The sequence below is a fragment of the Acinonyx jubatus genome, chromosome X (genome assembly GCF_027475565.1).
Source record: "Acinonyx jubatus isolate Ajub_Pintada_27869175 chromosome X, VMU_Ajub_asm_v1.0, whole genome shotgun sequence".
In the NCBI taxonomy this organism is placed as follows: domain Eukaryota; kingdom Metazoa; phylum Chordata; class Mammalia; order Carnivora; family Felidae; genus Acinonyx; species Acinonyx jubatus.
The window spans coordinates 62,592,155-62,736,333 of record NC_069389.1 but is presented as its reverse complement, the minus strand read 5'-3'; the positions used below and the strand labels follow the sequence as shown (position 1 = coordinate 62,736,333).

At 35.5% G+C, this 144,179-nt stretch overlaps 1 protein-coding gene and 1 pseudogene across 3 annotated transcripts; both read right to left on the bottom strand.

Annotated features, from left to right (window-relative positions):
• Positions 1-27,637: 27,637 nt before the first annotated feature.
• On the bottom strand, positions 27,638-32,893 carry LOC128311616 (calmodulin-like; annotated as a pseudogene).
• A 965-nt stretch (positions 32,894-33,858) lies between these two features.
• On the bottom strand, positions 33,859-133,731 carry GPR174 (G protein-coupled receptor 174). Of its 3 annotated transcripts, none has more exons than XM_053202523.1 (3): positions 133,535-133,731; positions 127,137-127,168; positions 33,859-42,586 (listed from the first exon to the last, which is right to left on the bottom strand). In XM_053202523.1, the coding sequence occupies exon 3, from the start codon at positions 42,029-42,031 to the stop codon at positions 41,072-41,074; it is 960 nt and encodes a 319-aa protein (XP_053058498.1). In that variant the 5' UTR covers positions 42,032-42,586; positions 127,137-127,168; positions 133,535-133,731; the 3' UTR covers positions 33,859-41,071. The 3 variants fall into 3 exon arrangements, with proteins under 3 accessions (XP_053058498.1, XP_026909566.1, XP_053058499.1); XM_027053765.2 differs by lacking the exons at positions 127,137-127,168; positions 133,535-133,731 and adding exons at positions 69,649-69,771; positions 70,031-71,606; XM_053202524.1 differs by lacking the exon at positions 127,137-127,168.
• Positions 133,732-144,179: the final 10,448 nt, after the last annotated feature.

Here is a 144,179-nt window from a genome sequence, read left to right as displayed (position 1 = left end):
TGATATGATGTATCATATTGATTGATTTGTGAATATTAGACCACCCATGCAACCCAGGAATAAATCCAACTCGATTGTGGTGAATGATTATTTTTACTGTATTGTTGGATTCAATTTCCTAATATTTTGTCCAGAATTTTTGTTTCCTTGTTTATCAGGGATATTGGCTTATAGTTCTCTTTACTAGTGCAGTCTTTGTCTGGTTTTGATATCAGGGTAATGCTGGCCTCATAGAATGAATTTAAAAATTTCCTTCCTTTTCTATTATTGGAGTATTTTGAGAAAAATAGGCATTAACTCTTTTTTAATATTTGGTAAAATTTAACTATTATGCCATCTGGCCCTGAGCTTTGTTGGGAGTTTTTTTTTGTTGTTAATTTAGATTCAAGTTATTTCACATGTAGTGTGGCATTGGTTTCAGGAGTAGGATTTAGTAATTCATCACTTACATATAACACCCAGTGCTCACCACAATAAGTGCCCTCCTTAATGCCCATCACCCTTTAGCCCATCCCACCACCCGCCTTTCTTCCAGCAATCTTCAGTTTGTTATCTATATTTAAGAATATTTACTGTTTGCCTTCCTCTCTGTTTTTATTTTATTTTTTCTTCCTCTCCATTATGTTCATCTGTTTTCTTTATTAAATTCCATATATAAGTGAAATCATATATTTGTATTTCTCTGACTGACTTATTTCAGTTAGCCTAATAAATTCTAGTTCAGCCATGTTATGGCAAATGGCAAAATTTCATTCTTTTTGATTGCTGACTAATATTCCACTTTATATTAACCACATCTTCTTTGTCCATCCATCAGTTGTTGGATATTTGGGCTTGTTACATAATTTGGCTGTTGATAGTGCTTCTATAAACTTTGGGGTTCATGTGCCCCTTGGATCAACATTTTTGTATCTTTTATATATATATCTAGTAGTGCAATTGCTGGGTTTTCCTGTAGTTTCATTTTTAGTTTTTTGAGGAACCTCCATACTTTTTTCCAGAGTGGCACCCACCAACAGCACGAAAAGTTTCCTGTTCCTTTTCACCCTCGTCAACATCTCCTATTTACATGCTGTTAGAACAGAACTTGCTTGGGATCCTCTCTGTACCTCTCTCTCTGTCCCTCCTCTGTTCATTCTCTTTCAAAATAAATAAATAAACTTAAAACTATAAGAAGATAAAAAAGCCCACTCTCCCCACTTTTATTTAACATGGTATTGGAAGTCCCAGTCACAGCATTTAGACAAGAAAATAAAAAAATAAAGCTCATCCCAATTGGAAAAAAATAATTAAAACTGTCACTATTTGCAGACAAAATGATAATATATATTGAAAATGCTAAAGGCCCCATCAAAAAACTGTTAAAACTAAGAAATTAATTCAGTAAAATTGAAAGATGCTAAATTAATATGCAAAAATGTATTGTGTTTCTATACACTAACAACAAACCATCAAAAAGAGATATAAAGTAATTCAATTTATAATTGCATCCAAAAGAATAAAATACCTGAGAATAATTTAGCTATGGAGGTGAAAGACCTGTACACTGAAAAATATAAGACATTGATGAAATAAATTGAAGAAGGCACGAATAAATGGAAACACATTCCATGCTTATAAATAACAAAAATTAATACTGTTAAAATGTTCATACTACCCAAAGCAATCTACATATTCAAATGTAATCTGTATCAAAATTTCTATGGCATTTTTTTTCACAGAACTAGAGAAAATAATTCTAAAACTTGTATTGGCCTGAAAATGACCTCAAGTAGCCAAAATAATATTGAGAAAGAAGAACACATTCAGAAATATTGTGCTCCCTGATTTCAAATTTACAACCAAGCTATAGTAATCAAAATAGTACTCAAAACATATAAAGAAACACACAGATCTATGGAACAGAATAAAGAGTCCAGAAATAAACCCATACCTATATGGTCAATTAATTTACAATAATGAAAGTAAGGATATATAAGGGGGAAAGTACAGTATTTTAAATAAATGGTGTTGGGAATAATGTACAGCTACATGCAAAAGATCCAGTAATCTGACTTCTGGGTATCTACCAAAAAAATACAAAAACACTAATTCAAATGGATATATGCACCTGGACATTTATGGCAGCATTATCTACAATAGCCAAATTATGGAAAGAGCCCAATTGTCCATCAACTGATGAATGGGTAAAGAAGATGTGAGATACACACACACACTCACACCCACACACACACGTGCACACACACACACACACATATGCACACGAGGGAATATTATTCAGCCATTAAAAAGAGTAGAATCTTGCCATTTGCAATGACAAGTATTGAGGTAAAGAATATTATGCTAAGCGAAAGTCAGAGAAAGACAAATGCCATATGATTTCACTCATGTACACCTTAAGAAACAAAACAAACAAGCATAGGGAAGAGAAGAGAGAGAGAGGCAAACAAAGAAACAGACTCTGAACTATAGAGAACACACTGATGGCTACCAGAGGGGAGGTGTTTGGGCAGATGGGTTAAATAGGTAATGGGGATTAATGAGTGAACTTATGATGATCACCAGGTATTGTACATAAATATTGAATTACTAAATTGCACATCTGAAACTAATATTACACTGTATGTTAACTAACTGGAATTTATTTTATTTTATTTATTTTATTTTTTTAATGTTTATTTATTTTTGAGACAGAGAGAGACAGAGCATGAACAGGGGAGGGGCAGAGAGAGAGGGAGACACAGAATCTGAAACAGGCTCCAGGCTCTGAGCGGTCAGCACAGAGCCCAACGTGGGGCTCAAACTCACGGACCGTAAGATCATGACCTGAGCCAAAGTCGGACGCTTAACCAACCGAGCCACCCAGGCGCCCCTAACTAACTGGAATTTAAACAAAAACTTTAAAAATATGATGTAAAAATAAAAAATTCAATTTGAAAAAAACAAGAAAAAACAAAGGTATACATCCACCCCTATGTTTATAGCCATATTATTTACAATAGCCAAGATGTAGAAGCAGCCCATGTGTTCACCAATTGTTGAATGAATAAAGATTATATATATACACACACAATAGAATATTATTCAGCCACAAAAACAATGAAATCTTGCCATTTGCAACAACATGCATGGAGGTAGCGAGTATAATGTTGAGCATAAATCAGTTAGAGAAAGACAAATACCATGTGATTTCACTCAAATGTGGAATCTGAGAAACAAAACAAATGAGCAAAGAGGAAAAGAAAGAGAGAGAGAGAGAGAAATTAAGAAAGAAGCTCTTGATTATAGAGAACTGATGGTTAGCAGAGGGGGAGGTGTCTGGGGTGGTGGATTAATTACGTGATGAGGACTGAGAATGATATAGCTGTGGGTCTTTCTCATATATAGTTTTTTTTTAATTTTTATTAATTTTTTCTTTTAATTTTTTAATTATGAAATTTATTGTTAAATTGGTTTCCATACAACACCCAGTGCTCATCCCAACAGGTGCCCTCCTCAATGCCCACCACCCAAGTTTCCCCTCCCTCCCACCCCCATCAACCCTCAGTTTAGTGTCTTGGAGATGATTGTTTTGGTTTGAAACTTTAAGGTACTTGAATATTGAAAGCTCATCCTAGTTTTGGAAAAATAAAGAAAGAGGCCTTAACTGTAAAAAAATGCTAAAGGGAGAGGGGAAAAACCTCATATATTTGTGTTTATATGAACATAGAAAAATGTGTCCAAACAAAAGGATATTATTGATTACCTGATAGGGTCTGGTGAGAAACTGGTACACAAGGTAAGAAATGTGCTTCTTTTTAATACATTGTCAATTGGCTGACTTAGTCTATGAAATAAGTATTGCTTTTTCATTTAAAAACTCCTTACAAAAAGTGTAGCTATATGTGGTTTCCCTTGTAAGGTAAAAGCATTACCATAAATTAATATTTCTATAATTATTCTGAAAGCACTATGGAAAACTACTGACCAATAAATGTTATGAAAGTATATGTAAAATTTTCTTACAAAATACAAGCAAAATGAATTTAGCCATGTAGTAGAACAATTATATACCATGACCAAGTGGAATTTATTCTGGAAAGGTAAGGATAGTTCAACATACAGAGTTAAGTCATTGTAACCCAAAGCAATCTACAGATTTAGCACAATCTATCAAAATTACATTTTTTTGCACAAATAGTGTGAAAGATTGATATCCACATGCAAAATAATGAAGTTGGAAATTTGTCTTACACCATACGTAGAGATCAATTCAAAATGGATTAAAGAACTAAATGTATGACTCAAAATTCAAAAGATTCAAAGAAGCATGGGGGAAAGCTTCAGGAGGTTGTATTTCACAATAATTTTTTGGATATGACATGAAAAGCACAAGCAACACAAGCAAAAAATGGACAACTGGGATGACATCAAAATTAAAATTTCTATGACTTGAAGGATACAATCAACAGACTAAAAAGGTAAAGTATAGAATGGGGAAAATGTTTGTAAATTATTATTTATCTTATTAATGGCTAATATCCAGAAGATAGATATGTATATAACTCAAGTTCTTGCAAAGCAGCCACAAAGAAACAAATGCCTCAAGTAACATCAACAAAATGGTGGTGTAGAAGAACTTAGTTTTTGTTTCCCCACAAAGATCAACAATTAGGTATTAACAATCACAAACAGATCTGGAATCCATTTAAGAAAATTCAGCAACATAGTGGGACAAAAAACTGGAGGCTCCCCCTGGGTGGCTCAGTTGGTTAAGCAGCCAGCTTCAGCTCAGGTCATGATCTCGCAGTTTGTGAGTTCGAGCCCCAGATTCTGCTTCAGATTCTGTGTCTTCCTCTCTCTCTCTGCCCCTCCTCCACTTGCACTATCAAAATAAATAAATAGACATTTTTTTAAAAACTGGAGAATAACCACACAAAATGTGAAAGATAACAGCTTTATTTGCCTGCATCATGCGATTATCCAGACTGTTATTGTTCAGCACCAATTGGTAAGTCACCAGTTCTAGAAAAAGTTCCCTTCACTGAGTAAAAGAGAGCAGAGTGAGCACCAGATTCCCCAGCTTTTTCAGAGCACAACATGAAGAGCTCACATTGATTTCATCCCATCCAGAAACCAGCAAAGCCAACACATATAGAGACAGCTAGAAACAAAGAAGAAAAACAGGGTCTATAAGTATCAGCCATACAGCAGGAACAACCATTTCCCAAATGACCTGCTCTGCAGATGACCTCAGCAGATTTTACTACTGAAGAAACGAACAACCAGTAGCCACCACAGTCACCCTGCAGACTTCAATCGTGTCACCTCATAGGTATTCACATTCACAAAAGCCAGTTGCCTGAGTCCCTCCTGTCTTCTCTTCTCCCACTGCAGCTATGACTTGCAATAGCTACCAGCACAGGACTTTGCATCTGCTGCTTAGTCCCCTCCATATGTCCGCCTCCAAAGAACACTCAGGTCTAGCATCTCCAAATTTACACCCATACACCATCCTGACCTCAGTCACTGGCCTCTGCTGCCATGTGCCTGTGAGAAGACCATACAAACACAGAAGTGTACACCCACAGTCAGAGTTCCTTCAGCTGCTGTGGGCCTTGATCTGTCCTGTCTTGTCTCTTCTCACTGGCTTGTGCCTTAAGAATCACCTAAAGATAGCTCCTCCCACAGTTGTGCACCTGTATGTCCCTGGTTAGCTTCTGACACTTGCCTCCACTGCCAGCAAGACCCAGTAGCCACAAAAGAAAACATAGTGCACTCAAATGCTCTCAACCTTATCCTTAGCCCTTGCTACTTGCTTTGGACTCAACCAGTACACATGCGTCTGTAACTGACCCTTGTCACTGTACAAACACCTGAAAATGACCACCATAGCTGAGTGTGTGTACACCACTGGCTCCAGCCACCACTGCTTCCCACCATGGTCCTTAGCCACTGGACCTAGAGGTGCTGCTGAGGACAGTAACAGCTCTTATAGCAATTGCAGATCCCTGAGAGTGCTAGCCAAGTACCACACAGCTGCCAATGATGTAGAACCCAGAATCTTAAGAGAACATTACTCCCCACCTTGGACCCAGAGCTCTCACACACCTACACATTAGGTGCTCTGTACACTAGTCCTTGGGTCACAGCATGCTCACAGCATGAAGGCACAATATGCCTTCACCTGTAGATAAAGGCCTTTCTTACCAAAGCCAGTCCATAAAGGCTGGGGATAAGTGACTGCTTCTTCAAATGCATAAACACCTAGGTAGGGCTACAGAGATTATGAAAAATAAGGGAAACGTGACACTACTAAAGGAAGACAGTAAATTTCCAATAACTTCACCTAAAGATCGGGAGATCCATGAATTGTTAAATAATTCAAAATAATTGTTCTAAAGACGTTCAGGGAGGATGTTAGGGTGATCTAGCTGTGACATCTTTCACCCCACTGATTGCCAGGATTAATTGGCTAATCTGCCTGGCTAGGCAGGTGTTGCCTTCCTCTCTCACTATTCAATGTGTATCCCCCGTGAAGCTGTGTACCTGGTCAAATAGAACGACTTTCCCCAATGAAGGAGGACTGTTCTTTCATCAAAAGTATACAAGTAGCTACTACCCCCTGCTAAGACCTCTCAAACAGCTCTCAAGGTCCATTTTCAGGAGAATGTAGCATAGTAAAGCTTCCAAGACTCCAGACACATCCAAATGGGGCACTGCATGTGGCAGTCTGCCTTTCTTTCATTTTTTTTTTCCAAAAAATAAAGATGCTCAGAGAGCTACAACACAGCACAGGTAAACAATTTAACAAAAAAACCAAGAAAACAATATGAGAACAAAGTGAAAATTATAACAAAGAGATAGAAAATATGAATAAGAAATAAACAGAATTTTGGATGTAAAGAATAAAATGACTTAACTAAAGAATTCAATAGAAAGCTTCAACAGAGCACTTAACCAAAAAGAAACAGAAAAATCTTTAAGCTCAAAGATAGATGAATTGAAACCATTGAATCAAAAAAGCCAAAAGAAAAAAAAATATGAAAAGAAATAAATCCATTGGGACTTAGGGAATACTTTAAACAGAAACAATGTACAAATCATTTCAGCCCCAGAAGAAGAAGGGAGGGAGAAAAGGGTTGAAAATTTATTTAAAGAAATAATATCTGAAAATTTCCCAAACCTAGGATGAGATTTCAATATTCAAGTACCTTAAAGTTTCAAACCAAAACAATCATCTCCAACACACTTTATAATAAAACTATATATGAGAAAGACCCACAGCTGTATCATTCTCAATGGGTAAAAACTGAGAACCTTTCTCTATGATCAAGAAAAAGACAAAGATGTCCACTCCCAACATTATTATTTAGCATAGTACTGGAAGCATTAGCCTCAGCACTCAGACAACAAAAAGAAATAAAGGGCATACAAATCAGCATAGAAGAGGATTAACTTGCACTATTTTCAGATGACATGATATTCTATTTAGAAAACCCAAAACACTCCACCAAAAACTTGCTAGACTAATGCATAAATTCTTCAAAGTCACAGGAAATAAAATCAACATGCAGAAGTATGTTGCATTTCTATGTACCATTAACAAAGCAGCAGAAAAAGAAATTAAGGAATCAATCCCATTTGCAATTGCACCGAAAACAATAACGAGGAATATAAACCTAACTAAAGAGCTAAAAGATCTGTGCTCTGAAAACTAAGACATTTATGAAAAAAACTGAAAAGGACACAAAGAAATAGAAAAGCATTCCATGCTCATGGGTTGGAAGAATGATCATTGTTAAAACGTCTATATTACCCCAAACAATCTACACATTTAATGAAAACCCTATCAAAATACCACCAGCATTTTCACAGAACAAAAACAAACAATCCTAAAATTTGTATGGAACCACAACAGACCCTGAATAACCAAAGCAATCATTAAAAAGAAAAACAAAATTGGAGGTATCATGATTCTGGATTTCAAGCTGTATTACAAAGCTGTAGTGATCAAGACAGTATGGTACTGGCACAAAAACAGACAGATAAATGGATCAGAATAGGAAACCCAGAAATGGACCCACAACTATATGGTGAACTAATCTTCAACATGGCAGGAAAAGGTATCCCATGGAAAAAAAGACCGTCTCTTCAACAAATGGTGTTGGGAAAACTAGATGGTGACATGCAGAAGAAAGTGAAACTGGATAATTTTCTTACAGCATGCACAAAAAATAAATTCAAACGGATGAGACTCCTAAATATGAGACAGGAAACCACCTAAATTCTACAGAGGAACATCGGAAGCAACCTCTCTGACCTGGGTCATAGCAACTTCTTTTTTTTTTAATGTTTATTTGTTGTTGAGAGACAGAGCATGAGCAGGGGAAGGGCAGAGAGAGAGGGGGCACAGAATCTGAAGCAGGCTCCAGGCTCTGGGTTGTCAGTGTAGGGCAAGATGCAGAGCTCAAACTCACAAACCACGAGATCATGACCTGAGCCTAAGTCAGAAGCTTAACCGCCTGAGCCACCCAGATACCCCATAGAAACATCTTACTAGTCACATCACTAAAGGCAAGGGAAACAAAAGCAAACATAAACTATTGGGACTTTATCAAGATAAAATGTTTCTGCATAGTAAAGGAAACAATCAACAAAACTAAAAGGCAACCAATGGAATGGGAGAAGATATTTGGAAAAGACATATCTGATAAATGATTAGTAACCAAAATCTATAAAGACCCTATCAAACTCAACACCCCCAAAAATAAATAATCCAGTTAAGAAATGGGCAGAAGACATGAATAGACACTTTTCCAAAGAAGACATCCAGATGACCAACAGACACATGAAAAGATGCTCACCATCCCTCATCATTAGGGAAACACAAATCAAAACTACAATGAGATACTACCTCACACCTGTCAGAATAATTAAAATTAACACAGGAAACAACATTTGTTGGTGATAATGTGGAGAAAGGGGAGCCTTCTTACATTGTTGGTGGGAATGCAGACTGGCGCAACCACTCTGGAGAACAGTATCGAAGTTTCTCAAAAAACTAAAAATAGAACTACCCAATGATCTAGCAATTGCGCTATTAAATATTTATGTATAGGCTACAAAAATACTGATTCAAAGGGGCACTTGCACCCCACTGTTTATAGCAGAGCTATCAACAATAGCCAAACTAGGGAAAGAGTTCAAATATCCATCAACTGATGAATGGACAAAGAAGATGTGGTATATACATACAATGAAATATTACTCAGCCATCAAAAATAATGAAATCTCGGGGTGCCCGGGTGGCGCAGTCGGTTAAGCGTCCAACTTCAGCCAGGTCACGATCTTGCGGTCTGTGAGTTTGAGCCCCGCGTCGGGCTCTGGGCTGATGGCTTGGAGCCTGGAGCCTGTTTCCGATTCTGTGTCTCCCTCTCTCTCTGCCCCTCGCCCGTTCATGCTCTGTCTCTCTCTGTCCCAAAAATAAAATAAAAACGTTGAAAAAAAATTAAAAAAAAAATAATGAAATCTCGCCATCTGCAGCAACTTGGATGGAGCTAGAATGTATTATGCTACAGATTATGGAAAGACCCTAAATGTCCATCAACTGATGAATGGATAAAGAAATTGTGGTTTATACACACAATGGAATACTACGTGGCAATGAGAAAGAATGAAATCTGGCCTTTTGTAGCAACGTGGATGGAACTGGAGAGTGTGATGCTAAGTGAAATAAGTCGTACAGAGAAAGACAGATACCATATATTTTCACTCTTATGTGGATCCTGAGAAACTTAACAGAAGTCCATGCGGAAGGGGAAGAAAATAAAAAAAGAGGTTAGAGAGGGAGAGAGCCAAAGCATAAGAGACTCTTAAGAACTGAGAACAAACTGAGGGTTGATGGGGGATGGGAGGGAGCGGAGGGCGGATGATGGGTATTCAGGAGGGCACCTTTTGGAATGAGAACTGGGTGTTGTATGGAAACCAATTTGACAATAAATTTCATATTTTAAAAAGTTTAAAATAAATAAATAAATAGAAAAGAATGTATTATGCTAAGCGAAATAGTTCAATCAAATAAAGACAAATATCATATGATTTCACTCACAAGTGGAATTTAAGAAACAAAACAGATGAATATATGAAAAGGGGAAAAAAGAGAAGAGACAGAAAGAAACCACAAGAGAATCTTAATGATAGAGAACAAACTAACGTTTTATGGAGGGAGATGGTGGAAGATGGGCTAGATGGATGATGAGTATTAAAAAGGAAACTTGTGATGACCACTGGGTGTTATATGTAAGTAATGAATCACTGAATCCTGGTCCTGAAACCAATATTGCACTGTATGTTAACTAAAATTTAAATTATATGTGAACAAATAAAGAATTTTAAAAGCAGCAAAAAAATTATCTTATACAAGGGAACCCTCATAAAGCTGTTATTGAATTTTTCAGCAGAAACCTTGCAGGCCAGGACAGAGTAGAATGACATATTCAAAGTGCAGTTAGAAACGAATAAAAACCCTAAGAAATCTTGTCCTTCAAAAAGGAAAGCTATAAAATAAAGATTTTCCCAAACAAACAAAAGCTGAACCACCACTGGTCTGGCTCACCACTAGGTCTGCCTCATAAGAATGATGTAAGGAGTTTTTCAAGTTGAAATAAAATAATGCTAATTAGTAACATGAAATCATGTGAAAACATGCAAAACATTGTTACAAGTAAGAATACAGTCAGTTTCAGCATATTCTAATACTGCAATCCAGTGGGGTGTCACCCAGGCAACTCAAATATACAAGTTAAAGGAAAAAGCAGTAAAAATAACCATTCCTAACATAATTTGTTAATGGATGCACAATATAAAAACTTTGACAGTAAAATGTGAGGGGGAGAAAATATTTGTGTACCATGTATCTGATAATCCATTAATATCCAGAATATATAAAGAACTCCTACAACTCAACAACTAAACAATCTAATTAAAAATGGGCAAAGAACTTTCATAAACACATCTCCAAAGAAGATATACAAATTTCCTGTTAGCATATAAAAGATGCTTAACATCTCTAATCACTAGGGAAATGCAAATCCAAACCGCAATAAGACACCACATTAGATACATTAAAATTACTTCTATCAAAAAAAAAAAAAAAAAGACAATGACGTGTTGGCAAGGATGTGGACAAATTGGAACTATTGTGAATTGCTGATGGGAATATAAAATGGTGTAACTACTGTGGAAAACAGTATTGTTATTCCTTAAAAAATTAAAAATAGAATTACCATATGATCCAGCAATTCCTCTTCTAGGTATGTATCCAAAAGAACTTAAATAAGGAGTTTGAACAGATATTCATGCAGCAATGTTCACAGTAGAATTATTTACAATAGCCAAAGGAAGAAGCAACCCTTTTGTCAAAGTATGCATGAGGAAATATTATGCTTATATGTATATGGAAATATTAAGCAGACATTAAAGGGAAAATATTGTATGATTCCATTTAAAAGAAAACTTAGACAAATTTATAAAGAGTAGAATAGTGTCAGGGACCGGCAGAAAGAAGAATGGGGATTTACTATTTAATGGGATGAGATGGATAGTGGTAATGGTTGCACAACAATATGAATGTACTTAACCCTATTGGACCATATACTTTACAATGATTAAAATGTTAACTTTTATGTTATGTGTTATCTTGTGTGTTATTTTATCAAAATCAAAATAGGTATAAATATTTTCAAACATCTGTTTGACAGATATTTACAAATAACCTATATTATTCTAGACACTATACTAGGTAGGTCATTGATCATAATGATAAGTGGTATGAGTGTACAACTTGGGTTCCAAATAAGTTTCTACCAGTAATCAATTCTGAAATTTGGGAAATAATTTCTCCTCTATGGGCTTCAGTTTCTTATCTATAAAATAAAGGAGTTTAATAAACTGAAACCTTAATTTACATTAGAATCACTTAACATACTTGGTAATATGATCATTACTTGGCCTCACTCAAGAGATTATGTTCATTGATTTGAGAAAAAGATCTTTAATATGAATTTTAAACAAGTACTACCCAATGATTATAGTGAAGGTAGTCTGTAGGCCACATTTCAAAAAATACCAGAATACCTCAGAAGTTTTTAGCACTAAAATTATATGAATCTCATATGAATCAATTTCATCCACTCCTCACAGTTCCTGAAATTTTCCCGTTAACCATTTTTATTCCTTAGAGTACTATCTCTAGTTTGCACCCTGTTAACACCATTAACATATTCATATTCATTAGCATGGATTACTCCATTAGATTAAATGAACTTTCAAACTTGGCACTGAAATACTGAGGCAGCTCAAGGGGCATATGGCAAGTCTATGGATAAAAAAAGGCAATGTTTATCTGGGGAAACATAAAATAACAGGAAAGATGGGAAGGCCTAGTTTATAAGAAAAAAAATGATTTACTAGGTCTTTTCCCCCTCCATCTGGTCTGGGTTAATTAGCTATAAAAGGTTATTGAAAACTTAACATATTTGATGTTTTCCACCTAAATAACTGAAAAAAAAAACTATGACTAACAACTAAAGACAGAATATGTTGTAAGGGCAGAGCTGAGATTTAGGGATCTGGAAGTTGGAATATCTGGAAGACAATGCTTCCAATCTACTTCTCAGAACAATGAGATCTGTCATAGACTCTGGGTCTAAAGTTCTCTCTTGTTCAGCAAGAAAGCTGATTAAAATGCGAGAGATGGGTAATGTCCGGGAAAAGACAAGAGCCCCCAAATAAGGGTCCTTGCTCCATATTTATTAAGATCAGAATGCTTTCAAATGTGATGGATGTGCACAAAGAGACAATGAATATGTCAACATTAACTCATGGGCATGAGGAAAAGCGGTTTTGAAGATATACAGTGTTTGAGGTTTGGGTTAATATAAAACAAAATCCTGGCACCAGGTAGATGGGCACATGGTTGTTACTGGCAGACAGGAGGTGCTGTGTCTATCTTAGCTGGCCTATGGGATAAGACAGATAAAGCATGTAACCTCAGGGTTAACAAGACACCTTTCTTTTGCTAATCAACTCCGCTCTTGGCAGCTTCACCCACAGCTGTTTATACCCTATTTACCTGTTTAATTAATTTTGTCCTTCCTTCCTGTGAAAGCAGCTTTATGCTATAGTACTAAATTGGGGGGGGGGCGTTTTTGCCCTGAATAACTAATCTTGCTTATCTCATATACCTTTGTATTGGGGCCTTTGCCCCGCTCCCTCTCTGTTCTGGGACCTTCCCCCCTACTCTATTCTGGGGGCCTTTGCCCCTCTACTTTATTCTGGGGGACGTCCCCCCCTACTCTTTCCTTGTTTATATATTCTTGTTTACCCAAATTGGATGCAATCATCCTAAGGCTTTGTAATTCTTTATAACTTGTGAACCCATCAGTGCAGGCTCAGGGAATTCCTAAGCTTATTCCCCAGAGACATCCACTGAAAGATTACTGTGAAATTTTCAGAGAGGGAAATTGCCTTTGATGAGCAAGATAAGCCAAGAAAACAAAACAGCTCTTATTTAGATATGCAATTATTAATCTTATTTAGCTGGAAAAAGAGTTAACACTCTTCATAGTTTTGACACGCCTTTTTTTTAAATGTTTATTAACTTTTGAGAGAGACAGACTGAGTGTGAGCAGTGGTGGGGCAGAGAGAAAGGGAGATGCAGAATCCGAAGCAGGCTTCAGCCTCCAAGCTGCCAGAATAGAGCCCGATTTGAGGCTCAAACTCACAAACTGTGAGATCATGACCTGAACTGAAGTCGGACGCTTAACCGACTGAGCCACCAAGGCAACCAAGGTTTTGTTTTTGTTTTTGTTTTTGTTTTTAATTTATTGTAAAATTAGCTAACATACAGTGTGTACAGTATGCTTTTGGTTTTGGGGGTAGATTCCTGTGATTTATCGCTTGCATACAACACCCGGTGCTCATCCCAACATGTGTTCTCCTCAATGCCCATCACCCTTTTCTCCCCTTCCCCACCCCCCCCATCAACACTCAGTTTGTTCTCCCCATTCAAGGGTCTCTTATGCTTTGCCTCCCTCTCTGAAACTGTTCCTCTTCCTTACCTCATGGTCCTGCATTAAGTTTCTCAAGTTTCACATATAAGTGAAAATATAGGATATCTTCTTTCTTTGACTAATTTCACTTAGCATAATACCTTTCAGTTATATCCATGTTGTTGCAAATGGCAGGACTTTATTCTCTCTCATTGCCAAGTAGTATCCCATTGTATATAAAAACCACATCTTCTTTATCCATTCATCAGTTGATGGACATTTGAGCTGTTTCCATAATTTGGCTATTGTTGAAACTCTGCTATAAACATTGGGGTACATGTGCCCCCATGAATCAGCACTACTGTATCTTTTGGATAAATTCCTAGTAGTGCAATTGCAATTCTACTTTTAATTTTTTGAGGGCCCTCCACACTATTTTCCAGAGTGTCTACACCAGTTTGCATTCCCACCAAAAGTGCAAGAGAGTTCCCCTTTCTCCACATCCTCACCAGCATCTGTCGTTTCCTGAGTTGTTAATTTCAGCCACTCTGACTGGTGTGATGTGGTATCTCAGTGTGGCTTGGACTCGTATTTCCCTGATTATGATTGACGTTGAGCTTATTTTCATGTGTTTGTTGGCCATATGGAAAAGTGGAATGTCTTCTTTAGAAAAGTGTCTATCCATGTCTTCTACTCGTATCTTCACTGGATTATTTGTTTTTGGGTGGTGAGTTTGGTAAGTTCTTTATATATTTTGTATATTAACCCTTTATCTGATATGTTACTTGCAAATATCTTCTCCCATTCCGTCAGTTGCCTTTTAGTTTTGTTGATTGTTTCCTTTTCAGTGCAGAAGCTTTTTATCTTGATGAGGTCCCAATAGTTCATTTTTGCTTTTATTTCCCTTGCCTTCTGAGACCTGTCAAGTAAGAAGTTGCTGCGACCAGTGTCAAAGAGGTTTCTGCCTGTTTTCTCCTGTAGGATTTTGATGGTTTCATTTTTCACAGTTAGGTCTTTCATCATTTTTGAGTTTATTTTTGTGTATGGTGTAAGAAAGTCTTCAAGTTTAATTCTTCTACATGCTGCTGTCCAGTTCTTCCAAAACCATTTGCTAAAGAGACTCTCTTTCTTTTCCGTTGAATACTCATTCCTGTGTTGTCAAAGAGTAGTTAGCCATACATTTGTGGGTCCAATTCTGGGTTCTCTATTCTATTCCATTTGTCTATGTGTCTGATCTTGTACCAGTACCATACTGTCTTGATGATTACAGCTTTGTAGTAGAGGCTAACATTCGGGATTGTGATGCCTCCTGCTTTGGTTTTCTTTTTCAACATAACATTGGCTATTTGGGGTCTTTTTTGGTTCCATACACATTTTAGGCTTGTTTGTTCTAGCTTTGAGAAGAATGCTGATGCAATTTTGAGTGGAATCGCATTGAATGAGTAGATTATTTGGGTAATATTGACATTTTAACAATATTTATTCTTCCAAAACATGAGCATGGAATGTTTTTCCCTTTTTTTGTGTCTTCTTCAATTTCCTTCACAAGTTTTCTATAGTTCTCAGCACACAGATCTTTCAAATATTTGGTTAGGTTTATTCCTAGGTATTTTATGGTTCTTGGTGCAATTGCAAATGGGATCAATTTCCTGATATCTCTTTCTGTTGCTTCATTATTGGTGTATAGAAATGCAACTGATTTTTGTACATTGATTTTGTATCCTGAAGCATTGCTGAATTCATGTATCAGTTCTAGCAGCTTTTTGGTGGGGACTTTCAGGTTTTCCATGTAGAGTATCATGTCGTCTGTGAAAAGTGAAAGTTTCACTTATTCTTTGTCAATTTGGATGCCTTTTATTTAATTTGGTTGTCTTATTACTCAGGCTAGGACTTCCAACACTATGTTAAACAACAGTGGTAAGAATGGACATCCCTGCCATGTTCCTGATCTCAGGGGGAAAGCTCTCAGATTTTCGTCATTGGAGATAGTATTAGCTGTGGGCTATTCATATATGGCTCTTATGATGTTGAGGTATGTTCCTCCTATCCCAACTTACTTGAGGGTTTTTATTAAGAAAAGATGCTATATTTTGTCAAATAAAATACTTTTTTTGTACATATTGACAGGACCATATGGTTGTTTTCCTTTCTTCTATTAATGTGATATATCACATTAATTGATTTGTGAATATTGAACCAACCCTGCAGCACAGAAATGATTCCCACTTGATCGTGGTGAACAATTCTTTTGATATAAAGTTGAATTCAATTTGCTAGTACCATGTTGAGAATCTTTGCATCCATGTTCATCAGGGATAGTGGCCTATAATTCTCCTTTTTAGTGGAGTCTCTGTCAGGTTTAGGAATAAAGGTAATGCTGGATTCATAGAATGAGTCTGGGAGCTTTACTTCCATTTCTATTTTTTGGAACAGCTTGAGAAGGATAAGTATTAACTCTGCTTTCAACATCTGGGAGAATTCCCCTAGGAAGCCATCTGGCCCAGGACTTTTATTAGTGGGGAGATTTTTGATTACTGATTCAATTTCTTCACTGGTTATGTGTCCTTTCATTTTTTTTATTTCTTCCTGTTTGAGTTTTGGTAGTGTGTGGGTGTCTAGGAATTATTCCTTTTCCTCCAGGTTGTCCAGTTTCTTGGCATATAGTTTTTCATAGTATTCTCTAATAATTGTTTTTATTTCTGTGGTGTTGGTTGTGATATGTCCTTTTTCATTTGTGATTTTATTCATTTGGGTCGTCTCTTTTCTAGAATTCTGGCTAGGGGGTATGAATTTTGTTTATATTTTCAAAACAACAGCTGTTAGTTTAATTGATCTGTTCTACTTTTTTTTGTTTGTTTGATTGATTGATTGAATTTTGGATTCTATTTTTTTTATTTCTGCCCTAATCTTTAGTATTTCTCTTCTTCTGCTGGCTTTGTGGTTTCTTTCTGTCTGCTTCTAGTTTCTTTAAGTGTGCTGTTAGATTTTGTATTTGGGATTTTTTTTGTTTCTTGAGATAGGCCTGGATTTCAATGTATTTTCCTCTCAGGACTGCCTTTGCTGCATCCAAAATGGTTTGGACTGTGGTGTTTTCATTTACATTCACTTTTGTATATTTTTAAAAAGTTCTTCTTTAATTGCCTGGTTGAACAATTTATTCTTTAGTAGGATGTTTTAACCTCGATGCATTTGGAGGCATTCCAAATATTTTCTTGTGGTTGATTTCAAGTTTCATAACGTTGTGATCAGAAAATATGCATAGTATGATCTTAATTCTTTTATATTTATTGACAGCTATTTCGTAACGCAGTATGTGATTTATCTTGGAGAATATTTCATGTGTACTCTAAAAGAATTTGTATTCTGATACTTTCGGATTAAAAGTTCTGAATATATCTGTCAAGTTCATCTGGCCCAGTGTATCATTCAAGGTCATTGTTTCTTGATATTTTGCCTAGATGATCTATCCATTGTTGTCAGTGGAGTATTAAAGTCCCCTGCAGTAACAGTATTCCTATCAATAAGATTGCTTATGTTTGGGATTATTTGATTTATATATTTGGGTGCTTTCAAGTTTAGAGCATAAACATTTACAATTGTTAGCTCTTCTTGATGGATAGACCCTGTAATTATGATATAATGCCCTTCTTCACCTCTTGTTACAGCCTTTAGTTTAAAATCTAGTTTGTCTGATATAAGCATAGCTACTCCAGCTTTCTTTTGACTTCCAGTAGCATAATAAATGTTTTTCCATCCCTTAACTTTCAATCTGAAGGTTTCCTCAGGTCTAAAATGGGTTTCCTGTAGACAGCATATAGACACATCTTGTTTTGTTTTGTTTTGTCTTGTTTTTTTATACATTCTGATACCCTATGTCTTTTGATTGGAGCATTTCATCCATTCACATTCAGAATTATTATTGAAAGACATGGATTTAGTGTCATTGTATTATCTGCAGGTTTTATTCTTATGGTGATGTCTCTGGTACTTTGTAGTCTTTGCAACGTTCCCCTCACAGAGTCACCTTAGGGTCTCTTGCAGGGCTGGTTTAGTGGTCATGTGCTTCTTAATTTTTTGTTTGAGAGAGCCTTTATCTTTCCTTCTATTCTGAATGACAAACTTGCTGGGTAAAGGATTCTTGTCTGCATATTTTTCCTATTCAGCATGTTGAATATTTCCTGGCACTACCTTCTGGACTACCATGTTTCAGTACCTAGGTCTGCTACTACCCTTATGTGTCTACCCTTGTAAGTTAAGGCCCATTTGTCCTTAGCTGCTTTCAGAATTCTCTTTTTATCTTTGTATTTTGCCAGTTTGACTATGATATGCTGTGGAGAAGACCTATTCTTGTTAAATCTGAAGGCAGTTCTCTGTGCCTCCTGGATTTGGATGTCTGTTTCTTTCCCCATATTAGGGAAGTTCTCAGCTTTAATTTGTTCAAGTAAACCTTCTGCTCCTTTCTGTCTCTTCTTCTTATGAAACTCCTATGGTACGGATATTATTACATTTCACTGAATCACTTAGTTGTCTAATTCTCCCCTCGTGGTCTAGTAGTTCCTCATCTTTTTCTCGGTTTCATCATTTTCCATAATTTTTCCTGTATTTCACTGAATCTCCCCTCTGCCTCCTCCATCCTTGCTGTCACCACATCTAGTTTATTTTTCACCTCATTTATAGCACTTCTTAATTCATCTTGTCTATTAGTTCCTTGATCTCTGCAGCAATAGATTCTCTGCTGTCTTCTATGCTTTTTTCAAGTCAGCTATTAATCTTATGGCTATTATTTAAAATTCTTGCTCAGATATATAGTTTATATCTGTTTTGAGCAATTCTTTAGCTTTCATTTCTTCCCAGAATTTCTTTCGAGGAGAATTCTTCTGTTTCATCATATTGGCTAGTTTTCTGTTCCTTATGTGTTTTAATAGCTTGCTATGAGTATTGAACATTTGAGCACTACTATGTTAAAAGCACAGGTCCTGTGCTGTCCAGGGCCTGGCCCTTCAGGAGGTGTTTTTGGATTGTGTTTCATGATTTCTGTTGTTGAGACTCTGGTTGCTTTATCTCTCTACTTGTATTAGTGGTTTGGACCTTCCATCAGGTGTGCCTTAATATGTTCATTCAAGTATGTCTGGAAAGAAATTTAGGGGAAAAAGGGGGGTGGTGGTGGAAGAAGACTTATCCCATACAAAGAAAGGAATATCAGAGGTGGGGAAAAGGAAAAGAATAAAATTTGACATGCCAGAGAATCAGAGAAACTACACGGATTAATCGAGAGAGAGAGAGAGAGAGAGAGAGAGAGGAAAATAAAGAAGGAGATGCAGAAGAGGTGTAAAAATAATAGATTATTAATTTCTGTTTAAACAAACCAAAAACCAGAATAACCAGACTAGAGAAGGGAAGAAAAAAGAGGAAGAAAAGGAAGAAAATATACACATACTTTTTATATATATACAAATATATATGTATGCATCTACATACATAAAATAACAACTGACCAAGAATCAAATCAGAGAATGCAAAACCACTGGACTGACATCTGACAGTGCCTTGAAACTGGTGACTGCACTCCTCTTGAGGAGGGCCTTTCTGGTTCCATCAGTGTCAATCTTGCTGTGTTAGATATTCAGTTACCAGACATGGAGGGGTGTGGTTTTGTGTAGCTGGGCTTGCCTCCACTGTGTGCCCATTCTCCATTCCCTGAAACCCCACCTTGTTGGTGATGGAGAGAAAAATGGCAATGCTCCAGTCTCTCTTCCCCAGACCGGGTGTCCCAAACCACTCTGTTCAGTCTGTCCTCATAATGCCACTATGTGCGAGATGGCCAGTTCTACTCCACTCCACAGTCTCCCATGCCTCCCAGCTGCTTGGATGGGGTTAAAACCCCAGTGTCTTAAAGGATTCTGCTCCATGTGCCCTGGTTCTGGGGAAGCGCAACTCCACCCCACAGACTAAGGGCCCCTGGGTCCTCACAGTGCGGAGTGAGCAGGCCACTATGTCCTGCTTCACCATTTCCCGCACCTCCCTGGCACTTGGCTGGGATTCAAACCCCGATGTCTTAAAGGATCCTACTCCATGTGCCCCAGTTCCAGGATGCTTTTACTCTGGGGTACTGTCACAAAGGGCCTCTGGGTGGTGGGGGCCTGCAGGGTCTTTTGTAGTTGGAGTGGCTACTTTCCTTCTTCCTACGGCACTAAAGGGAGGGGAATGCTCTCTCTGACTGCACCTGGAAGCTAGCTACTGAGCCTGGGGCTGGCTCCCCTCCCCGCCAGACACATGAACAGGCCAGAGAAAGCCCCACCATTAGAGATTGGTTCTTTCTGTTTTTTGGTTCCCTGTTCCAAGGTTTTTCTCTTATCCAAATACAGTATTACACTTCCACAGACTCTCTTTCTCTTCCTTTTGTCTCTCCATAGAATGGGATCCCTCCTCTCCATTCCTTTGTCTCTGATTTTATCTCTCCTAGTTCATAATCATGCAACTATGGCCTGCCATGTTGTCCCTGTGGGCTCTTGGAGATGTTTCCATCATTTTGTAGCCCAAATTTCTGTAATTCCAAGTCTTCTGTCCTCAACACTGCTGTGTTTGAGGGAGGAGGGAACTTCAGGTCCCCCTGCTTTTCTGCCATGTTGACTTCTCCTGCAGTTTTGACAGGTCTTAAATGATTCTGTCTATATGACAGAGCCTTTCTGATCTTATTTAGATGAAGTCATCTAACTGAAAATAGTTCTTTCTCAGATCACTGTCTGGATTGGGGTGTGTGGGGGCAAGAGACAGAAAGGAAGAAAAAGATAGTAGGGAATGAAAGAAGGGAGGAAGGAAGGAAGGATAAGGAAAGAAAGAGAAAGAAAGAGAAAGAAAGAAAGAAAGAAAGAAAGAAAGAAAGAAAGAAAGAAAGAAAGAGGGAGGAAGGAAGGAAGGAAGGAAGGAAGGAAGGAAGGAAGGAAAAAGAAAGAAAGGGGGCACCTGTGTGGCTCAGTTGGTTGGGCATCCGACTTGATTTAAGCTCGAGGCATGGTCTCCAGTTAGCGAGTTTGAGCCCTGTGTCAGGCTCTACTCTATCAGTGCAGAACCTGCTTGGGATTTTGTTTCTCCCTGTCTCTCTGTCTCTCCCCAGATTTTTCTCTCTAAAAATAAACAAACTTTTGAAAAAACAGAAAGAAAGAAAAGATTTTTAATTGGTAAAAGGATTGAACAAGTTGCTTTTATTTATTATTTACTTTTTCTATTTCTCAACTGGAAAGAAACATACATTTCCGTGTCAGGCATCTTACAGAAATTGCCTCGTCTACTGCACAATGGCCCTAAGAGAAAGTGAAGCACTGTAAAGGGAAGGGTGAAGGGCTTGTTTGAGTTTGAATTTGAGAATTGTGGAAAGAAGTGATGCAGAATGCACCCAGAAGTGTAATATGAAGGGGAAAGAATTAAACTCAATACTTCTATACATTTGTGAATAGAGGCAGTGATTTTACCTTAACCTAAAGAGTTGTTACTATTTTCATTTGGTGAATGAAGGCTATTAAGACAGTGCTAATAAATGTCAATGATAAGATTCAAACCTACTCAGCTTTATTCCAAAGTCACTGGTGTTTTGTCTTTTCTTTATTTTTAATGTGTATTTGTTGGTATTTATATTTTAATTCAACAAACGGGTTTTTATTTATTATTTAGACTCCAGTTAGTTAACCTATAGTGTAGTATTGGTTTCAGGAGTAGAATTTAGTGATTCATCACTTACATATATAACACTCAGTGCTTAGGCCTCTTTAATGCCCATCACCCATTTAGCCCATTCCCCACCCACTTCGCCTCCAGCAACACTCAGTTCATTCTCTATATTTAAGAATGTCTTATGTTTTGCCCACCTCCATGTTTTTATATATTTTTTTGCTTCCCTTCCCTTATTTTCATCTGTTTTGTATCTTAAATTCCACATATGTGTGAAGTCATATGATATTTGTCTTTCTCTGATTGACTTATTTTGGTTAGAATAATACACTCTAGTTCCATCCACATTGTTGCAAATGGCAGGATTTCATTCTTTTTGAAAACTCAGTACATTCCATTATATATATATATATATATATATATATATATATATATATTCCTTTATATATATATATTCCTTTATATATATATATTCCTTTATATATATGTATATATATATATTCCATTTTGTGTATATATATATGTATATATATATATTCCATTTTGTGTATATATATATATATATATGTATGCATATATATATATATATATATATATATATACCACATCTTCTGTATTCATTCATTAGTTGAACATTTGGGCTCTTTCCATAAACTGGCTATTATTGATAACACTGCTATAAATATGGGAGATGCATGGGCCCCTTTGATTCAGCATTTTTGTATCTTTTGGATAAATACTTGGTGGTGCAATTTCTAGGTCATAGGGTAGCTCTATTTTTAGTTTTTTGAGGAAACTCCACACTGTTTTCAGAGTGGATGCACCAGTTTTCATTCCTATCAGTAGTGGAGAAGTGCTCCCTTTTCTCTGCATCATCACCAACTTCTGTTGTTTCCTGAGTTGTTAATTTTAGCCATTCTGACAAGTATGAGGTGTTATCTCATTGTGGTTTTGATATCTATTTCCTTGATGGTGAGTGATGTTGACCATCTTTTCATGTGTCTGTTAGCCACCTGGATATGTTCTTTGGAAAAGTGTCTGTTCATTTATTCACTGGATAATTTTTTTTTTGCGGGGGAGGGGTGTTGAGTTTGGATCCCAACCCTTTATCTTATATGTCATTTGAAAATATCTTCTTCCACTCAGTTGCATTTTAGTTTTGTTGACTGTTTCCTTTGCTGTATATAAGGTTTTTTTTTTTTTAATATTGATGAGGCCTCAGTAGTTCATTTTTGCTTTTGTTTTCCTTGCTTCCAGAGATAAGTCTAGTAGGTAGCTGCTGCTGCTGAGGTCAAAGACATTGCTGCCTGTTTCTCCTCTAGGATTTTGATGGTTTCCTTTCTTGCATTTAGGTGTTTCATCCATTTTGAATTTACTATTTTTCTGTATGGTGTAAGAAAGTTCTCCAGTTTCATTCTTCTGCATGTTGCTGTTTACTTTTCCCAACACCATTTGCTGAAGAGGCTGCCTTTTTTCCATTGTATATTCTTTCCTATTTTGTCAATGATTAGTGGGCCACACATTTGTGAGTCCATTTATGGGTTTTGTGTTCTGTTCCATTGATCTATGTGTCTATTTTTTGTGCCAATACCATACAGTCTTGATGATTACAGCTTTGTAATACAGCTTGAAGTCCACAATTGTGATGTTTCCAGCTTTGGTTTTCTTTTTCAACATTATTTTAGCTATTCAAGGTATTTTCTGGTTCCATACAAATTTTAGTATTGTTTGTTCTGTTTCTGTGAAGAATGCTGGTGTTATTTTGATAGGGATTGCTTTGAATGTGTAGCAACAAAGACTAGAAAGGACCAGAGAACATCACTAGAAACACCAACTCTACAGGCAACACATTGACACTAAATTCATATCTTTCAATAATCACTCTGAATGTAACGACTAAATTCTCCAATCAAAAGACATAGAGTATCATAATGGATTAAAAAAAACAAAACAAAACAAGTTCCATCTATATACTGCCTATAAGAGACTCTTTTAAGACCTAAAGTCAACTTCAGTGTGAAAGTGAGAGGATGGAGATCCATCTATCATGCTAATGGACATCCAACGAAAGCCAGAGTAGCCATACTTATATCAGATTAACTGGATTTTAAAAGAAATACTGTAACCAGAGATAAAAAAGGGCATGGCCTTTTGTCTTTTCAATGTTATTTTAATTTTTGCTTAATTTGTGTGTGTTATATTTAACTTGTGCTTAGGAAATTTCTTCTGAGCACTGAGCCTAGGCTCTTGGGCACATATGATTTGCAAGAGCTAATAGTAAGCCGTAAGTCCCATCACTACTTTACTTGAAGCCTGAAAATGAAATCACTTCATTTAAACTTATGCAACTCAAATACCAATGGTGGTTCTCAAATACCAATTAATAATACCATTTTCACAGACATGGGAAAAATATAAATAATACATTTTCACAAGGCTAAATGCATTCCAGTTAAACATGTTTTTATTCCAAGCTTGGGTTCTTTCTTTAAATAAGGGTGGTAGATTAAAATGTCCTTTAAAAATATATTAATGGTAATAGTAGATATAATTGGTGATTTTCTTTAATATATTTGGCAAAATACAATCTCTGCCAGTCCCTCCTATTTTTTTCTATAGAATTATTTTCTGGACTGTGAAATCCACATCCATTGTGATAACTCTTGTGATAAGCTATTTAAGTTTACTTGAATGTATTATAGGGATTTGGGGACCCTTAATTAAGAAGTAAGTCAGAGGTAAACCATGCAGCACTTTGCATTTCTTCTCCATAAACTGTTCAGAGGTGGTTACTTTTTGCAGTATAAGGCACTAATTATGACATAGAACACTAAATTCTGAAATGCATGTCTTGTAAGCTTCACACTGCCTAATTTTGCAATGTTTTACAATCTAGAACAACTTTGTGGTTTCCTTCACCAGGGAGGACTTAGAAGAGAGGGATATCTTTACCCTCATATATCATGGGATAGAGAAGACCTTTAGTGGAAATTTCTGATTATACTGGTGATACAAATAATTTCATCAAACCGTAAAATGTTAATTATATAATTATTACAAATTATAGTCGAATAATTTAGACTATATTATAGACTATAATTCTTACAAATTATAGCTGAATAACTTGAGTTTACACAAGAAGACACTGAGGCCCTAAAGATAGACAGCTGGAGAAATAGTAAGCTGTTTTATAAGGATAAATAGTAAAGCTGTTGGTTGTTATAATAGAAGTTCAGAAAGATTAATTTATCTGCACAGGGCAAAAGTATTTTATCAAAGGTAATTCCAGTGTAGATGATGGTTTAAAGGCTTTTCTAAATTTTGGTAATCTTTGTTGTGAAGGAAGGAGCTGTTTAAAAAAAAAAGACCTTGTCCTTACTTGTCCAGATAAGCCTGTTTCTTACTACAGCAATTTAGATAACTAAGTCAAATCTCCATTTTTACTAGACATGATCCTAGAAGATATATAGAAGGAGGTTATCCCTCAATAAACTACTTAAATGACATCTTTCCTAACCTTATTTAAACCCATGCTTCTCTTTAATAAAAAGACAAAGCAGTCTCATGTCCTTGTTTAATGATACCTAAAGTTTAAAAATATATTAAATATTATGACCATAAATATAAGCAATGGTGATTTTAGAACAAAATGTATTTTATCTCTAAAACTGAACATATAATTGTATCTGTAAACAGTTAATTTCAACCATACGTTTTTTTATTATAAAAATCCAGGACCCAGCTACTACATGGCAGTTAGGTACTCAAAAAATATTTGTTCACAGATGGATGGATAATAAAATAATGACAGAAGAAACCAGATTAAGATGGACTGAGGAGTAAGTGGGAAGTCAAGAGGTAGAGACAACATCATTAAGCTAACTCTGTCATTATTTTCTTCATATCCCCAGTGCCTAACACAAAGCATGCTTCATAGTAATCAGTCGGTGTTTAACTATTTAATTACCATGAGTTTTAAGACAAGAAAATTTCCACAACTTTCCTATTCTAGCTAAAGTTGAAGATACATCACATTATAGGTCACCTTAAATAAGTCTATTGCTTTGTTTCATTTTCATAGCCAGAGACAAAACAAAAGAGTTTTGAAAGTGATTTATATTAAGCATATTATATTATTAGAAATGCCTTTTCTAGGGGAAGCCTGGGTTGTTCAGTCAGTTAAGCGTCCCACTCTTGATTTTGGCTCAGATCATGATCTCACGGTTGGTGAGATCCATCCCGCGTCGCTCTGTGCTGACAATGCGGAGGCTACTTGGGAGTCTTTCTCTGCCTCTCTTTCTCTGCCCCTCCCCTACTCATGCATTCTTTCTCTCTCTCTCTCCCTCTCTCTCTCTCTTCACTCTCAACAAATAAATAAATAAACTTAACAAAAAAGAAGAAATGCCTTTCTAAATACTTAAGCTTCTCTGGTTGTTGTAATGATCCTTCTCCTCTAGTTTCCCAAACATGCCTTTCTTCCTCTACCTCTTTATAGAACGCAAAGTTGTAAGTTGATATAGAATAGTTGAATGCTGTATGAGTTCAACTTATTTACCTTCATTTTTTATTTATCCATTTTTTATTTATTTATCAGTATATAGATAATTGAGATTTATTTGACATACAACATTATGTAAGTTTAAGGTGTACAACATGATTTGGTTTTTTTTTTTACATGTTTATTTTTTTTTATACTTGAGAGACAGAGCATGAGAGGGTCAGAGAGAGGGAGGGATAGAGGATCTGAACTAGGCTCTGTGCTGACAGAAGAGATTCTGACACAGAGCTTGAACACACGAACCACTAGAGCATGGCCTGAGCTCAAGTTGGACCCTTAACCGACTGAGCCACCCAGGCACCCTGATTCGATACTTTTATATTGCAATATAATCACCATTATAGCATTAGGTAATACTTTTATTGCATCACACAATTATCATTTCCTCTTGTGGTTAAGAGCAATTAAGATTTGGTCTCTTAGCAAGTTTAATGTTTGTAAGTACATTTTTTGTTGTCTACAAGCCCTATACTGTGTATTAGGTCTCCAGGACTAATTTATCAACTAGGTGCAAGTACATACCCTTAAACATCATCTCTTCCATTCCCCCAACCACCGGTCTCTGGTTCCACCATTTTACTCTTTGACTTTGTGATTTCAGGTTTTTTTAATCTATGTATAAAAGACACAATACAGTGTTTGTATTTCTCTGCCTGACTTATGTCACTTATTATCATGTTCTCAAGGTCCATACTTGTTGCAAATGGCAGAATTTCCATTTCTTCATGGCTGAATAGTATTACATTGGATATATATACTGCCTCTTCTTTGTATGTTCAACAATTGATAGACACATGTTGTTTCCATATCTCAGCTATTGGTGCAATAAACATGGGAGTGCATATAACTCCTCAATAACCTCTTTTCATTTTCTTTGGGTATAAATTCAGTAGTGGAATTACAATATCATATGATAGTTTTGTATTTAATTTTTTTGATGAAGCTCCATACTGTTCTCCACAGTGGCTGAACCAGTTTACAACCAGTGCACAAATGTTCCTTTTTCATTACTTCCTCGCCAACATTGTTTTCATTTCTTGTCTTCTTGATGATTTCCATTTACAGGTGTGAGGTGATATCTCATCCTATTTATAATTTGCATTTCCTTGATGGTTAGCAGTGTTGAGCACCTTTTCATGTACCTGTTAGAAATTTGGATATCTTCCTTTGAAAAACGTCTATTTGGGTCCTCTGCCCAGTTTTAAAAATCAGTTTGGTTTTGTTATTGTTGTTGTTGTTCAGTTGTATTTTTTTTAATTTTTAATATGAAATTTATTGTCAAATTAGTTTCCGTACAACACCCAGTGCTCATCCCAACAGGTGGCCTCCTCAATACCCATCACCCACCCTCTCCTCCCTCCCACCCCCCATCAACCCTCATATTGTTCTCAGTTTTTAAGAGTCTTTTATGGTTTGACTTTGAATATTAGCCCATTATCTGATATATGACATGGTTTGACAAAAGTTTGACCTATTCTATAGGTAGTCTTTTTATTTTGTTTATTTTTTCTTTTGCTTTGCAGGAGTTTTGTGTTTAATTTAGTCCCACTTGTTGATATTTTCTTTTTTTGTTTGTGCTTTTGGTGTCATATCCAAAAAAGGCACTGTTAAGACCAATGTCAAGGAGTATTTTTCACTATGCTTTCTTTCAGGAGTTTTATAGCTTAAGGCCTTTATGTGTAGACTTTGATCCTTTTAGAATTAATTTTTGTGAATGGTATGAGATATGTGACCAACTTCATTTTTCTGCAGGTTATACAGTTTTTCCAATACCATTTTTGGAAGACTATCCTTTCCCTACTGGAGGTTCCTGACCCCCTAATCAAATATTATTTGACCGTATATGCAGAGGTTTAATTCTGGGCTCTTCTGTTCCATTGGTCTATGTGCCTATTTATTATTATTATTATTATTATTATTATTATTAATTATTATTATTTGCAGTACTGCATGATTATAATTCTTATAGTTTTTAAATATAGTTTGAAATCAGGAAATGTGATGCCTCCAGTTTTTTTCATTCTTTCTCATGATTGCTTTATCTATTCAAGATCTTTTATGATTCCATACACATTTTAGGATTGCTTTTTCTAGTTCCACGAAAAATGTTATTGGTATTTTGATAGGGATTGCATTCAATCTACAGGTGGCTTTGGGTAGTATGAACATTTTGACAATATTAAGTCTTCCAATCCATGAAAACAGGATGTCCTTCCATTTGTGTCTTAGATTTCTTTCAGTGAAGTCTTATTCTTTTTATTATAACAAATCCATTACTTCTTTGGATAAATTTATTCCTAGGTATTTTATTGTTTTTGATACTATTGTGAATGGGATATTTTCTTTATTTCTTTTTTCAGATGCCTCATTATTAGTATATAGAAAAACACCTGATTTCTGTGTATTGATTTTATATCCTACAACTTTATGGAATCCATTATTTAAATCCAATAGTTTTTTAGTTTGGTATATGGGATTATTATTACATAAGATCGTATCATCAACAAATAGTGATAATTGTACTTCTTCATTTCAGATATGAATGCCTTTTATTTCTTTGCCTTGCTGATTGCTCTAGTTAGTACTTCCAATACTATGTTGAGTAAGAATGGAGTAGGCACCTTTGTCATGTTCTTAATCCTCAAAGAAAAGATTAGTATTTTCCATTAATAGAATGTTAGCTATGGGTTTGTCATGTATGGCCTTTATTATACTGAGGTATGTTCTTTCTCTACCTATCTATTGACAGATTTTACCATTAGAAATGTATTTTGTCAAATGCTTTTTCTGCATTTTTTGAGATGATTGTACAAATTTTATCTTTCATCCTATGAAGTGTATCACATTTATTTATTTGAGTATTTTATTTTTTGGGGTAAACTATTTTTTATTGGAAAACAAATACAAAACTTGGAATGGATTTGTGGCAAATCATGCCATAAGCAGATTTTCTTTAAGTGGCTAAGCAAAGTTTAAAAAGCGAGTAATAGGGGTGCCTGAGTGGCTCGGTTGGTTAAGCATCAACTCTTGATTTTGGCTCAGGTCATAATCTTATGGTTCATGGGATCAAACCCCATATCAGGCTCTGCACTTACAGAGTAGAGCTTGCTTGCCATTCTCTTTCTGTCTGCATCTCCCCTGCTCTCTCTCTCTCTCAAAATAAATAAATAAACTTTTTTTTTTAATTAAGTAGTAATAAAAAAATGTTTCAGGTGCAGGACCATCAGTACCAAAAAATAGTGTACAAGCACCTGGATAATACACCTGTTTTGCGATAGTGTAGCTTTTAAGTAAATATTGTCCACACAGAGTCCATAGTCCACAGAGTTACATCTCCACATTTCAACAACATGCTGACAGTTCCTAAAGAAAACTATCTTTTTAAAAAGGCAAAACACAGATGTTCCCTCATTTGACCAATTACATCTGTTTAGATGTGCAGAAGAGCTTAGATATATCCAGAGTAAGCCACATGTAACATGTTACTTGATCAATTTTCTAAAATAAGGTTTCAGGACAATGACAGAAAGCTGAGAAAAGAAAAAAAATGGAGGAATGGAATCCTAATTACTATACAGGCATCTTTTTAAATGTTTGTATATTTATTTTGAGAGAGAGTGTGTGAGTGGTGGAGGGACAGAGAGAAGAGAAAAGAGAGAATCCCAAGCAGGCTCCATGCACAGCATGGAGCCCAACACTGGACTCCACATGGGGCTCGATCTCATGACCTTAATATCATGACCTGAGCCAATATCAAGAGTCTTATGCTTAACCAACTGAGCCACCAGGCGCTCCTGTACGTGCATATATATATTTTTTTACATCAGGGGGAAACCTTTTACAGATAAGTTAAAAAGAAAAGGCGCATAAACAATTTTGTACAAGAAATTTAACACATTCTGTACAATGTCTTCACTTTGATGTCATCATTTGTACAAACTCTTCATAGTTTACCCGACCAGCTCCATCAATATCTGCTTCCCTGAGAATTCATCAACCTCATCATGTGTTAACTTCTCTCCCAGGTTTATCATCACATGGCTAAGCTCTGCTACACTAATATAGCCTTTGCCATCCTTATCAAACACGTGGTATGCTTCTCTAATTTCTTTTTCATTGTCTGTGTCTATGATTTTTATTGCCATCATTATGAGAAGTTCTGGGAAGTTAATTGTGCCATTACCATTAGCATCTACTTCATTAGTCATGTCCTGTAACTCTGTTTCTGTGGGATTCTGCCCAAGAGACCTCATTAGAGTTCCCAATTCTTTTTGTTGTTATAGTTCCATCACCATCCTTGTCAAATAGTGAAACAGCTTCTTTGAATTCTGAAATCTGATGTTCAGTTAGTTGGTCAGTTATGCTGTAAGTAGCACTGTTCTCTGAGAAGTGACCGCAAAACCACTCAGCTCACTGGCCCCACTTGGACTCATATTTCATATTTGAGTATTTTAAAACATCCTTCCCTGGGGTAAATTTCACATAGTCATGGTGTATAATCCTTTTTATTAGTTCTTAAATTGAGTTTGTTAATATTATTTTCAGTATTTTTGCAACTTAGTTTATCATGGATATTGGTCTGTAGATTTTTTTTTCTTGTAGTGTCTTCATCTGGCTTCCATATCAGGGTAATTCTGCCTCTATAGAATGAGTTTGGCATCCTGCTCTTAAATTTTTCTCCTCCTCTTAAATTTTTGGGAGAGTTTCAGAAGGATTAGTATTAATTCTTCCCTAAGTGATTGGTAAAATTCATCTGTAAGCCATCTTGTCCCGGGGCTGTCTATGTTTGGGATTTTATTATTATTATTATTATTAATTATTATTATTGAAGTATGGTTGACATTCAATTAGTTTTATGTGTATAATAGAGTGATATGACAATTCTATAAATTACACAATTTCACCATGATTAAATGTTGTTACTATCTGCCACCATATAATGTTATTACAATATTACTGGTTATACTCCCTATGCTATCCTTCTCATACCCATGACTTATTTATTTTATAATTGGAAGTTTGTACCTCTTAATCCCCTTTACCTATTTCACCCATCCTCCACCTCCCTCCCTTCTGGCAACCACCAGTTTGTTTTTTGTACTTATGGGTCTGTTTCTGTTTTGATGTTTTTGTTTGTTCATTTGATTTGTTTTAATATTCCACATATAAGTGAAATCATATCATATTTTTCTTTCTTTGAATTATTTTTCTCAGCATAATATTCTCTGGGTTAATCCATGTTGTCACAAAAGGCAATATCTCATTATTTTATGTCTGAGTAATGTTCGATTCTTTATCTACATATCTATCATCTATCTATCTATCTATCTATCTATCATCTATCTATCCCACATCTGTGTGTATGTGTGTATATATCTTTTTCAAGATTGCTGAAAACACTGACTCCATCATCTTTGGACCTTCATTTTGTTTATGCCCATGCAATGACCTCCTTCAAGGTTGTGTGTTTAGGGCCTTTGGAGGTTAATGTACATTCCGAATGCAATGTGAGAAGGCTTGTTCTGATATTCTCTAAAGTGACACACAGAAGGCATCACTTTAGATAACTAGTAGAAATGACTGGTGCATAGAAGGTACCACTTTATGGGTGCCTGGGTGGCTAAGTCAGTTAAGCATCTGACTCTTGGTTTCAGCTCAGGTCATGATCTCACAGCTTTGTGGATTCAAGCCCCACATCAGGCCCTGCACTGGCAGTGTGGAGCCTTCATGGGACTCTCTCTCTCTCTCTCTCTGCCTCTCCTCCACTTGCATTGTCTCAGTCTCTCAAAAAAAATAAACTTAAAAAAATAAAACCCATTTTAAAAAAGAAGGTGCTATTTTAGATTACCCTTTGACCTTACCACAATGCCCCTTGCCCTATGAAAGCTGTGGATTAAGATCCAGACTCTGGCAGAGAGTAGCTGTGTAGTGTGGCTGGATCATCTGTCTGCCCCATCTACCCTTTAGTAAGTCACCTTGAATAAAATTCTGTAAACAGTATGGACTGACTTGCATTGTTTTTTTGTTTTTTTTATTTGTTTGTTTTGATTGCTTTTTGGGTTTTCTTTTGGTCTCAAAATGACTTCTCAGTCTAGAGGTTATTTTACTGTCTCTACTCCACCTTCTAACATCCATTCCGCTATTAGTAGACACTTAGGTTGCTCCCAGATTTTGTTTATTGTAAGTAATATTGCCATAAACACTAAAGTTCAAATTAGCCTTTTTGTTATCTTTGCATAACTTTACTGCGTAAATAGCCAGTAGTGTAATTACTGGGTCATTTGGTATTTCTCTTCTTAATTTTTTGAGGAATGTCTGTACCATTTTCCACAGTGTTTGCACCAATTTCCATTCCCCTAACAGTGCACAGAATACTGATTCAACTCCTTACTCATTGTTGGTCTGTTTATACTTGCTATTTTTTTTTCCTGGTTGAATGATTCTAGGAAATTATCCATTTCATCTAGGTTATCTAATGTGTTAGCTATAGTCATTCATAGTAGTCTCTTATAATATGTATTTCTGTAGTGTCACTTATGATTACTCCTCTCATCTCTAATTTTATTTATTTGAGTCATCTTTCTTTTTTCTTAGCATTGTAAAGTTCTCTCAATTTTGTTTATCCTTTTAAAAAATTGTTCTTGGGGCGCCTGGGTGGCGCAGTCGGTTAAGCGTCCGACTTCAGCCAGGTCACGATCTCGCGGTCCGTGGGTTCGAGCCCCGCGTCAGGCTCTGGGCTGATGGCTCAGAGCCTGGAGCCTGTTTCCGATTCTGTGTCTCCCTCTCTCTCTGCCCCTCCCCCGTTCATGCTCTGTCTCTCTCTGTCCCAAAAATAAATAAAAGTTGAAAAAAAAATTGCTCTTATTTTAATTGATCTTTTTTTTTCTACTCTCTATTTCATTTACTTCCATTCTGATCTTTATTTTTTCTTTCCCTTAACTTTGGGCTTAATTTGATTTTTTTTCCTAATTCCTCTAGATGTAAAGTCAGGTTGTTTATTTTTAATCTTTCTAATTTCCTAATATATACATTTTACCACTATTAACTTCCCTTTTGGAACCACTTTTATGCCATCCCATCGGTTTTGGTAAGTTGTGTTTTTCTTTTCATTTGTTTCTAAATATATTTGATTTCCATTTTGATTTCTTTTTTGATCTGCTGGTTGTTCAGGAGGGTGCTGATTAGTGTTCACATATTTGTAGATTTTCCAGCTTTCCGCATGTTGATTTCTAGTTTTGAATCATTGTGGTCAAAAAAGATAGTTGGTATGATTTCAGTCTTTTATATATTTGCTAAGACTTATTATATGATCTATCCTTGACAGTGTTCTGTGTGCCGTTGAGAATGTGTATTCTGCTTTGTTTAGGTGTAATGTTCTATACGTGTCTGTTAGGTCCATTTGATGCAATGTATGATTCAAGTCCATTATTTCCTTGTTGATTTCCTCTCTGTATTATTTTGTCCATTTTTGAAAGCGAAGTATTGAAGTTCTCTACTGTTATTGTTTTGTCTATTTCTTCTTTTGGATCTGTTATTATTTGTTTAATATTTTTAGGTACTCCAATGTTGGGTATATATATATATAATGGCCGTATCTTATTCATGCATTGATCTTTCTATTATTATATAATGACCTTCTTTGTTTTTTGTTACTGCTTTTGGCTTAAAGTCTGTTTTGTCTGATATAGCTACCCCTACTTTCTTTGGTTTAAACTTTTATGGCATATCTATTTCCATACATTCACTTTGAGTTTGTATGTGCTCTTAAATCTGAAATTGGCCTATTTTAGGCAGCATATACTTGGATTTCTAAAAATTCTATCCAGCAATTTTGTTCCTTTTTATTGGTAAGTTCAATCCCTTTATATTTAGAATAATTATTGATATATAAGGACTTATTAATACCATCTTACTAATTTTTCATTGTTTTGTATTTTTATTGTTTCTTTTTCCTATTGTCTTTGCATATTTTTGTAATTTCCTTAAGTTCAATAGTGATATCCTCTGTTTCCCCTTTCTTTGTCTTTGTGGATCTACTCTAGGTTTCTACTTTGTGGTTAACTTTTACATTATTTAAAATGTTTAATAGATAAAACAGCCCACTTTAGGCTGACATGAACTTATCTTTGAATGGCTATAAAGTCTCAGTTTTATTATATTATTGATTTTATAATTTACTTCTTTTATTCCATGTATTTGTAAATATATTGTGGCTATAGGTATTTTTATTACTTTATTTCCCCTCAACTTCATTACTATAGTTGAGGGGTTAACACCTCATCCTAATAGAGAGTTGCAGTTTTCTAAGTCTGACTATTTTTCACCTTTACCAGTGTCTCATGTACTTTCACATGTTTTCCTGTCACTGATTAACATCTTCATTACAGCATGAAGAACTTTTAACATTTCTGTCAAGGCAGTTCTAGTAGTGGTGATCTCCCTCAGCATTTGTCTGGGGAAACTTTTATTTCTCCTTCATATAAGAAGGATACCATTGCAAGATAAAGTCTCCATAACACTTCTGCAGTAGAAGACTCATCTAAGGAAAAGAGAACCAGGTTAATAAACATTTTTATTTTAGTTGGCAACTGCTCATATTGATCAAAAGGAAATTCTTATATTTGTTTGAATTTAGTGTTTGATGTCATTACTGAAAACATCTTAAATCAGTCTTATTATTTAACCTTTTTTGATCATATACTGAATAGTTCAGTACTATAACTTATTGGGGGCACCTAGGTGGCTTAGTTGGTTAAGCAGCTGACTTTGGCTCAGGTCATGATCTCATGGTTTGTGGGTTCAAGCCCCACATCAGTCTCCACACTGATAGTATGGAGGCTGCATGGGATTCTCTTTCTCCTCCTCTTTCTATGCCCATCCTCAACTCAAACTGTCTCTCTCTCAAAAGTAAATAAATAAATCCTTTAAAAAATAAATAGTACTGTAACATTAAAATATTTAACGATGGAATTACATAATGTGTGAAGTGTACTTTAATGTAATATGGGGTAGGGAAAATAGGTATAGTCAGAGAAAAAGAAGATTGGCCATGTGTTGATGTTGTTAGAAACTGAATAACAGGTACATGGGGGATCATTATACTAATTGCTCTTCTTTTGAAAATACTTGAACTTTTCCATAGTTAAACAGACATATGCGCACACACATGCACACACACACACACACACACACACATGCATCTAAGTGAAAAGGTTAAACTTAGTGACATAAGACACCACTGTGATTTCACACCATTTTTAACCTAGTATTACATATTTGAATTTATGCAAGCATGGTGAGGAGGTTATAAGGCTACTTCTTTCATGTGTTCCTTCAATGAAATACTTGAATGAGCCCAATACTTGGACCATTAGTGTTTCAAGCTGCTTTTTTAAAATTTATTTTTTCTTATTATTAGATTAGCATTTTAAAAAGTATGAATGATACTTGTCAGTGAATAGTTGTGAATATTCAATATTGCTTGGAAAGGGCTGAAAAAAGTCTTTCCATTATGCCCAAAATCTAACTTTGAAGAGCAAAAATCCTGTCTGTCTCTCGACTCTGCTTATGAAGCTCTTGCAAAAAGAAGACAATTGGGTCAGGGTGAGAGGCTTAATAACAGCCCCCACTGCCAAGGGGAGTTCTATTATTCTTTGAAGAGATCCAAGAAGACAAATGTAAGCCATCAAATAAAAGCTATGTCTATAGATGACATAGCAGATGTGTAGTAAAGAGTTAGGTAAATAAAAGTCAACAAACAATAGAATAAAAATATGGTCTTTGCAAAACCAAATAAGTGTTTAAGGTTCACGAAATGGTTCTGCTGAGAAAATAGTCAATAAAGTTCAAGAAAGTTACAATACATTGCCTTGTTCCCCAAACATAGATCACATCTTCTATAACTGAGGAATAAGTTAAAAGAACCACATTTACTTGGGAGTTTTATCTCTCACTCCTTCCCCCTAAAATATGGCAGTGAAGGCAGTGAAGTTACTTCTGGCCTGGCTGTAGGAAGGCACAGAGAAGATGTATATGTGATTTTAGGACATTGGAAACATGGACCAGATCTCATATTTTTATCCCATTATTTTCTTCATGTCTACCAAAACATCAGAAATTTCTCCTTAGAAAAGCCTTTAACACTTCCTAGGAAATTATTTCTTATCAACAGCCAAAATGTAATTCTTAACAACTTGGTTATTACAGAAGATACCTGGGTCTCCCCAAAGCACTAGGGATATAGGTAAAATAAAAAGGGAGCTGCTAAAGAGGAAGAAAAAGAACTAAGATGAGACGAGGGCCAACAGCAACTATACTGTCATCACTGTTTGTTTTTATATCTGTTTTTGGAAAAGTAAACGAAGACAGTGGAATATGGTGTTTTTTTCCTCCTGCCAATCCACAAAAAATCAGACTGTCATCTTAACAACACGTAAGACTTAAGGAAAAAACACTTCCTCTGTCACCTCATCTCACCTTATGCCCATAAACTGCATTCTAGAAAATATAGGGTAAGTTATTCAAATAGACTTGGTCAACAAGTGAGGGATAGGAATAATCTCAATAAGGTGTGGATAAAGAATCAATCTATGGGAGAAGTGGAAAATAGGGGTAGAATAAGATGGGGGAAGTTCCTCATCTTTCTGAGAATATAATGCACCTCTCCAGTGAGAGAAAGGAAGAGTGAAGTCTCATGGGACTTATCTATGTGTATGAGAATACAGAAAAATATCCTTAAGTTTCACATTTTCTGAAAAAGTCACTAAATATACATTGACCTCTGGAGGCATAAAATTTCTATGTAACTACAGAGACTATCTTTATTATTAAAATTCAACTTATAACTTACAAATGTAAATAAATTATAAGTGCAAGAATTTCACATTGTCTTCAGAGTAAAAACAAAAAGATGATATAATAATGAAGTTGCACAAAGTTCCACTTATGTACTTTTTCAGATCAAGGTAGCTTGATCTGTTGTTCCTAGGGTAGGAGCTCTTTTTGTATGGAATTACAGGTTAATAGAATTAGCTGAGTAATTAACTGATAATGAAAACACATAAACCATTTGAATATAATAAAAAAATAATGACAGCAATAATAGTACGGAAGTCACTCCATATTCCAAATATCTGTTTTTGGAATAATTCTGTGTATATTTTGGAATCAGAACTCAAAACATTTATATGGGAAATGTGAGCTTATTTATCTTGAATTGTATATTACTGAGGTTGAGGGTGCTTACTTTTTGCACCCAGATTTCATTGAACCAAGAAATTAGTAAATAGGAGATTCAAAAAGAGGATTCTTCAAAGAAAAAAAGCACAAAGAAGCTGCCATTTGAATGTCAGGTGCAGTAGCACATCTTTCCTACTCCTTTTTTTTTTTTTTAACAGAATTTATTGTCAAATTGGTTTCCGTACAATACCCAGTGTTCATCCCAACAAGTGCCTTCCCCCATGCCCATAACCCACTTTCCCCTTTCCCCCACCACCCATCAATCCCTGGGTTTGTTCTCAGTCCTTAAGAGTCTCTTATGGTTTGCCTCCCTCCCTCTCTGTAACTTTTTTCCCCTTCCCCTCCCCCATGGTCTTCTGTTAAGTTTCTCAAGATCCATATTTGAGTGAAAACATATGGTATCTGTCTTTCTCTGGATTATTTCACTTAGCATAATACCCTCCAGTTCCATCCACATTGCTGCAAATGGCCAGATTGCATTCTTTCTCATTGTCAAGCAGTATTCCATTGTGTATAGAAACCACAATTTCTCTTTCCATTCATCAGTTGATGGACATTTATGCTCTTTCCATAGTTTAGCTATTGTTGAAAGTGCTGCTATAAACATTGGGGGAACAAGTGCCCCTATGCATCAGCACTCCTGTAACCCCTGGGTAAATTCCTAGCAGTGCTACTGCTGGGTCATAGGGCAGATCTATTTTTAATTTTTTGAGGAACCGCCACACTGTTTTCCAGAGTGACTGCACCAGTTTGCATTCCCACCAACAGTGCAAGAGGGTTCCCATTTCTCCACATCCTCGCCAGTATCTATAGTCTCCTGATGTGTTCATTTTAGCCACTCTGACCAGGGTGAGGTGGTATCTCAGTGTGGTATTTGACTTGTATTTCCCTGATGATGAGTGACATTGAGCATCGTTCCATGTGCCTGTTGGCCATTTGGATGTCTTCTTTAGAGGAGTGTCTATTCATGTCTTCTGCCCATTTCTTCATTGGATTATTTGTTTTGGGGGTGTGGAGTTTGGTGAGTTCTTTATAGATTTTGGATACTAGCCCTTTGTCTGATGTGTCATTTGCAAACATCTTTTCCCATTCCGTTGGTTGCCTTTTAATTTTGTTGATTGTTTCCTTTGTAGTGCAGAAGTTTTTATCTCCATGAGGTCCCAATAGTTCATCTTTGCTTTTAATTCCCTTGCCTTTGGAGATGTGTCAAGCAAGAAATTGCTGTGACTGAGGTCAGAGAGGTTTTTTTCCTGCTTTCTCCTCTAGGGTTTTCATGGTTTCCTCACATTCAGGTCCTTTACCCATTTTGGGTTTATTTTTTTTGTACAGTGTAAGCAAGTGATCTAGTTTTATTCTTCTGCATGTTGCTGTCCAGTTCTCCCAGCACCATTTGTTAAAAAGACTATACTTTTTTCCATTGGACACTCTTTCCTGCTTTGTCAAAGTTTAGTTGGCCACACATTTGTGGGTCCAATTCTGGGGTCTCTATTCTATTCCATTTCTCCTACTCATAAAAGCAATGTTTTTCTCCTGGAAATCAGGTACTGAGTTGGAAGGCATAAATTCCAAAGGAAAAGGAAATAAGCAGAGATCTGAAACTGATAACCATTCTTGTGGATATATTTCTTAGAATTTAGCATCCCCATTATGGTAAGCAAAGTAGGTGATCATTTACTGTGTATAATTTGAAAGACACTGATGTAAAATTCATTTTCTTAAAAATATCTTCCCCTCCAGTTTTCTTCAGTGTCTTTCATCCTTCCATTAAAAATAAATGATTAACACTTTGAATTAAAGTTTATCCCTAAACCTTGGATTCAGATATCCCTGGGCAAGTTCATACTATGCCAACATTATTCACTAGCATCTCAGTATGAGTAAATTGATCAGATTTATTGGGTGGTCCTAGCTAAGCAGCATAAGAATACAGGACATTTGTCCTCTCTTTGCATGATGTAAATTACCTGCAACGGCTTCTGGACCACCTAATAAATGGCTCTAACCCCTTCAACCATTCCTCTAAGAAATGTAGTAATGTTCTAGAAAGATTTTCCCTCCCTTTTAGAAAAAAATAAATATGTTTAAAGTGAAATTAATATGTTGGGATGAGCACCGGGTATTGTATGTAAGCCAATTTGACAATAAATTAAATTAAAAAAAATTGAAGTCTCTGGTATCCCAAAATGATCCTAAGAAGTGTAATCCATTCTAATATAAAAAGTAGTAATGAAATATAGTATAGGTAAGACTCTTCCATTATAAGTACTCATAAAATTATTACTTTTGATACCATTACAACACTAAATTATATTCAAAAATAAATCACTTTAAAGAAAACATACCAGACAGAGATAGTTACAGTCTCTGAAACACAACTTAACACTCATTCATAACTCATTTAACACATCAAAATATGTACCTTGCAATGAATAATTAGAATATAAATACACTATTTAGCAGCACAAAGTGTGTTTTCTACTAGGTTATTATTTTAATAATAAAGTACATGCAAAATCAATACTTGTCCAGAGAAAACATTAGAAAATCTTCCATTCCTCTCAGATATTAGAAATAATTTTGATTTTACCAGTTTCTCCTCCAATCATATTAGTATCATAATTATGTGCATAAAACAACTCCTTTTTATAAAAATATGATGGAGCCCTTGGTTGATTCCCACATTCCTTCCAGATGAGTAGTAGCATGTGTCTTTATTATATAGTGCACAGATTTTAAGTAAATCACTTTTTAAAGTTAGAGATTTTTGTTAAAACATGTTTCAAAGTACTATAATATTTAAAACCTCAGATTTAATTACTACTCTTAGTCTTCTGCACTTTTTCCCAAAAGATGAATCTCCTTCCCCAGCTGCTGGGAGGTAGGCTGTGCAGGCCTCACAATGGTATGACTGGGGTAAAACTGGACCAGAAAACTGTCAGAGATATTCAATGTTAGTCTAGAAGCATGGTGGAAACTCTCTCTTCTAGGCAGGTCAATACATTTCCATAGGTGTTCTTTAGAAATAGTTTAAGAGAACCAGAACTGTGATTGTCACTTATAGGATCTGTTCTGGCCCTATAGAGGCAATTTGGGTCACATCGTATGTATTTTGGCAAGGTATCTGACCTGGTAGATTCAATATGGCACCTTATACAGTCATAGAAATTATTGTATGTGTATTTGTTTCCTGTTCTTTAAACATATCAGAAGCTTGAGTTTGAATATTCATTTTATGAATAGGTGTGTCAGATGATGTTTAATAATGACACTTAAATGTAGGAAATAGTTATTTAAGTCTTCAAACCTTACTGTATAATCACACATGAGAGATAAAAATGATTCCATGTTTATACCACTTTGTTTTCACAGAATAACATGTTGTTCATCCTACTTAAAATACAATAAAAATATTATATTTGAATATAAATTGTGATTACTATAATAAATAGACAACTACATTGCCTCTAAGTACCAAGACTCAGTGTCCATTGCAGCAAAACTAAATGCTTATGATGAGCCCAAGCAAATACTCTCCGTGTCTTAGGTTCACAGATAAAATTGCTGGTGCTAATTCACTTCATATATTCACAAAGGATTTTCCATGGAGTTGGATGCTCTCTTGTCTTGAAAGTCGTCTTCTGAACTCATTAGTGGTGAAGTAGTATATGACTGGGTCAAGACAGGAATTCAGACTAGCAAGACAGAGGGCAGCAGAATGAAATATTAGAATCACCCTTCTGGCTAGGCAGCTTTGAATTTTGTTGGACTTGACCAGGAAATCTAAAGGAAAACTGAAGTGATAAGGTGCAAAGCAAATTAAGAATACTCCTGCACAGGTTAGAATCATCTTCAAGGCTTTCTTTTTCTCCCCAAGGTCTTGGACCACAGGATATTTATCATGCAGTGATAAAACTGTCTTCCAGGTACAGTAAAGGATAATCAGAAGAGGAGTGACAAACCCAATCAGCTCACCAATGGTCATCATGGCAATAGATTGGACCAGATTGACATTCCTGGTAGGAAGACCCACAAAGCATTTGGTTCTGTTGCCTGAAGTGTCATCACTGGTTCTGAAGAGAGGAAAGAGCAGACAGGCAAGGCAGATGATCAACCATCCAGCGATGCTGACGTATAGGTCATATTTCTGTTTGCAGTCATGGAAGCGAAAGGGGTACATGAGAAACCAAAATCGTCGCACACTTATGCAGACCAAGAAGTAGATGCTTGCATACATGTTGACATACTTCAGGTAGAAACAGAACATGCAAAGACCAGTCCCAAATGGCCAGTCATGATTCAAGTAGTAAAAGATCCTCAGTGGCAGGGAGAGAACTTGTAGTAAGTCAGCAATGGCTAAGTTTATCATGAATATCACAGCCCTTTTGGTTTCTTTCATATAGCCATAAAATACCCACAAGGCTAATATGTTCCCTATGAGACCTGGCACAAGAATTACAGTGTATGTCACTGCATAGATAAAATATCGAAAATCTCCATTGTCTCCATTTGGCACAGCACAAGTGTCATTTGCAGGCATGTTCCTTTCCAGAGCAACTACCTTTGCCAAATGGTGGTTCAAAACATAAATTCACAATCAACTGCTACTCTTTCTAAAAGACTTATCAATGGGTTGTACAGAGTGAGTGTAAAATAGCTTCCTTTCTCCTGCTTTGGTCTGAGCCCCTGCACATAATTTTGGGGTTTTCAAAGAACTATCTGCATATTTTCCTTGGATTTTCTTTTATAGTAACTACACTGAAGTCTAGTGTGCAAACACAGGTGACAAGCTGTTATAATTTTCCCTCTTGTTTACTCTGTTATAAGGCCTTCTGGGATATCATGACAGTTGATTCCCATTTGGATCATGAATGTGCCACATAGAAGCTCTTCAAATTTCCATATGATGATAGCCATCTCTTTACAGGTGTTTGACAGGCTGTTTTTCCTTATTTTTGGCTCACATAGAAGAAAGATTTGCTTTAGTACTGAATGAGTCTGCAATTCTTCAGAGATGATTAGCTTGGATAGATCAGCTTTCTGAGAGTTTTTTAGTTATGTGTTGAAAGCTAAAAATTGGGAAACAAAGGCAGCACTGCAAATGAAAAAAACAAATAAGCCAATTATTGTCTGCATTTTTTGCAAAAAAAGAAAAAGGCTATGTATACAAAAATCTATTCATTTGAATGGAAAATTCTGAAGTTAGGGTGATAAGCCAGTTTCTATAAGGTACTTTAGAATCACTGGAAAGCACAGCTAGAAGTAACTTGAGAGGTAATGTAGTCCGTGACTGAACCAACATTATCTGAGAGCTTGTTAGAAATGGGGAAGACTCTCAGACCCCACCTGGGACCTTTGGAATCAGTTTGCAGTTTAATGAGAACCACAGGTGATTATTATGCATATTAAAATTTGAGGGGCTCTGATTTAGACCATTGAGTCACAAATCACATTGTCAGACTCATCTGATGGTGTTAAAAAAATACAGTTTTCCACAGCTTTCCTGGTGTCTCCTCCAGAGATTCTGATTCATTATAGAAGGCCCCAAATTTGTATTTTTTAAAAGTTTCCCATATGATTAAGATATAGTTGACCGAGCATTTCTCGTTGAACCACCATTTTAGGGGCCACTGATTTGGCAGGAATCCTTCTCATATGTCTGAAAATAAGTGGGAAACCAGCCTCTCTTTATTTTATTTATCTTCAAATTGTAATTTAAATTCTAGTTAACATATAGTGTAATATTAATCTCAGTGATTTAGTGATTCATCACTTACATATAACAACCAGTGCTCAACACAACTGCCCTCAATACTCCATCACTCATTTAGCCCATCCTCCACCCACCTCCCTCCATTAACCCTCTGTTCTCTATCTTTAAGGGTCTCTTACAGTTTGTTTCCCTCTCTCTTTTTCCCTCTTCCCATATGTTCATCTGTTTTGTTTCTTAAATTCCTCATATGAGTGGAATCATATGGTATTTGTCTTTCTCTGACTGACTTATTTCGCTTAGCATAAAACACTCTGGCTCCGTTCACATCTTTGCAAATCAGCCTCTCTATAAATAGTTCATTGACATGGATCATTTAGTCACCTAACTATCCAAGATAACAAAACATAGCACCAGTAGAGAGAGTCCAAGTTCCAAGGTGGTTGAATCGACTGGACTCATGACCTTTGTCTGAGGTAAATAAATTTTAGCTTAGGAACTTGGATAGTTGCCCCAAGGCTGCTGAAATCCAGGAGGATTTAACTGGCTTAAAGATATGTGGGAAGAACAAAAGTGAAATAAGAATTATGAAACATTCTGCTTTATATTATCAAATCCATGTGGCTTAAAGTGTGCTTTATTCAGCCCCTGAAGGAATTGTTATTGTTCTTATTTTGCCTCAATTGCTTCATAAGAAAAATAGTACATTTTGTTCAAAAACATAGTGTTCACTTTAACTAAAAGACCTGATGTAAAATATGAACTATGCATCATACTGAAGAGGTTAAATACTTGAGATTTCTCAGTTAAGGGCAAAGTAGAAACATGGTGTTATAAAATACAAGGAAACACAATTGTAAAGCATTATTGTTGAAAGAGTAATTAAAATTAGAGGTTGTTTAGCTCTGAAATTGAAATACGTCTTTGTAATATTTTCGCAGGTAGTGATTTTGGATAGGTGACAGGCCAAATCAGGTGGCAGACCGATCAAAAGCCTGGGGTTCCAACCTCCTTTTAACTATATAGAAGTCATTATCTTCTAATGTCACTGAATAAACATTAGAAATCTATACAAATATACATCCAGTGAACCTTTATTGAACATACGTCTTCCCTATCATGACCAATGACTCTTCGGGATTTCATTTGAGCTGTAGCTCTTTCCAACTATACATAAGAACTCTTCTCTTGAATATTTCATTATCACTTCAAAATTCAACACATGCAAGTGATCTTTACTATTTATTCAGAATATGTCTTGTCAGATTATGTCACCTCTTTGGAAAAAAATCTCCTAATGACATTTTCTCTCAGAGGAAAAAACAAAGTTCTTTTCAATGGCTTACATCTTCTTACATGATCTGGTCCCCATTACATATCAAGCTCACCTCCTAATATTCTCTTGCCCTCTGCTCCAGCCACTTTGCCATTCTTGCTGTTAGGTGAACAGACCAGTAAACTCCTACTCTAAAGCCTTTGAATTGGCAGTTCCCTGTGCCTGAAATGCTTTAGACCAGTTATTTACTTGTTGCATTCATTCATCTCCTGCAGATATTTACCTAAATGTTACCTTTTGGTGAGGCTTCCCCTGATGTTTCTACTTAAAACAGCAGTTCTCTTCCAACATTCCGCATCTCCTTTCAGTATTTATTTTATTCATTTTCATTCATAATTAACATACTTTATGTTTTTTTTTACCTTTTTTGTTTTTATATATTTTCCCTACTAGAATGTAAAGTCCATGAAGACAGGGATTCTTATGTTTTGTCTACTTTGCTGTATGCTAGAACCAAAGACTGTGCAAAACACAAAGTAAGTTCTCAGTATTAGTTGAATGAAATCGTCACAGTAATAAAAATTAGTTGAATATAAAAATCAACATTCCCAAACAAAAATTATCGTCTCTCAAAACTTCAAACCTGATTCTTCTCTAGGTTTCCTTATTGCTATTAAGTTCATCAATATTTTCCCAGGTTGTCTCAAAGTCTTGTAGGCATTGACTCTTTGTCACTTATTCTCCACTTCCAAACAAGTTTCTAAGGGGGAAATAGCATACTATGGGGGGAATTAATGTATGTTTAGAAGTTAGACTGACCTAGGTTTAAATTTCTGATCTTTCAATTAATAGCTATGTGACCTTGGGTATATGACTAAACCTCTCTGATCCTTAATTTTCTCATTGGTAAAATCAGAATAATCATAGTACCTAACCTATAGAGTCAGTGTAAGAACTAATTGTTCTATTGTATGGAATCTATTTTGCATAGTGTTTGGTACATAATAAGTGCCCAATAAACACATGAGTTATAACTGATATTATTACTATATTCTGCAATTGCATTATTTAACACAACCATCTCATTTTTAAAATTCACATTGTTTTTACTCTAGTTCAGGCCTTCATTAACTGAATTTGTCTCCCTATCCCATATCTTTTCCTAATCTATTATGTATAATGCCATCAGATGTTTTTCTGAAATGAACTTTTTAAAGAGCATTAATGACTCCCTGTTGCTCATCAAATCACAACGTGCATAGCCTTGTAGTCAATGGCCTCCTTAAAATACAGTGCCTCCTACCTTTAGAGTTTTGTCTCCCATTACTCTCCTGGCATGATCCACACTCCAGCCGAAAGGAACTCCTTACTGTTCAAACTGACCTTTTTTTTTTCCCACAAGCATTTGCACATTATGCTACTCATCCTGGAATATCTTCTTTTTGAATATTAGTCCTACCTATTTGTAAAAGCCTTTTTCAAATTTTCTGTTCTTCGTGGACACTTTTGTGGTGAACTCAACACTGTTATGCTAACCCCCTTTTTAAATACTCATTTATATCTCTCTCAAAGTACCTAACATTATCTACTTTTTAGTTAGTAATTTGTGTCTGTGTCTTATTTATGCCTCTGTTCCCCTGCCAATCCCACCTTACCACAATGAGGCCAGAAATCCCTTGGAGTGAAGGGCTGGGTCTTAAACACCTTTATATCCCCTGGAACACCTAGAGCCATGTTTAGAATGTGGTGGATTCAGCAAATATTTATTCAGCAAATATTTACTCAGCATCTACCATTTGCCAGGCACTATTCTTGGTACTGGGGATATTGACAGTGGAACAAGGTACATGATCTCTGTCTTCTTGGACCTTACTTTTCTAGTGAGGAAGAATTATAATTGCCACACAATATTAAAAAAATATGTGTTCATAGGCAATGTACAATGTAGTCTATAAGCACAAAAGAGGGGAAACAACTAAAATATTCAGAACATTTTCCTTAAGTAAAGCGAACTTAAAGTCATGACTACCCTTCTGAAGTCTATACTTTTCCTTTTGGTCATTCCCTCACCTGCCCACATTTTAGTGCATTTTCATATGTATATCCTAGCCTGTAACCTTGAAATGCTCCTGAATAGAATGCCTCCCTTAAAATTCCTCTGGCTTCCTCTGGGAGAGCTGATGATGCTTACCCTTTGTTTAAATACCATTGTTTTATAATAGGGAAAGTTACCTAGGATGACTGAAAAGGTTTTCCATCATGGAAAAAGCCCTAGTTAGCTGTTCCATAATGAATATAAATTGTCCATTATCTAAGAGTGTTGAATACAAAAAAAAAAATGAAGGAGGCATATTTTTTTCAGAGAATGCCACTATTTTTTTGAGATTTTCCTTTCTCAGGAAAAAATTCATATTTAACAGGCACTGAAACAGACTCCAGTTTTGAATGAGGTATTTATTTGAAGAAACTTGCCAGACTCCTAGATCAAATTATTATTTTTTTTTTGCTTTCACGAGCTTATTCTTCCTTAATTTTACTTACTTCCTGATATAAGTAAAAAAGAAAAAAATGAAAAAAATGAAAAAAGAAATAAAAAATGAACTAATGGACTAAATCTGTCCTCTTTTGCAGCAATCTGCAGGTCAGAAACTATTTCATATGGAGTTCTCATGGGAAGATATTATTTTCATTTATGAATATTTATGTTTATCCAAACCTGAAGATTCATTAAATTTCACTTACGATATGGTTCAAGTGTATTTTCCAGTAATACTATGTCTTTGCTTATCCAGAAAAAACATAACTCAAATGAATATCAGGGATAGCTTTTTGTGTTATTTTACTGAGACGTCCCTGAATAAGTTACTATTATCTATGAAGATGCTAGACTTTTATCCATCAAAATGTATTTCTGTATTTTAATAAAAGAAAGTGAATTATTAAAAATATTAAACCATCAAATGACCTAATTTTTAATGGTGGTCTTTGAGACCTATTAGTGACAAGGGAAGACTATATTTTGGAATGTGGAGTTCTGCCCAGCAACCGTCCAATCATAGGTCATAGGCAACTACTTACTCAAAAGCCAACTTTATTTTAGAATTCTGGTTAGATATATACTGTACTAAGCCAAGAAAAGGCAGACATAGTGCTTTAAGTGACTGCAAATAATGTGGGGCTGAATAAGATGTGTACATGTGTGTGGGAGGCAACTGTGCCACTATGATACATAAGTAATCACAAATATTAGGTGGAAGAGAGTGAAACAACTTCTTCCTGATTCTTATTAGCACACAGAGCAAATATCAGGGATTCTTTCTAACTTTTGAAAATCTTTGAAGTCAAAAAGCTTACAATCTTTCCATAAAATGTGTCTGACAACTGCATCTAGGTAAAGAGCTGACTACAGCACAGTAAGCAAATACTTTAGAAAGTCTTTGCCTGGATAATTCTCCTAGGGAATTCACCAGTTCTGCCCCACTGAAAATTAACATAGAATTTTTATTTTAAAGAGGGGTTTTCTGCTTGGATACCACATCCAATTAGATTTCCAACTTCTCATATTTGGTACCTCCTATGATTCTTTCATAAGCCAACTTCATAAAGGGGGGAAATAACTGTGTGTGGACAGACAGTGCAGTTATTATGAGCGTTGCCATTTTCCAGGAAATTCTTTCATTTAGCCGGGTATAAATGTATTTGCTGAGATCTAAAGCCCCTTTCCTCTTCAACAGATAGTGTATCTTGTTACTCTGCTCTGAGTAGTACTCTTAATTACCCAGAGACAGCAAGGAGTACATTACCTAATCTGACATTACCAGTAAGTCATGCCCAGTCACATGGCCTTTCCTCAGATATCCTAATTTGTAATAATTTCATATCCTGGAGACAAAGTCACACCAAATGGTATTGGCGACCCCAGAGGCTATGAAATCTGCACTGATAATTAACAAGTAATATAGCCACTATCCACTTCCTTGCGTCTACTATCCATTAAACCATGTAAGTTTGTTCTTATACAGTTCTTCTCAGGGACTTGGTCTTATACATGTGATTTAAAGGTATTTATTTTAGGGGCCCCTGGGTCGTTCAGTCAGTTAAGCATCTGACTTCAGCTCAGGTCATAATCTCGTGGTTTGTGGGTTTGACCCCGCATCAGGCTCTGTTCTGACAGCTCAGAGCCTGGAGCCTGTTTTGGATGCTGCATCTCCCTCTCTCTCTGCTCCTTGCCTGCTCACACACTCTTTCTCAAAAAATAAATAAACATGAAAAAATTAAAAAGAAAATAAAGGTATTTATTTTTATTCTTTCCCTTTTTCTTAAGCAGTGTTTCTCAAAATGTGGTCTCTGGGAAAACTGGAGTGCATGTTAAAAATGAATATTTCCAGATGGAACATTATTTTTTTAATTCTGTTTTTAATGTTTATTTATTTTTGAGAGCAAGTGGATGAGGGACAGAGAGGGGGACACAGAATCTGAAGCAGACTCCAGACTCTGTGCTGACAGCTGAGCACAGACGAGGGCCTGACATGGGGCTAAAACTCAAGAACCCTGAGATTATGATCTGAGCTGAAGTTGGACACTTAACCGACTGAGCCACCCAGGCGGCCCCCAGATGGAAAAATTCTTAACTTCCAAAGGACAGAGACAAGGTAGCTATATTTTAACAAGATCTCAGGAGAAACAAATCCAAGAGCTTTCAAATATGAGAGTCTTCCTTGAGTTATAAAGGGCAATTTCAATATCAATACAGTCTTTTTCTTAAGTTCCATACCAAAACTAGGTCCTTGTAGGGATTCTCTGTGCTTTCCTATCTCCATTGCCTGGGTTCTTGAGTTCTCCATCTGCTTAAAGTGATATATTCCCATCTTTACCTATTGAAATCCTGCCTATCTTCCAAGGCCACTCTTCAAAAAAAATGTCAACTTCCTCATGAAAGCTTTCATTATCTTCTGCCTGATTATGATTATATTCACCTGTGAACTCCTATAGCACTTTGTATTAGAAATATGCTTTCTTATTCATTCCACAAAATTGTTAGCTCATTACCAACAAACACTATTTTTTTATTGATGTCTATGACCCTTTACCCCTAAAGTGCCTGGCTACTTTTCATGTAGTAGGAACTCAATTTGATTCAACCATGTTTATTGAACATCTAGACCAGAGCTTAATACAATGGGAGAGAATCCCTTTATGTCTCATATATGGTATGCTATTTTACAAACAATTTGCATATAGCCTCATATTGTTGACTACTGTTTAACTTGTGGTTCATAGTGGGTCTCAAGTCTTTATTTATACATTATTAAAATATAAGAGAAAGCAGTACATTACTTTTGATAGATATTATAAAACACTGAGCAGTTTAGAATTTACATGTAGCCAACTATCTAGCTATCAGTGTCTCCTATTTTTACCACTAGGGTGTATGTGTCCTAAATTTTAGTTTGAATTACTCACCATTTCACTGAGTTTTATTTTAAATATTATATTTGAAATTATTCACTTTGTAAATGTGATGAGAAAATAGCAAGTTATGTTACAGTGGGAAAACTGTATGTATTTCCTGTTCTCAGTGCTGACATTGCTTTGGGGATTTTCCTCCACTCTTCTAAATGCTCATTTGGAGTTTCAGACCAGACATCAGAATTTGGACAAAAAGAGAATTTTTATTAAGGAAAGTTAAAAGCTTCCAAGTTTATATAAAATAAACTAAGATCCAAGATAACCAAGTCCTTTTGGCTGTTTTCATTTGCAGTCCTTTTCTTGCAATTTTCTCTTTGAGAGTGTTTTGTATCCACTACTTTACAGGATTAATAGGCTGCAAAAGTGGAGGAATAAAGCAACTTTATGAGGTCTGGTAAAAAGAGCAAGAGTGGAGTGGAAAATTAAACCAGTCTCCAGGGCCTCACCCCAGAGTTGGCTTTCATTTTGGGTGTAGGTGGCTACCTAATATGGTGTGATTTCCAGAGCTGCCAAAAAGTGCTTCTTTAAGAAAAAAGAAACTACAAATTCTTTCCTATTTGTTGGCTGGGGCCAAACCTCCTTCTTAACAATAAGACATATTCCTTATTGAGGACAGATAGACTTGGAATACCAGACTTCCACCTTTAAAGATGGAGTCCAGGAACTTAAAACTGGCAGCTTTTCTTGGGGAATATCAGTACCCTAAACAAACTCAGTCTTTCCATATCATGTGTAATGGACAATAGAGTTCTTGTTGTTGTTGTTGTTGTTGTTTGTTTTTTGTTGTTGTTGTTTTGCATTGTGCTTTTCAGCTCAGTTAGTGTATCAGCTTTTTTGTTCTTGATGCTTAGTACTTTTTCCTCCATAGTTAGTTGTATCTTACTTATATCTTAAGGCCATTTTCTCTGCACTACATTATTCAAAATCTATACATTTTGTGTTAAAGAAGAAACGGATATTATGGAAGCTTCTCAGCAGATATTTGAGGTCTTTAGAAACTGCATAAAAATCCTGTTAAAAATAATTTAAATTTTAAGATTTTAAATATTATAATGCAAGTGACAAACAGAAGAGATTGTCTAGCTTTCAGTGATTACCCTAAAATATACCCATGTAGCTCTCAATAATTACTCTAAAAAACTGTCTATGAGACATTTGATATCCCAGTGAGAGGGCAATTAATCTAAAATATGGGATCTCATTTTTGGATTTTAATGACAAATGCTAGATCCTGTCCTTAGATAATACTTTTATATGGAACCATAAAAGACCAAGAATAGGCAAAGCAATCTTGAAAAAGAATAATAAAGCTGGAGACATCACAATTCTGGACTTCAAGTTATATTACAAAGCTGTAATAATCAAAATAGTATGGTACTAGCACAAAAATAGATGCATACATCAATAGAACAGAATAGAAAATCCAGATTATATCATAAGTGTTGGCAGAGAATTCTACAAAAGAGAGGAGTGGGCAGGAAACATAGAAGGCAGGCAATCAACATAATAGCTTCCACCTAAACAAATTTATATTGATCTAATCTTTTTAAGAACCTTTTCTCATCTAGACTCCAAGCTTCTTGGGGAGCGGTCTCCTTTAAAAGTGACTAGAGTTAAAATGCCAGCTTCAGTTGGGAAATCTTGAACCACTTGTTTTCTGTTCTTCTCCCTACCCTAACCTCAGTTTCTTCCTCTTGTACAATGAGTACAATAATGTATACTCCTGGGGTGTATTGTTAAAATTACCTGAAATATCCCAAGTAAAATCCAGTAAGACAGTGCTTAGCACATAATAGATGCCAATACATATCATTTGTCCTTTTCTTCTGGCCTCCAACATATGATAAATAAGATGTTTGGTATACAGGGACTTCTCAATAAATGCTTTAAAAAGACTTGATGAAGAAAAAATAGCAGTGAGGATAAAATAGACTAGTGTAAGCCAAAGGCATTCCCAGGAGCCCGGTATCCATAGTAGTCTGTCATGGGGGCTAGGAAAGAAATCTACTGGTCCTTTGTTGTATGTGAAGGCATAGCCAGGACTATCCAAATACTACTGGAGTGGGACAGATATGTGAAGACAAACTAGAACAATATTTCATAGGGACAGAATTCAGTGACTGAGAAGAGTTACAGGCTAATCATAAACATCACCAGACAAATCCAGCTGGACACAAACAGATTTAATTAAAGTGGTGAATATTCTCAGGCACTTTTAAAAAATCTTTTTACTTATTATATTTCATGGACGGGAATCATGTAAGATATCAAAAAGATGGTGGAGGTCACTTCATCAATTTCTTCTAGAAAAATCATATGCCCTAAAAGTATTCTGTGTTACTTTCTGGTTTTTTTCAACTCCCAAGACAGGACACATAAGCTGAGAGAAAGCAGGGTATAGGGGGGAAAATACAAGTCATAGACATAGGACACCTGCTTCTAGTCTTCACTTTACCACTAATTGGTGAAATGATTTTGGAAAAATTACTTTTATCTCTGGGCCTCAATATTTCATCTGTAAAATTTAATAGTTAGACTGTATTATCCCTGAAGTTCCTTTGAGTTCTCACAGTTTAAAACTAGTACAAAGCTTGATTTTATTAGCCTGGGAAGAAGGTGAATAAGCGGATCCTAAGTTTACCTCCACCCAGGAATACGCCAAATAGCCACACCAGTGCATCTAACCCAGGCAACAACCCAAAGCTTGGCAAAACAGACTTTCCATAGTTAATCCTAGAGAAGAGATCACATAAAAATGGTAGTAGGGAAAGAAATGTGGTTATGAACCAAATTCCTGGTCAGAGTAACCACACATGGGAGGGACACCACAAGCATGGAAAAGAAGAGGAATAGGCACCACAGCAGGCACCCTAGATACAAGGGACCTGCACTGGGCAGATGAATCCTCATAACATTTGGCTTTGAAAAACAGTGGGGCTTAAATTTGCACTATTACACTAACAACAGCTTAACTCTGGGTGCTTTAAAAATCAGCATTTTTAACTGTGGAAGAGCCAGAGGGAAAATTGAATCCCAGCTATTAAAGAGCCAGTATAATAAACAACCCACCCTGAAAGATACAACATAGAAGCAGCAGTTTAAAAAGTGCCTGAAGTATATGGGAAGGAGATTTATTTACTAATTTCAGAACATGTGCTGGAGTAACAAGATATTTAAAATACTTCAAAGACAAAATAACTGGTGGGCATGACTTCTCTCCCCATTGCCAACCTAAATAGCCAGATACCTGCTGAAACCAACTTGAACACTCTTCACCTAGTTTGCAAACACTGCAGGCCCCATCCCCATGTTCTGCATCGTTGCCTATCCAGTCCAACCCACTCAACAGTAGTCCTTCCAAAGTGAATCCTGCCCTGGAGAGAAGGAAAGATAACTACACACACAACCCAACCATGGTCCCAGCAGTGGGATAGGGACAGATATCTTGCCTGACTGCCAGCTCCACCTGCCAACAAAACTTCACAAAGAGAAAGCCCTTTTAATTTGGGGTCACTGCAACCCCAAGAGACAGACTGAAGGCAAACATCTAGGTCTGACTGCAGGTTCCACCCATCAAGTAAATCTTCTCAGGGGACAATGTAAGGAGAACACTCTAAAGTTCAGTGCAAAAGCAGCCCCAGAAAAAAGCAGGCATCTGGTCTGACCCAAGTATAATAATAAGGCAACCCTAGACTGGCCCCTTCAAGGTACAAGGACAAAAACCTGCCTACAACAGGCAAAGTAGGCCCTTACAGCCTATTGGACTTAAGGCAAACACAGTTCAACCACCATAGTAAGGTGCATGCAACACACATAGAAGACACCCCTGAAGTACCTGGTTCCAGTGACTAAGAGACATTGCCCTACAGTGCACTGCAGGACCTCATCCTCATAAGGCCATTACTATCAAGATCAGACCATAACTGAACTTCCTAATACACAGAAACAAACACAGAAATTTAAACAACATGAGGAGACAGGGGAATATGTTCCAAGCAGAAGAGCAGGGAAAAATCACAGCAAAGGAGTTAAATGGAATGGAGATTGGCAATATGCCTGAGACCTTAGGCAAAGAGACAGAAAATGTAAGAGAGAGAGAGAGAGAGAGAGATTGAGAGAGAACCAGTCAGAGATGAGGAACTCAATAACTGAACTTAAAAATACACTAGAGAGAATATATAGTAGAGGAAATAGGAAAACAGATCAGAGACCTGGGAGACAAGTTAATAGAAACTAACCAAGCTAAATGGCAAAGAAAAATTAATAAAAAATGGGAATAGGTTAAGGGAACTCAATGACTTCATAAGTTGTAATAATATTGGAATTCTATGGATTCCAGAAGGAAAAGAAAGAGAATAAAAGGACAGAAAATTAATTTGACAAAAAAAAAGCTGAAAAATTCCCTAATGTGGGGAAGGAAACAGATATCCAGATTCAGGAATCACAGAGAGCTACCAACAAAATGAAGCCAAGGAGGTTTGCACCAAGACACATAATAATTAAAATGGTAAAAAGTAGTGATAGAGAGCTTTAAAAGGAGCAAGAAAAAAAAACAGTTACATAAAAGGGAAACCCCATAAGGCTGTCAGCTGATATTTCAGCGGAAATGTTTTCAGGGAGTGGGATGATATTTTAAAAGTATAAAAAAACTGTAAAAAAAAAAGAAACTGTAAAAAAAGAAAAAAAACTGCAGAAAAAAAATTCTATCAAGCAAGGCTACTATTCAAGATAGAAGGAGAATTTAATAAAGGTTTCCAAGACAAACACAATTTAAAGGAGTTCATCACCACTAAACTTACCTTACAAGAAACATTAAAGGAAATTCTTTGAGTGGAGAGAAAATGCCATAATCAGGAGAAAATTAGAAGAGGAAAAATTTTTACAAGTACATAGAAACATAATAAAAGTAATAGATTGATCACTTATAAAACCAGTGTGGAGGTTAAAGCACAAAAGCAGTAAATCAATTATATCAACAAAAATCAGTCAATTCACATAATAAAAAGATACACAGTATGACATCTATATATATAACATGGAGGGTGCAGTAAAAATTTAGTGCTTACTTAAAATGGTTTTAAACCTAAGCAACCATCAACATAATATAGATTCCTATATACATAGGGTGTTGTATATAAACCTAATGGTAACCACAAATAAAAAAAAACCTATAATGGAATTGCAAAAAGTATACTGAGAGGAACCCAAGCATATCGCTAAAGAAAGCCATCAAACTACAAGGGAAGAGAGCAAGAAAAAAAAAAGGAACAGAGGAAAAAATACAACTGTAAAACAAGTAACAAAATGGCAGTAAGTGCATACTTATCAATAATTACTTTGATTATAAATGCACTAAATGGAGCAAAGACACAGGGAGAAATAAATGTACAAAAAAGCAACATCCATCTATATTCTGCATACAAGAGACTCATGACAGACCTGAAGAAATCTGCAGATTGAAAGTGAAAAGATGTAAAAACATTTATCATGCAAATGGAAGGGGAAAAAAACTGGTAGCAGTACTTATATCAAACAAAATAGACTTTAAAACAAAGATTGTAACAAAAAACAAAGGACACTTTAAAACAAAGATTGTAACAAAAAAACAAAGTATTCTTTCATGTAATCATGAAATAATCAACAAGAATATATAACAATTGTAAATATTTATGGACTCAGAATGGGAACACCCAAAGAAATAAAGCAAGTATTAACAGATATAAAAGCAAAAATCTATAATACAATAAGGGACTTTAACACTCCACTTAAAAAAATGGATAGATCATCCAGACAGAAAATCAACAAGGAAACAGTAGCTTTGAATGATACATTGGAAAAGATGGAATTAATATATATTCATAACATTTTATTCAAAAGCAGTCAAATGCACACTCTTTTCAAGTGCATATGCTACATCTTCCAGAATATATCACATATTAGGCCACAAAAAAAGCCTCATTTTTTTTAAAGTCAAAATCATATCTTGATTCTTTGTCAACATCAATGGTATGAAACTAGAAATCAACCACAAGAAAAATCTTGAAATAACACAAATACGTGGAGGCTAAATAAAATGCTAGTCAACCATTAATGGGTCAACCAAGAAATCAAGGAGAGGGACACTTGGGTGGCTGTCGGTTAAGCATCCAACTTCAGCTCAGGTCACAATCTCATGGTCCATTAGTTCAAGCCCTGCACTTCAGATTCTGTGTCTCCCTCTCTCTCTACCCCTCCTCTGCTGATGTTCTATCTCTCTCTCTCAAAATTAAAAAATCATTATTTTTTTAAAGAAATCAAGGATAAAATAAAATAACAAATGGAGAGAAATGAAAATAGAAGCACAATAGTCAAATATCTTTGGGATGCAGCAAAGGCTGTTGTGAGAAAGAAGATTATAATAACACAGGCTTACCTAAGGAATAAAAACAACTTCAAATAAATAACCTAAACTTACACTTAAATGTGCTAGAAAAATAAAAAAAATCAAAGCCCAAATCCAGTAGAAGGAAGGTAAAAATAATGATTAGAATAGAAATAAATGACATGGAGACTACAAAAACAAAAAACAAAAAACAAAACAAGAAAAAACCAGATCAATAAAACTAGGAACTGTTTCTTTGAAAAGACTGAAAAAAAATTGTTAAACCTTTAGCCAGGCACAAAAAAGGCAAATAAAATCAGATGAAGAGAAATAGCAACTGACACCAGAGAAATAGAAAGAATTTGTATTGACATGACAAAAAAATGTATGCCAAAAAATTGTACAACCTAGAAGAAATGTATAAATCCATGCAAATAATAACGCTTCTAAATAGAATCAGGAAGTAATAAAAAAATGAAAAGACAGATTACTAGCAATGAAATGGACTCAGTAATCATAAACTCCCAGCAGACAAAGTCCAGGAACAGATGCCTTCATGGGTGAATTCTACCAAACATTAAAAGAAGAGTTACTACCTATACTTCTCAGAGCATTTCAAAAAATAGAAGAGGAAAGAAAGCTTCCAAATTCATTCTATAAGGCCAACATTGCCCTAATACTAAAAACAGTTAAATACACTACATACAACTACAGACCAATATCTCTAATGAGCCTAGATGAAAAAATCTCCAACATAATATTAGCAAACCAAGTCCAATAATACCTTTTAAAAAGTCACTAGGGCACCTGGGTGGCCCAGTTGGTTAAGTATCTGACTTCAGCTAAGGTCATGATCTTGTGGTTCATGAGTTCAAGCACCACATCGAGCTCACTGCTGTCAGTCTGTCAGCACAGAGCTTGCTTCAGATCCTCTGTGCCCCTTTCTGTGCCCCGCCCCCACTTGTGTTCTCCAAAATAAATAAATAAATATTTTGCTAAAAATCAGTCACCATGATCAAGTGGGATTTACTTTTTTTTTCAACGTTTATTTATTTTTGGGACAGAGAGAGACAGAGCATGAACGGGGGAGGGGCAGAGAGAGAGGGAGACACAGAATCGGAAACAGGCTCCAGGCTCTGAGCCATCAGCCCAGAGCCCGACGCGGGGCTCGAACTCAGGGACTGCAAGATCGTGACCTGGCTGAAGTCGGACGCTTAACCGACTGCGCCACCCAGGCGCCCCTTTACTTTTTTTTAATATGAAATTTATTGTCAAATTGGTTTCCATACAACACCCAGTGCTCGGTCCAACAGGTGCCCTCCTCAATGCCCATCACCCACCCCCCTCCTTCCCACCCTCCCATCAACCCTCAGTTTATTCTGTTTTTAAGAGTCTCTTATGGTTTGGCTCTCTCCCTCTCTAACTTTTTTTTTTCCTTCCCAGGCACATAAAAAGATGCTCAACGTCACTCCTCATCAGGGGATTTACTTTTGAGATACAAGTGTGTTTTGATATTCTCAGATCAATCCATTAGATATACCACATTAACAGGAGAAAGGATAAAAGCCATATGTTCAACTCAATACATGCAGACAAAGCATTTGACAAAGCACAGCATCCATTCATGATAAAAACCCTCAACAAAGTAAGCTTAGAGGGAACATACCTCAACATAATGAAAGCCATATAATGAAAACTACAGCTAACATCATACCTAATGGGGAAAAACTGAGAGGTTTTTTTTCTAATATTTGGAACAAAACAAGGATATCCATTCTCGCCACTTTTATTCAACATAGTACTTGAAATCTTATCCACAGTAATCAGAAAAGGGGAAAAAAAGGCATCAAATTGGTAAGGAAGAAGTAAAACTGTCACTATTGGGGCGCCTGGGTGGCTCACTCGGTTAAGCATCTGACTTCGGCTCAGGTCATGATCTCACAGTCTGTGAGTTCGAGCCCCGCATCAGGCTCAGTGCTGACAGTTCAGAGCCTGGATCCTGTTTCAGATTCTGTGTCTTCCTCTCTCTCTGACCCTCCCCCCGTTCATGCTCTGTCTCTATATGTCCCCAAAATAAACAAATGTTAAAAATAAAATAAAATAAAATAAAATAAATAAAAAAACCTGGCACTATTTGCAGATGATATGATACTCTATATAGAAAACCCTAAAGATACTACCAAAAAACTGCTAAAACTGATAAATGAATTCAGCAAATTTGCAGGAAACAAAATTAATATAAAGAAATCTTTTGCATTTCTGTACACTAATAATGAAGTAGAAGAAAGATAAATTAAGAAAACAATCCCAATTACAATTGCATCAAAAATAATAAAACACCGAGGAACAAATTTAACCAAGAAGGTGAAATATGTACTCTAAAACTATAAAATACTGATGAAAGAAACTTAAAATGACACAATGAAATGGAAAGATATTTCTTGCTCACCGATTGGGAGAATAAATATTGTTAAAAATGTCCATACTACCCAAAGAAATCTATACATATAATGCACTTCCTATAAAAAATACCAGCAGTATTTTTCACAGAACTAGACCAAATAATGCTAAAATTGGACATGGAACCAATAAAGACCCCAAATATCCAAAACAATCTTGAAAGAGAAGAATAAAACTGCAGATATCACAATCCCAGATTTTCAGATATACTAGGAAGCTGCAATAATCAAAACAACATGGTACTGGGACAAAAATAGATAGAGATCAGTGGAGTAGAATACACAGCCCAGAAACAAATCCACACATTATTATCAATTAAGCTATGACAAAGGAGAGAAGAATATATATTTGGAAAGATATGGTGTTAAGAAACCTGGACAGCTACATGAAAAAGAATGAATTTGGACGACTTCCTTACACTATATACAAAAATAAACTCAAAATGGATTAAAGACCTAAATGTGAGACCTGAAACCATAACATTCCTTGAAGAAAACATAGACAGTAATTTCTTTGACATGGGCCATAACAACATTTTCCTAGGTATGTTTCATCTGGCAAGTGAAACAAAAGCAAAATTAAATTGTTGGGGCTACACCAAAATACAAGACTTGCACACAGTGAAGGAAACCATCAACAAAACAAAAAAGCAACCTACTGAAAGGGAGAAGTTATTTGAAAATGATATGAATAATAATGCGTTATTTCCAAAATATATAAAGGACCTATACAACTCAACACACAAAAAAATGATCTGGTTAACAATGGGCAGAGGACCTAAAAACTTTTTTCCAAAGAAGACATACAGATGACCAGCAGACACATGGAAAGATGCTCAACATCATTAATCATCAGGGAAATATAAATCACAACCACAATGAGATATCACCTTACACATGTCAGAATGGCTAAACTCAAAAGTACAATAAATAACAAGTGTTGGTGATGATGTGAAAAAAAAATAAACACTTGAGCACTGTTGGTGGGACTGCAAATTGGTGCAGCCACTGTGAAAAAAAAAGTGTGGAAATTCCTTGAAGTAATTAAAAATATAATTACAATAGATACAATAATTCCACTACTGGGTATTTGCCCAAAGAAAAAGAAAACACTAATTCTAAAAGATATATATACCCCTATGTTTATTGCAGCATTATTTACAATAGCCAAGATATGAAAGCAACCCAAGTGCCTATCCTTAGTTAATGGATTAAAAAAAGGTATAGAAAGCGATATTACTCATCCATAAAAAATAATGTGATCTTACCATTTGCAACAACATTAACTGACCTAGAAGATATACTGCTAAGCGAAATAAAGACAGTGTCTCTATTTTTTAAGCTCAAAAAGACTGAGATTTTATCAGTGGATTTAAGCTGATGTATCCATGACCAAGAAGTAGAAGATGTTATGCACAAACTTCACTGAGACCATGCAGGCACTTTCCCAGGAGTCTTTTATTTTTATAATTTTTAAATTTTTTTAATGTTTATTTATTTTTGAGAGGGAGAGAGAGAGAGAGAGAACGAGTTGGAGAGGGGCAGAGAGAGAGGGAGACAGAATCCAAAGCAGGCTCCAGGCTCTGAGCTGTCAGCACAGAGCCTGACACAGGGCTCAAACCCATGAACCATAAGATCATGACCTGAGCTAAAGTCACACACCTAACTGACTGAGCCACCCAGGTGCCCCCAGTAGTCTTGTTTTAAATAATTCATGGGAACCATCACAGATCCAAGAAAAACGGAGGACAGTACCAAGGGAGGAGAGTAAGGGAGAGGTTTTAAACAATTTGTACCCTTCATATATTATACTAAACTTTCTCATCAGCCTACACATGGAGTAAATAATTCAACAAGTTCAGTCAACACAATCGTCTTGAGCATCTGGAGCAGTATGCAGTTTTTCTTTTTTTTTTTTTTTCTTTTGTCAGTATGCTGACAATTCAATAAGCCTCATTATATATTTTTTTTCAATTGCTGGTAGAAGTGATTGAATATTTTTTTTAAAAAGATTAAATTTTAGAATTATTTATTAATAATCTATTAATCTATATTAATGCTTTGTTGTTAAGAAACAAAGTAACTGAGGGCTAGAGAAAGTAAGGTATCCCTTCTTAGTTACATAACAACTTAATGGCAAAGCCACTACTAGAACGTACATTTTAGGTAAAAAGCTTTGGGTTCTTTTATCCACATCACACTTCCAACTCTACACTCTCTAATATGTTAGTGGATACTTTAGTCCTCATATAGTCAGACCATTTGGATGTAAGCTTTGTTTACTTTATTAAGGGCTGTCAATCTTTAAATACACACCAGTGTGTAAATCATTGAAAACACATGTCCTTCATTTTTGTTTCTTCAATGCAATAAGAACCAGTGTTCTTACTACATGCAGAAAAAAAATCAACACCTATTCCTGTCTCTTCCCTCTCTCTTTATCCCCATTCCTACATACAGAAACACAGACATACAGACATCCATTTTTCACTGGCATGCAAGACTGGATAAAGTAACGAAAATGGGACAAATGTTCTTTTTTGTCCAGTCCTTTCCTGCTGCTACAATTTGCTACATTATCAGTCTAGGGAAAAAGAATTAAGTGAAGAGATGAGCAATACCTTGTTGTAAATCAAGTTACCATGCTGGAGAGAAAAAGAAGACATGCCTCTCTACTTGAAAACTGGTGGACTGTCAGCAGCAACACAATACACAAAATGAGAGAGAAATTGAACAAAATCGATTGCTAAATTGAGCAAGTCAAGTACTAAGCTCTATAGAAAGCTGCCATATATGTAGGGTACAAACCCAGCACAGTTTTTAATGTGGTTGGGTCATTCCATATGGCCTTTCTAAAAGCAGTTATTTTATTAAACCATAAAACTCATATTTCTATTTCTCATTTTTTCATCTTTAAACCTTATAACAGTTATGTTCCTTATAAATAATTTAAGGTTGAAGTTTGACCAAGCATAATGTTTCCATGTGCTGAAAGAAATGTAACAGGTGGAAGGCAGGTGTAACCTAACTTTTCCAGTTAATTTCAATCCAATTGCACATGACATTTTGCAAATTTTAAGGAAGAATTCTAAACAAAGTAATTAGAAGTACTATTAGGTATTTGCATGGTGATTAATACCCCTGAAAGAGAGGTGCCCTCAATCATACTATTCTCACAAATAGTGAAACTGAAAAATGAGGAAGTTTACTCCTTTGTTCAGGTTTATACCCCTAGCCAGTCCCAAAAGAGTACAATCTAAAGCTCAAATTTCTGATTCGTGCTTGCCGAAAATATAATTTAGAACAGAGTTCAGGGATGCATGTCTCAAGGTTCTTCCTCTACTTCCTCTTAGATAAGAAAGCATAGACATGGAGGGTGGTGTATAGAGAGCAGGAGGATGTGGGGAATAACCACATAATCATGAGACAGACTATCCTAAAACCTTGTACCTGTTAGTTAGTTAGTTAGCTAGTTAGTTAGTTTCTCAGAGTTCTGTTGATGGTTGGGTCAGATGGTTACAACACTGAGCTCCTAAACTTAAGTATGTGAATTAGATTTCATTAATTCTGTCTGTAATATAGCCATATATTGTATTCTGAACCTGTGACAGTCATCCTGTAACTACAAATCCTTGGTCCTATGGAAAAAAACTCCAATTATTAACCATACTACACTTGAAAAATAGTAAACACAGTAAATATTGGTTGAAGAGAAAGTATTTTATCTATGCTTTCTATGATCCCCATTTTTAATCTACTTTATTTCCTATTTTATCTGTTTTACTCCCCCCTACTTCTTAGTTCACATGGCTTCAATATAAGAAAAGAATAACCAATTTGAAATTGGTACATATTAATCCCCATTACCTATTTTACCCATCCCACCATCCACCTCCCCTCTGATAACCATCAGTTTGTTCTCTACACGAGTCAGTTTCTCATTTTTTTTGTTTCTTAAATTCCACCTATGAATAAAATCATGTGGTATTTTTCTTTCTCTGACTGATTTCCTAAGCATAATACTCTCTAATTCCATCCACATCATTGCAAGTGGCAAGATTTCATTCTTTTTTTATGACTAATATTCCATTACATATACATATGGCGTGTCTGTGTGTGTGCATGTGTGTGCGTGTGTGTGTACATTCACTTTATACATTCATCAGTCACTGGACACTTGTGCTGTTTCCATAATTTTTCTATTGTAGATAACGCTGCTATAGACATCAGGGTGCGTGTATCCCTTTGAATTAGTAGTTTTGTATTCTTTAGGTAAGTACTTAGTAGTTCAATAGGTCGATCATAGGGTAGTTCTATTTTCAACTTTTTTTTTAATATATGAAATTTATTGTCAAATTGGTTTCCATACAACACCCAGTGCTCATCCCAAAAGGTGCCCTCTTCAATACCCATCACCCACCCTTCCCTCCCTCCCACCCCCCATCAACCCTCAGTTTGTTCTCAGTTTTTAACAGTCTCTTATGTTTTGGCTCTCTCCCACTCTGACCTCTTTTTTTTTGTTTCCTTCCCTTCCCCCATGGGTTTCTGTTAAGTTTCTTAGGATCCACATAAGAGTGAAACTATATGGTATCTGTCTTTCTCTGTATGGCTTATTTCACTTAGCATCACACTCTCCAGTTCCATCCACGTTGCTACAAAAGGCCATATTTCATTCTTTCTCATTGCCACGTAGTATTCCATTGTGTATATAAACCACAATTTCTTTATCCATTCATCAGTTGATGGACATTTAGGCTCTTTCCATAATTTGGCTATTGTTGAGAATGCTGCTGTAAACATTGGGGTACAAGTGCCCCTATGCATCAGTACTCCTGTATCGCTTGGATAAATTCCTAGCAGTGCTATTGCTGGGTCATAGGGTAGGTCTATTTTTAATTTTCTGAGGAACCTCCACACTGCTTTCCAGAGCGGCTGCACCAATTTGCATTCCCACCGGCCGTAGCAATCTCTTACTCGACACATCCCCAAAGGCAAGGGAATTAAAAGCAAAGGTGAATTACTGGGACCTTATGAAGATAAAAAGCTTCTGCACAGCAAAGGAAACAACCAACAAAACTAAAAGGCAACCAACGGAATGGGAAAAGATATTTGCAAATGACATATCGGACAAAGGGCTAGTGTCCAAAATCTATAAAGAGCTCACCAAACTCCACACCTGAAAAACAAATAACCCAGTGAAGAAATGGGCAGAAAACATGAAAAGACACTTCTCTAAATAAGACATCCGGATGGCCAACAGGCGCATGAAAAGATGTTTAACGTCGCTCCTTATCAGGGAAATATTTTTAACTTTTTGAGGAACTTCCATGCTATTTTCCAGAGTGGCTGCACCAGTTTGCCTTCTTACCAAAAGAGATCCCCTTTCTCCACATCCTTCCCAATGCCTGTTGTTTCTTGTGTTGTTGAATTTAGCCATTCTGACAGGTGTGACATAATATCTCATTGTAGTTTTGATTTCTATTTCTCTGATGATCAATGATGTTGAGCATTTTTTTCATGTGACTGTTGGCCACCTGTATGTCTTCTTTGGAAAAATGTCTATTCATGTCTTCTGCTCATTTTTCATTGGATTATTCTATTTTATAGGGTTTAGTTTTATAATTTCTTTATATATTTTGGATAGTAAACCTTTATCAGATATGTCATTTGCAAATATCTTTTCTCATTCTTTGGGTTCCCTCTAGGTTTTCATGATTGTTTCCTTTGCTGTGCAGCAGCTTTTTATTTTTATGAAATCCCAGAAGTTTATTTTTGCTTTTGTCTCCTTTGCCTCGGGAGATATATCTAGAAAGAAGTTGCTATGGTCAATATCAAAGCGGTTACTGCCTGTGTGATCTCCTAAAACTTTCATGATTTCAAGTCACCACATTCAGGTATTTAATCCATTTTGAATTTAGTTTTGTGTATGGTGTAAAAAAGTGGTCCAGTTTCTTTTCTTTTCTTTTTTTTTTCTTTGCACGTTGCTGTTCATTTTTCCCAACACCATTTTTTGAAGAAACTCTCTTTTTCCCATTGGATATTTTTTCCAGCTTTGTTGAAATTTAATTGACCATACAGTTGTGGGTTCATTTCTGGGTTTTCTATCCTTTTCCATTGATTGATGTGTCTATTTTTGTGGCAGCAGAATACTGTATGATCATTAAGGTTTGTAATATAACTTGAAGTCATAAATTGTGAAGCTTAATTTAAAACAAATTTTTTTTCTATAGTTTGTAGTCACTGTCTTCCTACTTTATTCACCTTTGTAATCAGGGTGTCTCTATTTATACATATTGATGTGACATCAATCACAAATGTCAAGAAAACATTTCCTTCTGGAGGTTTGGAATTAAATGGCTGTTGAAAAAACACATTTGATAATAAATCAATCGATCTTTTAGATGTCATTTATTTTCTGGCACACCATTTGGTCTGACACACTCAAAATAGAGGAACCACTCAGTGTAACAGATTTTCGTTTTAAAGAGCTTGGGGTGCCTGGGTGTCTCAGTCAGTTAAACATCAGACTCTTGATTTTGGCTCAGGTCATGATCTCACAGTTTGTAAGTTTGAGCCCTGCGTCATGCTCTACACTGGAAGTGTGGAGCATGCTTGGGATTCTCTCTCTCTCTCTCTCTCTTTCCCGTTATCTCTCTTTTCTTCCCCCACTCACTTGCATATGTGCTCACTCTCTCTCAAAATTAATAAATAAACTTGAAAAAATAAAGAACCAACTCACAGGTCACCTTGTATCACCTAAAAATGAGTAGATATTCCAAACAGTAAATAAGTATCATTAATGTTATCCTATAAATAAAGTGTAAGAATTATTTTAGCATATAAAAATAAGTCATTAAACTATAAGAAATATCTGGTAAAAGAGGGGGGAAAACGTGTACTCTAAAAACTATAAAAAGAAAACTATGAAAAAAAACTATGAAAGAAATTGCAGACAACACAAAAACATGGAAAGACATTCCATGCTCATAGATTGGAATAACAAACATTGTTAAAATGTCTATACTACCCAAATCAATCTACATACATATACATATACATATACATATACATATACATATACGTATATTCAGTCAAGTGTCCATTGACTGATGAATGGATAAAGAAGATGTGGTGCATATATATCACACCATTATATTTTCATACATATAATGGAATATTACTCAGCCATCAAAAAGAATGAAATCTTGTCATTCACAAGGAAATGAAAGGAATTTGGGATTATTATGCTAAGTGAAATAAGTCAATCAGCAAAAGACAGATACTGTATGTTTTCACTCATAAGTGGAATTTAAGAAACAAAACAAAGGAGCATAGGGAAAAATAGAGGGAGACAAACTAAGGATTAGACTCTTGACTATAGAGAACAAAGTGATGGTTACACAAGGGGAGGTGAGTGGAGGAATGAGTTAAATAGCTGATGGTAATAAAGGAGTGCACTTGTGATGAGCATGGAGTGTTGTATGGAGGTGTTGGATCACTAAACTTTATACCTGCAACTAATACTATACTATATCTTAGGTAACTGGAATTTTAAAAAAACATTTAAAAAAGAAATATCTGGTAATATGTTATTAGTTTATGAGAAATATCTGAATATGATCTACCAAGTAAAGCTGAAAAGAGTTTTAACTGAGTAACTATAATTATAACTAAATTACATGCTCTCTTCTGCTTCTGAGAATGTGGAAGAAGCCTTGCCATTCCCTTTCGTAAATAGTGTGGCATTGAGCAAAAGCTTTTGGAAGAAACGAATATATTTTCAAGAAGTAAGGAAGGAATTGAAGGGCTTTTTGAGTTCATGACTTAAATTGCATATATTTTAGGTACCTAGTGGGATATTAATTATGCTGTCCAAGATACATTTGAGCCTAAATGGACAGCATTGGCTCATGTTCTGGGCTCAAATCATGCTTTTCATGATCCACCTGCCGATCATGGCCAATGGTTTAAACTTCTGTTTCCTCACTAGCTAGTTAGATTTAGTGAATTTCTTGGCCCGTACCCATCCCCAGACTTGATTTTGGTTAAATTCCTGTACTTCTGATGATTTCTCAGGAACTCTGTCTGCATCTTGATTTCTGGCTGATACTAAGGCAGTCATTGCTACAAGTAAAAGTTATTCCTCTGAAGCACACTCTCCTCTATGGATTATCTTTCAATGACTATACCAAGAAAACCCACTTTAATTTTCAAGTCCCAGATATTATGCTGTTATATGATAAGCAGTAATAATCAAGGCACTAATGACTATACCCTTTTCTGTATTCACATACTACCAGTTATTATAATATTAACTTCCTCACACTTTATTCTAAGGCTGTTTTACCCTTATTTTTACCCTGTAATCTTTACTCCTTTCTCAAATTTGGAATATCCTAGACCTCAGAACTTCCTGAGTACTTTCTGATGTTTTATAGCTTGCCCAAACTGTTGCACTTGCACATAATAATGCACAAAAGCATCCAGTACATGGACAGGTCTGTGTTAATGTTTATTATATCATTTTGTTTATATTCATTTTAATTTTGGGTTTTTTTCTGTGGGAACAGTAGAATAATTTTCTCCTATTCTTGCAAGAAAACCATAGTAAAGCCCAGCAAAGCAAAATTTGCTAAATTATCAAGGCCCTTGGGAGAAGCCTGAAGTGTGCCCCTTCATTCTTGAGTGATTTCAAAAGGACATCTTTAACATTTCCCAATGATTAATACATATGGCTCTTAATCCTTAAGCCTTATTCAGCAGTAATAAAAAAGTAAAATGAGCACTGATGAGGTATCAGAGAACTAAGTTTCAGTCTTTTCTCTGTCATAGACTCACAGAGGTACTTGGTTCGGTCACTTCAATTCTCTGAATCTCAGCTTTTCCAGCTTTAAAATGCAAACTGTCAATCTATGTCACTTTTCAAAGCATAAAAGAGTCTTAGGTGTTTTTCCATTGCTCCTGTAAGTGACAGGTTTTGAATCCATTTCTAATAATTTCCTTTAACTCGTGGTCTGCAGACTGATTCTCTAGACCTATGTCACAAGACAAAGGCTTTTGGGATGTAACTTTAATGGGCAAGGGAAACAGCACTATCTGTAGTTCTTTCTTTCAGGATTAGGCAAGGGTCAGAAGAAAGAGTTTAATTTCCTTTTCCGTTCTGAGCATCTGATTGGTGCTAATAGTGTCTATAAAAGGAAGGTATAAAGCATGCTTCTTTCTACTTTTCATTTCACTTACCTAGTACACAGGGGGAAAATTGAGTTCATTCATTCCTAAGGGTCTCTAGGTGAAAATTCAGTGAGATTTTTGGAGGAATCAATGTCCCACTTTGTATTTATTCACCTTTACAATATTCTGTACCATACTGTACCAGCCCACACAGAATTGGTATATTAAATGATTCCTGTCTCACAGAAATGTAACTATTGCAAACATACAGTAAGAGAGAGCAGTACATGTGTTTACAAGTACAAAGAATATTTTCTATAATAAAAAAAAATACCCCCTCTGATACAAAGTTCCTGGAGGATGACTTTCATGTGATCCAAATATTTACTAATGTGGCTGGTGGAATCTTTCCTTGGGATGAAAAACTTGAATCCCATCTATAAGATTAATGCCTTTGCCACAATACCTGATATTTACAGCAGCTGCCTGAAAGAAATACTCCTTGCTGAATGACCCAAAGCTCTCTAACAAATTTAGCTCTAGTTGAATAAAATTATAACTTTTTTACTTCCCTGGAAAGATTAGAGCAGTATAAAATAAAGTCCATGAAAAAGAAATTAAAAAACAAAACGAAGTCCAAGGACACCACTGTTGACAGTAGAGAAAGGAAGGAGCAGAAAATCATTTGAGATTTTTATCTTGGGTCATGTTGCACCATGGACATACATCCTTTCCTTTTTTAAAATCTCTAAATGCAGCTTCTAGAAGTTACATGCTACTGATAGCCTTATCATTGGGTTTAAAGTTAGAAGGTGCCTTCCTCAATATTTTCTACTTGAGCATAAAAGAAAAGCAACACGCAAACCAGAAAACAATTTTACTTACATTTTGTCAAAATATGTTGATGATGAGTATCTAAAAATGTAAATTTAATATAAAATCATTTAACCCATTATTGATTGTAATGTACTGATTATTCTGATAGATAAAGCTTATGTATGAGAAACAGAGTAAATAAGTCTCTTTTCTTATTTCTCCTCTCTCATTATAAACATGTTTTTGTTGTTGTTGTTTGTTATTATTGTTGTTGTTGTTGTTCTGGAGTGCTTTCTTTGAAAGCAGAATCTTTACACTTAACATTAATTACAATTCACTTTTACAGTAAAAATATATAACTTTTACAAGCTGATAAGAATATATATTCATGTTGGTAAATGTCCTGAGACATTATAGTTCTTATTTTTTAATCATAGCTCATTTTGAAAATAACAGAAATCTAACCATTTAAATCATTTATCAGAGAAACTATCACCTCCAAAAAGTTATAACTAAGAGTAGATAAAAAACATCCTGCATATTCTGCAAGTAACTCTACTTAATATAGAGTTGCTTAAATTACAAATGTTCACAGGGCTATTTTATTCAATATCAATTGAGTGAAACACATTAGAAAAAAACCTCTCCATGTCAAACTTAAATTTCTCCCCGTTAAAAGTTACCTCCCCCTTCCCATATTAAGCAATCAAGTGTATAATTATTTTTGTTTGTGCAAATACTAAGGAAATGACATACAAGGATGGTCCAGGTTCATGATATCCATACCACCCTTAGATCTGACAGATTACCCAGAACTTGGTGTGAAGAGAACAGTTCTAGATATTAATGGTAAAAGATACAGATAAGATCTAATTCATTAAAAACTGGAGCCTACCGTTTCAGTTTCTTTCTGTTTTCTCCAATGATTTCCAAAGAATTCAAGTGACAGCCACTTCAACAAGGATGCTATTGATCTGTACCTCAATTCCAGCTCCTTGTTCTGAGAAAAACCAACATCCTTTTCCATCACCAAAAAACAAACAAACAACAACAAAAAAAAACAACCTCTTAAAAATGAGATAAAGAAAGACAAAAGGAAAGGAGATAGAGAAAGAGTGAAAGATAAAGAAGAAAAAGAAAGAAAAGAAAGGGAGGGAGGAGGGAGACAAGGAGGGAAGAAAGAGTAAAAATAAAACAAAATATAATAAAGCCAAAACAAAAATGAAGATAGCAAAGGTAAAAAAAAAAAAAAAAAGAAAGAAAATTCTCAGCATTACCTAACCACTACCATGTTGGAAAACATGGTAGTGAGATGTCAGCGTGAAATGTGCAAGCTTCTGTGCACACTGAACATTTCCGTTTTCCAGGCGGTAGTTTGAGCTAGCAAGCTTGCCTGTGCTTGTTCTCTCTCTCTCTCTTCTCTCTCTCTCTCTTTTCTCTCTCTGTCTCTCTCTCTCCCTCTTTATCTCTGATTAATTATGAAGAACTATTTTATAGGCTGTAAATACAGGCTGCAAAGCTTCACATTAAGCAAATAAACTTTTGTTTCTATTTATAGGGCGACAGTGCATTGTCTTCCAATCCTGTGGTTGCACTTAGCTTTCAGTTTGTGACAATGCGTGGTTTATTTGTTTATGGAGTCTTTTGTAGAAACTATGTGCCCTCTGGCCCCTTTCATAGTGGACCACTACAATCTTCATCGTGATCCTTTCTCTAAGCCCCTCAATTGTTGTGTTCAGGTACCAAAGTGGACACTCCTTACCTAAGATTGACCCTTAGGTAGCTCCCAATAGGAGAGTTCAAAGTGGGAATGACCTCTGCCTAGAGTATTCTTAGATATACAGACATTTAAACTCCTGATATAAAATAAATACTCTACTCCTTAAGAAAAACTTAAAGATACATAACTCACCTCACACTTCCTGTCCACCCACTCCCCATTCCCCTCAGAGTCCTCTGCCAGGAAGTATAAGTAAACCTTCATTTCCTCTCAGTGGTTAGGAATAATTGGGTGAAAAGAGGTTGGTTTTCTGTAGCCCAGACCTGTACCCACAACCCGTTGAAGATGGTGTTCCAAGCACCTTCAGAGCCCCAGAGCCTAGGACTACACTGTGTTAGATGCCTAACATATTCTACCTGCAGCAGTACACCTGTGAAATGGACAAGGGGCAGCTGAAGGCAATCTCCAAGACTTGCATAGTATTTTAGATCAGAGCAAAGGAAATTTTCACATGTACCATGGGAGAAAGAAGTATATTAATGCAAATCCAGTTTTATTCCAGGACATATCTGTATGGCATATTATACGAAGCATTAGGAAGCATCTGTAGGACTCTTTACCTCAAAATATTTTTTTCACTAATGCCTGAAAAACAAATCCTTTGGGGGTAAGCATTCCTTTCTTCCTGAAGTGTTGATTTTCAAATCTTGACACTCTTAGAAATATACTTACTTGAAAACCTTGGTGTGAATAAATTTATTAGGATTGGAAAGATAAAAATAGATAATGAGAGCAGGATATAAAAGAAAACTGAATAGATTCCAGGGAATGAAAACTGAGTTGCCAATCTTTAATGATTTTGCACTAAGCTATGTTGAGTGTAGTTCTGAGTAAGTGGAGAAAATATAGGGGAAGGGGTAAATTAATCTAAATTTTCATTAGGTCAGCTATATTGACAAGAGATCACAATTCATTGCCCCTTCTGTATCCTTTTATTCTGTACCCCACAGTCTGGATGAATGTGGCATTAATTCTGTGTTTATTTAAAGAAAATTGTCCTACTTGCGTTTGTTGTGTCCAGAGTTTATTGTGATGCTCTCTCCATTCACACAACCTTCGCTCCATTCAGCAAACACTTACTGAATAACTGCCAAATGCAGACCAGTAGATCAAATATAGCTTAAAAGGAGAGAATGAGCGGAAAAGAGTACAAGAGAGCTGAAGGTAAAGGAAAGGATACTGCTTCCCAGAAACTTTTTAGAATCTAGTTAAGCAGATAAGACATTATCTAATTGCCTAAATTATAAGGCAGCATACATGTCATAAGGGCCTAAAAATGTTATTTCTACTTCTGTAATATTTTACAGAGGAAGTCAGGGATTCCAGGAGGGCTGGGATAAGAAATGGAATTTCAGGATGCAGGTCAAGCAAGTCTTCAGGAGAATGAGAGTTTGGGCTGTATCTCTTAAGAATGGAAGGATTTCAATAATTACAGAAGTGACAGTATTTTTCAAATTTCTAAAAACTCATAAATTTTGCTTCTTTGTACAGGATCACATTTTATTATCCTCATTTTTCTCCTGTCTTCTTCCACCAAATAAAGTTTGGGTACAGACAGATCAGTCTTGAGGTTTCAGCTGGCTGTCTCAGATAGAACACATAGGAGCCAATCTTTATATATTTTGAAAAACTACCTGGTGGTGAAGTTTCCTGACCTACTCTATACTTATCTTTCTTATTTAGGTCAAGGAAATTTACCTCGATGAGAATCCAACTTATGCTCCTATAAGAACATTGTTAAATTCCACTCCAAATTGCTCAAATAATACTTTCAAAGCTGAATGCAGTAGGAGTCATGATGTAGTCTAAGTCCTCATTTTAAAGATTAATAAGTTAAGAGAGAAGGACCTGATTCATGTTTCACAGTGAATTAATGATAAAGCTGCCACTTAGACCCAGGTTTCTTGACTTTTAAGACAATGTCCTCACCAACATCATTTCCATCTGGCCAGGGTCTAATGGCATCAATGATATGGGTAATTTATTCACTATTATATAATCTGTGGCAAGGTTTGTCTTATTTAGTTACAGAGGAAAGGCCAAATATCAAATAAACTCAAAGGCTAAATTCTGTGGCTCTGTCTTTATATGTAAAAAGGGTGGACATCTTGACTCACTCAGATCTACTTAAAAAGAAAAAGTTTAAGCCCAGTCAAATTAGAGATAGAGGTCAAGACAATTTATAAATACTTCCTCAATCATGTGATTATGAAATATAAAATATATTAAAAATATATTTTAAAAAATGGAAAATAGTAGCAAAGTAAGAGGACCCTAGCCTTACCTCCTCTTACAAACACAGCTGAATGACTATCAAATAATCCTAAATACACCAGAAATTGACCTGAAAACTGCAGGAACAAACTCCACAACTAAAGGTAGAGAAGAGGCCACATCGAAGAAGGTAGGAAGTACAGAGACATGGTTTCATAGAGAAATGGATTGTGGCCTCTGCAGTGGGGACAGAGCTATGGTGGTGGACGAGGGTGAGAGACAGACTAGCACAAGGGGAGTGCATGGGGAAAGGAATACCAACACCATTTGGTTTGGAAAGCAAGAGGGAATGAATTTCATAATAGCTGACAACCAGCTGGGCTTAATGCCTGGAGTTTTAAAGGTCTTTGGGGGGGATTGGGTCCAAAATAGCATAGAGAGCACTGGGCTGCTCTTGGAGAGAAAGCAGGGCAAACAGTCTGTGAACTTAAAGTATAGAAAAAATGATATAAAGAGCACTTGGGGCACATAATGGGGTTATTTGCTCATCTCAGAGTATGTACCAGAGAGTCAGTGTTCACGGAGAAATCCCTACAAGAACAAAAGACCTAGCAGGCACCATTTCCCTTCCCTTCCCTTCCCTTCCCTCATCATAAGCACAGGGTCACCTGCAGAAACTGGCATAGGCCTGAAATTGACTAACTTGCTAACACCAATACCCACCCCCCACTCCCACACTCTAGTAGAACCAAGCTTCCCTTCCAAGTCATGCTTCCCTCAGTCCAGGGTGGTGGGACCCCTACCCCAGAAGTGCTGGGAGTATTGCAAGGACAAAATTACAGAGACTGTGGCAACAGGTCTCATTTCACAAGCAGACCACAGAACACCTGCTTAAAACTCACCACATTCAGGCCAGGGACCAAACATTGCATACAACAGGAAAAGAGAGCCTCTAAAGATGACTGGCCCAAAGGATAAAGCAGCCAAGATAAAATAGCAGAGCAAACACAACATACATTAGAGATACTACCGGAAATACCAGGCTCTGGGGAACAAAGGACATTATACTGCAGAGCACTACAGGACCTCTTCTTTATAAGGCCATTACTCTCAAGAACAGGAAACGTAACTGACTTACGTAACTTACAAAAACAGGCACAAAGACTTAGACAAAATGAAAAGAGAGAGGATAATAGAGCCACAGATCTACCAAAACAGATATAAGTACATGACTAATACAGAATTTAAAGCAATGATCATAAAAACACTCACTGGACTACAGAAAAGAGTAGAAGGTAATAGTGAGACCCTTAACACAAAGATAAGGAATAATATAGTTGTGATAAAGGGTTCAATAAAAAAATGAGAAACATACTCACTAGAATGAACAGCAGGCTGAAAGAAGCAAATGAATGAGTTAATGACTGAAAAGACAGTAATAAAAAGTAATCAGGCTGAACAAGAGAGAAAAAGGTATTATGCAGAATGAGAATAGACTTACAGATCTCAGAGACTCCATCAACCATAATAACATTTGTGTTATAGGGTCCAAGAGGAAGATAGAGAAAAGGAGGCAGAAACTCTATTTGAAGAAATAATAGCTGAAAACATCCTGAAACTGGGGAAAAGAACAGATACCCAGATCCATGAAGCACAGAGAACCCACAACAAAATCATCCAAAGCAGATCGACACCAAGACATATTGTAATTAAATGGGAAAATGTGGTTATAAAGGAAAAATTAAAAAAAAAAAAACAAGACAAAAGAAGACAGTTCTACCAAGTAGAACAAAGGAAATCCCATAATTCTATTAGCAGATTTTTTAGCAGAAACTTTGCAAGCAAGAGGGGAGTGGCATGACATATTCAAAGTGCTGAATGGGAAACTCTGCAGCCAAGAATACTCTATCCATAAATGATATCACTCAGAATAGAAGGAAAGATAAACAATTACCTAGACAAACAAAAACTAAAGGAGTTTGTGACCACTAAATCAGCCCTGCAAAAAATATTAAAGGGGACTCTTTGAGTTGAAAGGAGAGACACTAAGAGGGTAAGAATTACAAAAGCAATAAGTATAAATATTTCTGTAAAAATTATTTAAGTAACTCACAAAATAAAAGGCTGAAAAATATGACAATATATACTTAACACATCAGAAGGAGAGGGGTAAAAAATGGGTTCAAAATTAAACAACCCTTTACCTAATATAAACTTCTATATACAGAAGAGGCTATATAAAAACCTAATGGTAATCATATATCAAAAACTACTAATATATATGCAAAGAAAAAAACAGAAAAAATTTAAAAAATATATCACTAAAGAACACCAAAAAATCATGAGAGAGAAAAACAAGAAAGGGTCATAAAAAATCTTCAGAGACAACCAAAAATGAATGATAAAATTAAAATAAATACATATTCATCAATTACTTTTAAGGTAAATTGACTAAACGCTTTAATCAAAAGACATAGGGTGACAGAATGAATTAAAAAAATCAGTCCAATCTATATGTTGGTTATAGGAAACTCATTTTAGACCTAAGACACCTACAGTCTGAAACTGAGGGATGGAGAAAACTTTATCATGCAAATGGCTGTCAAAAGAAAGCTGGAGTAGCAATACTTATATCAGAAAAAAGAAATTAGAAGAAAGACTAACAAGAGACAAAGAAGGACCCCATATAATAATAAAGGGACAATCCAAAAGAATATATAAAAATTGGAAATATTTATGTACCCAACATGAGAACACACAAATACATAAAACAGTTAATAACACTAAATTGAACTGATAGTAATACAATAATAGTAAGGGGCATTTTTTTTTCAACATTTATTTATCTTTGGGACAGAGAGAGACAGAGCATGAACGGGGGAGGGGCAGAGAGAGAGGGAGACACAGAACCGGAAACAGGCTCCAGGCTCTGAGCCATCAGCCCAGAGCCTGACGCAGGGCTCGAACTCACGGACCGCGAGATCGTGACCTGGCTGAAGTCGGACGCTTAACCGACTGCGCCACCCAGGCGCCCCTAGGGGCATCTTTTTTTAAGTTTTTATTTAGAGGAGCCTGGGTGGCTCAGTTAGGCATCTGACTTCAGTTCAGGTCACGATCCTGTGGTTTGTGAGTTTGAGCCCTGCATCAGGCTCTGTGCTGACAGCTCAGAGCCTGGAGCCAGCTCTAGATTCTGTGTCTCCCCTTCTCTCTGCCCCTCCCATGCTCATGCTCTGTCTCTCTCTGTCTCTCAATAATAAATAAACATTAAACAATTTAAAAAAAAAGTTTTTACTTAAATTCCAGTTAGTTAACATGTAGTGTAATATTAGTTTCAGGTGAAAAATATACTAATTCAACACTTCTATACAGCAATGTGTGCTCATCACAGGTGATGTTAACTCCTTAACCCCCATCACCTACTTAAACCATTAACCCACCCACCTCATTTCTGGTAATCACCAGTTTGTCCTCTGTAGATCAAAGTCTGTTTCTTGGTTTTCCTCTCTCTCTCTCTCTCTCTCTCTCTCTCTCTCTCTCTCTCTCTCTCTCCTCTCTCTCCTGTTTACCTTTGCTCATTTGTTTTATTTCTTAAATTTCACATATGAGTGAAGTGATATGGTATTTGTCTTTCTCTGACATTTTGCTTAGCATAATACTAGTTTCATCCATGTCATTGCAAATGACAAGATTTCATTCTTTTTTGTGGCTGAGTCATATTGAATTATATACACACACACACACACACACATACATATATACACACATACATATATATATATACATACATATATACACACACACATATACATATATACACACGTACATATATATATATACATATATGTATATATATATATATATATATATATATATACACACACACATACCACATCTTCTTTTTCCATTCATCACTCAATGGACACATAAGCTTTTCCCATAATTTGGCTACTGTACAAAATGTTATTGTAAACAATAGGGTGCATGTGTCCCTTTGAAGCAGTATTTTTGTATCCTTTGGGTAAATACCTATTAGTGCAATTGCTGGATCAGAGGGTAGTTCTATTTTTAACTTTTTTTAAGCTTTTTTTTTTTTTGAGAGAGAGAGTGTGAGCAGGGGAGGGGCAGAGAAAGAGGGAGAGAGAGAGAATCCCTCCCTACACTGACAGGCTTCAAGCTGTCAGTGTAGAGCTTGAGGCGTGTGTCAATTTCATGAATGATGAGATCATGAACTGAGCCAAATCAAGAGCCAGACACTTAACTTACTGAGACATACAGGCACCCCTATTTTTAACTTTTTGAAGAACCTGCATATTTTTTTCCAGACTGGTTTCACTACTTGCATTCCCACCAAGAGTGCAAGAGTGTTCCATTTCTCTATATTCTCTCCAACACCTCATCTTTCTTGTGTTTTTAATGTCAGTCATTCTGACAGGTGTGAGGTGATATCTCATTAGAGTTTTGACTTGCCTTTCCCTGATGATCAGTGATATTGAGCACCTTTTCATATGTTTGTTGGTCATCCATATGTCTTCTATTGGAAAATGTCTATTCATGTCTTTTGTCCATTTTTTATTGGATTATTTGCACTTCAGGTGCTGAGTTTTATAAGTTTTTTTAAATATATTATGGATATTAACTCTTTATCAGTTAATTCATTTGCAAATATCTTCTCACATTTGTAGATTGCCTTTTAGTATTCTTGATTGCTTCCCTTGCTGTGCAGAAGCTTTTTTATTTTGATAAAGCACAAGACCTGTATCCTGAACACCATAAAACACTGATGAAAGAAATTGAATATTATACAAAGAAATGGAAAGACATTCCATGTTCATGGATTGGAAGAAAAAAATTGTTAAAATGTCTCTACTACCCAATGCAATCTGCACATTTAATGAAATCCCTATGGAAATACCAACAACATTTTTCACAAAGTTTGAACAAGCAATCCTACAAATGGTATTGGAGCACAAAAGACCACGAATAGCCAAAGCAATCTCGAAAACTAAAATCAAAGTCAGAGACATCACAATTCTGGTGTTCGAGCTATATTACAAAGCTGTAGTGTTCAAGACAGTATGGTGCTGGAGCAAAAACAGACACAGAGATCAATAGCTCAAAATGGAAAACCCATAAATGGACCATAACTATATGCTCAACTAATCTCCAACAAAGCAGGAAGGAATATCCAATGGGAAAAAGACAATCTGTTCAACAAATGGTATTGGGAAAACTGGACAGTAACATGCAAAAAATGAAACTGGACCATTATCTTAAACCATACAACAAATAAATTCAAAATTGAAGAAATGCCTAAATGTGAGACAGGAAACCATCAAAATCCTAGAGGAACACATAGGCAGAAACCACTTTCACATCAGCTGTAGCAACTTCTTACTAGGTACCTCTCTGGAGGCAAGGGAAAGAAAAGCAAAAATGAACTATTTGGACTTCATCAACATAAAAAGCTCTTGCACAGCAAAGGAAACAATAAAAGAAACTAAAAGGCAACCTTAAGAATGGGAGAAGATATTTGTAAATTACATATCTGGTAAAGGGTGAGTATCCAAAATATATAAAGAACTTAAACTCAACACCCAAAAACCAAATAATCCAGTTAAAAATTGGGCAGAAGACATGAATAGACATTTTTTTTCCAAAGAAGATATACATATGGCCAGCAGACACATTAAAAGATACACAACATCACTTATCATCAGGGAGATACAAATCAAAATTGCAATGAGGTATTAACTTATACCTGTCAGAATGGCAAAAATTAACAACACAGGAAACAATGGATGTTGTTGAGAATGTAGAGAAATGGGAACTCTCTTATACTGTCAGTGGGAATGAAAACTGGTGCATCCATAGTGAAAAATAGTATGGAGGTTCCTCAAAAAAGTTATAAATAGAACTACCCTACACTCCAGCAATTGCACTACTAGGTATTTAACCAAAGGATACAAAAATACTGTTTCAAAGGGGCACATTCACCCCACTGTTTATAGCAGCATTATCAACAATAGCCAAATAATGGAATGAGCCCTAAAGTCCATTGAATGGTGTAAAGATAAAAGGTTGTGGTATATACATATAATGGAATATTACCTAGCCATAAAAAGGCATGAAATCTTGCTATTTGCAATGATGTGGATGGAGCTAGAGTATATTACACTAAGCAAAATAAGTCAGTTGGAGAAAGACATGTACCATATGATTTCACTCATATGTATAATTTAAGAAATAAAATAGATGAACATTGGTACAGAAAAAGGAGAGGGACAAACCATAAAACAGACTCATAACTATAGGGAACAAATTGAGAGTTGGTGGAGGGTGGGATAGGCTAAATTGTTGATGGGTATTTACCAGGGCACTTGTTGTGGTGAGCACTGAATGTTATATGTAAGTGATGAATCACTAAATTCTACTTCTGAAACTAATATTACATTGTATGTTAACTAACTAGAATTCAAATAAAAACGTGAAAGAAACAAAGAAACAAACAAATGAAAAACAGAACAAAGAGCAACCTAAACTTACACCTAATGGAGCTAGAAAAAGAATAAACAAAACCCCAAACCACCAGATGGAAGAAAATACTTAAGATTACAGCAGAAATAAATGATACAGAATCCAAGATAAATAGTAGATCATATCAATGAAATCAGCTGGTTCTTCGAAAAAATAAACAAAATTCATAAACCTCTAGATAGACTCATCAAAAAAAAAACAAGAGAAAGGACTCAAATAAATAAAATTACAAATGAGAAAGGATAAATAACAAGCACCACTTAATAAATAAAAACAATTTAAAGAAAATATGATGAAAAACTATATGGCAACAAATTGGACAACCTAGAAGAAACGAATTAATTCCTAAAAACATATAAATAACCAAAATTTAAATGGAGAGAAATAGAAAATTTGAATAGATCAATTATCAGCAAGGAGTTTGAATTGCTAATCAAATAAAACTCCAAACAAACAAAAGTCCAGGACCAAATGGCTTCACAGGTTAATTCTACCAAACATTTAAAGAAGAGTTAATGCTTACTCTTCTCTATTCCAAAAATATAGAAAAGAATGGAAATTTTCCAAATTCATTCTATGAGATTACCATTACCTTGATACCAGAACCAGATTAAGACACCACCAAAAAAGAAAAATACAGGCCAATATGTTTGAGGAGTAGAGTGCAAAAATCCTCAGCAAAATACTAGCCAACCAAATCCAAAAATACTTTAAAAAATCATTCATCACAATAAGGTGGAATTTTTTCCTGGTATGCAAAGGTGCTTCAATATTTGCAAATATATAATGTGATTCATCACATCAATAAGAGAAAGGATAAAAACTATATGATTATTTCAATAGATGTAGAAAGAGCATTTGACAAATTCCAATACCCATTCATGATAAAAGTCCTCAACAAAATTGGTTTAGAGGAAACATACCTCAACATAATAAAGGCAATATATGAAAAATCTATAGAAAACATCATACTCAATGGGGAAATACTAAAGTTAGGAACAAGACAAGGATGTCCACACTCTCCATTTTTATTCAACATAGTACTGGAAGTCCTGTCTATAGCAATCAAACAACAAAAAGGAATAAAAGATATCAAAATTGGCAAGGAAGAAGTAAAACTTTCACTATTTGCAGATGATATGATACTATATATAGAAAACCTGAAAGATTCCACCAAAAATCTACTAGAACTGATAAACAAATTCAGTAAAGTTGCAGGATACAAAAGTAATGTGCAGAAATCTGTTGCATTTCTATGCACCAATAATAAAACAAAAGAAAGAAAAATTCAGGAATCAGTCCAATTTACAATTGCACCAAAACCAATAAGATACCTAGGAATAAACCTAACCAAAGTAGTAAAAGAACTATACTCTGAAAACTATAAAACACTGATGAAAAGAATTGAAGATTGACACAAAGAAATGGAAAGACATTCCATGATAATGGATTGGAAGAACAAATATTTTTAAATGTCTATACTACACAAAGCTCTCTACACACTTACTGAAACCTCTATCAAAATACCAACGGCATTTTCTACAGAACTGGAACAGAAATTCTACAATTTATATGGAAAACGAAGGACCCTAAATTGTCAAAGCAATTGTAAGAAATAAAATCAAAGCTGAAGATATCATAATTCCAGACTTCAAGTTATATTACACAGCTATAGTAATGAAAACAGTATGGTCCTGGCACAAAAAATAGACACATAGATCAATGGAATAGAATTGAATACTCAGAAAGAACACCACAACTATATGGTCAATTAATTTTGAACAAATGAGTAAAGAATACCCAGTGGGAATACCCAGTGGGAAAATGAGAGTCTCTTCATCAAATGGTGTTGGGAAACCAGGTCAACCACATGCAAAAGAATGAACCTGGACCACCTTCTTCTTACACCATGCACAAAAATAAATCCAAAATGGATTAAAAGCCTAAATGTGAGACAAGACACTATAAAAATCCCAGAAGTTAGGCTAGGCAGTAATTTTTCTCATATAGGAACATATAGGTATAGGAACATTTTTCTAGATATGTCTCCTAAAGCAAGGTAAATAGAAGCAAAATTAAGCTCTTGGGAATACATCAAAATAAAAAGCTTCTGTACAAGAAAGTAAATCATAAATAAAACAAAAGGCAACCTACTGAATGGGAGACAAAATTTTTCAGTGATATATCTGATAAAGGGTTAGTATCCAAAACATGTAAGGAGCTTATACAAATTAACACCCAAAAGCCAAATAATCCAATTAAAACATGGGCAGAAGAAATGAAAAGATATATCTTCAAAGAAGACCTACTGATGGTCAACAGACACATAAAAAGATGCTTAACATCACTCATTATCAAGGAAATGCAAATCAAAACCACAATGAGATGTCACCTTACACCAGTCAGAATTGCTAAAATAGAAAACAAAACAAAACACAAGAAACAACCAGTGTTGGTAAGGATGTGGAGAAAAAAATCTCTTGCACTGTTGGTAGGAATTCAAACTTGTATTGCCTCTGTGGGAAACAGTATGGAGGATCCTCAAAAAGTTAAACTTTAACTACCCTATGATCCAATAATTGTGCTACAGAGTACTCCCCCCAAAATACAAAAACACTAATAAAAAGGGATACATGGACCCCTATGTTTTTTGCAGCATTATTTACTATAACCAAATTAAGGAAGCAGCTGAAATGTCCATCACTAGATGAAAGGGTAAAGAAGAGGTGGTTTATAGATATAGACAATGGAATGGAATGGAATATTATTCAGCCATAAAAATAGAATGAAATTATGCATTTGGAAGGACAAGGATAGAGCTAGAGAGTATAATGCTAAATGAAATGTCAGTCAGAGAAAGATATCATATGGTTTCATTCATATGTGGAATTTAAGAAACAAAACAAATGAACAAAGAAAAGAGAGGGAAACAAGCCAAGAAACAGAATCTTAACTATTGAGAACAAACTGTTTTTTTTTTCAGAAGGAAGGTTGGTGGGGTAATAGGTTAAATAGGTGATGAGGAAATGCTACTATATACATATATATATATATATATATATATATATATATATATATACACACACACACACACACACATATAGTAATTATATATACCTATAATAATATATATATGTTATACATATAGTAATTACATATAGGTATTATTATAGGTATATATAATTACTATATATTATACACCTGAAACGGATGTAACACTGTATGTTAACTATACTGGAGTTATAAAATAAGATTAATAAAAATGAGTCTGCTTTCCCTTGTTCTGGGAGTCATTGGTTTGTAAATTATTCTCCATAATCTCCTGTTTATACATATAAAAATGATCTTGTGATGCAAAAGAAGAAGAAGAAGAAGAAGAAGAAGAAGAAGAAGAAGAAGAAAATATATTTTAAGTAATACATTTAATTTTAGGTATAATAATAATTATATTTTAAATAAATAATAAATAATATGTTCCTTAATAAGGTATAAATAAAAGTTTCAGCTTTTATTATTGGTTTGAGAAGATAATTTTCTTTTTAATAATTTTTTCATTACCATTTAATATTTACCCATGATTCTAAAATTCCTTTTTCAACTATACTTGTTTAGTGTTGTATATAAAATATTGCATAATACAGTATACATTATCATTAAAATTGCTTTTCTAAACGTATTCATATCATCAGACCTTCAATTTTAAATCCCAGTGTTTCTCCCTTTCCAAGAATATCCTATAGTTTAAGCTTTTATTGATTGTGGTTTAATCACAAATATCATTTCTTCAGCTCTCTATAATCTGCAAAGGGCTTTATGCCTTGTTATGTAATTGCACAGAATTAACACATCAGCAGCAGCAAAGCATTAGAATGCTGTAATTAACAGATTAAAATACATTTTAAAATAGTTTACCTAAATGATTTTCTTTGAAAAGTTACCAGTTAAAATACTAATTATACTCATTCCTTCTTTAAGTAAAATACTTTTTTGGCGAGTGTTTGATGGCTGAGAGTTGGCAAACTACCATGTACTGTGCTACCAGTTTAAATTTGTTATGTTGTTTATTCATTCAAACAACCCTGTTTTAGATAGTATTTGTCTCCACTTCATAGTTGAAAAAATAGGCTGAGAGGTGTTAAGTAGCTTTCTCCAAGTTATACAGCTTTGATAGTCAAGAAATACTGAAAATTGATTTGAATTTTTGAAATTAAGATTTCAAGATAGACAATATCATTGCTGATTCTCAGACTATAGTGGTACTTTTGGTAAAGTATGATATTGTGACTAAGTTATATTAATCATTAATATGAAGGCAATAAAATAACTTACAAATGTTGATTCAGGAGATACACATTGCCAAGAGGAAAATTCTCACAGCTTTGGGATTATGGGATTATATCATAAGGTAGATTTCATATCTGTGGAACTCCCACATAGTCCTAAATGGACTGCAAATTACATTTCAGTGCCAAAATTATAAGCAGTACAAGGGCAGGTCAACTGCTCAACTCCCTCCTTTGTCAAAGTTTTCAGTGGTATATCCTATACTTGTGTGTTTTGTTTTTTCTCAGGGGACAGTATCTGACTTGATCATGAAATAAAGTGGGAAACTTCAATTCACTTTACAGAAATTTACTGAATCCAGGAAGAAAGTGAAGAGGAATTGGTGGAAAGTTGTTTCTATCTCAAATAGCCCAGTGGCCACAGAAACAGTTTACTCAAGACCATGCCCACTTGGAAAATTAATTTAGTGAAATTTTATTTGTTCTTTCAATTTTCATTCTTTACCTAGAAAATAAATCTTGAACAGTGTCCAAAATAAGAAATAATGGTGCCATTATGTATCAGGGCATGTTTGGGGCCTGGAGGGAGCCTAATTTGTTATTCTGAAAATGCCCAGAGAACATTATACTAAGAGTCACAGTGTAAGTGTAAATAAACATTAGATTTCCCAAGAAAAAATAGCACTCAAGGGAATCAAGTAAAGGAGTGCTATTTGAATCTGCATGCTTAGACCAGAATTCAAAGCAAGAGTGGTTTTATTGTTACTGATTTTAAATCTTTATAATTAACAATAACAATAAGTAGTGAAAATATCTACTATATTAGACCCTTGGTGAAAAGGGAATCAGCAGGAACCCAAAAAGATCACTTTATATAGCCTATATTAAGTTGTACACATGTGGACAAAGCCCTTCACAGAAAGAAACACCCTTATCCATAGATAAACTAGAAAGTCGTTTATCCTACACAACACAGTATTCAATGCAAATATTACTATCTCCAAAATCCACTCACATACCTGAAAAGTCAGTATTCCAGGTGTGGTTTTTTTGTGTGTGTGTGTGTGCTTCTGCATTGATCTTTTTCAAAAGAGAACTGTTGAGAAGGATAATATGTATAGCCTCAAATTCCTTACTATAAATTTATTAGGTAAATCTACTCTCAGTGGAGATCCTGGCAATCTGGGGACAATTAATAGGAAAGGATGCTGGAGAGTAATGAGAAGGGTATGGGGAAGTATCCACCACACATTTTTGCCTTGGGTCAAACAGGCTAACCACATAAGATACTCACAGGGTATTGGAAGTAAAAGAAGTTTTACACATCTTCCTGTAACAGAATCTTTACTGGTCAACCATTCATGGACTTCAGAAGGTCCTGGAATCTCTGAAAGCATTTATAAAAATTTCTGTGTGCATACATATAAGTACTTTTTTTGTGTGGGAAGAAGGTGTATATTTTAATCAGATCCTTGAAGGGGCTGGGACCAAAAAAAAATGTTAAGAACCACTAGAATAATGAGGATTGTCACCACCACTGTCTGTTATCAGAAGTGCAATCTGGCAGGAAGAGCCCATAAAATGAAGGTTTTCAGATAGTAATCTCCCAAATGGATACAAACTACTGATCTGTCCAACTTCCTCATTTTACAGGTGAGGAAATTGAAGCTCAGAGAATTACAAATCTAATCCAATATAAAATAAGTATAATTATAGTATACTTTTATAGAAAAATATACATAAGCTCAGGCACTTCTTTTTAGTTCTACTTGTCGCCTGTTCTGCTGTGTTGCCCAGAGAAGCCAGTTGGAGCATCATAACATCTGCCTTGGAGAACTACATCAACAGAACTGTTGCAATTATTCCTTCTAATGGGAGAATGATTGTGGGAACACTGAAAGGTTTTGACCAGACCATTAATTTGATTTTGGATGGAAACCATGAACAAGTGTTCAGCTCTTCACAGGGAGTAGAATAAGTGGTGCCAGGGTTATACACTGTAACAAGTGACAATGTTGCAGTCATTGGAGAAATTGATGAAGAGACAGATTCTGCACTTGATTGGGGGAATATTCAAACTCTGTAGCAAACCGAGGAAAAGCTACATACATTGGACATCTGTAATCTTTGTACAGAGAAATTTATTATTCTGAGGATGATGTTTGGAATTTTTATGAATGTGTAATGGCAGACTTTGATTCCATATTGATCCTTCATAATATGATATGTAAATTGAAATATTTCTACTTTTCCTTGAAAATAATATAGATGAGCACTGTGTGAATTATTTTGAGTCTAGGGGTACTTGAGTGGGTCCGTCACTTAAGTGTCTGACTTTGGCTCAGGTCACGATCTCATGGTCTGTGGGTTCAAGCCCCAAATCTAGCTCTGTGTTGACAGTGAGGAGCCTGCTTCAGATTCTCTGTCTCCATCTCTCTCTGCCCTTCCCCATCCCCTCTATCTTTCTAAAAATAAATAATCATTGAAAAAATATTTTGAGCCTAATGAGAGATAATCTTTGATCCTCTTTCTATTTTACTTAATATTCCTTTTCTGAAAGTCACTGTAAATGGAAGAAAAGTTGCTCATTGTGTTGGATATAGACTTTTAGATATGAGGAATGACAGAAGAGGAGAAGGGTATGATGGGAAAGGAAATGTTGAATTCCAGGGTTATTTCCATGATATCTGATAAAATTTTAATGCACAGTTTCCTCAATTAGAGAATTTCCTAAATGGTATGAACAATTTTTGAGTATGTGATTCTGTGTGCGTATTTTACTTGGAAAATGTTCTATAGATTTTATAAGCTTCTTAAGAGTCCATGACCCTCAAAAAAGTTAAAAATCACTTACCTCACTTATTCATTTAAGGAAATTAAGTCCCAGAGAGGATAATGTTCTCATAGTTAGGAAGTAAAAAGTTAAGACAAGTTAAGGAAGTAAAAAGTTAAGTCTCTCAACTTTGGTTCCATGGTTTTTACACTGTGTCCCAAGCAACCTTTTTCTCTAACACCTTATCTTTATAAATAAGATGTATCTGTTTGTCCCTTATTTGATACCTGTGAGAAAGACCTGATGAGATATACTCAAGACCATGTATACTGTAGACTCAATAGACAAAGGGATTTTAAATGAGTGCAAGGAAGTCTCCTGAACCTGAAATCATTCAACTAATGTATTTTCAAATGGATCTAGCCACTGTGATTAGGATAAGAAGTTTAAGTTATATAGGTTAAGTTTTTAGTTATAGATACTGGTAACATTGGATCTACTTGATTTATATAGAATGTAATTTGTAAGGATTACTAGATAAATCACTGAGTGTCCAGGAGAGGCAAAACAAAACCAAAAAACAAAAAAAAACATGCTTAGACACCACACAATTAGAGATGATTCAGCCAAGAGAAATGCCCAGTCACACCATGAAGATATTCTAGGACAATATTCATCATCCACCACTCAGTACTATGACATTAGAGACTGTGTGTGATGCTTTTCCCAGATTGTCTAAAAGAATTAGATGCCCCTACCATGATGATTTCCATAAAACTCAAGCCCACCCATATGGCCCCAAACTCATATTGCTTTCTTCTAATTCATAAGTATCATAAATTTTATCTGCTTAACCAAAATTGGGTCACATGCCTGTATATCAGATGCTAAAAAATTAGTTAAAAAAAAATATATATATATATGCTTGTGTATGTATGCATACATGCAATGTAGAATTTAGTTTTCCAAGCTTAATAGTACAAGAAGCCAAACTAGAATGAGGTTGGAATGGGTATTGAATGGGAAAACATTGAATATCTTCCATGGGAAGTAAGATTAGTCCACTGTTTTATATTGCAGTATGCAAAGGGGACTAGGGTTGGTGGGTCACAAAAGGAAGAATTTAAAATCAAACCTGACATGTTAAATCCTTGGAACACTATTAAACCATTTAACTTCATAGTGCTTTGGTATGATACAAAACACTTTGGAATTTTAGTTTAATCCAAATAAGATTAAGGAGATAAATATTCAAAAAGGCAAAATACCCTAAATTCATGTCTACAATCCTATTTTATAAATTGTCTGTGGTTCTGCATGTTCCCATAGATAATTGACCATTTCAGAAGTTTGAAAGAACTGAGGGGTGGGACTCTTCCAGTTCAGGAATGACTGACCTTGGTTCAAGAGCACAATGAAGTAAAAACAAATTAGCAACAGGGTAAATGGAATGGGGATAGATAATTGGGCACTAGGTACAGAGAGAATGCAAAGAGCCTTGTATTTGAGGGGAAAGGAAAAAGAAAAAATGGATTAAAGGTGGAGGTGTTGAAGAGATATATTTCAGCTAGAGTAAAATATAAGTACATAGGCAATATTTTCTGTGTCTGTGCTGAACTCTGGATGGAGACAGTAGTCTTGGGGGACAAAGGAAGTAGGGCCAACTGGAGACCACAGGTTACTGATGTTCCTGTCCTGCATCCCAACCTGAGTTAAAGGAACAAAGATTGATAATTTATAAAAATGCTTTTCTTTTCTAGGTCATATGGAGTAGAATTTTTTGTATAAATATAGTTTCCACAGATTATCCATATGCAGTAGAAAATCAAAAATGATCTGTAAAAAGCAATTTTTCCTTGGTTTAAGGAACTGGACTAAACTGGTTCCATCAATCTCTTCCAATATCAAGGGTTTTGCAGAAGCTTCTTTTGAATGGGGAACAGGAAGTTAATTTGAAACCATCAGAGCTGGAGAGTGTGATGCTAAGTGAAATAAGCCATACAGAGAAAGACAGATACCATATGGTTTCACTCTTATGTGGATCCTGAGAAACCTAACAGGAACCCACGGGGGAGGGGAAGGAAAAAAAAAGAGGTTAGAGTGGGAGAGAGCCAAAGCATAAGAGACTGTTAAAAACTGAGAACAAACTGAGGGTTGATGGGGGGTGGGAGGGAGGAGAGGTTGGGTGATGGGTATTGAGGAGGGCACCTTTTGGGATGAGCACTGGGTGTTGTATGGAAACCAATTTGACAATAAATTTCATATAAAAAAAATGAAACCATCAGAGCAAAATATCCACACCCAAATGGGCTATTTATATTTATTTTTATTTGTGATGTGCAAATTTCATGAGCCACACTGTCTGTCTCCAATCTAGAATGTGCCTACTTCTTTTCACCGTATTTTCCCAGTTGATTTGCTTTGAAAATTATACTCAGCAACAAATGAAATTGTTAATATTGCCCTATTTTCTGCATTATATTATACTAAAGGTACTTAAAAGCATTTATTTACCAGAAATTGCTTTTTTAGTTTTGCTACTCATCACTTACTAAACAAAAGTCACATATCCTCCTCATAAGCATCAACTGAAATGTCAACAGAAATAGCATCAACTCAATTCTTTGTTATCCCAGAAAGATGTAAGTGATGTAGTATGACCAAACTGCTCCTCTTGCCACTATGTAAGGAGTACCTGAGTCCCTGGTTCCCCATCACAAAAGAGCATGCCCCACCTCAAGTAATTAATCAAATACCTGAGGCAAGTTCCAAGCCATCTGCTCCTGTTTTGAAGCTTTCCCATATGTCTCATTACTGTTTCTTTAACTCTGTCTTCCATGTGTGTTTTGGGTAAGGGAAAGAAGTGTAGACATTTTAATCCTTAGGGATTATCATCACATTAACCAAGCTATCTTCTGCCCTACTCCAGAAGCTTTAGTCAGGACTGTGTCAAAAGCAAATGACTAAAACTCAATTTAAATTGGATTTAGAAAAAAATATGTTAGCTCAAGTACCTGAAATTTCCAGAACTCCAAACATTTATGGATATAGGTTCACAAAAAATGAAAGCAAAAATACGTTTTTCACCATATAAAAATATGATATATGTTATGTATGTTATTTCCTCAGGCTTGCTTTATTCTTTTTTAAATTTATTTTAATGTTTATTTTATTTTTGAGACAGGGAGAGACAGAGCATGAACAGGGGAGGGTCAGAGAGAGAGGGAGACACAGAATCTGAAACAGGCTCCAGGCTCTGAGCTGTCAGGACAGAACCCGATGCGGGGCTGGAACTCACAGACCACGAGATCATGACCTGAGCTGAAATTGGACGCTTAACCAACTGAGCCACCCAGGCGCCCCAAAGGCTTGCTTTATTCTTAGGTAGGCTTTCCATACGTGCTGATAATCTGTAATCCCAACAGTGCTAAAAGATAGGTAGAGCAGGTATTACTATACTTTTCTTATATGTGAGAAAAATGAAACACAGGGGATGGGATTTAAATACTTGAGAAGATTGCTCAAGGTCACATAACTAGGTAAGTAGATGATTGTACCAGACACCTCATATCCTTTGAGACCTACATTTTACTCCAGCTGTTGTTGAAGCAACTAGATGTGGACAGATAAAACCTGAAAGCATGATGCCTCAAAAACAACATATACTGTGCATCTCTCACTTTTGGCTCAAGATTTCTTTGAGCTAGATGACATGTCTACTGGAAAACTTGAATTGGTGACAACACTTTTAAAACGTTCATAATTGTTATCTAATGGGATCTTACCTAGGGTTATTTAATAATTTGGATTTTTTTTCCTCTAAGTTTTTATTTAAATTCAAGTTAGATAACATAGTATAGTACTGCTTTCAGGAATAGAATTTAATGATTCATCACTTACATAAAACACTCAGTGCTCATTCCAACAAGTGCTTTCCTTAATGCCCATCACCAATTTAGCCTATCCCCCCACGAACTTCCCCTCCAGCAGCCCTCAGTTTGTTCTTTATAGTTAAGAGTCTCTGATGGTTTGCCTCTCTCTCTGTTTTTATATTATTCACGATAATACACTCTAGTTCCATCCATGTCACTACAAATGTCAAGATTACATTATTTTTGATCACTGAATAGCATTCCACTATATATATATATATGTATATATATATATATATATATATATATATATATATATATATATATATTCCACTACCACCTTCTTCTATAACCAACCATCAGTCAGTGGACATTGGGCTCTTTCCAAAATTTGGCTATTGTTGACAGTGCTGCTATAAAATTCGGGGTGCATGTGCCCCCTCAAATCAGTATTTTTGTATCATTTGGATATATTCTTAGTAGTGTAATTGCTGGGTGGTAGGGTAGTTTTATTTTTAACTTTTTGAGGAAATTCTGTACTGTTTTCCAGAGTGGCTGCACCAGTTTGCATACCCATCTACAGTGTAAGAGCGTTCCCCATTCTCTGCATCTTCACCAACATCTGTTGTTTACTGAGAATTTAATCTGAGGCATTCTGACAGGTGTGAGGTGATATCTAATCATGGTATTGATTTGTATTTCCATGATGATGAGTGATGTTGAGCACTTTTTCCTGTGTGTGTTAGACATTTGTAAGACCTTTTTGGAGAAATGTCTGTTCCTTTCTTCAGCCCATTTTGAATTTATTTTTGTGTATAGTGTAAGAAAGTAGTCTAGTTTCATTCATCTGCATGTAACTATCCAGTTTATCCAAAACCTTTTGTTGAAGAGACCCTTTTTTCCACTGGATATTTTTTCCTGCTTTGTTGAAGATTAGTTGACCACATAGCTGTGAGTTCATTTCTGGGTGTTCTATTCTGTTCTCTTGATCTATTTTTTGTGCCCTTACCATACTGTCTTGATGATTACAGCTTTGTAATATAACTTGAAATCCAGAATTGTGATGTCTCCTGCTTTGCTTTTAATTTTCAACATTACTTTGACTATTCAGGTTCTTTTCTGGTTCCATACAAATTTTAGAACTGTTTTCTCTAGCTCTGTGAAAAATGCTGGTGTTATTTTGATAAGGATTCCATTGAATGTGTAGATTGCTTTGGGTAGTATACACATTTTAAAAATATTTGCTCTACCAATCCATGAGCCTGTAATGCTTTTCCATTTCTTTGTGTACTATTCAATTTCTTTCATAAGTGTCCTATAGTTTTCAGTGTACAGATATTTTAACTCTTTGGTTAGGTTTATTCCTAGGTATTTTAGTTTCTGGTGTAATTGCATATGGGATCAATTCCTTGATTTCTCTTTCTGCTGCTTCATTATTGGTGTATAAAAATGCAACAGATTTCTTTACATTTATTTTATATCCTGAAACTGTGCTGAATTAATGTATCAGTCCTACCAATTTTTTTGTTGGAGACTTTAAGGTTTTTTAGATAAGGTCATCTGTGAAGAGTGAATGTATTAATTTCTCCTTGCTGATTTGGATGCCCTTTACTTCTTTTTTTGTCTGCTTGCTAAGGCTAGGACGACTAGTACTAGGTTAAATAAAAATAGTGAGACTGGACATCCCTTTCTTGTTCTTGATCATAGAGGAAAAACTCAGTTTTTCCCCACTGTGGATGTTATTAGCTATGGGTCTTTCCTGTATGGACTTTATGATTTTGAGGTTTTTTCATTCAAACCCTACTTTATTGAAGGGTTTTTATCAAGAAATGATTCTGTATTTTGTCAAATGCTTTTCCTGAATCTATTGAGAGGATCATATGGTTCTTTTCCTTTCTTTTATTAGTGTGGTGTATCATGTTTATTGATTTGTGGATACCGAACCACCTTGCAGCCCAGGAATAAATCCCAGTTGATCATGGTGAATAATTCTTTTAATGAACTGTTGGATTCAATTTGCTAGTATCCTGTTGAGAATTTTTGCACCCATGTTCATCAGAGATATTGGTCCATAATTCTCCTTTTTAGTAGGGTCTTTGACTGGTTTTGTAATCAAGGTAATGTTGACCTCCTACAATGATTTTGGAAGTTTTCATTCCATTTCTGTTTCTGAAATTTTGAAAAGAATATGTTATCAACTCTTCCTTAAATGTTAGAATTCATCTGAGAAGCCATCTGGCCCTCATTGTCCATTCATCAGTCAATGAACATTTGGGTACTTTTCATAATTTGGCTATTGTTGATAGTGTTGCTATAAACATTGGGGTACATGTCCTCCTTTGAATCAGCATTTTTGTATCTTTTGGTTAAATACCTAGTAGTACAATTGCTGGATTGTAGGGCAGTTCATCTTTAACTCTCTGAGGAATCTCCATACTGTTTTCCAGAGTGGTAGCACTAGATTACATTGTATTGGGAGATTTTTAATTACTGGTTCAATTTCTTTGCTTGTTATAGGTCTGATCAAATTTTATACTTCCTCCTGTTTCAGTTTTGGTAATTTAAACGTTTCTGGGAGTTTATCCATTTGTGCCAGATTTCCCAGTTGGTTGGCATATAATTGCTCTTAATACTCTCTTAAAATGTAAATGATCTGGGGGCGCCTGGGTGGCGCAGTCGGTTAAGCGTCCGACTTCAACCAGGTCACGATCTCGCGGTCCGTGAGTTCGAGCCCCGCGTCAGGCTCTGGGCTGATGGCTCAGAGCCTGTAGCCTGTTTCCGATTCTGTGTCTCCCTCTCTCTCTGCCCCTCCCCCGTTCATGCTCTGTCTCTCTCTGTCCCAAAAATAAATAAACGTTGAAAAAAAAATTTTTTAAAAAAGATGTAAAAGATCTGTATGCTGAAAACTATAGAAAGTTTATGAAGGATATTGAAGAAGATACAAAGAAATGGAAAAAATTCCATGCTTATTGATTGGAAGAATAAATATTGTTAACATGTCAATACTACCCAAAGCTATCTACACATTCAATGCAATCCCATTCAAAATTGCACCAGCATTCTTCTCAAAGCTAAAACAAGCATTTCTAAAATTCATATGGAACCACAAAAGGCCCCGAATAGCCAAAGTAATTTTCAAGAAGAAGACCAAAGCAGGAGGCATTACAATCCCAGACTTTAGCCTCTACTACAAAGCTGTAATCATCAAAAAAGCATGGTATTGGCACAAAAACAGACACATAGACCAATGGAATAGAATAGAGGCTCCAGAATTGGACCCACAAAAGTATGGCCAACTAATCTTTGACAAAACAGGAAATAATATCCAATTTAAAAAAGAGTCTCTTTAACAAATAGTGCTGGGAGAACTGGACAGCAACATGCAGAAGAATGAAACTAGACCACTTTCTTACACCACTCACAAAGATAAACTCAAAATGGATAAAGGACCTGAATGTGAGACAGGAAACGATCAAAACCCTAGAAGAGAAAGCAGGAAAAAACCTCTCTGACCTCAGCAACAGCAATTTCCTACTTGACACATCTCCAAAGGAAGGGAATTAAAAGCAAAAATGAACTACTGGACCTCATGAAGACAAAAAGCTTATGCACTGCAAAGGAAACAACCAACAAAACTAAAAGGCAACCAACAGAATTGGAAAAGATATTTGCAAATGACATATTAAAGGGCTAGTATCCAAAATCTATAAAGAGCTCACCAAACTCCACACCCAAAAAACAAATACTCCAGTGAAGAAATGGGCAGAAGACATGAATAGACACTTCTCTAAAGAAGACATCCAGATGGCCAACAGGCACATGAAAAGATGCTCAACATCACTCCTCCTCAGGGAAATACAAATCAAAACCACACTGAGATACCACCTCATGCCAGTCAGAGTGGCTAAAATGAACAAATCGGGAGACTATAGATGCTGGAGAGGATGTTGAGAAACGGGAACCCTCTTGCACTGTTGATGGGAATGCAAACTCGTGCAGCCACTCTGGAAAACAGTGTGGAGGTTCCTCAAAAAATTAAAAATAGATCTACCCTATGACCAGCAATAGCACTGCTAGGAATTTACCGAAGGAATACAGGAGTGCTGATGCAAAGGGGCACTTGTACCCCAATGTTTATAGCAGCACTCTCAACAATAGGCAAAGAATGAAAAGAGCCTGAATGTCCATCAACTGATGAATGGGTAAAGAAATCGTGGTGTATATACACAATAGAATACTACTTGGCAATGAGAAATAATGAAATATCGCCTTTTGTAGCAACGTGAATGGAACTGAAGAGTGTTATGTTAAGTGAAATAAGTCATACGGAGAAAGACAGATGCCATATGTTTTCACTTTTATGTGAATCCTGAGAATCTTAACAGATGGCCATGGGGGAGGGGAAGAAAAAAAAAGTTAGAGAGGGAGAGAACCAAACCACAAGAGGCTCTTAAAAACTGAGAATAAACTGTGGGTTGATGGGGGGGTGGGTGATGAGCATTGAGGAGGGCACCTGTTGGGATAAGCACTGGGTGTTGTGTGGAAACCAATTTGACAATAAATTTCATATTAAAAAAATATTCTCTTATAATTGTTTGCATTTCTGAGGTATTGGTTGTAATCTCTCCTCTTGGGTCCTTTCTCTTCTCTATTTGATAAGTCTGGCTAGAGGGTTATCAATTGACTTAATTCTTTGAAAGAACAAGCTCCTAGTTTCATTGATCTATCCTACTATTTTTTTAATTTCTTTTTTTTTCTACTCTAATCTTTATTATTTCCCTTCTTGTGCATGTTTTACGCTTTATTTGCTGTTCTTTTTCCAGATCCTTTAGATGTAAGGTAAGTTTGGTTGGGTATTTAGACATTTCTTGCTTTTTGAGATATGCCTGTATTTATATGTACTTTCCTCATATTATCACCTTTGCTGCACCCCATAGGTTTTTCATATGTCAGATTCACTGTCATATGTCATTTTCACTGTCATGTTTTCATTTTCATTTCTTTTCATGTCTTCTTTAATTTTTTCTTTAATTTCCCGGTTAACCCATTCACTCCTTGGTAGGATTTTTCCTTAATCTCCAGGTATTTTTGGTGTTTCCAATTTTTTTTTTCCTGTGGCTGACTTCAAGTTTCATGGCATTGTGGTTTGAAAATATGCGTGGTATGAGCTCCATTTTTTGTATTTGTTGAGGCCTGATTTTGATCCATTATTTGATACATTCTGGAGAATTTTCCACGTGCACTTGAAAAGAATGTGTATTCTGTTGCTTTAGGATAAAATGTTATGCATATATTTAAGTCCATCTGGTCCAGTGTGTCATTCAAAGCCATTGTTATTTGTTGATTTTATGGTTAGATAATCTGTCTATTGTGGTAAGTGGGGTGTTAATGCCCCCTATTAATTGATTCACATATTTGGCCTCTTTCAAGTTGGGGGCATAAATATTTACAACTGTTAGAACTTTTTGTAAGATAGACCTCTTTTTTATGATATAGTGACCTTATTCATATCTTATTACAGTCTTTGGTTTAAAATCTTGTTTTTCTGATATAAGTATGGCTACTTCAGCTTTCTTTTGATGTCTATTAGCATGATAAATGGTTCTCCATCCTCTCACTTTAAATCTGGATGTGTCTTTGTGTCTAAAATGAGTCTCTTGTAAGTAACATATTGATGGATCTTGGTTTTTTGTTTTAATCCATTCTGATATCCTATGTCTTTTTATTTGAGCACTTGGTCTTTTTACATTAATAGTGATTACTGAAAGATATGAATTCAGTGTTGACTGTAAATTTGGTGTTTCTGGTGACTGTCTCTGTTCCTTTCTAGTCTTTGTTACTTTTGGTCTTTTTCCCCACTCAAAGATCCCCTTTTAATGTGTGTGTGTGTGTATATATATATATATATATATATATATATATATATATATTTATTTTTTTTTTTTTTTTTTTTTTTTTTTGCTGGGCTGGGTCAGTGATCACCAACTCCTTTAGTTTTTGTTTATCTGGGAAGGTCTTTATCTCTCCTTTTACTCTGTATGACAGCCTTGCAGGATAAAGGATTCTTGGCTGCATTTTTTTTTCCTACTTAACCAATTGAATATTTCCTACCACTCCCTTCTGGCCTGCCAAGTTTTAGTAGACAGGTGTGTTACTACCCTTAAGTGTCTCCCTTTGTAGTTTAAGGATCTTTTGTCCCTAGCTGCTTTCAGAATTCTCTCTTTATCTTTGTGTTTTTTAAGCTTCACTATACATCTTTGTGCTGACCTGTTTTTGTTGATTGTGAGGGGAGTTCTCTGTGCCTCTTGGATTTGAATGCCTGTTTCTTTCCCAAGATTAAGGAATTTCTCAACTATAATTTGTTCAAATAAACCTTTTGCCCCTTTTTCCTGCTCTTCTTCTACTGGGATTCTTATGATACACATATCATTGCACTTCATGGAATTGCTGATTTCCCTAAGTCTATATTTTGAATCTACTAGCTTGCTTTCTCTCTTCTTTTTTTGTTTTATTATTTTCCATAATTATATTTTCTTTTTAAAAATTTTTTTAACGTTTATTATTGACAGAGAGAGACAGAGCATGAACAAGGGAGGGGCAGAGAGAGAAGGAGACACAGAATCTGAAGCATGATCCAGGCTTTGAGCTGTCAGCACAGAGCCCCACGCAGGGCCAGAACACATGAACCATGAGATCATGACCTGGGCCCAAGTCAGATGCTCAACCGACTGAGCCACCAGGGGCCCCTCCATAATTTTATCTTCTATATCACCGATTTATTCCACTGCTTCTTCCCTCCTCATTGTGATTGCATCCCTTCAAGTTTGCATCTCAGTTACAGCATATTTTATTTCATCTGCACTATTTTTTATGTCTTTTATCTCTGCTGCAAGGGCTTTTCTGGTGTCTTCTATGCTTCATTTCAGCCCAGGCAGTATTTTTATGATTTTTGCTCTAAATTCTTCTCCACATAGATTGCTTATATCTATTTTGAGGAAATCCCTGGCTGTGATTTCTTTTTTGAGAGGAGAATTCCTCCATCTTATCATTTTGTCCAGGTTTCTGTCTTTTGCACGTTATGAAAGCCTGTTATGTTTCTTGCTCCTTGGAGTAATGCTATATTCAGAAGCAGTCATACACTGTCCAGCACCTGATGCTTCAGGAAGTGTTTCTGGTGTATGCTGTATGCACTGTGCTATTGTGGTTTTGGCTGCTCTTTCCCACAAGTTGGTCCTCTGCAGAGTTCCTCTAGCTTGTTGTAGAGACTGTTTGGACTTTTAACTATGTGTTCTTTGATTTGTTTATTATAATAAGCCTTATTAAGAAAAAAAAGCTTGATCCCCCCTCAAAAAAAGAAGAAAGAAAATGAACAAAGTCAACAACGGCAAGAAAAAAATAGACAAAAAAAAAATTATAAGTCTGATTCCAATAGGGAAGAAAAAAAAAACTCCCTGGTCCTATTTCCACCATAACTGAATCTGATAGTTTGGAGCACTCTATGCTCAGTAGATTTGGTGCATGCAGGGGACCCATGCTGGTTCTGGGGGAGAGGCCCATTGAGCTGGCTCACCGTCAGACCTGTCCTAGCAAAGATGCACCAGCAGGGCACAGGCGTAAAGGGTTTGGTGTAAGCGGCTCCAGACTCCACTGGGGATGCTGTATTGCTCACTGACGTCCAATTCTCCTGGAGGGGAGATGGTGTCATCCTGCTCTCTCAGCCCCACAGAGGGAAGCTCACACTCTCTCTCTCTCAGGAAGCCCTCTCAGAATGGTTTCAGTCAAATCCTTGCCCTCATGCTGACTGTGCCCAGGCCATCGGCATAGTCACTGCCACAATTCTCCTGTGTATTATCTCTGGTGTGTGACTAGGATTCAAAACTCAAAATCGTAAAGGACCCAACACAGCACATACCCACTCCCCTCCTCCAGAGGAGAGCTTTGCTATGCTGGGTCTGATTCTGTTTTGTCCCAGAAAGGCAGTTGCATGCAAGTGCAGGTGTTTAGAGTTTATGGTGAAGTACAGAGAAAAACAGTGAGCAGGTTATCTGCCCTCTGTGAGCCCTACTGCCCCTTGCTGTTAAATGGCTGCTCTGTTGGTACATGCCAGGTCTTTTGTCATTGGAGAGACAACATGTCCTCCAGGACAATGTACTCCAGGAAAGGGAACCTTCTCTCCCAGTGTGATCCAGGGGATCCCTGTACCATGTTTTCTGCTCCCAGGCCTCCTTTCTCCTCCCCAGAAGCACCACTGCCTGTCCAGATCGACTCTGGTGAATGGCATGGACTTCTAAAACCTCGGAATTTGAACTCCACTGCTTGTAAAAACTTGTAATAGTCAATTCTTCTTGATTTCCTAGTCAATGGTTTTGGGGGAAAGGTTTTTTCTTGCATGAACCCAGCATGCTGCTCTTTCCCCCATCTCTTCTCTCCACGAAAAGGGCTACCTCCTCATCATGGTATCATGGTTTTGCTCTCCTAAAATTCACATGTTTCCACCTCATACCTGCCATGTTCTCTCTCTCTAATTGTGCGGATTGTTTTCTTAATCCTCAGATGGATTTCCTAGGTGTTCAAAATGATTTGATGTTAATCTAGCTGTGTTAAAGTGATGAGGCAAGCTCAGTGTCCGCTACTACCCTGCCATCATAACTCGCTCTCAATATGGATTTTAAATAGAAAAAAAAATGCCTTATTTTACTCTTTTATCAAAAAAATGCCATCAGCCAGAGAAGGGCATTGTAGCCAAGCAGCATCACAAGTAGGAAAGAGGAATTTCAGCTGTTATCTCACATTCAGTGAACAACAATGAGCAATAATCACCAGCAACAACAAAAATAAATGTCATGTTAGGCTGAATTAATGGAAATAAAATATTTCCATTAATAGTTGGTGATGATGGTGATGATAGTGATGATAGTTATATTCTACTCTAAGCTAGTCAGAACACTCTTAAAATAATTTATGAAGTTCAGACAGCCACACTTGAGACAGTATGATGACAAGAGAACATCTAAGATGATAAAAATATATTTATAAGATAAACTATTTGAAATAGCTAAGGATGTTTAGTGTGTAAAATCTGGGAGTTTGGAATGAAGCACATGATATCTACCTTTAAATAACTCAGTGGCTATTATAGAAAATAATAACAATACTTTATTCAATGATTACTATGTACCAGTTACAGAGCCAAGCCCTTTATATGAGTAGACTGATCAACACAATCCTAAAAGGATAACTTGAAGAAGCAGATGCAAACTCCAAAGAGACTTATGCTTACTGAATGAAAAAAAATATTTCGAAGCAATTATTTAGGTCAAAAGTTTCAAAAGACATCATAGGAAAGCAAATGAATTCCTTGTCCCTGTGGAGATATGAAAGCAAAAACTGGACTATTCATGATGGAGATTGGTATGGAGTGAATTGTGTCCTCCCCAAAATTCATGCTGAAGCTTTAATTTCCAATGTGACCATATTTGGAGAAGAGGCCTGTGAGAGGGTTAAATGAGTTAATAAGAATGGGACCTTAATCCAATAGTGCTGATACCCTTATAAGAAGAGGAAGAAACACCAGAACTCACTTTCTCTCTCTGCCTTTCTCTCTCAACTTCTCTCTCTCTCTCTCTCTCCACTCCCCCCTCCCCCACACACACACTCACTCTGCCATGTGAGTACACAGTAAGAAGGGATCTACCTGTAAGCCAGAAGGAAGCTCTCACCAGAAAATGAATTCTGCCAGAACCTGAATCTGGGACTTTCCAGCATTCAGAACTGTGAGAAAATCAATTTGTGTTGTTTAAGTTACCCAGTCTATGGTATTCTGCTATGGCAGACTGTATGGTATGTACGGAATAGCTAGTTTGTGCAAGCACACCCTGACTGTCCCTGCTAATCTTGAGAATGTAGAGATCTTGTCCTCCCTCTATATTTTCATCAAGTGGAATGTGTAAAAGAATATGTTGTTCAGTCTTCAAGGTCAGGGGTTCCAGGTGTGACAAACCCTTTCATTGGCTGTGCAAGGAAGGGAAGGGTTACAAATAGTTGCTAGGCTAAGTTGTGACTCTATAAAAGCTTGTTTATATAGATCTCAGCAGCAAATGCTTTGTCCAGTTGGCTGCTCATAAACTTCCTGTATGTAAGTTCCCCAATACACCTATGTCTCAATCACTGTCTCCAGGTCTTTTCTTTGCCTTCACCAAATCATCACCCACCTTTGGCTTAGAGTTTTCTGGGATGCAACTACACACAGATTGAGCCATTTAAGACAGAAATTTTGCAGAAGAAATTTAAGTAAAGGAAGAAAACAGGCTACAAAAATTGTTTTAAAAAGCCCTGGGAGATCTGCAAAGGCAGAAAACAAAAATTAAAAAATTAAAAAATTAAAGCTCATGGATAAATTGCTTTCCTGACTGCTTTCATGATTTTCTCTTTATCTTTGGCTCTTAACATTTTGACTATATGTCTGTTTGTAGACTTCTTTGTGTCAACAAATTTTGAAGGTTTTTAAAATTCCTTGAATGTGAAGAATAGTGTTTCTCATCAAATTTGTAAATTTGTGATCACTTCTTTAACTTTTTGTCATTTTATTCCATTGCTTTCCTTCTTCTGTTACCATTATGCATGTGTTAGTCTGCTTCATCTTGTCCTACTTTTCTTTGAGAATGTTCATTTTTCTTCACTTCTATTTATGTTCTTCAGATTGTATAAGATGTATTGATTTATCTTCAAGTTTGCTGATTCTTTATTTTGAAAACTAAATGTACTCTTGAACCTTTCCATTGAATTTTTCACTTTGCTTATTGTATTTTTTATTTCCAGAACTTCCATTTACTTGATAATATGCCATTTTCACGTCTTTATTTAAGTCATTAAACAGGGTTTCCTTCAACTCTTTGTACATATTTATAATAACTGATTTGGAATCTTTGCTAAGTTCAACATCTAGACCCTCTCAAAGGTCCTTTCTATTACTTTCTTCTTTTCCCTGTGCATAGGTCTCATTTTCCTGTTTCTCCACATATCTTAAATTTTTGTTGAAAATTGAACAAATGATATATTGTAGTAGCTTGATACTGAGTCTCCTTTCTTGCTGAGACTTTTTGTTTTTGATGTTTATTTGGTCATTTGTTTAGTGACTTGGCTAGAATACTTCCATGAAGTTTATTTCTTCTGCATTGTACAGCCTCTGATGCCCATTCTCAGATTAATTTTCCTTTTAAAAATAAATATTTTAGTCTGGCTTCTCTTATCCACCTATTTTTTATTATAAGTAACTTATTGGTCAAAGCTCATACTTACGGTCACTAAACCAGTCAGACAACCCCACCCATTATCATTTAGAGGCTGCTTTAACAGTTCAAGAAACTTGGATTTTGTTTCAATCTCATCCTGGGATGAATGGCTCAGAAGATCCCTCTATAGATGTCCCTGAGAGAAATTATTTCTTTGGTTATACAACCTTGAGTGTGTGCAGTCTTCCAGACCACCAGAGCTAAATGTGATTTTATTTTTCTGTCTAGATTCTTAGGAGTTACCTGGGGTCAGAATAGTTTAGTATTTTGCCATTGTTTGGTCAGAGGTTGTACTTAAGCACCTCAAGCCCATGAGGCTTCCACTTTATTTTTTAATTAATTTATTTTTATTTTTTATTAAAATTTGTTTAATGTTTATTTATTTTTGAGAGACAGAGCACGAGCGGGGGAGGGGCAGAGAGAGAGGGAGACACAGAATCTGAAGCAGGCTTCAGGCTCTGAGCTGTCAGCACAGAGCTCAGTGCAGGACTCCAACCCACGAACCACAAGATCATGACCTGAACCAAAGTCAGATGTTTAAGCCACTGAGCCATCCAGGCACCGTGAGTCTTCCACTTTTTGCTGATTGATCTGTATGTGGCTTGGAGAATGTTTTTATTTCTGTCCCATAGCCTGCTATGACATTCATGAAGAGTAATGCACACAGCCTTCCCAAATTCCACAGTTTAATGTGATCCCAAGAGAGTTCTTCTTGTCTGTCTTTCTCTAGTTATCTCTACTAAACTTCTGGCTGTTTTGTTTATATCTGAGCTACAGATTGCCTCTTAATTGTTCTCTACTTAATTGCTCTCTACTCCATTGTTTTGGTAAGGCCCTTCCACATGGAGTACTCCAGTCTGTATTCCAAAAAGTCAGTCTACCCCCTCAGGCAGGACTGTCATTGTGGTTTGTTTCTTTTCTTGGGAAGATCTATGCCATTGCATAGGAGACAGTCTATTGCTTCTCTTGGAGTGACATCCCTGCTCTACCAGTGAGTTCTGATGGAGAGAGAAACACCAATGGGTTCTAGTGGAAAGAAGTATAGTATCCCCTGATTTTTTTTCAGCTTGCCTCTCCCAGAATGGAACCTCTGCTTTGTGAGAAAACTCGTGGGGGGGGGGGCAATCAGGCTGCAGTATTCTCTGTCACTGTTGAGTCAAACTCCTAGCCCTAGGGTTTAGGTGGCAGGAAGGATTTTCAGTCCTTTCATCCATGTCTTCTGGGAATAGAGCTTGAGCAACATAGATCTGGAAGAGGACATGAAATATGCATATATCCTACCCCTGTAACATGCACCTATACAGTGCCCAGAGTAAAGCTTCCTTAACATAGTGCTGGGAATGGCAGGGAATGGGAGAGGTTCTTAGCTAAGATGCCACAGATTTTGGCTCTTATTGCTGAGATTTACTAGATTTAGCAGATTTTCTTCGATAAATGTTTCACCATTTCCTATGTGCTACTTAGATCAATTTTCAGATAATTTAAATCATTATTTTCTATAAAATTTCACCACCTAAATGTTTGTTGCTCTGCAGGGAAAGCCTACTGAGCTCTGCCCACTACCAACCTGTTTTCATAAATGAAGTTTTATTGTAATAGAGTTATGCTTATTCACGGAACTCATTCATGAATGTATGCATGTCTATGCTTGTTTTTAAACTCAAAGGCAGACATGAGTAGTTGCAACAGAGATCATATGGCCTGCAAAGCCTAAAGTATCTACTATCTAGCCCTTTATAGAAAATGTTTGCAGACTTCTTACTTAGATATTCTTTTTAAAGCCTTCTCTTTTAAGAGCTAAACGATATCAGAGAACTGTAGCAGTATAGTTGAATTGATCAGTGTCCCAAATCATGTTAGAAATTATATGATCAACTGTTCCAAGAGATTGTAAATTCCAATTTGAGAGCTGGTAGCTATGATCTGAGAAGTATCTAGAGATTCTGGGGATTTTAGAGAAGGGTAGGCCTGGATAGAGGTCTGAGGTAGGGAATTTTGACTACTGAAGAGACAAAATTAGGTTACAGAGTGTGAGTGGAGTGATGGAAGAAAAGATTCACAGAAGTGCTAAAAAAACATTGAGAGGTAACTGCACCCAGTTTCCCTTGATACAGTTTGAATGACTCTTACTTATTGACCTATATATTCAACATTATGCTTCCTGCTTTACAAGAAAAAATGCACACTATGAATTATCAGACTGGTAAAATATCAAACACTGCAGAAACAGATATTCATTAGCTTTTTGGAATGTACTCCCCGACCCAAGATCCTAGTCCTCTTTTCCTTGGAGCTTCAGTCATACCATAGGGGTGCATGTTTCCCATGCTCTACTCCCTGTTCCCAAGATAGGATATAGCTTTTCCAAATTTGTACCTGAAGCTGTGAAATGACAAGTATGATTTGTAACTTTTCTATTATCTCAAAGCTGTGCACAATTCCCTTGTTATAAAAAGTTGTCTTGAGGAGGGCACTTGTTGGGATGAGCACTGGGTGTTGTATGGAAGCCAATTTACAATAAATTATATTTTAAAAGTTCTTTTGTCTTCTTCTTATTTATTTGTACTCTGCCCAAGACTAAATTCCTTCTGCACACAGAACACCTGTGTAATTCACTGGAGATTAGGGATGTATAATTTTAGGTAATGTATAAAGCTTAAATTAGTAGTTTTTTCTAATGTAGTCTCCCTTTAACTATAAAGTGCCTCTGCTCAGACTGATGTTTTCTTGTTACAAGACTATACAGCTGTCTCCGAAGTACAAATAAATAGGAAAAAAATAACAAAAACAAAACTACAGACAAGGAGTGTTGAGCTGGTCTTTTGCCCCAGCCCTCTCACTAAGTCAGTGTGTAACCTAGTTGCCCCTAAATCCATTCATGCAGGACTATTTATTCCACTATAAAAAGAAGGTGTTAGGTTGGATGATTTCTTAGGTCACTTCCAAGACCACAAATTTCTGACATCTCTTAAATCTTTGAGATTTTTTTCCAGTCGTGTCCTTTGAGTTGAAATGGTTTCCTACTTGGAAGGGTAGATTTTTCCAGAAACACATAGAGACCTAAGCATACATTCCCCATGCTCCACTCATATCTCTCAGTTTGGGCCACAGCCTCTGTAAATTTGGCCTCAAAGCTGTTAATTTCAAGCTTGAGTCATAAGAATGCATTTCTCTCACTGATGTGAGCTTCTGTCTGTTTCCATTCTTGCAAGTCCTCATAGGCCCTTCTTTTCCACTTGGGAATTTATACTCTTTGGAGGATGAAAGCCTAACATATACCTGAAGATCAACACTTTTTTCCTTCCACTGTACAGCAAGTATTCCTATAAAGCAAAGTATGTAGTTTTGACCTCTTGCAAATTGAGAAACTGCAGAAACTATAGAAGATATAATCAATTATTTCTAATAGAAGTCTTACTTACCATAGTATGTGAAGGGTTAAGTTAATTAACTATGTGTAATAGTCTCAGGAACATTTCTTAATTTCTAGAATTCAAAACAAATCTGAGATTCTCTGGACTGTTTTTCTTATCTGTCAAGTGAAAATAACAATACTTGCTCCACTCACTCCATAGTTTGTAGGTGCTTATCTTAGTTAATGATGTGAAAGAAATGTTAAAAGTATTCAGTACTGTACCCTAGATATAGTAAATATTTTCAACATGCTTTTCAATGGTAAATAAATAAATTGTTGCTATTGTTCTATAAAAATATTGTAAATGGATTGTTTTGACACTTATTGTGTATATAACATAACTCTGGCCACCTCAAATCATTACTAATTAGAATGATGGAGAAAATGTTTCTTTCACCTGGAAAAGCCAGCTAACTTATCAGTACAAAGGGCTTATATTAGGATCTCAACACATCCTCACGGTGAATGACGAGAGGAAAACTTTGATTTTCAGAAACACAAATTTTGAATTTTCAATCTTACTAATGTATATCACTTTTAAAACCACCAAGGTATGTGGCCAGATTCCCCAAAAAGGTCCTACAACAAATCTCTTCTACTTTCCTTAAGTACTTAAAATATCCCCAATAAAACTTTCTCTGTGTGTGTGCATGCCCACACTTGTGCTTGTGCACGCACACACACACACACACCTGTGCCTTTATATAAAACCTTCATCCAAGTTCAAATGAAACAAGGAAACTTAAATGTAATATATATTAAATAGAGATTTGTTGAATGTATTGAAATAACAGTACTTTTGAAGGGAAAGCTGTTATTACCATCTCAGGGGAAAGAGTGGAAGTTAGAACAGTACGGAAAGAGTAGCTTAATGGGAAGAGGAGAGAAAAAATTAAAATTTGGGTAAAAAAAACATATATTTGCATGGTTTTCTCTAGCATTGGCCAGAGCAAAGATATAGGTGTAGCCTTCTAAAGTCAGGCTTTTAGTGACTGAGAAGATAACATGCCTCAAATGTGAAGCTTTTTGCATTCACACAAAAGTAGAATTAATAAAGATGTTTATTCTCTGGTTTTTTTTATCTTTATTTTTTAAAAAATTTTAGGGAGGAGAAAGACTTCAAAGAAATGGCTCTAATTTTTTTTTATTCCCTAAACTTCGCTTCCAGTCTTGTGATGGCTCATTGAGGGAAATGGAATTCCTGTCAGGGTATCCATAACCATTAAGATATGTTTCCTTGGATGTCTTAATTTTCAGGAATTCACAGAAAGTTTATTATCATGGAATTTACTTGGTTTCTCTTTATTACTCAGATATAAAATTTCCCTTTGAGATACTAAACTTAAAACCTTGAAATTTCAAGGTTGTAAATTGATATTTAAGGCACTTACTGGGCTTCACATTCTGGCTTTAATTATCATATTCTCTTAGTTCAGTTGGTTGATTGCTCAGAGTTCTCTAATTGCAGGGTTGCACCTCTGAGAAACAGAAGTTTGAAGCCTGAAGCTTCTCAAATTGCAATAATTGTTTCTTTGAGTGCTTAATCTATTGCTAATTTTAAAATAAAGAGGCCATTGTTCTGTGTTTAAACTGCCAAGGTTGAAGATTATTTAGTGGAGTGCCAGGCTGTGCTTGTGGAAAAGACTGATAAGATGCAGGTGGTGATGAGCACTATGGCGAACATATTCAAGGGGTTCTATATCAAAAATTAAAACAAAAGTTAAACTGATTTGGTGAAAGTGGTCAATATTTGCTCAGTTTTGTGTGTGTTTGGAATTATATTTCAACATAGCTTTAGGTCACAAACATTCGTGGCTTAGAAAATAACAGTTTTTGCTTTATTAAGCTTATTTCTTCAGATTCATGGAATAGGTACAAGTGAAGAGACGTGGTTAGAAGGAACCAGCCAGTGTATGCTAACCACCTTGATCAACTAATCCTAATAGAAACACCAAAATTGTGAAATGGAAAAATATATGCCTTTCTGCCCATCTGAATCAGAAATCTCTTTTATCATTCCAAGGCCTTTGCAAATTTTCAACAATTATCAATCTCCTGAACTTTAGGATTATATTATCCTCATTTACAATGATTTTGGTGTTTACTAATTTTTTCCGGGTCTACACCTCATCTTAATTAAATGGTAAGTAAATTCTTGGACTATGAACATAGTCCATAATAAGTTCATTTAGAGCCTATTTATTAACTAAATGGCTTAACGAATCATTATTGTCTTAGAAATGAGTGAAAAGAAGGGAGGAAACTAATTTTGGGAGGTTACAGGCCCCAAATAGCAAGGAATGTGTTTATTACAGTGGTCTGCATTGCCAACTTGCATGTCTTAAGCTTTGATATGTATAGCGGGGATTTTTTTTGTTTTTGCCGTCTTTGTTCTGTCTCTGTCAGAAGTGGGGTTAAAGTCTCACTTTGAGCAAGGCAGGTAGGCTAAATAGGACGTACTTGAGAAATCTGGATGATCTCTTCATGATGCCATGCCTGTCTGGTAAGTTTGTTATCCAGTAAATTCCCAAATCTATACTTTTATTCATTAACAGATAAACACTAACTGGTTTTGAATGTCTGATATCACATAGTACTTTGATTGTAATAGTTACCTTTGTAGGGGATTTTTGTTTTAAACCCAAGGAAGTGATGTTATATCCTGTTTTTGCCAGTGGTTTATGAATAGCAACCAACGTTCATTTCTCAGCAAAGTAATGTGTCTGTAAACTGAAACAAGTAAGTTAATTAATTCATAACTTCTTCCATACAGTGTCTCTGACTTAATATAAGAAATGCAGAATGCAAGTCATCCTGAAGCTAAGAGTTTTCAAATGATGCTAAGTATATTTCTATGCTTGCCACTGTTCAGGGATATGCTGTCATCCTGACAATGATTGTTAATGATCACGGTAATAATAATGCCAGAATACAGAGAATAGGGAATCTTTACCTCGAAGCATTCATAGAGCTATTACTAATATCTTAAATTGTTCGGATTAGATTAATCAGTCATGTCTTTATTGATAACTGAACTTTATACTAATAATAGTAATGAGCTCCATTTTTGAAACTTACTATGTATTAGTCATTGTGCTTGATACTTTATATGTATTCTGTCATTCAATCTATAATGTAGGTTTTATGCCATCATCCCCATATTAAGAAAAGGAGACAGACTCAGAAATGTTAAGTCAATTGCTTAAGATCATGCAGTTAATAAAGATAGTAGCAGCACATTTTATAGACCTTTAGCCATTATGTTATATTTCCAGTTTTGCATCAAGCTTCAGGTAGAATTCAAAGAAGCAAAAGACAAGATTCCTGCTCTCTAGGAGCTTATAGGTTAGTTGTTAAGACATGACTCATAGCCAGAAACATTTTAGAGACGCTATAAGTTTTCAGTTTCATGGCTCTAGCTTTAATTCTATAAGCATCCAGATATTCTTAGTCCAAGGCATTTCTCAAAATCATTTGAATGGAATTTGAGTTGGTTTTACTGCACTGAAGAGTCACCTAGGAATGGCAGAGGTAAAGAGGAAAGCCACAAACATTTACTGCCCATTTACTATTTTACAGGTACACAATTTCTTTTACTTTTTAATAAAGAAATTTTATTGAATAATTTCTGTACACAATAAACATAATAAAGGTTTTTTTAATGAAAATTTCATGACATTTTTCAAAAGTTTTGAATTTTTTGGAGAAAAATTATTGTAAAGCTATCTAAGGCAAAAATAATATTTGACATTCAAAATTAATGATAATCCCTTTCATCATATTCTGTATTTAAAGCAAAACATTTCCAGTTCAATTAACATGAAGAAACTTACAAGTTGCTATGTCATTGGTATTAAGATTTTTAAAATTAACTTGAGTATAGTTGACACGTTACATTAGTTTCATGTATACAACATAGTGATTCAACTTCTCTATATATTATGCTATGCCAAATGTATTTACTTTCTGTCACCATACAATGCTATTACAATAATATTGATTACACTCCCTATGCTGTGTCTTTTATTTGTGTGGCTAATTCATTGCACAGATGGAAGTCTATACCTCCCACTTCCCTTCACCCCTTTTGCCGATCCACCTATTCCTCTTCCCTCTGACAACCATCAGTTTGTTCTTACAGGTACACAATTTCAGTTAAGCCCACAACAGCCTTTGTTAAAGAGCATTTTATGAAGAAGAAAATTTAAATTTACAAAACTTAATTTACCTGCAGAAAGTGGTAGCAATGAAATTTGAATCCAGCTGTAACTGATTCCAAAACCCAAGAAACAAATACTTTACAGTTGGAAGAGCATAGACATGGAGTTTCACTGTTCATATCAGTAAAAGTGGAATGAAAAGAATACCAACCACTTTATAGTTATTATAACATTAAATTACAGAGTTAGAATATCATTAACTATTCAATGATTTTTCAAACTTGTAGACCAAGTTGTTACATGAAGCAAATAAAGCTATGTATGAAAAGTCTCTGGCATAAATTAGGAAAATGATAAATTGAAGTTATTGCTATTTTTATTCTTTTAATGCATCAGGAAGAATATTTAAAATGCATTAATTTTGAGGCATTTTGATGTTGCTACTTTTTTAAGTATTGAAGATTAAAGAACTGGAACAAATCTTTGGACAGTTATTGGTTATGTCTTTATGGAGATAACTATTATTCTTATTTTTTGCAGATAAAATCCCCAACAGAAAAATCGACCAGTCAGACTTGGACTTAACAAGAATAAATCTTCTTAGAAACTGGTGCTATCAATAGTGCTTATTTCTATTACCTTTTATTAGTTATTTATAATAGTATTTATGGTCCTAAACCCTCAGTGCTTTACAACAGACATCATACTGAGCCTCATACTACAACCTTAGGCAAGATGAGTTTTGTGTAATCCTGCCCATGCTTTCTTGCTAACAGTAAAAAAGAATACTCTTTACCCCAATTGTACTGTGCTTTGGTCCCAAGGGACAAAAAGCATCCTCTAATAATCCTTTGAGTTGGCACTGTCCCATAAGATGTGGAGATGCTACTCTAGAACTAGACACAAGTACAGAGTAAATTATAAGAGTGTTTACTAAAATGTGAAATAGTTATGTTTGACATAAGCCCAGCATTAAGTATCTTGAATCACAGACTTAGGAAAGCATTTCCTCTTCATTTTTATTTTAATATTTCTGATTATACTGAAGATAAATTCTCTGCTTTTAGTCATTAGTGTTTCTGTGAAATTTGATAATTATCCCTTTTATCATAGAGAGAACAAACATCAGGCTCAGAGCCTTAAGCATGCCCCAGTGTCTGGAAAAAAAGTAATTTTAATATTTTTATTTTACTGAATTTATTTTTAATATTACTTTCTATTTGTGTAAATCATACTGGTTTTCTATTTATAATAATAACATTTAAATTTTTAAATTTAATGAATAAATAACAGGACATAAGTCAATATACAGGAAAATGAACTAAATTATAACTCATGCTAACCAGGTATAGCAAGAAATGAAAAAAAAAATTAAAAATACTATCATCCACAGAAACAAGAACTTAAACTCAAGAGAATCAGAAGAATTTATTATTTTTTAATTTCTGTGAATATTCAGTGAATATTGAATTATGTAAACAATAAAATCTACGTGGTATGATTAAAATTAATTATCACTTTTTTAATGTAGTCAAACTCATTTTTTATGTGCATGAACCTCTGCAGCAAAAGAACTGAACACAAATGGTCTGGGTAAGAATAAAGTTGCTCATTAAAAAGTTGTTCATTCCTACAGAATACATATTTTGTGTACAATTAGAGGACACCCTTTAAGAAAAGTATATAAAAGTGTAAGTACAATTAAGGCAATGGGCTTTAAAAAAGGCCCTTACAAGTGAGAGGCCCTGATACTTAAGTTTCCTTAGCATAACGTTAAATTTTCCTCCAGGTAGACACTGTGGTTGTATTCCACATTAGCCATGAATACCCACACTATTTTGTGAATAACTTGGTTTTCCAAGACTAACATCTGTACAGTCCTCTCATGTGAATTAAAAGGAAATAGGCCAATAAGAACATGCACAGCCTATTTGGGTCTCCTAAAAATGATGTTCAGAAATGTAAATTGTATGTCTTTAAAAAGTCTTATATGGGCGCCTGGGTGGCTCAGTGGGTTAAGCGTCCGACTTAGGCTCAGGTCATGATCTCGCAGTTTGTGAGTTTGAGCCCCGTGCCGGGCTCTGTGCTGACAGCTCAGAGCCTGGAGCCTGCTTCGGCTTCTGAGTCTCCTTCTCTCTCTGCCCCTCCCCTGCTCATCCTCTGTCTCTCTCTGTCTCAAAAATAAATAAAACATTAAAAAAATTTAAATAAAAAATAAATTAAAAGTCTTATAATAATTCTGTGTATTATCCTTTTCCATTTTATTGTGATCTGTTAAACAAGCAGAATATAATGATATGAAGAAAGAGAAATATTAGAAAAATAATAGTATTCTTAGTCATGTAAACTTTATATAGGTAAATTTTTATAAAGTGTTATAATCAACCATTAATAAGAAATTTGCACAATACAAATAGTCTTAATCATAGCCATTTAAATTACAGCTTTAGTTCTAGAATGAACCTATCAATTCATTTTTTGTCCAAATAAAACATTAATTCATTATACTTCATCCTAACGTGACTCAACTCATTTAATTATTTCTGCTTGTATATATTTTCCAACTCAGAGAATAATATGGTAAAGACTTGCATTTTTTACCTTGCATTAAAAGTATCTCTTACTAAATGAATAAGTCATGGTGGTGTAATGTACAGCATGGCAACTATAATTAATAATACTGTGTTTCATATTTCAAAGTGGCAAGGAGAGTGGATTTTGAAAGTTCTCATCATAACAAAAAAGGTCATGGCTATGTATGGTTATGGATCTTAACTGAATTTATTGCGGTGATCATTTTACATTATGTACAAATATCAAATCATTATGTTGTACACTTGAAGCTAATATTATATCAGTTATGACTCAATACAAATTTTTATAAAGTTAAAAGAAAAACTTTTCATTCAAAATTAAAGTTGCTTAATATAATTAATTATTTTACCTCCCTTGAACCAATTTTCAGCTAGTTATGTTTGATCATTCTGGAAATGAATGAGACCCACAAGCACATATACATATCACAAGTACACATTACACCCCACTCCTGCTACACACACAAACACACATACATTTAGAGTTTGCTAATTCGTATCTGAAATCAGTGTGCGCAATTTGTAACCTATGAGATGTTGGCATAGTAATTCCACTATTTTTTTGTCATGACCTGAACCATGACTAAAACAGTTAAGTCTTTCCAACCAGAATTTATTATCTCTAAAGTTTTAAAGTTGAGTGTTAAGTGAGAGTAAAATATAAAGAGGGGATTATATATATTATAAAATGAGTATGGAAGATAGGATTCTAAAAATAAGATGAGGCTCATGGAAATTTTTTCCATCATCGAAATTTGTAGTAAATTGTTGTATGACAGGAATCACAATAGGCAACATTTAGTGAGTGTATACCATGTGACAGGTATGCTGGGCATGGGAAACACAAGTTGAAAAATAAGATGTCCCTGATCTCAATATTCCAGTCATTAAGAAAAACTGGTCTTCAATTTAATGAGACAAAAAGTTTCTGAATGGAATGCCACATCCCCAGGTAATAAATTTGGTACCTACAGAATTGCATTAATTCTCTGGGATTACAAAAATCATCACCTGGTGCATCAACATTCACTGGGAGTTATTTACTAAGAAGTATATAGCAATCTATTGAGCCAGATAGTTAGATAACATTGACCAAACTGTACTTTTGCTAACTGGAAATCTCCATTTCCAAGCCCTCATATGTCACACTTCAAGTGAGGCCTGAATTTTGAGGACAGGGACTTTGGAATCAAAAAGCCTTGGAATTTACTATTTTCCCCATTTATAGGCTGAGCAGTATTTAATTCTTTAAAATTTGGCTTCTTCATTTAAAAATGGGAAATAGTAGAGGCACCTGGGTGGCTCAGTCAGTTAAGCATCCAACTCATGATTTCGGTTCAGGTCATGATCTTGCCATTAGTGAGTTCAAGCCCTGCATCAGGCTCCACGCTGACACTGTGGAGCCTGCTTGAGCATCCCTCTCTCTGCTCCTCCCCTTCTCAAAGTAAATAAACTTAAAAAAATGGGAAATAGTAATAATAGTACTATAATAACAGAATGCACATAATAGGCCCTTTGATAATGATTTTGTGAGATAAGTTATGAAAAGCACTTTAGTGCTGTGTCATAAGTAGAACACTTGATAAATAACAATTTTTACAGAGAGGGAGGGAGGCAAACCATAAGAGACTCTTAAATACTGAGAACAAACTGAGAGATGATGTGGGTGGGGGAGAGGAGAAAGTGGGTGATGGGCATTGAGGAGGGCACTTATTGGGATGAGAACTGGGTGCTGTATGGAAACCAATTTGACAATAAATTATATTTAAAAATAGCAATTTTATTATCATTAAGCAACTTTTCCAAAGTTAGTTGTTTTGAGTACTAGCCTGAAAGCTAGTCTACATAAATAAGTGAATCAACAAGTAATTATCTTTCTAAAAAGGCTCTATAGACAAATACTTTTGGGAAATGCTGCTGGTTAATAGCTTCCCTTAAGAGATTAACAATGCAATTAACATATTAAAATCTCTGCAAATTTCCGCAGTAAAGAAACCTAATTTTTTTAACTCAATCAGTATCTTTGAAGAAAACAAATTCACCTCAAGTAGTTCAGATAAAGATATTTTAATCAAGTAATGTCTTACAGAGTCCTGTTCATAGGTAGCTGAACAACAAGGGATTATGAGTCATTCAAAGAATAGCCACAAGTCATTTTTACCCTTAAGGCTAAAGGGGCCAGAGGAGTTAATAATGTTTTCTTCATTTTTGAGAGGCAAACTCCTAAAGATTCTTCAAGACTCAGCTCAAATGTCATTCCCTAGGTGAAGTCTCCAATTATTTTCACCAACCCACTGATATCTTGTAGGTATCTCTCATTTTCCAGAGAACAAAAGACAACAGATGATGAAATTCTCAATAGTTAGCTTTCAGGCACACAGAGGAAGACAAAGAAGGAAAATGACAGAGATGTAGACAAAATAGTGAATATCCAATGCCTTCAGTGTTTCCTAAATATATGTCACTAAAGACGTCCTGTTAAATAAGAATATCCAGAGACGCTTGGATGGTTCAGTCAGATAAGCATTGGACTCTTGATCTCGCTCAGGTCTTGATTTTAGAGATATGAGTTCAAGCCCCATGTTGGGCTTCAAGCTGGGTGTGAAGCTTACTTAAAATTATAGAAATAGATATATAGATACATTAGATATAGATCATATAGATATAGATATATAATGGATATAGATATATATCCAGCAGAATACTAGCTGCCTGTGAGAGAAACTTTAAGAAAATTTATTATAGGGGCAATTATCTTCCTTAAAGTCTAATTTGTCCTAGCAGCTGCAAAGTAGGGAGATTTTGTCAGAAGACCTAGATTCAGTGAATATCTTTGAAGGATAGCCCTCACATATTAAGTGAAGCAAACAGATTTTAAGCTACTAAGTATAGTTTGTTTCTTTTCCATAATAAATATGCATGTATTTGCATGCAATCCTCAAAAAACAACCAAAACAAACTAAAATAACTTTATGGAAGCTTTGAGAAATAATCAAAGCCTATAACAATCAAACAAATGCCCAGTCAATAAAAGACAAATACAAAACTGTGGGAATTGTATTATTTTTACTCACCCTTGTCTTGATTTATTCCCAGGAACAAAAAGGAGCAGAATAGATGTTAATTTGCAGAATTTAACCACTCTATGGACTGCTTGAAAGACTGCTGTTTTTTCTAACTCAAATCTCAAGTAAGGATAAGCAGCATAGCTCAGTTCTCATGTGAAGGAAGCATTAGAAAGCAGAGGGCACTGCATAGAAAAGCTGCAGGAGAACTACAGACCTTCAGATACCTGGAATAATAAATTATTGGTGGAAGCATACAGTAGACTATATTAAGACCCAAGATGAAGCTGAAATGGGATTGTTTGGGAAGTTAAATCATCCAAAAGCAGCTATGTATACAATGAAAATTTAAAAGCCAAATGTAGGTCTCAGCAAGACTCACACTCAGAAAAGACCTGAGACTCTAAGCTTTTATTTCAGGTTGGTATAAAGGTTCAAAACATGCCCAGCTACTCAGTAGATGTTTAATAAATCTCCGTAAAAATAATACTTTACCATCAAGCTAATGAAACACAAACTTTAGTGCTCATACCATAAAACAACAATTACAAAAATTGTTTCTGAAAGACAATAAATAACAAAAATAACAACAAACTAAAAGAAGCAACAAAAAAATTTCTGAAGAAGGGATAAACATCTTATTTTCAGAAGCTGATTTCCCAGAGTTGCCACATTACATTATTTAAAGCATCCAGTTTTTTTTCAATATATGAAGTTTATTGTCATATTGATTTCCATACAACACCAGTGCTCATCCCAAAAGGTGCCCTCCTCAATACCCATCACCCACCCTCTCCTCCCTCCCACCCCCCATCAACCCTCAGTTTGTTCTCAGTTTTTAAGAGTCTCTTATGTAAAGCATCCAGTTTTAAACAAAAGATTACAAAACATAAAAAATCAGACCCATTCACAAGAAATAAAATAACAAGATAGGGGGGTGCTTGGGTGGTTCACTTGGCTGAGTGTCTGGCTCTTAATTTCAGCTCAGGTCATGATCCCAGGGTCCTAGGGTCAAGCCCTGTGTCAGGCTCCATGTGTAGCCTGATTAAGATTCTCTCTCTCATTCTCTCTCTCTCTCTCTCTTTCTCCCCCTCCCTCCCTCCTTCCCCCTGCCTCTCTCCCCTGCTCATACACTCTCGTTCTAAAAAAAAAAAAAATTAAAAAGGATATGAACAGAAAGTGTCTCTGAAAAAAAAGTCATTGGATTAAAAGACAGACTATTATCAACTACATTAAACACACTCAAACAGCTAAAGGAAATCATGCACAAAGAACAACAACAAAAAAAACACGGAAGAGAAATGTCTCATCAAATAGAAAATATTGAAAAAGAAATAGAAATTATAAACAGGAACCAAATTGAATTTCTCAAGCTGAAAAATAAAACTGCTAAAATGAAAAATAATACTGGAAAATTTCAACAAATTTGAGTATACAGAATAAAGAATCAGTGAATTTAAAAATAGGTCAGTTGAGATTACCCAGTCTGAAGGAACGGAAAGCAATAATAATGAAAAGTAAATAAACTAAATAAGCCTAAGAGACCTGAAGAATGTGGTATATCACATATGCCAACATATACATAATGGGAGTTCCAGGAGGAGAGGACAGAAAGAAACAATAAGAATATTTGAATAAATAGGCAGAGAAAGACAGATACCATATGTTTTCACTCATATGTCGATCCTGAGAAACTTAACAGAAGATCATCAGGGAGGGGAAGGGGTGAAAAAAAAAAGTTACAGAGAGGGAAGGAGGCAAACCATAAGAGACTTGTAAATACTGAGAACAACTGAGGATTGATGGGGGATGTGGGAGAGAGGAAAGTGGGTGATGGGCATTGAGGAGGGCATCTGTTGGGATGAGAACTGGGTGTTGTATGGAAACCAATTTGACAATAAATTATATTTAATATGTAAAAAAGGATATTTGAACAAATAATGGTCAAAAAAGCCTTCCCAAATTTTAATGAAATAAATGAATAAGGATACCCTAGAAACTCAAAAAAAATTCCAAGATAAACATAAAAGGATCCACACTGAGACACATTATAGTCAAATAATTGAAAGACAAGTACAAATAGCAAATCTTAAAAGCGGAAAGAGTTGTATGATGTATCACTCAAAAGAAGATTCTTAATAAGATTAATAATAAGATTTTCAATTAGATTATTCTCAAGATAATTTCTCTTTGGAAATTACAGGTAATAGAAGGCAATGGGATGACATATCTTAAATGCTTAAAGAAAAAGCTGTCAATCATGAATTTTACATCTGGCAAAACTATCCCTCAAAAAAATGAAGAAAGCAATGAATAAATTATTCTACTTTGGTGTCAGTGTGGTATTGGCCTCATGGAATGATTTTCAATGTGTTCCCTGTATTCCATTATTTGTAAGATTTTGAGAAAGATTGTCATTATTATTATTATTATTTTTTAATGTTTGGTAGAATTCACCAATTGAGCCATGTGTTTTTGGGCTTTTCTGTGCTGGGATATCTTTGATTCCTAATTCAACTTTCATTCTTTTTATTAGTCTAAGAATATTTTCTAGTTCTTGGATTCAAAATTTATGATTCAATCATGGCACCTTTTGCATTTTTACGAATTACGTTTTTTTCTAAGTTATCTGATTTGTTAGTATATAGTTGTTTATAGTTATCTGTTATCACAATATGCATCACTGTGGTTATCTGTTGTACTGTTTTCTCTTCCATTTCTCATTTTGGCTTTTGAGTCTTCTCCTTTTCTTTCTTAGTTATTATAGTTAAAGAATTGACAACTTTATTTTTTATTTTTTTGGAAAAACTGGTCATTACTTTCAATGTTATGTTATTATTTACTCTGAACTCTAGTTTATTTGTTTCTGATTTTTCTTTGTTTTTTCTTTCTTTACTAAATTTCAGCTAAGATTCTTCTTTTTCTACTTCCTTGTGGTGTAATGTTGTTTATTTTAACTTTTTATTTTTTCTTTTTTTTTAAGTTTATTTCTTTATTTTGAAAGAGACAGAAAGATGGGGAACCTGGGTGGCTCAGTTGGTTAAGCGTCTGACTTTGGCTCAGGTCATGATCTCACACTCCATGAGTTTGAGCCCCGTGTTGGGCTCTGTGCTGACAGCCCAGAGCCTGGAGCCTCCTTCAGATTCTGTGTCTCCATCTCTCTCTGCCCCTCCCCTGATCGTGCTCTGTCTCTCTTTGTCTCAAAAATAAATAAAAACATTTAAAAAAATGAAAGAGAGAGAGAGCAATAAGTGGGGGAGGGGTAGAGAGAGAGATAGTCACAAGCAGCCTCTGCACTGTCAGCACGGACCCCAAACTGGGGTTTTAACTCACGAACCATGAGATCATGACCTGAATCAAGATCAAGATTTGGACACCTAGCTTACTGAGCCATCCAGGTGTCCTGAACTTTTTTTCTTAATAAACACAGTTATAGCATACATTTCATTCCAGTATCTGCTTTACTGTATCCCATAAGTTTTGGAATATTGTGTGTTCTTTTTTGTTGTTTTGACACACATTTTGATTTGCCATTTGATATCTTATTTGGCCCTTTGCTTGTGCTTTGGGGTGTTGTTTAATATTTACATATTAAATATTTACGTTTTTCATTGTAGACTTACCAGCTTGGTTTTATTGTTCATGTTCTGTTTTGTACCATTGTGATTGGAGAATATACTTGATATGATTTCAGTCTTCTTAAACTTGTAATATTTATAATGTCTCTTTATGTGATTTTACCAGAGGATTCTTCTGTATGTACTTGAAGAAAATGTGTATTCTATTTTTCTTGGGTGGAATGTTTTATATATATATATTAGAACCATGTATTCTGAAGTATGCCTCAAGTAAAAAGTGTTCTTGTTGAAAAAAAATAACTTTCACTGAGGGCACTTGTTTAAAATAAGGCATAACAGAAGTGAAGTGTTGGGGGTGGATGGATGAAATAGGTGAAGGGGATTAAGAGTATGCTTTTTATGATGATCACTGAGTAATGATGAATTATTCTGAGTAATGATGAATTGTTGAATTGCTATACTTTACATCTGAAACTAATATAACACTATATGTTAACTATACTGGAATTAAAATTAGAAACTTAATGAAATAAAAAATTGAATAAGTTTTTTCAAAGATAAACAAAAACTGAGAGAATTTGTTACAAGTAATCCTGTCCTATAATAAATTCTAAAAGGAGTCCTTAGAGCTGAAAAGAAAAGGCACTATACAGCAATTAAAAGTTATACCAAGAAAAAAGAACAATATTAAATGTAACTACATAGGTAAATATAAAAGCCAGTATTACTGCATTATTGGTTTAAATCTCTTGTAGTTTTTTCTATATAAGACACAGATGAGTAAAACAACAATTATAAATCTATACTAATGACACACAATGCATAAAGATTTAATCTGTAAAGAAACATAGAAAATGAGGAGATGGAGACATAAAGTAGCAGAGTTATTGTATACTATTCAAACTAAGCTGATATTCAAACTTCAATTTAATAAAGTTAAGATGTTAATTGTAAATCCCAGGGTAACTACTAAGAAAAAAAATACAGAAAAAAAAATTTGAAGGCAATCAAAATAGTAAATGAGAATACAAATCAAATGGAAGCAGTAATAAAGAAATTGTGGAACAAAAAATAAAAGATAAAACATATTGAAAACAAATAGAGAAATAGCATTAGTAAGTCCTTCCTAATCAACAATTACTTTAAATATAACTGATAATTTATTAATTGAATAAAAAGTACAAAGAAATTACTTTAAATATAAATTAAAAAAATTTAGATTGACCAAGGAAAAGAAAAAGAAGACTTTAATCACTAAAATCAGAAATAAAAGTGGGGGCATTATGCCGGATCTTACATAAATAAAAAGGGTTATAAAAGAATACTATGAATAATTCCAAATCATTTAAGTAATGAAAACTAAAAACACAAATTCTTAGTTACAAATAATCAAAAATTACTCAAGAAGAAAGAGAAAATATTAACTGAATAACTTTACTGAAAGTAAAGAGAATCAAGTATCAAAACTTCCCAGAAAAATAAAGGAAGAAAGGAAAAAAAAAAAAACAAAACACAGGACCGATGGCTTCACTAGTGAATTCTACCAAACATTTCAAAAAGAACACTAATCATTGTAAACCTATTTCAAAAAATATGAGTGGAAAGAACACTTCCTAACTCATTTTCTGAGGACACCACTATGCTGATACAAAAGCCAAATAAAGAAAACATTAAAAAAAGACAACTATCCAACTATAGACCAATACCCGTTGTGAATAAATGAATGCAAAAATCATTACCAAAAATTATGAATGACCAAATCTACCAGTGTATAAAGAGAATTATACACCATAATTAGTAGGATTTACCCCATGAATATAAGGTTTTTTAGTATAATAAAAAGAGTTAATGTAATAAACCACAGTAATAGAATAAAGGAAAATTAAATCACAATCAATCAATGCAGAAAAAGCATTTGACAAAATCCAACATGTCTTTTATGATAAAAACACTCACAGATTAGGACTAGAAGGAAACTTCCTAAACTTGTAAATGTGCATTTATGAAAAACTCACACCTGATATTATAATTCAATTGTGAAAAAAACTGAAATCTTTCCCTTGAAGATAGAAACAAGGAAAAGGATATCTGCTTTTAGCAACTCTGTTCACAATTGTACTGAAGTTTTAGTCAAATTATGTAAGAAAATATCCAAATTGGAAATAAAGAAATAAAATTACCTCCATTCTCACATGACATAATCCATTATATATATATATATATATATATTTATATTATATATTTAACATATTTATATGTTAAATATATATATATTAAATCTAATCAGTTTTCTTGTGGATTCGTTAAGAATATATATATGTATATACACATATATGTATATATATATCCATATACACATATGTATATATACATATATATATATCCTTAACGAATCCACAAGAAAACTGACTAGATTTAATAAAGTAATTGACCAAGTTTGTAGAATACAAAATCAGCATGCAAAAATCAGTTGCATTTCTATACATCAATGAGCAAAAGTGCAATTAAAATTAAGAAAAAATGTATTTACAAGAGCATTAAAATATTAAAATACCAATAAATGGAAAGGTATACCATATTCATGGATTTTAAGATGGCAATATGCCCTTATGCCCTAAATCATCTACAGATTAAATGAAATCTTATCAAAATCTTACCAAATTTCAATGTTCCTTTTTACAGAAATGGAAAATCTGAGCCTAAAGTAATATGGAATTGCAATAGACACTGGATAGTCAAAAAGTCTTGAAAAAGAACGAATTTGGAGGACTCATACTTTCCAAATTGGAAATTTATTGCAAAACTATAGTAATCAAAACAAGTGTGGTGTTGACATACAGATATACATATATCAGTGGCATGGAGTTGAGAGTTCAGAAATAAAACTCTTCGTCTATGACCAATTTATATTTTACAAGGGTGCCAAGACCATTCAATAAGGATAAAAGTCTGTTCAACAAGTTGTACTGGGGATTATACTAGCAAAATATCAAAGAATGAAATTAAACTTCTACCTTATATAATATATAAAAGTCAATTAAAAATGAATCAAAGACCTAAATTTAAAAGTTAAATGGCCAATAAATACATGAAGTAATGCTAAACATCATTAGCCATCAGGGAAATGCAAATCAGAAACATAATAAGAAGCTAGTTTATATCCATTAGCTGGCTATATTTAAAAATAGGAAAATGTAGAAAAATGAAACCTTCATAGATCACTGGTGGAAATGTAAAATGGCATAGCTGTCATGGAAAACAGTTTTTTCCTCTAAATTTTTTACATAGAATTCTATATGACCCAGATATTCCACTCTTATTATATACAAAAAAAATGATGGAAAATATTACATATGAAAAAACCCACATATGAGTGTCCATAGCAGCACATTTGTAATAGCCAAAAGATTTTTAAAAAATCAACCTGAATGCCATGGACTGATGAATGGATACACATGTGGTATACCCATACAATGCAATATTATTTGGCCATGACCATGAATGAAGTGCTACAACACAGATGAACTTTGAAAATATTATGGCAAATGAATGCTGCCAGACAAAAAAGGCACATATTGTATAATTCCCTTTACATTGTATATACAGAGTAGATAAATCCATACAGTCAGAAAGTAGATTAAATGATTGCCAGGGCTAGGGAGTGGGAGAAATGGAGTCACTGCTTAATGGGTATGAGTTTTCCTTTTGGGTGACAAAATTAGTTTGGAACTAGATAAAGGTAATTGTTGCACAGCAATTTGAATATACCAAATGACTTTTTTTTTAAGTTTATTTTTGAGGCAGAGAGAGAGAGAGCATGAGCTCAGTAAGGGCAAAGAAAGAGGGAGACACAGAATCTGAAGCAGGCTCCAGGCGCACAGTTGTCAGCAGAGTCCCACGCGGGGCTCAAACTCATAAACTGTGAGATGATGACCTGAGCTAAGTCAGAAGACTGATGAGCCACCTAGGTGCCACAAATATACTAAATACCTTTGAATCATACATATTAGAATAATTAATTTTATATAATAATTTTTACACCAATTAATATAATTATTATTGAACTCCACCAAAGGCTATTTAGGTTAGAACACCTGGACCACATCTTACTTTAAAAAAATAAAGCTAAATAGTTTACCAAATAATTCTAAAGGCAGAGCCATAGTTAATAACCACTCTGACTAACAAAGCTGAGGAAAAAAAAAATGGATCTTTAGGTGACAGCCATAGGTGATTGTAAAGCTGACCTGCAACTAATTGCTTACCATCTCAACCTCAGGATCTTTTTCCATAATAAGGAGAAATTACATCAAAACAAACCTTGTGATACAGGAAGTTAAAAACAAAATAATACTTTAAGACGTGTTCTCCTTAGAAGAGTCTTCAAGAGCATAGTGTAGGAAGATCTTGGGCTCACCTCCTACCACAGACACACCAAAGTTACAATTACACATAGAGCAATTCTCCACAAAAGAAACCTGAAGACTAAAAAAGTTGTTCCACAACAATGGGGAAGATAAGCCACATTGAGATGGGCAGGAAGGGCAGAGAAGCATTTTTGCCAGGACCCCTACATTCAATGCAGCAACCCACAAGCATGAAGGAGATCATACATGCACAGCTCCTCTCTAAGGAGCAAGGGGCTTAAGCTCCACATTGGGCACTCCAGGAGATTAGACCTTTACTAGAATGGCTAGCCCCCAAAATGACTAGTTTTGAAATCAAGTGGGACTAACATCTGGGAAACCCAGAGGGTTGTACAGCTTGAAGGGCTTACACACAGTCTTACTTGCTAGGAAACCTAAAACACAGGTAGTAGCTTGAGAAATTCCTGGACAGTATGGGAGGGAAATTAGTTAACAAGTCTCACCAAAGGGGCAGTGATCTGTTGAACATCTGTCGAGGAACAGAGACAGTGGCAGACACCATTATTTTTTAAGTCTTCTTATTCCTTGCTAGCCTGGTCTGTGCCATTTTTTGCATTCTTAATCTTCCTTGCTACCATTGCTCCCTTGCCCCAGAAATACTCTGCAGCCCCCACACTGCTAGACCTGGCACACAGGGTTGCCTTAGTTTGGACTTGTTTACCATGGCTTCCACTCCACAAAACCTGGTGAACAGGCTTGCTCCAATTCAGCACTCCTCCATAACCAATGCTGCCTCACTAGACACAAGGTTGGGCTTCCCTGAACCAGTGCTCCTCCACTGTGACACTTTCCTCCCCTGCCCCAGAGGGCGCATGCTACTCACACAAAGGACCTCCTGTGAATGCCTGGTTCATCTGGCCAAGAATGTTTGCATTGTACTGAAACAATTGGAGAAACAGAGCTTGGCAGTCTAACACTACCACAGCACTGCACAGATGGAAGCACACCTCCTCAACCTTACACTGACCATTCCATCCAGACTGGGAGAAACAGATGCTTCACCTAACACATAGATATAAACAAAGAAAGTCAGGACAAAGGAGAAAAAGGAATATATTTCAAATAAAATAACAAGATAAAACTTCAGAAGGGGTGTCTGTGTGGTTCGGTCTGTTAAGCATCCAACTCTTGATTCAGCTCAGGTCATGATCTCATGGTTGTGAGATCAAACCCCATTTCAGACTCCTCACTGACAGCATGGAGTCTGCTTGGGATTCTCTCTCTCCCTCTCTCTCTCTGCCCCTCCCCTGCTCGTGCTCTATCTCTCTCAAAATAAATAAACTTAAAAAAACACTAGGAAAAGTCCTTAATGGAATGGAGATAGGATATCTAGTTAATAAAGATTTCAAAGTAATGTTATAAAGATGCTCACCAAACTCGAGAGGAGAATGGATGAACACAGTGAGATCTTCAACAAAGAGATACCTAATATAAGAAAGCTCTAATAGAACCTAGAGAGCTGCAAAATATAATAATCAAATGTTAAAATATACTAGAGGGGTTCAAAAGCAGATTGGATGAAGCAGAAGAACAGATCAGTCAGCTGGAAGAGAAAGCAATGGGAAATCACCCAGACAGTGCAGCAATAAGAAAAAATAAATAAAAATAAATAAAAAGGTAAAGACTCCTTAAGAGATCTCTGAGTCACCTCAAGTGAAATAACATATTGGTCTTGGAAGAAGAGAGAAAAAGGGCCAGAACACTTATTGACTAAATAATGGCTGAAACTTTCTTAATCTGGGGAAAGAAACAGGCATCCAGGTCCAGGAAGCCCAGAGAATCCCAAATAAAATGACCAAAACAGATGCACACAAAGACAAATTATAACTAAAATGGCAAAAGTTAAAGATAAAAAGAGAATCTTAAAAGCATCAAGAGAAAAACAAGTTCTTATGAATAAATAAAACTCCATAAGGAAATCAACAAATTTCTCAACAAAAACTATGCAGGCCAGAAGAGAGTAACACAATATACTCAAAGTGATGAAATGAAAAGAATTCCAAACCAAAATACTGTACCCATCAGAGTTAACACTGAGAATTGAAGGAGAGATCAAGGGTTTCTCTGGTAAGTAAAGGTTGAAGGAGTTCACCACCATTAAAACAGTCTTACAAGAAATGTTAAAGAAACTTCTTTGACTTGAAAAGAAATAGCCCTAAATAATAACAAAAACCATCCATAAATAAAAATCTCACTATAAACAATAAACACACAAGAAAGAAGTGTATCAATCACACAAAGGAAGTAAAAAACAAAAGTAATAAAATCAACTAAAGCTGCAATAATTAGTTAAGGAAGGCACAACATAAAAGGGGGTGAAGTAAAAATGTAAAGTTTTGGATTGTGTTCAGATTTAACTTGCTATCAGCTTATGGGATCACAAAAAATTCTGAGTAGCCAAAGTGATCTTGAAAAAAGGAAAGCTGAAGGTATCACTCTCCCTGACTTCAAACTATATTACAAAGCCACAGTAATCAAAGCAGTATGGTACTGGCATAAAAGGAGACATGCAGATCAATGGAACAAAATTGAAAGCCTAGAAATAAATCCACACATATGTGGACAATTTGTTTATGACAAAGGGACTAAGAATATACAACGGAGAAGAAAACCAATATATAGTTGCGGGAAAACTGGTCAGTCATATAAAAAGTAATGACACTAGATCACTCTTTTACATCATACACAAAAATTAAGTCAAAATGGATTAGACTTGAACACAAGACCTGAAACAATACAACCCCTAGAAGAAAATATAGGCATTAACCTCCTTGACATTAGTCTTAGTGATGTTTTTATGTATCTGACTCCAAAAGCAAGGAAAACAAAAGCAAAAATTAACAAATGAGTCTACAACAAACCAAAACTCATTTTGCACAACACAGGAAACCATCACCAAAACACAATGGCAACCTACTGATAGGAGAAGATATTTATAAATCACATATCCAACAAGTTGTTAATATTCAAAATATGTAAAGAGCTCATAAAACTTAAAACCCAAAACAAACAAACAAACAAACAACCTCATTAAAAAGTGGACATAGGACCTGAATAGGCATTTTCCAAAGAAGTCATACAGAGAGCCAACAGACATATGAAAGTTATCTTCAACATCACTAATTATTACAAAAATGCAAATAAATTGTGATTACAATGTGATATTACCTCACACCAGTTAGATTGGTTATCATCAAAAAGACAAGAAATACCAAGTGTTGGAAAGAATTTGGACACAAAAGAATCCTCATACACTATTGGTGGGAATGCAAATTGGTGCTGCTACTATGGAATACAGTATGAAGATTTTTCAAGAAGTTAAGAATAGAAATACCATATGATGCAGCTATTGTACTCCTGAGTATTTACCCAAAAATTATGAAAACACTAATTTAAAAATATATATGCACCCCAATTTTCATAGAAACATTATTTATAATAGCCAAGAAAAGGAAACCACTTAAATGTCCCTAAGATAAATATATAAAGAAGATGTGTTATAAACACACAATAAAATACTACTCAGCCATAATAAAGAAATAAATGTTGCCATTTGCAACATAGATGGACCTTCAGGGTATGTTAGGTGAAATAAGTCAGAAAGCGAAAGACAAAAACAGGATGATTTCACTCAAAAATGGAATCTAAAAACAAAACAAAACAAAACAAAACACCACAACTGAAACAAACCAAACAAGTGAGTGGGAAAAAAATTCATAGACATAAAGAAATTGATGTTTACAGAAGGGAAGGAGTTTGGAGGTGCAAAAAATGGATGAAGGTGGTCAAATAGATGATGATGGATGGTAACTAGAATTTGGATGTGACTACTTTGTCATGAATACAGATGTTAATTTATAATGTACACCTGAAACCTAGTGTTTATACCAATTTCACCTCAATAAAAGACACACTTGTGCTACTTGGCACTGTTGAATTTAACACTATGAACATAAAATCTCCTTCATTACTAGTGAAGAAATAAATTGTTCTGGAAAATACAAAGGGAGTTGATGTGTGCATTTTACATGATAGCTGGTTATAGAATTAAAGAGAAATGCTATAATTAGTACTTTCCAAGGCACTAATTTGTCTGACATGTTAATATTAAAAAGTCATTTCAACTCAATTTTTCTGTCAAGGACAGGTAGAGCAGGGTTTATATCCACCTTTTTTCCCTCCTAGTTACAACAAGAATTTATATTTCACTCATGAAAACCACAATGCACCAGAGACAGACCCATATGTGGTTCTCATTGCTCACTTCAGGCCAACCTGGAAGCCCTTTTAGCAGAATAATTTCAATGGCTGAGCCCACAGGCTATAAAGTCTGCAAGCTTAATTTCATACCCCAGCTTACCAACTATTTTCTGTGTGACAATAAGCAAGTCACTTACCGTCTCTGATCTCTGGTTTCTTATCTTGAAACCTGTTGTTAGGATAAAATAAGATTACTTTTGTTTGTTTTGTTTTTATTTTTATTTGTTTTTAATTTTAATTTTTTAAAATTTGCATCCAAATTAGTTAGTATATAGTGCAACAATGATTTCAGGAGTAGATTCCTTAGTGTCTCTTACCTATTTAGCCCATCCTCCCTCCCACAACCCCTCCAGTAACCCCCAGGTTTTCTCCATATTTATGAGTCTCTTCTGTTTTGTCCCCATCCCTGTTTTTATATTATTTTTGTTTCCCTTCCATTATGTTTATCTGTTTTTTCTCTTAAAGTCCTCATATGAGTGAAGTCATATGATTTTTGCCTTTCTCTGACTGGCTAATTTCACTTAGCATAATACCCTCTAGTTCCATCCACGTAGTTGCAAATGGCAAGATTTCATTCTTTTTGATTGTCAAGTGATACTCTATTGTATATATATGTATATATACATATATATATATGTATATATACATATATATATATGTATATATACATATATATATACCACCTCTTTTTATCCATTCATCCATCAATGGACATTTGGGCTCTTTCCATACTTTGGCTATTGTTGATAGTGCTGCTATAAACATGGGGGTGCATGCGTGCCTTTGAAACAGGACACCTGCATCCTTTGGATAAATGCCTAGTAGTTCAATTGCTGGGTCATAGGGTAGTTCTATTTTTAGCTTTTTGAGGAACCTCCATACCATTTTCCAGAGTGGATGCACCAGCTTGCAGTGCCACCAACAATGCAAAAGAAATCCTCTTTCTCCACATCCTCATCAACAAAATAAGATTAAATTTCTAAAATACCTAGCAGGGGGCACTTGGCAGGCTCGGTCAGTTAAGTGTCTAACTTTTCATTTTGGGTTAGGTCATGATCTCACAGTTCATGATATTGAGCCCTGAATCAGGTTTCTCATTTACAGTGTACAGCCTGCTTGGGATTCTCTCTCTCCCTCTCTCTCTGCCCCTACCCTGCTTTCACATGCTCTCCCTCTCTTAAAATAAATAAACATTTTAATAAGTTTAAAAATAAATAAAATAAAATAAAATAAAATACTTGGCAGAACTAGAAGATGACAGCAGAATAAGAGGACTCTAGTCATGTACTGTCCCACAAATACAAATAGATAGCTATCAAATCATTCTAAATACCCCCCCCCACAAATGACCCGAAGACTGGAAGAACAAACTCCACAACTAAAGGTATGAAGAAACCACATCAAAGAAGGTATGAAGTGCAGAGATGTGGTTTGGGAAGGAAATGGATCATGGCTGCTGTAGTAGGAAGGGAGCTCTGGTCATGGAGAAGGGCAAGAGACAGACTAACATACAGGAGAGAGCATTGGGAAAACAAATTTCTACAGTGATTGGCTTAGAAAGCCAGAGGGGTCAAATTGTGTGACTTCTGGGCAACCAGTGGGGCTTAAATCCTGGAATTTTAAAAGTCAGTGGGCTTGGCTGGGATAGAGGCTGTAGGGCTTTGGGGCTGCTTTTGGAAAGAAGGCAGGCAAACAACCAGAGGACACATAGTATGGAAACATAAATCTGAAGAGCACATGAGGAACACATTGCAGATGTTATTTGCTTATTTCAGAGCATGTCTCAGAGTCAGCATTCTTGGAGAGACATCTCCAAGGACAAAGGAACTGGCCAACATCATTTCCCTACCCCATCCCTCAGCGTAAACACAGAGACACCTTTGCAAACCAGTCTTCCCCTAACAATAGCTACCTAACTTGTTTACACCAAGCTCTGCCCTCCTTTGATCCAGTGGAACCACACTTCCCAGTCTTGCTTGTCTCAGTCCCAGTGTGGTGGGCCCCCTCTCCAAGAAGAATGGTCCAAAACCCTGCACATACCAAATCTCCTAACTTGGGAGTTTGGTAGTGTCTCAGTTCCAGTGGTGGTGTTGACAGATTTCATTTCACAGATACATGAGAGCACACCTAGTTAAAATGCACCACATTCAGGCAAGGGAGCAAATACTGCCCAAAATAGGCAAAGAGAACATCTGCAAAGGACTGGCCTGAAGGATAAAGTAACCAGAACAAAAGATCACAGTACATGAAAGACACATTGGACACACTCTTGGATATACCAGACCCTGGAAAACAGGGGGGTGCACTACAGGACCTCTTCTTCAAAACATCATTACCCTCAAGGACAGGAGATATAGCAGACTTTCCAAACACAGATAAACAGGTACCAATATTTAGAAAAATGAGAAGACAGAGAAATTTGTCTCAAAGAGAAAGACTAGGACAAGGGCACAGCCATATATCTAAGTCAAACAAATATGAGTAATATGATTGATAGAGTATTTAAGCAATAATCATAAGGATACTCACATGACTGGAGAAAAGATTGGAAGCCACAAGTAAGAACACAGAAATAAAGGAATAAAAACAGAAATAAAGGGCTCAGTAAACAAAATGAAGAACACACTTGATGGAATGAACAGCAGACTGGAAGAAGCAGAGGAATGAATTTAAGACCTAAGAGATAGAGGGCTGGGAATTAATCAAGCTTAACAAAAGAGAAAAATAATTATGTAAAACAAGAATAAACTTAGGGAACTCAGTGACTACATGAAATAATAATAGCATTGCTATTACAGGGGCCCTAGAAAAAGAAGATAGAAAAAGGGGGACATAAAATTAATTTAAAGAAATAATAGCTGACAACTTCCTTAATCTGGGGAAAGGACAGAGATACCCAATCCAGGAGTCACAGAGAACTCCCAACAAAATCAACAGAAGCTGATCCACACCAACACATATTGTAATAAAATTTGCAAATGCTATGATAAAGAAAAAAATAAAACAGCAATACAGGGGAATCTGGGTGGCTCAGTTGGTTAAGTGTCTGATTCTTGGTTTCAGCTCAGGTCATGATATCACAATTCATGGGATTGAGCCCCATCGAGCTCTGTGCTGACAGTGCAGAACCTGCTTGGGATTTTCATTCTCCCTCTATCTCTGACCCTCCCCTACTTGTGTGTGTATGTTCTCTCTCTTTCTCTTGCACTGTCTGTCAAAATGAATTTAAAAAAATTAATTAAAATAAATTAAAAAATACAGCAAGGCAAATGAAGACAGTAACATACTTGGGAAACCCCATAAGGCTAGCAGGGGATGTTTCAGCAGAAACTTTCCAAGCCAGAAGAGAGAAGCATGATATATTCAAAGTGCTGGAAGGGGAAAATCTGCAGGCAAGGATACTCTACCTAGCAAGGCTATCATTCAGAATGTAAGGAGAAATATTTCCCCAGACAAAAACTAAAAGAGTTCATGACTACAAAGGCAGCCCTGCAAGAAATATTAAAGGGGACTGTTTGAGTGGAAAGGGGAGACCAAAAGTGACACTGTGAAGGTAAAAAACACAAAAGAATTAAAATTAATATTTATGTAAAAAAATAAGTCAAATAACTCACAAAATAAAAGAATGTAAGATATGACAACATATACTGAAACATGGGGAGGAGAGGAGAAAAGAATGGGTTCAAACTTAAATGACAATCAACTTAATATAGAACAGGTTCTTATGCATAACAGGTTCTAAATAAACCTAATGGTAACCATATATCAAAAACCACTAACACTTATGCAAAGAATAAAGATAAAGAAATACAAATATATTACTAAAAAAATCAGCAAAACATTAAAAAGAGAAAGATTAAAGAGTATCAGAGAAAATCTTCAGGAACAACCACAAACCAAGTAATAAAATGAAAATAAACACATACCTATAAATAATTACTTTGAATGTAAATGGATTAAATTCTCCAGTCAAAATATATAGGATGACAAATTGGATGAAAAACACAAGCCTATTTATATGCTTCATACAAAAGACTTATTTTAGACATAACAACAGCTGCAAATTGAAAGTGAGGGGATAGAGAAACATCTATCATGCAGATGAATGTAAAAAGAAAGCCAGAGTAGCACTCCTTGTTTCATACAAAATAGGCTTTAAAACAAAGACTGTAACCAGAGACAAAGAAGGACACCATGTAATAATAAAGGGGACAATCAAACAAGAAGATATAACAACTATAAGTATTTCTGCACCCAACATAGGAGCCCAAACACATAAAACAATACCAAACATAAAGAAAGTAATCAATAAAAATACAGTAACAGTAGGGGACTTTAACCCTCTACTTACATGAATGGACAGATCATCTAAACAGAATATCAACAAGCAACAATGCTTTGAATGAAACACTGAAAAAGAATGATTTAACAGATATATTCAGAACATTCCATCCCCAAACAGCAGTATCCACATTGTTTTCAAGTGTGCATGGAAATTTCTTCACAATACATCGCATATTAGACAACAAAACAGGCTTCAACAAATTCAAGAAGGTCAAAATCATACCATGCATCTTTTCTGACCACAAATCAATGAAACTAGAAGTCAACCACAAGAAAAAATCTAGAAAGACCACAAATATATGGAGGTTAAATAATACACTACTAAACAATGATTGGGTCAATCAAGAAATAAAAGAAGAAATGAAAAATGTATATGGAAACAAATGAAAAAATAAAACATCTATAGGACAAAGCAGAAGTAATTCAAAGCAGAAGTTCAAATAAAACTTTATTTACACAGGATACAACATGGATGAAATGACAACATGGTAAGTAAGCCAGGCACAGAAGAACAAATATTATATGAATCCACTTGTATGAGGTATCTAGAATACGCAAAGTCATAGAGACAGAAGATAGAATAGTGGTTACCAGGGGCTCTGAGGAATAAAGAATTGGGACTTAGTGCTTAATGGGTACAGTTTCAGTTTGGGACAATGAAAAGTTCTGGAAATGGATAGTGGCAATGAACATCACACGTATATTTAATGCCACTGAGCTGTATACTTCAAAATGGTTAAAATGGTAAATTTTATGTTACCTATATTTTACTACAATTAAAAAGAAAACTTCAGTTCCCAAAAACAGGCACCTGGTCCTTGGGTCACAGTTTGCCAGCTCCCTGATGCAAACTCCCCTTTGTCTTACTGAATGTGCTCCTTTCTTTGCCTCATATATCTTTGCTGTTGTTTCTGCTGCTGCACCTGCTCTTTATTTCATGCCTTGACTAACCACAAAACAGAAGCAATTCTAAGAGGGAAGTTTACAGCAATGAAGGGCTACCACAAGAAGTGAGAAAAATCTTAAATAAAAAACCTAAATTTATATCCAAAGGAGCTAGAAAAAGAACAAATATACCTAAATCCATCAGAAGGAAGGCTTAGAGCAGAAATAAATGATATAGAAAACAAAACAAAACAAAACAAAACAAAACAAAACAAAACAATGGACCAGATAAATGAAACCAGGAGCTGGTCCTTTGAAAAACTCAATAAAATTGATAGACCTCTGGCCATGAAATCAAGAAAAAAAGAGAAAGGACTCAAAAACATCACAAATGAGAGAGAATAAATAACAACCAACACCACAGAAATACAACAAATTATAAGAGAATATTTTATTTTATTTTATTTTATTATTTAAATTTTAGTAAACATACAGTACAATGTTGGTTTGTGGAGTAGAATTCTGTCATTTATTACTTACACACAACACCCAGTGCTCATCATGAGAAATGCCCTCTTTAATACACACCATCCATCTAGCCCATTCTCTACCCTCCTCCTTTTTTAAAAACTTATATGCCAACAAAGTGGAAAACCTAGAAGAGATAAATAAATTTCTAGAAACATATAAACTACAAGAATATATAAAATATAAATATAAAGTGGATATAAGATATAATATATAAACTGAAGCAGGAAGAAATAGGACACTTAAATAGATCGATTACCAGCAAGGAGATTGAATCAGTAATCAAAAAACTTCCTATGAACAATACTCTAGGATCAGATTGCTTCACAGGCGAATTCTAACAAGCATTTAAAGAAGAGTAATACCTATCCCTCTCAAACTATTCCAAAAAAAAATAGAAAAGGAAGAGTAAGGAAGCCTTCCAAACTCATTCTATGTGGCCAGTGTTAGCGTGATACCAAAACCAGATAAAGACTACTAAAAAAGAAAACTACAGGCCAATATCCATTATGAATATGCAAAACCTCTCAATAAAATACTACCAATACAAAGCCAACAATACATTTAAAAAATCAGTCACCACAATCTAACGGGATTTATTTCTAGGTTGCAAGGGTGGTTCAATATTTGCAAGTCAATCAATGGGATACACCACATTAATAAAAGAAAGAATAATAACCATACGATTATTTCAATAGAGACAGAAAAAGCACTTGGAAAAATCTAATATCCATTCATGGTAAAAACCCTTAACAAAGTAGGTTCAGAGGGAACATACCTCAACATCATAAAGGCCATTTTTGAAAATCCCACATCTAATATCATCTTCAATGTGGAAAAGCTGAGAGTTTTCCTTTACAGTCAGGAACAAGACAGGAATGTCCACTCTCACTACTGCTATCTAACATAGTACTGGAGTCCTAGCCACAGCAAGTGACAACCAAAAGAAATAAAAGGCATCCAAACTGGTTAAGGAGGAAGTAAAACTTTCACTATTTACAGATGACATGATACTATATAGAGAAAGCCAGAAAGACTCCACCCCAAAACTGCTAGAACTGATAAATTAATTAAGTAAAATTGCAGGATATAAATGTACAGTAATCTGTTGCATTTTTATACACCAATAATAAAGCAACATAAAGAGAAATTAGGTAAACAGTTCCATTTACAATCATACCAAAATAATAAGATACCTAGGAATAAAACTAACTGAAGAGGTAAAAGATTTGTGCTCTGAGAACTATAAAACACTGATGAAAGAAATTAAAGATGAGACAAAGAAATGCTAAGTAAAATTAAAGTGATATTTAAATTGAAAAAAAGGAAAAGAAAAAAAAAACAAAGAAACATAAATAAATAGTAAAATAGCCAGAAAAAAGAAATGTAAAGGCATTCCATTCTCATGAATTAGAAGAATAAATATTGTTAAAATGTATATACTATTGAAAGCAATCTATGCATTTAATGCAATCCCTATCAAAATACCCACCAACATTTTTCACAGAGCTAGAACAAATAGTCCTAAAATTAGCATGGTACCACAAAAGACTCCAAACACTGAATAGCTCAGCAATATTGAAAAAGAAAATCAAAGCTGGAGGCATCACAATTCCAGACTTGAAGTTATATTAAAATCTGTGTTTATTAAAACAGCATGGTACTGGCACAATAAGAGATACATAGATCAATAGAATAGAATAGAAAATCCAGAAATGAACCTACAATTCTATGGTCAATTAATTGTTGACAAAGTAGGAAAGAATATCCAATGGGAAATAGTCTTTTCAAAAAATGGTGTTGGAAAACTGGACAGCTAAATGCAGAAAAATGAAACTTAACCACTTTCTTATACCTTATACCAAAGGAAATTCAGAATGTATGAAAGACATAAATATAAGACTTGAAATCATAAAACTCCTGGAGGAGAACACAGGCAGTAACTTCTTTGACATTGGTAGTAGCAACTTCTTTCTAGATATGTCTCCTGAGTCAAGAGAAACAAAGGCAGAAATAAACTATTTGGACTTTCATCGAAATAAAAGCTTCTGCATAGCAAAAGAAACAATCAGCAAAACTAAAAGGCAATACAGAATAGGAAAGAATATTTTCAAATGACATATCCAAGAAAGGGTTTGAATCCAAAATATATAAAGAATTTGTTAAAGCACCCAAAATACAAATAATCAAATTAAAAAAGAAACAGAAATAATGAACACACATTTCTCCAGGGGAAGCATACAGATGACCAACAGGCACATGATAGGTGTTCCTCATCACATGACTATCAGGGAAATGCAAACTAAAACTATGAGACATCACCTCACAGCTGTCAGAATAACTAAAACCGACAACACAAGAAGGAATAAGCATTGGCAAGGATGTTGAGAAAAAGGAACCCTCATGCACTGTTGGTGGGAATGGAAACTTATGCAGCCACTGTGGAAAATAGTATGGAGTTTCCTCAAAACTTATAAATAAAACTACCCTATGATTCAGCAATTGCACTTACAAGTATTTACACAAAGAATACAAAAACACTAATTCAAAGGGACACATGCACCTTTATGTTTATAGAAGTAATATTTACAATAGCCAATTTGTGGAAGCAGCCCAAGTGTTCATTGATTTTTGAAAGGATAAAGAAAATACACACACACACACACACGATGGAGTATTATTTGGCCATAAAAAAGAATGAAATCTTGTAATGTACAAGAACATGGATGGAGAGTATAATGGTAAAGGAAATAAGTGAGAGAAAAACAAATATCATAGATGTCACTCATATGTGGAATTTAAGAAACAAAACAAATTGCAAAGGAAAAAAGAGATAGAGAAATCAAGAAATAGGTATTTTGTGATAGAGGACAAATTGATAGTTACCAGAGAGGAGGTGGGTAGGGGGATGGGTTAAATAGGTGATGGGGATTAATTATTGCACTTATTGTGATAAGCAACAGGTGTTGCATGGGCGTGTTGAATCACTATATTGTACACCTGGAACTAATTTAAAAAACTCTGTATGTTAAAAGAATACTGAGGGAAAATTAAAAAAAAAAAAAAACCTCCCAGAGTACATGCCACCACATTAAATAGTAAAATTAACTATAAAAAAATGTAACAGTTTATAACCCCCAATCTACCTTCCTTTGATATTTATGCCTAAAATGACTATCCCTACAACTTGGAGATCATTGATTTATATTAAAATAGAATTACCGGGGCACCTGGGTGGCTCAGTAGGTTAAGCATCTTACTTCCGCTCAGGTCATGACCTTGCAGTTCATGAGTTCGAGCGCTGCATTGGGCTCTGTGCTGAGAGCTCAGAGCCTGGAGCCTGCTTTGGATTCTGTGTCTCCATCTATCTGCCCCTTCTCTCTCTCTCTCTCTCTCTCTCTCTCTCTCTCTCTCTCTCTCTCTCCCTCTCTCTCTATCTCAAAACGAAATAAACTTTAAAATGGAATTACCTCCAGGAGGAGGACACAGCATTAGCTGTGCAGAATTGCAAGGACAGTAGGGTATGCTGTCCAAAAAAACCCACATTACCTGATACTAGGCCTGCTCTTTCCAGTGGTAGTGAATCTTGTGTGGAAAGCCTCCAAAGAATTACTTCTGTCCTTAATAGAAACAAATTTCCCTTTCCAGGAGTCATAGTAAGCTCTCCCTCTCATGGATCAAAATATCTGTGCTTTCCACAAGTGTCAGTTGATTGTATACCTTATCCATATTGACTCCAGTCTCTCAAAAATACATTTCCCTCTCCTCAAGTGAGTAAATATTAATGGATGCATTGTCTATCAGAGAGGCTTTCTTAAGAGATTTTCTTATCATCAAACCCAATCACTTTTCTTTCCAGTGTGGCTTTGAGTGTAGAGTAATGCAGTGAAATAATAAAATCTTTTGGTTCTTTTTATTTTATTTTATTTATTTATTTATTTATTTATATTAAATATAACTTATTGTCAAATTGGTTTCCATACAATACCCAGTGCTCATCCCAACAGGTGCCCTCCTCAATGCTCATCACCCACTTTCCCCTCTCCCCCACCTCCATCAACCCTGAGTTTGTTTTCAGTATCTAAGAGTCTCTTACGGTTTGCCTCTCTCCCTCTCTGTAAATTTTTTCCCCTTTCCCCTCCCCATGGTCTTCTGTTAAGTTTCTCAGGATCCACATATGAGTGAATGATGCACAGGGGCACTTGTACCCCAATATTTATACAGCAATTTCAACAATAGCCAAATTATGGAAATAACCTAAATGTCCATCAACTGATGAATGGATAAAGAAGATGTGGCTTATATATACAATGGAGTACTACTTAGCAATGAGAAAGAATGAAACTTGGCCATTTGTGGAAACGTGGATGGAACTGGAGGGTATTATGCTAAGTGAAATAAGGCAAGCAGGGAAAGACAGACAACATGTTTTCACTCATATGTGAATCATTTTGGTTATTTTTAAACAAACTTGCTGCCATTAAACCTCTCTGCCATTTGTTATAACAGAAGATAACATATAAGCCTAGGCCACAGTGTTCACAGCCTCATTTCTTCCTATCCAATTTATTCATTTTGTAAGAAACTGAAGGGAAATGCAGTCTATTCATTGACTTTTGAATGGCTTTTCCTTTAAGTTAAAGCTTAGAACAAAGATGGCAAACACACTGTTAAGGAAAGAAATGTGATCTCTAGATCCTCATCAGAAATGATCTTATCCTTTTTAAAAAAAAATTATTTGAGAGAGAAAGAGAGAGTGGGTGTGGGGAAGGGACAGAGAGAGAAGGAGAGAAAGAATCCCAAGAAAGCCCCAGATGTCAGCTTAGAGGCCAAGGCAGGGCTTGATCTCATGAACCGTGAGATCATGACCTGAGCCAAAATCAAGAGTCGTTTGCTTAACTAAGCCACTCAGGCACCCTGATATTATCCTTTATACTGGAGACACAAACCACCAAAGATTTCCTGAAGAAGTAAAATACCCACCACAATTGTGTCTTCCATTTTCCCTCTTACTTACACAAGTAGTATGCATTAATTGAGTCATTCATTCAGTTATTCATTTATAGAACATTATTGACTGCCTAATATGTTCCATGCATAGTGCTAGATCCTGGAGATACAGTGGTGAGCAAAAGAGATGGCCCCTACCCTCAAGAGGCTTACAGATTAGTAAAGTATAGAGGAATAAAATAAATTTATATTTGATTGTAATTACAAATTATGCAAATGTAATACAGAAAGAGTCAAAAGTGCTGTGAAGGAGTAGAACATGGGAAATTAATTTAAACTGGGGAGTTAAAGGAGCCCTCTGTTTCAGTGACTTTGAAGCTGAGAATGAAAATGAAAATGAATTTTTCAGGAATAACATTTCAGGCAAAGATTTTGAGGTAGGGGTGGTCTTCAAATGTTCAAAGAACTGCTCAAATAGAGTAGTCCGTGAAGGGAAAGTAATAGGAAGTTAGTTCCTAGGAAAGGTCTGGGATCAAATAATGGAGAGTCTTTTGACTGTAGTAAAGAGCTTGGTTTGTAATACAAGTTTGATAGGTATCAACTGGTGGCTTCTAAGCAACAGATTTACATGCCTTGATTCATATTTTTAGAAAAATATTTTCTGAGGTCTCAATGAAGAATGCATTCTAGGGATCAAAAGTAGAGTGAGAAGCCCATTAAAAAGGTAAGAGTAAACCAATTTGGAAAATGTATAAAAACACAGAATATTATTTTTGCCTTGAGGTAACCATTATTATGACTTTGGTGTCTTTCCTTCCTATTACTTATATAAACAAAAATGAAATTATAATGTGTACATTGTTTTACAACCTACCTTTTTCATTAATGTTTTGAAGCCATTGTTTTAAATTTTGTAAACATCACAAATAAGATTTCTTAATTTTTCTTAATGTTTGTTTTTGAGAGACAGAGACAGAGCACGAGTGGGGGAAGGGCAGAAATAGAGGAAGACAAAGAATCTGAAGCAGGCTCCAGGCTCTGAGCTGTTGGCACAGAGCCCAACATGGGGATCGAACCCAGGAACTGTGAGATCATGACCTGGGCTGAAGTCGGACGCTCAACCAACTGAGCCATCCAGATGCCCCACAAATAAGATTTCTTTAAGAGAGAGAGAGAGCACAAGCAGGGGAGAGAAGCAGAGGGAGAGAGAGAATCTTAAACAGGCTCAACGCTCAGTGCAGAGTCCAACATGGGGCTCCATCCTATGACCCTGGGATCATGACCTGAGCTGAAATCAAGAGTTGAATGCTCAATTGACTACGATATTCAAGTGTGCCACAAATGTGATTTTTATTTATTTATTTTTTTTAATTTTTATTTATTTATTTTTGAGAGAGAGACAGAGAGAGCGAGTGGGGGAGGGGCAGAGCGAGGGAGAGAGAGAGAATCCCAAGCAGGCTTTGTGCTGTCAGCACGGAGCCTGACGGGGGGCTCGAACTCACACAATGTGAGATCATGACCTGAGCCGAAACCAAAAGTCAGACTCTTAACCGACTGAGCCACTTAGGCGCCCCTCAAATGTGATTTTTAATAGAACTTTCTGGAAGGAGAAAAGGAAAAGGATAGACATTTCCTACTTCCCTGTTTAACTGGACTTGGGTCTGGTCCCTATTTGCATCCTACTATAGCTGTCCCCTGATGATAGTACCACTCATTATGGTCCACCTGGTTCCAGGTAAGCAGAGGATTGATAAGAAGACCTGGCTGTAGTATCAGCAGCCATAAAATATATTATCATTTAGGTTTTTTTCTTTAAAACTGTAAACTCATGTAGTCTTTATTCCTCTATCTCAGAGACTTTGTGCCTTACAAATTACCATACCTCATGCACTTGAATCAATGTGCCTGTGCTCTTTTGAGAAAGTCTGACATTCCTTGTTAAAGCCACTGAATGGCTGAATCTAGATAGGACCCCGGATACCATAAAGTCCAACCCTCTTTTTTGAGAGAAGAGGAAATTGAGACCCAGAAAGGGCTAGTGATTTGTGTCAGGTCACAGCAAATGAGCAGCACAGCATGACCTAGACCTTAGGTCTCCTAAGTCCTAGGCCACAATCTTTTCCTACAGCAGCAGCATTTCCTCATAATTATCAGCAATTCTAGGTTCCATCACATGTGCATCAGTAACAGTCAGGGCCAAAGAGGTAGCAGAAACATGACAAAACCCAGGCCTGAAAGACTTTTAACAATTTGACTTTCCTTAAAGCAATTATTGTCATTTTTCTGGCTTAAGGTTACTCAGCGCAGAGCCTGACACTGGGCTGGATCTTATGAAACATGAGGTCACAACCTGAGCCGAGATCAAGATTCAGACGCTTAACTGACGGAGCCACCCAGGTGCCCCTATTTACCTTATACTTAAGTGACTTTCTTTTCTTTCTTTTCTTTCTTTCTTTTCTTTCTTTCTTTCTTTCTTTCTTTCTTTCTTTCATTTATTCATTTTTATTCTTATTTTTGAACCTGATTCATGTCACGTCTCTTATCTGTGGCCTTCCTGAGTAACTTTTGAGACTTAAACATCAAATTTGTAAACTGAGTCAAACGAAGATGTGAAGACCTAATTACTGGTAGTAGATTTCTGAGATTTAAATAAGAGTAAGTTTTAATTTTCATGAAAACAGTCATCTCACCCAGAGCTTATTTGTATATGACAAAGATTTGCTATATCCTTGAATCAGCCTCTGTTACTAGATATTGAGAATACTATTTTTATGCAGAGGACTAGAATGGCTATATGTGTTGAAAGCCATCTCATACAAATTCTTTTGACTGCGTGAACTTTTCTCACATGCTTCTATTTCATTTAAGCCATTTATAAACACCTCTCCAGCCATCTACTATTTTTAATTCCTTCTCCTTTGTGTCATGTAAATCCTAAATCTGAACTGATAAGCTATGTGCTGAGAGGGATGTCAGGAGAGTTTATTCCATGTTCTTTCAGCATTCCAATCTCTCAAACCTCAAGCTTAATTGAAGAGTGATTAAATCCTCATCAAGTATTAGCATTCCATTAAAACTATGTAACAAAAAGCCAACCTCTTAGTAAAACCAATCATACATGATATAGATCGTCATCATTAGGATGTTTCACATCTACTAGACACCATTGTACTAAGAACTTTCATGCATATTTTCTCTTTATCCTCATGAAATTCCTGCAAAGTTGAGAATTTTTAGCTTTGATTCCCAGTGAGGAAACCAATCATAGAGAGATTGAGTAACTCACTCAAAGTCAAATAGTTAATGGTGAAGCTGACATTTCAGCCCAGGATTGCCCAACTTTAATGTCCAAGGGAAGGGTAGAAATGAATACTTCCTCACTGTTAGAACCCAAAGTAACAGAGATAAAGTGAAATAAATCTGTTTGGTAGAATGAACTCACCATTCTAGTGTTCAATCAGCAAAAACTGATATGATGTGAATTTTCGGTTTTTGCATCTTGTTAAGATAGTAGTTATTTCTTAAATGTTTATTTATTTATTTTGAAAGAAAGAGAGAGAGAGCAGGGGAGGGGCAGAGAGAGAGGGAGAGATAGAATCCCAAGCAGGTTCTGTTCTGTCAGCACAGAGCCAAAGCAGGGCTTGATCCTATGAAACTGTGAGATCATGACTTGAGCCAATATCAAGAGTTGAATGCTTAACCAACTGAGCCACACAGGCACCCCAAGATGATAATTATTATGTCATATCTTGCTAATGTAAAGTATTAAACTCTTGCACTGAGAGTTTTAAAAACAATTTAAAAATGAGAAATTAGCATTATTTAAATATGAGAACTGAAAGAGAACTTAGAAAGCATTACAAACCCATGGCTTCAGAAATGAAGAAATCAAGCCCAGAGAGAGACAGTGACGTACTCAAGATTATAAGGATGGTAATTAGCAATCTCTGCTTCACAGTGCTGGCATAGATATATTGGAGAACACTGCAGTTTACCTGCTGGGAATTTATTATTATTTAAATTAGTAGAAGTTGAAAAATTATAAAGTGAAAATATAAACTATTTAAGAAACTAAAAAAACAAATCTGTCAATTAGCAACTATTTATAGATTTTTAAACTGGGGCCCAAGTACTGTGCTAAACTGTACTGTAAGAAATATAGATGAATACATCTCAGTCCCCACCTTTAGGGAATTTAGAGAATAAAATAAAAATAACATGTATGAGTTAAATAAGTAACTCAAAAGATAGCATAAGATAGTGAAAAAATAAGAGGATTGGGAAAAGATATCTAGATCTGAGTCCCTATTCCAACACCACTTACAAAGGGATTACTCACTATAGAACTCTGGCAATGCTTTGACTCTCACTATTTCTTCCCCTGAAATGAGAGCATTTGACAGTGACTACATCAAGGAATCGTATGGAGTTGGGGGAGGAAAGGGTTTTTAATTCTCTTACTTTCCATCAGGTCATACTCCTTCATTCTATATTATTGATAAATAATATTTTCTCAATCCTGCAATTATAGAATCAATTCAGGTCTCCTAAAGAACTGCCTTCTATTCTCTGACTCTTTTCACCTGGATTGCCCTTTTAAACTCTTGTTACACAGTGGCAATCTTTAAATGTCCTATCTGATTTAGATTCTATACCAGGTATGCTAAGAATATATGCTAAGTATAATAAGTGTGGTCCAGCTAATTGGTACTATAGGAACACAAAAGAAAGAGACGTCACTGAATGTGATAAGAATGTAGAAATATTCCTGAATCAGGTGGGTTAAGGATCAAGGTAAACCATCAGGGTTAAGGATTGTGGGATTTTAATGGACTGAACAGTAGAGGGTATATTCCAGGAAGAGGTGTCAGGAGGCACAGATAAAAAAGCATGAGAGAGTGAAAGCACTAATTGGGCTGGAGTGGAGCAATGGATGATGGTGTGACTGAATAAAGGAGACTGAGGCTACATTAGATGCCAGGCCAATAAATTGGGGGTTTTATGCCATTGGCAGTGGATACCAAAGGATATATGCTGAAGTAGGGTACTAAGAGGTAATACTAAACAGAATTTGAGGTCCATATGCAACCAGCCTATAAGCTACCAATAACAAATAACAAAGTTTACGTTTTCCTTATATGCCTTCTCCCGTTTTTGTCCTAAGCTATATTTGGTTCTTCTGTGGTCTTCTTCCTCCCATAGTTGCTCTTTCATTTACCAGTCTCACATATGTTGAAATGTAAAATTAAGCCACCACTGCAAAAGAAGAATGGCCCAGAGGAGACAGAGGAATCACAAAATGGCAAGCTAGACCTGGAGGTGGAGTAGAAACAAGAGTAGGAGCAGATTCTTGGGTACTGTAAAAAGCACAAGAAAGTGGCACTTTAAATAATTTGGATGGAAATCACACATTTATTTTATCAATACTTTATTTAATTTATTGGAAATAAAAGAAAGAACTGGGAATACAGATGAAGGAAGGAAAGAGTAACTAATCTTGTGAAGTATTATCTTTCTTCAACATCCAGTCCTTCACACCTCTGCTTCCCTACTGAGGAAAGGAGGCATAAAGTATCCTTTTTTTCTTAATAGAAACAAATATGACATCAAGGCAAAAAGAAAACAACATTCAAGAAACATTTTTAATGTTTTAATAGTTAACATCTTATAAACACATTTTACAAAACTACAAAAGACAGAGTATACTGTAATATGGTAAAATAATTAATGGAGATCAAGGTAGAATTTGGCTCCATTTATTTTTTGGTTTTGTTTTTGTTTTTAAATATAATTTATTGTCAAAATGGCTAACATACAGTATGTAGAGTGTGTTCTTTGTTTCTGGGGTAGATTTCCGTGGTTCATTGCTTACCTACAACACCCAGTACTCATAGCAAGAAGTACCCTCCTCAATGCCCATCACCCATTTTCCCCTCTTCCCTAAACTCCAACACTCAGATTGTTCTCTATATTTAAGAATATCTTATGTTTTGCCTCTCTCCTTCTCTGTGTTTAACTATGTTTGTTTGTTTCCCCTTCCCTTCCCCCATGGTCTTCTGTTAAGTTTCTCAAGATCCACATGAGTGAAAACATGATATCTGTCTTTCTCTGACTGAATTATTTCATTCGGCATAATACCTTCCACTTCCATCTACATTGCTGCAAATGGCATGATTTCATTCTTTCTCATTGCCATGTAGTATTCCATTGTATATATAAACCACATCATATTTATCCATTCATCAGTTGATAGACATGTAGGCAATTTCCATAATTTGGCTATTGTTGAAAGCACTGCTATAAACATTGAGGTACATGTGCCCCTATGAATCAGCCCTCCTGTAACCTTTGGATAAACTCCTAGAAGTACTATTAATGGGTTGTAGGGTAGTTCTATTTTTAATTCTTTGAGGAACCTCCACACTGTTTTCCAGAGTGGCTGCACTAGTTTGCATTCCCACCAACAGTGCAAG

Coding starts and splice junctions, on each gene's coding strand:
- GPR174 (XM_053202523.1), bottom strand. CDS start 42,031: ATGCCTGCAAATGACACTTGTGCTGTGCCAAATGGAGACAATGGAGAT.